Below are 132,467 nucleotides of genomic sequence, written 5' to 3' on the forward strand. Positions count from 1 at the left end.
GCGTGGGAGCAGAGGAACTCGGTGATTAAACAATACGGGGTTGGGGGGGGGGGGGAGGGAGAAAGGAAAAAAAAGGAAAAACGTGCACTTAATGAAAGCTACCTATAATTCTATTTCTCATCAATAAACATAAGGATATTGGTATAAAGTTTTGCAGTCTTTTATTTTTTTAACTGCAAACACATACACACATACATAAATATATGAATATTTTATCCATAAACTCAAGGGCATGAGCAATGTCACATTAGTTCATTAAGAATTTTCCTTTACTTTAAATAATGACTTGTTTTTAGAAAAGTAACACATACTCAACAGAAAGAAATCCAAGCAATTTACTAAAGAAAGTACAGAGACCATAAGCAGAACAACATCGTCACCAGTGGGAGTGTGTATTTCATGACTATTTCACAGATTTCTCCCTATCCAGCTTCACTCATCTCTATAGAGTGAATGAATAGACAGACAGATATGATCATGAAGACTGGGATCATGATCCGTGGCCTGGGTGTGGTTTTAAATTAATTAAGAGATTTGGGGGGAGGGGCTATTTTAAGTTTATAGGAAAATTGAACAGAAAGTACAGAGAATTCTCATATATCACCTCACATTTTCCTCACCCAGCCATTTTCCTGTTAAAATTCTGCATTGTGATGTGGTACATTTGTTACAATTGATGAGCCAATATCAGTGCATTAAATAAAGTTCATAGGGTTGCACTAGGGCTCACTTTTTGTGTTGTTCTTTCTGTGGATTTTGACCAGTGTATAATGACATGTATTCACCATTATGATATCACATGGGCAAAGTTTCACTGCCCTCCCCCAAACCCCCATGTTCCATGTGTTCATCCTTCCCTCCCTTGAACCCCTCTCCACCACAGACCTTCTTCTGAGTCCTTTCCTGGAATGTTGTATAACTGGAACCTACAATCATCTAGATTTTCTCCTGTGATGTTAGCCTTGCTGTTAGTCACTCGGTCGTGTCCAACTCTTTGTGACCCCATGGGCTGTGACCTGCCAGGCTCCTCTGTCCATGGGATTTCCCAGGCAAGAATACTGGAGTGGGTTGCCATTTCCTTCTCCAATGATATCAGCCTATGCTTCTCTTAAAATAAAAAAAAAAACATTAAAAATAATTTTATTGCAATGTAGAACGTGAAGAAGAAAAGTGAAATTGAGTAAATTCTAAATTTGAGATCATTTTTTGTAACCATAAGAAATGTGAGTTCAAAATGAAAGTAAAGTGAGAAGAAGAAAAGAGGAGGAAGAGGAGGAAGACGAAGAGGAGGAGGAGGAAGGAGAAAGGAAAGTGAATTCCTTACAAAGAATTCCTGTAGAGTTAAGACAGAGTTTGTGAAAGTCATTAACACACTGGAGTCTTTCTTTTAAACCATACACTTTAAACTTAGACATGAGTGTCTCTCTATAATAAAAGATAAGGTGACCCCCAATTTTTTTTATACTTAGCCCTGGCAACTTCTGTTGCTTTGACTTTGTTAACATGTATAATACATTTATGTCCTGTTCTGCAGCCCTGAGTCTCCTTATTTCGTTTGAGTTCTGCCAAAGGTAAAGAATCTGCCTGCAGTGAGGGAAACCTGGGTTTGATCCCTCGGTAGGAAAGATCCCGTGGAGAAGGGAATGGCTACCCACTCCATCATTCTTGCCGAGAGAATGCCATAGAGGAGCCTGGCGGGCTACAGTCCGTGGGGTGGCAAAGCGTAGGACATGACTGAGCAACAAATACTTCCACTTTTCATTGGAAGACATTTAGTACTTACCCTCAGTCCTTTTTGCATCAATTTTTTATTTCTGAGTTCTTTATATCAATTCCTCATAGACTGACCAGATTTTATTATTGAGTAGTTTTTTTTTTTTTTTAAGAAAGTCCAAATGATGTAATAACTGTTAGGAGTAGCAGTCAGAGTCTAGTCAGGAGACCACAGTTTAAACAGAAGTTTGGTGAATGAATTGCTAACTGTGATCAAAGGGTAACTCTAAGGAAAGCCTGTATGGTTCCTTAGTGCTGAGGGAGGGTACCCCAGGAAGGACAAATTTGGAAGGGATTCACCTGGATAACAGAGGCTCTAATCTAGTCGGGCTGAGCTGCTGGACTGACAAGAGGGTGCTCTCTTTAATTAAAAAAAATTTTTTTTTTTTAATTCTTGTGATGGAGACTTTTAAGGTCTATTCTCTTCAGTTCAATTCAGTCGCTCAGTTGTGTCCGACTCTTTGTGACCCCATGAATTGCAGCACACCAGGCCTCCCTGTCCATCACCATCTCCCAGAGTTCACTCAAACTCACATCCATCGAGTCGGTGATGCCATCCAGCCATCTCATCCTCTGTCTTCCCCTTCTCCTCCTGCCCCCAATCCCTCTCAGCATCAGAGTCTTTTCCAATGAGTCAACTCTTCGCAGGAGGTGGCCAAAGTACTGGAGTTTCAGCTTTAGCATCATTCCTTCCAAAGAAATCCCAGGGCTGATCTCCTTCAGAATGGACTGGTTAGATCTCCTTGCAGTCCAAGGGACTCTCAAGAGTCTTCTCCAACACCACAGTTCAAAAGCATCAATTCTTCAGCACTCAGCTTTCTTCACAGTCCAATTCTCTTAGCAACTTTCAAATATGCAACATAGTCTTATTAATTATAGTCACCATGCTGATAGTACATCCCTATGTCTTATTTTATGAAAGTGAAGGGCTATGGCTTATTTATAGCTGGAAGTTTGTACCTTCACCCATTTCGTCACCTCCAACCTTCCACCTCTGGCAGCCACCAATCTGTTCTTGACATCTACCAGCTTGAGGTTTTCGCTGTTGTGGTTTTGTTTGCTTTGTTTTTAATTCCTCCTTTAAGTGAAATCATACCATAAGGTATTTGTTTTTCTTTATCTGGCTTATTTCTCTTAGCATGATGCCTTGAGGCTCGTTCAGGTTGTTGAAAATGGCAAGATCTTATTCTTTTCCATTTACGTGAGATGTCAGGGGACTTGGCAGGGCTCTCTCATTCCTGGACCACATCAGCCATTAAACTCCACTAAGTTCCTGCTGTGTCTCTGTTGTCTTCCAATCACATCCTGGGTCATTTTCTACCAACAGATCGAGTCAAATTCTGGCTCCTTTGAAGGAATAGTGTGTGATTTCCATAGACAGAGAAGCCTGGTAAGCCACAGTCCATGGGGTCCCAAAGAGTCAGACACAATTGAGCGACTGATACCTGTTTGATTATTTGCTCTGACCCCAGAAGTGCTCCTGCCTGGGTATTGTACTGAAAACTAGTTAGCTTCCAGTCTAGCCTGGGTGTGGACTCTCCCCTCTGCATCTCCGTAATCACCACCATTCTTGACAGAACTTCAGGCTTGAATTTCTTCACTCTGTGTTGTTGCCAATGAGGTCAGTTCCTTTGGGAAGAGAGTAGGAGCTGTCCGTTTTATGGCCGGTTTCTAGCCCCAGGCAAAACCCAGGGAACAATGGCTATGTTCTCTCCGAGTAACACCCCTGCTTTAGGAGCTGGAGAGGGAGAGGCAGCTGGAGAACCATGAGCAGCCACCACCTCAGGAGCCAGGGCTGGGGGCCAGGGTGCCAGGAACTCCTGCGCACTGCACTCTGCCTGGAGACTCTGTTTCAGGGAGGGGCGTCCATCTCTCCACCACACTCAGCCAGTCAGACTCAGTGACACTGACAGCCTGCTCCTCCCAGGAAAAAGTCCTGCCTGGGAGCTGTGAGAAGGGCCCCTGGGTCCTGGGCACAACTGTCTGGAGGCTCACCAGCTGTGAGGAGGCTGAAGGGAGAGAGTGGTTTTGGTTCAAATACCACAGACTCTCACTTTTCTTATCAAATTGTCATGAATGTTCTTGAACAAATGTTTCCTCATTTCTGTTCACGCTTCAGGCCATTTTCAGAAACGTTCAATATTTTTATTTCTGCCACTTTTCACCAGTTTCATGGGCAGCAAGTCTGTGGTGGAACGTTGAGCTCGCCTTGCTGGGTGCTGACCTCTGAAGGGGGAGGCTCTGTGTCTGTTGCCTCCTTGTCAGCATCGCATGCACAGAGCCTTCCTGGAGCCGGCGCAGGTCGAGGATCAATGATGGGCAGAGGAGCACATCTGCTTTTCTCTCCACTCTCCTAGTAAACCTGCTCTCCCCACCCCATGATGAAGCCCAGAGAGGTCACTTGGGTGTGTCTGTCACTGTCAGATAACAGAAGGCTGCACCCAGCCTCTCTGGAGCATCCAAGGGTCTCATCCAGTCTCTGAACTACAGAGCTCCAGCTTCACAGATAGTGGTTCCTGGAGCCCTAGGCCCAGCTCGGGTCCTGGAATGGGAGTGGGGCGGTCAGTTCCTGCTCACTGTCCTCATGGCCTGGTCTCAAGTTGCCATTTCTGACTCAACGCCGGGACGGCCCCGAGGGAGGGGGTGTGTATTTCCTGTGGCTGCTATGATAAGTCACCACAAGCTCAACATCACAAGATCACTCTCTACTGTTCTGGGGGCCAGAAGCCCCAGCTCAGCCTCGCTGGGCCAAGGAGAAGGCGTGGGTGGGACTGGTTCCTCCTGAAGCCCCGGAGAGAGCCCCTTCCCTGCCCTTTCAGCCTCCAGAGCTGCACTTCTCACAGCCCCCGGCCACTTGTCCTTCCTCCATCCTCAGCCACAGTGATTGCTTCATCTATCTCCCTCCCCTGGGACACTCGAGATCACATCTCAGGCCCACCTGGATAACCCTGGACCACCTCCCCATCTCAAGATCCTCAACTTAATACTGTCTGTGAAGTCCTTTTGTCACCTATGGGAACACTCGCAGGCCCAGGGGTCAGGCCCTGGATGTGTCTGGGTGTTAATCAGCCTGGAACAGGGGGTTGGGGGCCTAAGGACCAGACAGTCCTAAGTGGCTGGTTCTGCTACGACCAGGCATGGCCAGTGGCCACCAGCGCTTGTTCCTTCAGGGGCCTCCCACAGGGACCCGGCTGCAGCCATGATGGGACCATTCCAGCTGCCAGCTCTGCGCCCCCTCATTTTAGGCCTCAGCATGCACCCTCAGTGGGGTGCCTGAACCCCCAAGGGGTCCTCCCAGTCCAGTCCCACTCCCAGGGTCCTGCTGGGCCTCTGAGAGATTGGGGCATGTGCCCTCCCACCAAGATTTGCTGCTCACCTGTCCACCCCCACCCCCACCTCCTGGCTCTAGACTGAGGCCACATGGCTCAGGGGTCATGGCCCATGGGTCACAGCTCTGGCCTGGGCTCAGCTCTGCCACTTATCAACCGCAGACCTTGGGAGAGCAACTCACAGTTTTGTAGATGACTTGGCACAGAATAAGCATTTTGAAAAACAAAATAAACCAGCCCCCCAGCCCCCAGGCCCCAGAGGACACTACTCAGCTTTATAAAGGGAGCCCTCCCCACTCTTGCCTCCAGGCACCTCAAACTTGGGGCTGGGTGGATGACCCCCCCCCCCCCCCCCCCGCCCCCACTCCCACTCCCCACCACATTGCTCCATTCTGAGGCTTTGAAACCTCAGCTGAAACGGAGCCGGAGCCGCAGAGAAACACCTGCTAACATCCTGTGCCTGAGCAGGGGGCTGGAGGGAAGGTGAGGAGAGGCCCTGGAGTGGGGCCTGGGTCGCTGCCCCCTGCCCTCTGGGGGCTCCAGGAAGGCAACAGCTCTGCCAGATCCCTCTTCTTTTCCCTCAACTGTTGTTTTTTCTTTTTTTTAAACTAAACCTTTTATTTTGAGATTACTGTAGAGTCACATCTATCTTACCAACTTTTTACATGGAAAAATTTCAAGCCCTTTGAAAAGGTGTGAGAAAGACATGACACTCACATCCCTCTCATCTGAACTAGCCAATTCACATGTGGTTAAGGGTATCATTTTTAATCTATTATCCACAGCTTTGTAATTACACATAGAGGTAAATGCAGAAATATGCAGACACTAACTCTGTCTACTAGGAAATGCATTTCTAATATATATAATGATTATATATAATATCCATGTTAGTCGCTCAGTTGTGTTCAACTCTTTGTGAGCCCATGGACTACAGCCCACCAGGCTCTTCTGTCCATGGGATTTCCCAGCTGATAATACCGGAATGGGTAGCCATTCCCTTCTCCAGAGGACCTTCCCCCTCCAGGGATCAAACCCAGGTCTCCTGCATTACAGGCAGATTCTTTGCTGTCTGAGCTACTAGGGGAGCCCCATATATAATATATATAGTGATTTATTTAAATATATAGGATATATGCGATTTTATTATTTTTTTCCTATCTCTGTCTGTGGAGAGGCCCTGGGAGCAATGATACCTCCACCGTAATAAGCATACCCAATACCGGCTCAACCTTGGGTTCTAACATCACTTTCCATTAAAATCATCCTCCCTCTGCCCCTCAGGAAGGGCTGGTTCTGGGTCTGAGGCAGAAGTCCTGGAGGAGCCTGGGATGTGTCATCAGAGAGATGGGAGGTGCTCAGAAAACCACAGGGATTTGTCAAAAGGACAAGGGGCATCTGGAAGGGGTCCCACTGACCAGATCTGAGACAATGTAAGCATCAACATAAATAATAGTAATGGATCGTAATCTTTACTATCTGAAAGCAAGATGTCACCTTATCAATATAAATAAAGGAAGAAAATTCTTTTTTTTTTTTTTTAACAAAAAAATAAAACCAATCTGACTTCACGCTGATTCAGCCAGTCCCCATCCAACACCCCAGGGCTCTTCCTTACTCTCTTTTTGGGACCGTGGTCACCCTCCTTCCCTGCACAGCAAACTCCATCCTCCGTCCTTGGTTCGGACGGCTTCACTGCTTTAAGTGGTTTACGTTCTTTCCCAAGAGACTCAGCCTCATCCCAGAATTGCCACACCGATCTCACCACCCACAGCAAACCTAAGCAAAGGTCCACACTTATTTTCAGTCCTTTTTTGACCTTAGGCTCACCATTCCACTGAAGGTGCCCAGTGTTTAAACCAGAAGAGGCGCCTTCTGAGCTGGGTATTGATGGATGAATAGGAGTCTCCTGGGAAGAGAAAGGGGAAGAGAGGCCATGCGTGTGGAAAGGCTGGGGGGCGACTTGGACATGTGAGGTGTTCCCCCTGCTGTGGCTGCAGTCCAGCTTTGTTCAGAGGGAAGGGGAGTAACAAAGAATGAGTCTGGAGAGGTGGCGTGGGGAGGAGTAACAGGGAAGGCCCTGGTGGTTGGGCCAGGAGCTTCGGGTCAATAGTGGGTCACAGGGGGCGTCAGAGTTTAGAAACTGTGGTGGATGGATTGGTAAATGAGTGGGAGTGGCTGCGACCACAAGTTCAGCATCCTTGCTGCTGTGGAGACTCGGTTTTATCATCTGTAAGGTGGGTGCAGGAGGAGGACCCACTCCCAGGGCTGCTGGGGGACGCCCTGGAGTCTGAGAGGGGCCCGTGGCTCACACCTCCTGTCTGGGACATCTCTGCTTCCTGTTTCTCCGTCAGGGGAAGTCTCGGTCTCAGCTTCAAAAGCACAAACAAGCTCTCAAAACAAAGGAAGCTGGTCCTCGACTGCGGAGGAAGCAGGAAGCTGCCGGCCCTGCTAGCAGCCCAGCTGCCGGGGCTTGGGGACGGCGGTATGGAGTCTGTGGCCCTGTACAGCTTCCAGGCCACGGAGAGTGACGAGCTGGCCTTCAACAAGGGGGACACGCTCAAGGTAGGGTGGCCGGGGCTGGCCGAGCTGTGCCTATGTGGTATGGGGGGGGGGGGTGCTTAAAATCAGGGCCTGGATGGCCCTTCTAATAGAGTCTAGTCTCTGGAGGAAGATAGGCCCAGCTTCTCCAGCCATTGGCTACGTGACTCTGGACAAGCCACTTTCTGCCTCAGATCCTCAGTTTTCCCATCTGAGAAATGGGGAGTTAGTTAGTGCTCCCTTCTTTAGGAGCCATTCTGAGAATTCAGCGTAGTGAGTGGCAGGGCCTGATTCAACACCCAGTTTCCCAGGAAATAATTTGAAATAAGTTAGAGAGAGAGAGGCAAAGAGACCGAGACAGAGAGAGGGTCTTGGGAATTAAGTACACACACTGACCTATCGGGGATAAAACAACTGTGACTAAGGGTCTAGATGGGCCTCCCCCAAGGTGAGATGAGCCTCAACGCTACGCAGCCCCCTCGTGGAACCTCTGTGAGGAGCACACACCCTCCAGGGCAGAGGGGTTTCCAGGCTCTCTCTCTCGGGAAGTGTCCCTGCTTACATGCCTGCATCTGGAAGCGGAGCTCAGGGCCCTAATTTGGGAGTGTCTGGCACAATTTGGGCGCTGGAGCTGCCATCAAGTCCCGCTCAGGAAGCTCCCTGGGCCCCAGGCTCCACGCCGGCCCCGTAGGCATGAGACAGGCCATCCTTCCAGTCTGAGCCAGGGCCCCACTCCGCGCCACCCCAAGCTTCAGGCCTCAGAAGGGACAGCACCTCCCGTGGGCTGACCATGTATGGAGCCAGGTCTGAGCTTGGCAGTGTGCTCCAACATCCGCTTAAACTGCTGCAGGCCCATTTTGCAGCTGACTAAGAAAGGCCCCCAGGCACCATGACTCGCTCAGTGTGGGGTCGAATGTGAACCCTGAACCTGGGCTGGGGCGAGAATTTGACAGTTCTAAGACCACATCATTTTGAGGAAGTTCCCCCTTATCTGTGCTGGGATGCTGGCCCTTGGCCCCCTGGGTGGCCGGCAGGGGGTGTTGACCTGAAGACGTGTGGTTACCTGAGGGCGGGGAAGGCTGGCACCAGGACCACCAGGCCAGTGCAGGAGACTGAGATCTAGGTCCGGCTCACAGGCCTTGTTAGCCAGTCTCAGAGAGTTTGGGTCTCTAGTTCCAGACTCCGGGGCTTGGGAGAAAGTGGAATCATGAGGAATTTGGAATGGGGTGGTCGGTCAGTGCTTTTCACCTGAGACCTGTGATGGGCAGTGTGGTGGGGAAGGATCTGTGGGGTCCCCCAAGGGAATCACTGTAAAAACTATGACACCCCCTTCCCTCCTGGATGCCTGGGCTCACTACCCACCCAGAGACTGGCTGAGTTCCCACTAACCCTGGCTGGAGCACTGGCATCTCCTGCTGTGTTTGCTTCTAACCCGGGCTCCTGAGGGCAGGGACATAAACCAGTGCCGGCACGGGGCAGGCCCTCAGCAAGACACGGGGTGTCAGAGGAAGGAAGGCGGGATTAAGATGTTAGCCAAGACCCAGGAGGGGACCTCTCAAGGCATGACAGGCCATGGGAGGGGCTGCCTTTTCCTTCTTTCATGCAACAAACCCTTGCTGCCCTGTGGAGCATTGTCCTGAGTGCTGAGGCCACAGGCAGTGGACAAAGCCCAATCTCTGCCCTCCCAAACCTGACATTCCAGAGGGTGAGTCATGCCAGGAGGTGACAGATGGATGGAAGCAATCACCAGGGAAGATGGAATGCAGAGGGTGGGAGGGGCAGGGGGACAGCTTTAGACTGGGGGGGGGGGGGGCGGTCTGGGCAGTCTCTCAAAAGAAGTGACACCTCAGCTGAGATCTGAAGGGTGAGTGGGACCCAACCATGCAGAGAAGAGGCGGGGGAGGAGAGTGAAGGAGGAGATGCATCCAGCGGGGGTGGGGGTGTGAGTGAGTCTGCAGCGTGGATTCAGCCTAGCTCCGTGCTCCACGATGACATAAAATATCACACAGTCCCTAAAAACGCCATCTGGGGAGGGGTCATTTAACAACTCAAAAATGCTCATGAGGCAACGTGAAGTGGCAACAAGGCAGAATACAGAGGAATATACACAGAGAGCCAACTCACACGTACTCAGTAGATTTGAGTTCTAGGGATGGGAGACTGACATTCTGCAGGTGAGAAAGGGAAAGCTAAGCCTCTTACAGGCACCGGATTCGTGCCTAGGAGAAAACACCAGAATGTCCTGAGGAGTTAGTCCTTGGTCCTGGGAGGCGGGCCATCAGCAAGTCCCACCTCCTTGTTCATGCCCCTGCCTTTCCCTGAGGGACAGGGATGAGCAAGTGGGCCTTCCAGGCCCAGACCTGGCGACAGGGCCCTTCCTCACGGTGGTGCAGGTGCCAGGTCAAATTCTGCCTTGATTTAAGGTTTTGATGGATTTTTTTTTTTGCATTAAATTTTAAACAGTCTAATTTTTAGAACAGTTTGAGGTTTACAGAAAAATCGAGAAGACAGTACAGAGGGAGCCGCATCTGACACCACACGCCCACTCTCACCCATGCACACCCTCTCCTGTGGTAACATTTTAAAGTATCAGCTTGGTTCATTTGTTACTTTAATAGACTGATATGGATACATTATCATTAACTACTGACAGCATGAAAATTTTTAGCACTGATTTTGATTTTTTAACATATTCTCTTAAAATACTATTTACATTGATTCATGACATCCTCGGAGCTCCCTAAAATTTTGCACTCAAAGTGCCTCCCCTACCTCACGTGGTCTGGAGTCCGATTTCTGTAACTGCAAAAGTTCGACGCGACAGCCCTGCAGCCCTGCAGCCCGGCAGCCCTGCTTCCTCTCCAACACCCGTCTGATGACTGAGCATGCAGGGTGTCCATTCACGGGCGTGTTTCCAGCGCACCAGCTGTGAGCGCCCAGTGGACACGCAGATCCCAGGCCCTGGGAGCTGGCAGGACGCTGTTCTTCCAATCTAAGAGCTCTGCTCTTAGATGATCCTCTGGACAAGTAGCCCCAAATGTCACTTCCCTAAAACATAGCCCCCTCCCAGGAGCAGGCTGCTTTGGGTGCACAGTACCTGGCTCTCCTGGCTAGAGGAAAGATGTTGGTGCTGGCTTACCTCTACCTCTTTATCGACAGCCTGGCCCCCAGAACCCAGACTCAGGGCGCCCACGGCCTCAGCACCTCCACGGGGACGGCCGGTGCGCCCCAGGTTGGACACAGCCAGCCCTCTGCTCCCCACCTGCCCCCGCAGCTGTTCCATCGCACCCGGCAGCCACACCCGCCCACCAGCACCCAGGCCCAGAACTTGGGGGTGGTCTTGGCTGCTTTCTCTGCATCTCAGAGCCAGCCTGTCAGCAGTTCCCCCTAAACCATCCCTAATCTGACCGCATCTCAGTCACCCCAGTCCAGGGCCCCATCACCGCTCACCTGGGCCCAGCTCCTCACATCCCTCCCTCCAGTCCACAGCCTGGTCTCCACACGACAGCCACAACCCAGAGCCTGACCTTCCCCCAGTGGCCCTCAATGGTTTCTCTTGTTTGTTTTTGTAAATAATTTTATTTATTTATTGGCTGTGCTGGGTCTTTGTTGCTGGGTGGGCTTTCTCTAGTTGCGGGAACAGGGGCTACTGTCTGGTTGCTGTGCTTGGGCCTCGCATTGCTGCAGCTTCTCTGGTTGCTGAGCACAGGCTCTGGGGCGCGGGGGCTTCTGTGCTTACAGCTCGCGGGCTGTAGGGCACAGGCTCAATAGTTGGGGTGCTCTGTGGCCTGTGGGATCTTCTTGGATCAGGGATCGAACCTGAGTCTCCTGCATTGGCAGGTGGATTCTTTACCACTGAGCCACAGGGGAAGCCCACTCCTCTTGGTTTTGAAAATAAAAATCAGAAGAGCCTCCTCACTCCCACCAGAGTACGATAACGTCCAGCTCTCTCCCTCCCTGTGCACCTCGCGGCCTGGCCCCTGCCTTAGCTGCAGTCACACAGCTTTCCTTTCTGCTCCAAGGACAGCTCGCTCCCACCTTAAGGCCTTTACACTGGCTATTCCTTCGGCCACGGACGCTGTTCCCCATATCTCACGTCCAGCCTTTCCTGTAATTCAGGCCTCAGCTCACATGTCAGTCACCTCCTCAGAGATGCCTTTCTTGCCCACTCTCCCAGCCCTGTGGACAATCCCCTGCCCCAACCAGGCATCTACGTCTTCCTGACGTATGTCTTGCGAGCACTCCCCGCTGCATTAAATTATCTTGTTTATTATCTGCTTCCTGTTTCTCCCTCTGCCTCTGCCCACTAAAGCGGGAATCTGCTGCCCCCTGCTGTGTCACTGGGCTGGACACAGAGCCTGTCCTGCAGGAGGTGCTCAGTGACCATGCTGGCCAGGGGATAGTGGCACAGGACAGCACCCAGGAGAAGGGGCCAATCTGGGGGCAGGCCAAAGTGGGAGCATCACCAGGGAGGGTTGGCAATTCCTGTGTCTCAGAGGGTCTGGGGGCTTTGAGCAATGTTGACAGCAAGACCTCAGCTACCGCAACCCATCAAAACATTTCTGAGTCTTTCCCTGGAGTGGAGATGACAGGAAAACAAACAAAACTGGGACAGACAAGACGTGTTACAGCCTCATGTCCACACAGGACTTTGCAGGTCACAAAACACCACCACATGCCGTGTAGGCTGCGTCTGTTTTATGGTTGCAGAAACTGAGGCCAAGGCTGCAGAGAGAGTTAGAGGCAGGCAGACTGGTCTAGAACCCAAGGCTCCCGGGAACCTTCACTGAATCTGTGTCCCATAAGCCCTGATTTTCCCATTAAGCTGGAGTCGGGGAGGGGGGGTTTGTTTTGTGTTGTTTGGTTTTCAGCAAAAGTTTTCCTGAGTCAGCCACCTGCTTCCGGCTGTCCCTGGGGACGCTAGCCCGGCCCAGACAGTGGAGACAGGAAGGTGGGGGCTCGGCGGGCCAGGCGGTCCGACGAGCTGCTGCCCCAGCCCTCGCTCCCACGGGGCCTCTGCTTGGGCGGCTCAACTGTGTCTGATTTTTTGTCTCAACCAAGCATCCCCACTGGGTTGGAGCTGATACGTGGACCTGTTCTAGGACGGACAGGAAAGATGGCCCTTGGGCAGGGTCCAGAGACTGAATGGAGGGGGACTGGCATGAAGAGTGAGGGGGTCCTGCTCACCTCCTCTCTGGACCTGTGCCCTCCTCTGTGAAATAGCTTTTGATGACAGCAGCCGCAGGGGCCGGGGTGAGAAGGGATGGCCATGGCAAGCCAGCCCAGCAACAGGTGAGGGAGCCCAGCGTCCCGCCGCCACCCACAGCGGCTCCCACCTACACTCGGGTTTCAGTTCCCCTCGGGCCACCTGCAGGGCGACGTGAAACCTGTGACCCGAGCCTCGTCTCAGGCCAAATACCTCCCGTTTGCTCCCCAGGGTCTGAGCCCCCAACCCAACCGTCACCCCTGAGTTCAGACGTGCGGGTTTGTAAATGTGGGTGACCCCAGGTGACCACCACTTGGAGGGGCTCCTCAGACGTCCCCCCCGGGTCAGCGGAGGCATCGAGTAGTACCATGGGCCCCATGCCCAGGGCCACAGCTCAGGGACCAAGGGGCTGCGGGGTCTGCCCTAACCCCACAGGGTGCTGGGGGTGTGGGTGGCAGCACTTGGATATCCAGCTCCAGCCCCCCGAGCTCAGCCCACAAACCAAATCCTCCTCTGTGACCTGTGGGCAGGCCCCCCTCCAAAAAACGGGGCAGGGAAGAGCATGGAATCACACTGGGTGGGGCCAGTGACCTCGCCTTCCTCTGGGAAGCGGGCCCCGGGGCTGGGAAGGGGGCCCCTCAGCAAGGGAAGCCAACACTCCTGGGTGACCAGGAGCCATGTCTCTCCTGCCCACAGATCCTGAACATGGAGGATGACCAGAATTGGTACAAGGCCGAGCTGCGGGGCGCCGAGGGGTTTGTCCCTAAGAACTACATCCGCGTCAAGCCCCACCCGTGAGTAGCTCCCCCACATCCACAGGCCCCCTGCACCGCTGCCAAATGGCCCCTCCCAGCCTGGCCCAGACGGAGTGACCTGCAAGGCCTCACCCCAGCTTCCCTCCATCCGTCTGGAGCCCCCTGTCTGTACCCTGAGCAGAAGTGGGAGACAGAGGTGTGATGACTTGTCCCAAGTGGTGGTAGTCTGGGCCAGTCCAGGCCACAACACCGAGGACCTGGGACACCAGAGAGCAACTGGGCCCTGGAGAGGACGGGGCCTGGGCGCTCAACGGTGGGCCCACCGGCTGCGGCGTGGCCTCAGGCAGGCCCTGGCTCTCTCTGTTCTTGTTTCTCTGTCTGCAGTCCAAGGAGGGCCAAGGCTCCACTCGTGGGGGGTCCTAGGAGCCTGTGCGGGGGTGGGGGTGAGGGGCCAGGGAGGAGAGGGGCAGGAAGGAGGCAGCCCTGAGGGCCCTGCTGCTGGAGCAGGGGAGTGGGGGGAGCTGGACACTGGCCAGGCAGAGCTGGGACAGGGCAGAGCAGGAGTCAAGTGTGGGGCCCAGGCATCCCCAGGCCTGGGAACTGCTGGCCCAGGGAAGTCCCTGGTCAGGCTTTCAACGTTGAATGCCCTAGTCTCAGCCCCGGAACAGGCCTAAGTGGTCAAGAATCTGTGAAAAACCAAGTGGATATGCGTGGAGTGAAGGCTGAAGTAGCCTTGAGACACAGTCATTCACCAAACACTGGCTATGGCCCCAGGGACCCGGACCGGGTGATACTGGAGACACGTGTTGAGGTGTTCGGGTCAGAGCAGCGTGTCCCAGGGAGGGACAGGAGGTAAAGAAAGAATGACAAGAGAAGGCACTCAGCACTGAGATAACTAACCAGGGAGGCCTTCTCGGAAGAGGTGACAAACTGAGGTTTTGAAGGATGTGTGTAGGAGTTAGCTGCGTAGAGTCAGAAAAGGGCATTCCTGGGAGAGGGGCAATGAGAACCCCTGGCTGTGGGCCTGCCAGCGGGGCTTCAGAGCCTGGGTGGAGGGTGGGAGGAGCCACGGATGTGTTTCAGCGTGGATGGGGGTCCTGCATCTGATGCGGAGGCAGGTGACAGGGCTGGGCACGCTAGAGGGGGCAGGCTGGGAGGTGTGACATGTGTGTGGTTGTGGGGTGAAAGGAGAGCAAGGTGCAGGGCCAGGGTGGGGCCTGGAGGCTGTTTCCTCTTTATCTGTCTTCGAGTTCTTTCCAAAGCTGCCACCACCTCCGGCTTCCTGTGTTGGGCAAGGCCTCTACCCACCTAGCTCCCCTGTCTGGGCTCCAAGCACTCCCACCCCACGACAGATCCTGTAGCCTGGACTCCAGGCCTGCAAGGTCTCTGGGCTGTGTGACCTTGATTTCCGTAAAGGGAGACAGATGGCGAGAACCTGCCAGGGCCACCTGCCAGTGCCAGGTCAGTGAAAGACACAGTGGAAGTGGGAGCCTCCAGGTGGAGGCTGTGGCCCAGCAGAGGCTGCGAGCCTAGGAGGTTGGAGGCCGCTGAGAAACCCAAGTAGAGGCTTTGGTTTACTCAGAAGGAAAGAAAAGCCGATGGATTTCAGGGCCATGCCCTTTGGCTCAATATGGTGGTTGAAGCCAGTCTCCACCAGGGTGGGTAGCAGCCGTGGAAGGTTCCATGTCTGATGGCCCTGGGGTCCCTGGGACAGATCAGGGACCAAGGGCATTTCCCCCACCTGACTGAGGCCAGGTCCAGGTGCGTTCTGGGCTAACTTCACCCTTGCCCTGGCTCTGAAAGAGCAGTGGGGAAAGTCCAGCCAGCTACTGACTCAGCCCTTGGGGCTCCAGTGCGGGACGTGGCAGGGCAGAGGTCTCGGGCGGGCCCTGATCACCGCCACCACCCTGCAGCCCAGGGAGCCTGGGGCAGGTGTGATGGAGGCCATCTACTCCCAGGGCCTCTGGGCATTGCGGGCAGGGTCCATCGAGGGTCTGACCCCGTTGTGTGGGGGTCTAGGAGTGCATGGTCTGCTGGGCCGGGGAGGTAGAGTAGAAGTTTGCCAGGAGTGTGGGCAGACCAGCTAATGGTGGGGGAGGTGGGGTCCGCATGGGTGAAGGTCGGAGCAGTGGCGGTAAACCCCTGCAGGTGGCAGTGCCCTCGTCCTCCCAAGGGCCCTGCAAGCTGGGTGCTCTCGTCACCGTCTTGTGGGCCAGGAGATGGTGGCACAGAGACGAGTGGCCTGTCCAGGGTCAGAGACGGAGGGAGGTTTGCCTCAGGTACTGTGGGCCTGGGCTGTGCCCACCAGGACGGAGTTGGGGAAATTTGCCAGGCAAATCTTGGGAGGGGACCTCTGCTCCTTCTTGGGCCTCAGTTTCCACATCAGTAAAATGGGGGCTAAGTGAGGAGTGAGGTGGGTTCTGGGGGTGTCAGGATGGGGAGGCTGGTTTCTCCCATCCTGTCCTTTGAGCCACTGAGGACCAGGAGGGGGCTGGGCAGCCTCCTCAAGACTGCGGTTGCAAAAGCCTTTGAGGGTGACGGCCGCCCACACACAGACGCCTCCTGTGGGGTTTTGTGGGTTCTTCAGAGACACCGGGCTCGGGAAACGCCCACATGGGGCCCCACTGGACCCCTGCTCCCCCCGTGGCAGCACCTACACCTGTTCCTGCTGGGGGCTTCCCAGAGGAGCTCCGTTCTGGGCACCCCCAAGCCCCGGGCCCTCCACGTCCCAGCTCAGCCTCCAACCTGGAGGTTCCTCCGGGACTCCCAGAGACCCAGGCTGAGCTCTCAGAGGCAGCCTGGAGCCCCACCCTTGGCCACCACCCCCACCACCTCCACTCCGGGAAAACCCACCATGAGATGGGCCCAGGCCTCCCCACCCCCTAGCATGGGGGCAGTTGTGGGCTAGAAGCTCACTTTTGGGGTATGGGCTCCCAGGAGTGGCGTCTAGAACACAATGTCAGGACCAGGATTTTATTTTGGGGTGGAAGGTGGGGAGGAGACTTGGAACTGCTCCTTCTGGTTGGAACCAAGGTGCCAACGCCATGAGCTGAGCAAGGTGCCTGTCCTGCTCCCCTCGGTCACCACCTGAGACGTTGAGGGCCCAACCCGCCCACACACAGGCCGGGCACATCAGTAAAAAGCCCTCGGAGGAGCTGGCAGGCAGGGGAGGGGCAGGTGGGGCTACAGGCAGGACCCTGTCTGCCTGCACCTGAGCCCCTGTGCTGAGCTTGCAGAGCTCTCTGTCAACATCCTGACATGACAGGAAATTCCTGCCTCATATCCGCCCTGGCGCTCAGACTCAGGAAGGGGAGAAGGGAAACGGCTCAGGGAAGGGAGGCTTGGCGGCCTCGGGGCGCCAAGGTCTCACGGTGAGATTCCGGCCACAATGGGCTTTGGTTTCCCCATGTGAACATCAAGAGTGGACTAAAACCCTGGGGCTGAGAAGCCAGCTGGAGATCACCTGGGCCCTCTGAGGGTAGGTGATTCCCAAAGAGCCAGACTCTGCCAGACTGCCTGGTGCATTTACAAGGAACCTTCTATATACCCAGTTCTGTTTGGTCAGAAGGAAGAGGGACTTGAACCTGTGAGGAAAAGTCCAAGTGGCCTCAGTCTGTGCATCTGTGAAACGGGTACAGGGAGAGACTCTTCCTTGCCAGAGCAATATTTCTCTTTGGTGGTGGTTTACTCGCTAAACTGTGTCTGACTGAAAAAAAGACAAAATAAATTGTGTTTGACTGTTCACAATCCCACAGACTGTAGCCAACTAGGCTCTCTCTGTCCATGGAATTCTCCAGACCAAGAATACTGGAGTGGTTTGCCATTTCCTTCTCCAGAGAATCTTTCCTACCCAGGGATTGAACCTGGGTCTCTTGCATTATAGGCAGATTCTTTACCATCTGAGCCACCAGGGAAACCCGTTTCTCTCTGGTCATCTTTAAAATATTTTTTCACTTTTAAGAACCTACAATAGGAAATGTAAAAGCCCAGGTCGGGGTGGCTGGGTCAGAGTTCACTGAGGTGTGTGTTTGCCTGAGTCTGTGCTCATGTTAAGTCACTCAGTTGTGTCTGACTCTTTGTGACCCCGTGAACTGTAGCTTGCTAAGCCCTGGGATTCTCCAGGCGAGAATACTGGAGTGGGTTGCCATGCCCTCCTCCAGGGGATCTTCCCAACCCAGGGATCGAACCCGAGACTCTTGCGTCTCCAGCATTGGCAGGTGGGTTCTTTACTACTAGCGCCACCTGGGAAGCCCCATGTGTTTGTTTGGTGTGTTGGCAAAGGCTTGTGCTCGGGAGGCAGAATGCTGGGACTAGGTACAGCTCCTGTCTGCCACCATCTGTGACCTTGGGTACATGACTTCTGCCTCTCCGGGCCTTAGGTTGATAGTCTGTAAAGTGGGTGCAGTCGCACCTCCTGTGTCCAGGACTGCTGGGAGGACCCGGCTGTGATGGGTGCCTGGGACTGGGCAGGGTGGCCGGCCCCTGCCCTCACGTTGCCCTCTCTGCAGGTGGTACTCGGGCCGGATCTCCCGGCAGCTGGCGGAAGAGATTCTGATGAAGCGGAACCACCCAGGAGCCTTCCTGATCCGGGAGAGTGAGAGCTCCCCAGGGGAGTTCTCTGTCTCTGTGAAGTGAGTTCTGACCCGAATACGCGGAGGAGGGTGGGCAAGGACAGGCCCTCAGAGCGTGGAGGGAACGACAGACCCCTGGAAGCAAATGATCGTCTGGGTGTGAGATGACTGCAGGGAGTGGCCCTGGGCAGTGAGGATTGGAGGCTGACTGGGAGTCCTCCCATGCCAGGCCAAAGTGTCAGCCGTTTTTCCACGAGCAGCAAGTCACCAGGGGAAGCTGATATGACAAGGCTGCAGGGGGAGAGCAGCAGGCCCCCCGGGGTGGGTGTCCAGGGTGCGCTCTGGACAGGCTCCCCCTTGTGCTACGCAGTCAAGAGGATGGACCCTGGGGCCAGAGTGCTTAGGTTCACATTCCAGCTCGGCCATTTCCTGTCTGTGTGACTTTGGGCAAGTCACTTAACCTCTCTGTACCTGTTTCCTCACGTGTAAAATGAGTTATTGCGAGGAGCAAATGAGTCATTCTATCGAGAGCGGTTAGAACAGTGGCTGCCACTGAAGCAGGGTGGCAGCCTCTGGGCAGAGCAGAACCTGAAACCAGAAGTCACAATGGGGCAATAAGCAGTCCAGGTGGAAGGAGGGGCAGGAACCGGGGAGGGGGTCGGGCCCTGCTTGGCTCTGTCCTGCCTCTTCTGCACCTGAAACAGGGGGATGTGGGAGCAGCAATTCAAGGACTAGTCGCTGAGTTGTGTGCAGTGTGCCGGGCAGCGTCAGGGACTCAGGAAGCAACAGGAAAAAAACAAAGTTGCTGTCCTTCAGGGTTTGTGTCTTAGTCGGGGAGACAGACCTTGAACAAGGAGAGAAACGAACACAGCAGGAGCCAGGTGGCAGGGGCTGATGGCCTCAGGTTTGAGCAGAGATCTGTAGCTGCGGTGCAGGCTGTCCGGGGCCCCAGGAGTGAGGACTGGGAGGAGAGCTTCCAGGCAGAGGGACCAGCAAATGGAAAGCCCCTGGGGTGACTGGGCAAAGCCAGTGGGGGGAGGGGTGTCAAATCCAGAGAGAATGGCCTGATAGGTCCCAACCAGGGGGCGGGTTCCCCCAGAACAACAGACCGCCACGGAGCATCCCCACTAGGGGAAGGAAGTGGATCCCTTGGGCTACCGAGGAGGAGGATGGCTGGGATCAAGGGGGTGCCTGGAAAGAGCCAGGCGGAGCCTCTGGTATTAGCACTGGGATGGGGCTGGAGGGTCAGGGAGGTGCCATGTGCCCGTGAACTGGGGACCACCAACAATACCACCGTCAGGGTTGCTGAGGGCACTGGGCACGTAGCTGGATGGGATGGGCGGGTGGACGTGGGCAGTGTGGCCTCTGTGCTGGATGGCACCAGTCTTCTAGGACTTGGATGTGTCACAGCCAACGGCTGGCTGATTTTCCAATGGATAAACATACCTATGTTGATGGCTTTGATGGCTTCTGATGGGGCACCAGGCTCAGAGGAGGGAAGAGCTCATGTCTCCCAGCAGGCCGGCCATGAGGCTCCTGCTTGCAGAAATGTGCCCCAGGGGAGGCCTTTCCTATCTGTTCTGTACAGAGCTTGTGGTGGTGTGCGGTTGGCACACTGGAGCCCGGCAAGTGGGCTTCTCCTAGTCGGGGTCAGGAGGGCTGCTGGGGATGGTGGTCCCCCATCAGGGGTCACAGCCCTCACCCGCCCCTCTCCAAGCTTTGTCACCAGCCTTGGCTTTTATCACTTCCGTTTCCCAAAGCAAGGGCTCTCCTCCTCTCTGAGCCTCAGGGGTGGTGAGACCCCGGTTCTTGGCCCTGAGCGTCTGGAGCCCCCTGACTTGCCCCTCCCTCCACAGCCCAGCCCCTGAGGCCAGTGGGTCCCCCGAGGAACAGGAAGTGGCAGTTTTCCCTGTGCCAGCTCCCAGGGCCCAGTATCTCCTGGGAGAGGCGCCCGCCAGGCGGGATGGTCTGGCCTCGCTCCAGGAATCAGCTCCAAGGTCACCGCAAAGGAGGGCACAGGGGCCTTCTTTGGCCACCTCTGCAGCCTGAACTGAGCTTCTACCTGCCTCCCTCTCCCCTGAGAGTGGATCCCATGGCCTGAACTTCCGCCGTGGGTGCCCTGGCACCCTGCCCTCTCCTGGAGCCTCCCTGGGCATGCAGACCCGCCACCCGAGGCACGGGGTCAGGCCAGCCAGCTCAACATTTGGGGTGTGTGTGTGTAGGACAGGGGAGGAGTCCCTCAGAGAGTGAGGGACTGGGGTCTCCACGGTGCCTGATCGAGGGAAGTTCGATGGCAGCAGACATTCCACAGGCTGGAGGAGATGACATCTGAGCTGGGCCCTGAGGCATGAGTAGGAGTTTGGTGCACAAAAAGGAGAGGCGATGCCAGGCCCAGGGAACAGCAAGTGTGAAGACCAGGGGTCGGGCAGAGAAGGTGGGCTTGGAGAGCAGTTTGTCTGAGCAGGAGGGGGATGGACAGTTTTAGGGAGCCAGCACCAGTGCCGTCTGGGAAAGGGGCCTGGAATGTCCCTCAGAGAAATCCCCGCACACAAACTGTCCCCCCTGCTCCACCCCAGGCATCCTGCCCAAGCCCTCTCCCCTAGCTCAGAGCCAGAACCCTGGGTGCCCGGGTTGTGGTGTGTACACAGCACCACAAGGTGGCGCCCTCCAGCCTCAGTTGCATCCCCCAGGGCCAGGATCCTGGGTCCTGCCCCTATTCTGGTCCATGCTCCGTGAGGCGGCCTTTCAGGGCCCTTGGAGGACCACCAGGCAGACCTCAGAGCAGGAAACAGACTCAGGGCATCTGTGCTAGGAGAGTGGCTTTTGAGCAAGAATATCAGCTGTGTAACCCTGGGCAAGGTACCTGGTCTGTTTCCTCGTCTGTGAGGTGAACATCGATGTAAGGGGCTGAGTATGCTGCCAAGTGTTGGCTTCCCTGGTGGCTCAGCAGTAAGGAACCCGCCTGCCAGTGCAGAAGGCACGGGCTCGATCACTGGGTTGGGAAGATCCCCCGGAGAAGGAAATGGCAACCCACTCCAGCGTTCTTGCCTGGGAAATTCCACCGACAGAGAAGCCTGGTGGGCTACTGTCCATGGGGTTGCAGAGAGTCAGATATGACTTAGCGACATGAACAATAACAATCCCCAAAGCCAGCTATAGTTGTCATTGCCATGTCAACTCTCCTAGGACCACACAGTGCCTCCTGGCCCCAGCCCCATGGCCCCAGCCTGTTAGAGAAAGGCCAGTGGCCATGTGGGGGTGAGCAGCCCAGCTCTCCCCCTGTGTAACCTCAGCAGATCCCATCCTCCTCGGCTGTGACATCCTTATCTCCACTGTGGAGACAGTAGCCAGGACGTCGTGAAGTCCAGTGACCCGACAGCCACCCTTCTGGGTGATGACTACACGGATGCATGCGCAAGAGCGTTTCCACCTCACTGGCAGGGCTCCCGGGACCTCTGATCCTACACGAGTGGCATCTCCCGCCCGCTCTCACCAAGCCTCATAAAGCTGTCAGAGGTGGGGTTTACGGGCCTTGCTCTGCCTCCCGGAGCGACAGTGGCCACGGCTGGGTGCCCTTTACGAGTTTACAGAGGGCGGTCACCCCCCACCCCCACCTCCGGGAGCATGTCTGAGCTGGTGGCCCGCGGGCCAGGGCAGGGGCACACGGCCTGGCTGTGTAACTTTTGCCCCCGCTCTGATACAGGCTGCGGTGGGCTCCTTGGTTGGAAGCAGTTTGTTCCCCAGTGAGACTAGGAAGATGCTTGCTTCTTTTCAGGCTCAGGTGCCTGGGGTCCCAACCTGTTTGCTCTACCCCTCTGGTTGCTGAGCCCCTACTGTGCACCAGGTCCCATGCCCAGTTTCAGGGACTCAGCTGCCAACAATTGAACAAAGCTCCCTGTCCTTTAGGTTCAGGTTCCACTGGGGCAACTGATAATTTTATACATGTATGTATGAGGAGATGTGTATGTATAATTTATTAAACAATTAGTAAATTATATAGAATCTTGGAAGATGAAAAAGGCTCTTGGAAAATGAAGCAGAAAGAATTGGAGGAAGGCATAGTTTTATGCAGGCAAAGACAGGGAGGAAGTGACCCCAGAAGCCTGGTGTGCAAGTGAAGAAACAAAGGCTCAGAAACGTGCAGTAACTTGCCTGAGGTCACACAGCCAGAAACAGCAGAACTAGCGCCCATTAACACCCCCATGACCTGAAAGACCAGGTCTGCCCTTCCGCTCTCCTTCCCTGAGGCTGAAAACCTGGTGTTGGGGGTTCTCTCTCCACTCCCTTCCCAAGGTTAGTTTGATTCTATCTCACATCTGGTGCAGAACAAGTCATCCACCCCCTCCTTTTTCACAGATGGGAAGACTGAGTCTACACAAGGGCCATGCCTTATCAGAAATCACCCAGTAGGCAGTCAGCAACCTGACATCCATCAGGCCACCAACCTGGTCTCCAAGCCCTGACTGGGGGGTCCTGGGGATCCTGACACCTTACCCCAGCCTTATTTATCCACCCTGGCCCACTGTCACCCTGGCTAATGCCGCCACCAGGCCAGAAAAACCTGCTGGGCAGGACCAGCGGCAGCTAGCATCAGGCCTGACTTCATCCTTTAGACTTTCCTGACAGCCCAGGGGCCTGGCCCAGCCCTCACCCCCCTGGGTAGGTGGGCGTGGGGGTCACAAACAGGGATACACACACCCATGGCTGCTCAGAGACGGATGCATATGGCCAGCCTCCCAGAGCAGAGAGAGACACGCACACATCCAGGTGTGATGGAGAGACACCAGGCCCAGACATCACACACATACACCAGGCTTGGTGCCCCCTCCAGCTCGGGAGGGCTCACCCAGCAGGGCCACCCCTCCTAGCTCTGGGGCCACCTGGACTTAGACTCGGGCCTGGGGAGGTAGGAGACAGGATGGCAGGGAGAGAGAGCCTGCCCAGGTGCTAGGTCCTCAGCCCTGTCACATGGAAGAGGGTCGGTCACTCGTTAGGCCAGGGGCTGGCTCAGAGGAGGGTCACGCCTGCTCACAGACACAGCAGACCTGCTGCCCCCAGCCGTGGGCAGGCTCCTCTCCCCTCTGGGCCCTGCTATCCCATCTTGAGCCATGCACAGGCTGGGGACTGGACCACGAGAGCTTCCCAGGTTTGAGAATCCACCAGTTGTCAAGCTGATGAATTTGAGCAAACTCTGGGAGATAGTAGAGGACAGAGGAGCCTGGCACACTGCAGTCCCTGGGGTCACAAAGAGTTGGACTCGACTTAGCAATTGAACAACAGCAATAAGGTTCTAGAACTTCTGGGTCCTTTGCCCCCTCCCAGGCCTCGCCCCTCCCCTGGGTATGATCAGGGAAACGCTCCATTCTGGGTGACGCCCGGGTAACTGAAGGTAACCTTCAAACACCAGAGTGTTCAAAACTGTGCTCACTTAGAGCTGAGGTCTCCTCAAAATCCCTACACCCTCCTCCGCCCCTCACCCGGAGGACAGCTGCTGAATACACCCCCAGCTCCTCTTCAGAGATGGCACTGAATTAGGGCCTCTGCCTCCCCAGCACCACGGCCACAGTCCAGGGGCCGGGAGAGCCCCAGGCTCTCTGGGACAGGGCACAAGGGAGTCAAGAACCGAGGCTGCAGCAGGCCGGACAGGAGGGAGGTGCCTGCCCGCCCGCCTGCCCTCCTCCCATCCCAGGACGTGGACACACATGTCTTACAGCCGACAGCACAGGTGCTTAGTCACCTGGGAACAATGCTTGCTGACGGCACATGAGCAGCTTTGTCTCGGGCCAGGGTGATGGCTCTGGCTGGTCACAGAGCCTCCAGCATTTTCTGGCCTCAGTTCTGCAGGTGCAGCTGGCTGCGCTGAGAGTGACGTGTGTTAGAGGGCCTGGGACGACGGCTCAGAGCCAGCGGGGGTTGCGGGGTGTCAGCGGGGTCTGGGAATGAAACAGCCAGTGAGCATGGATGCCCTGGGCTGCCCCACAGTGTCCCTGACCAGATCCTCTCCCAACTGGGCTATGCCTGGGCCGACTCCTGCCTTCCTGCCTTTGGGTATCTGTGAGCAGTGGGTTGCAGGCAGGCTGCACAGGGCTGAGGAAGACAAGGAGTCCCCTGACTCTGACGGAGGGCATCTGATGCAGCTCACAGAGCCTGGGCCATGTTACCCAGGCTTTGAAGCATGAATAAGAATTTGACTGAAGAAGAACTTGGAAGAAATACTGTAGCAGAGGTCTGGAGGCATGCTTGACAGTGGAGAGAGAGGTTACACGTGGTTGGGATCCTTGCCTTGGGCGGGGCGGGAGGATTCCCCCTCCCCCAAGCCCAGAGAGACAGAACGGAACAAATCTCTGTCTTAAATCTCACATCTTACCTTTAACAAGGCAGCACGCCAGGCCTGGGGCTGACAGGTGGAGGAAGTGAGCTCAGACAGGGATAGGCAGCTGGGGGATGGACGCCGAGCTCCGGTCCAGGCCATGGAAGCACTCAGACGGCAGCACTGCAGGAGCTCGGGCTGCCCAGGGTTGTGCGGCCCCTCCTGGCGTGGGATAGGCCGAGCACGATGCGGGACCGGCATGTCCCTCTGTCCTGTGGCCAGTCTGGGAGAGGCAAGCCATCCCTTCAGTTGGAAGGCGCTGGGCAGAGGGGTGGGATATAGTGCAGTTGGGATGCAAGGGTGGGTAAAGGGAGGGAGAAGAGAAAAGGGTACGTTGATCACATCAGAGTGTATTTGAAGAAAACTGAGGCTGGACAGGTCATCAGAGCCAGACCTTGAGATCAAGGTTTTAGGATTTTATCCCGAGGGCCGAGGGCCGTGGGGAGCCATGGGAGGTTCTTAAGGCGGGGTGGGGGTGGACAGGAAGTATCCCACAGCCTGAGCCTCTTGCACACTGGCAGGCTTTGGTCTAAGTGGGGATGGTCTTAGGACTCGCCCCTCGAGGGACTGTGAGAGCTGGGAGGGGATGAGGTTGGGGAGGGAAAAGAGAGTTAAGGCTGAGGGGACGTTGGAGAGAAGAGGTGCTGTCAACTCACCTCTCTCAGAGGAACCATGCAATATTGCCAATAAATGAGCACTCACCCAAAAGGGAGGTGTTACTATGAGGAAACTGAGGTTCAGAGAAAGTAGGTGATTTGCCTAAGGTCACAGAGCAAAAAAGTGTCCTGATCCAGGCTACATATCCTTAACTCCACACTCCACACTCCACAGCCAGGAGATTCCTTGTGCCTTGCATGGAGCCCGTTGGTGGGGCCTGGGACCCCTTCCCCACATTGTCTCCTCCTGACTCGGTCCTCACCTGGAGAGGAAAAGGCCAGGTTCCGGGGGCAGGGGGAGGGCCCATCCGAGCAGCTGTCTGAGATGGCCTCTCCCCCAGCTACGGGGACCAGGTTCAGCACTTCAAGGTGCTACGTGAGCCCTCAGGGAAGTACTACCTGTGGGAGGAGAAGTTCAACTCCCTTAACGAGCTGGTCGCCTTCTACCGGACCACCACCATCGCCAAGAAGCGGCAGGTCTTCCTGCAGGACGAGGAGCCCCTGCCCAAGGTGGGTGGGGTTGGGGGTGGCAGAAGTGTCTAGCACAGCTTCTCCAGTTCTGTCCTGGGGGTTGCCGTGAGGCAAGACGAGTTGGGGCGCAGGGGAGGCGGGAAGGGTGGGTAGAAACTGCCGGGCAAGCAGAGCCTGGCTTATTCTCCACCAGAAGCTGTGCGTGGCACACAGTAGGTGTCCAGTAGTTGTGTGTTGAGTGAGTGAAAGTATGCCACCTGCTGAGCCTCCTGGGAGCCTGCACCTCACAGGTAGGAAGCTGAGGCGCAGGGAGCAACGGGACTCATCCCAGGCCGCCTGCCAGGTGGGGTCAGCACTGGCTTCTGCTTGCCAGCAGCTGGCCTGGGGTTGGGAGGTGAGGCAGAGGGTGCCCATGGGCCAGGTCCTGGCCTGGTGGAGGGGGCCTAGCCACCCCTTGTTCTCACAATAACAGCAATTTGTCAGCCAGCTCTTTCATCAAGGGGCCCTGGGACCTGATCTCAGTCTCATTAGGGTGATGAAACCAGCCAGCGGGGTTATTAGACCTGACATACTGTTTTCCTTGGGACAGGGTGTCAGCAAGGCCTGGGGCTAGAGGTCGGGACACTGCACAGCCTAGTGAGCTTGGGTTCTGTGGGGGAGGGAGAGGGGGCTGCAGGCTGCTGCTCCAGTCCTCCCTGTTCCTAGCCCCCCAACCCCCGCTCCTGGCCAGGCATGAGCTTAGGGCCAGTTCATCCCTCCCGTGGGCCTCAGTTTCCCCTGGGGCCAGTAGGATGAGCCCTGGGAGCTGACAGGAGAGTAAACAGTGTTTTCAGAGGACCCCCCTGCCCCACCTTATGCACCCTCCTCCCATCAGCACACTTAGTGCCTGGCCCACTCAGAGCTCAGTCTCAGGGATGGGTCCCCCAGAGGGTCTACTGCCCAGGCCAGCTCTGCCCTTGGAAAGTGTGAGGGGCCCACGAGGGAGCTGGGGGCTCCAGGAGGGCTCTCCCACACCCACCGCCTGGCTCTGAGGTCACCCACCTTGCGAGGCAACTGCAGAGCAGGCCCGGCCCCTGGGACCCAGGCTGCCTCCTCTGTCCCGGGCAGAGAACCGCTAATTACAGCCTGTCCATGATCCTATCACCTGCCCAGATCAGATTCTGCAGGCTGGGAGCAGAGTGCCTGGTGGGCAGGCAGGTCCAGGGTGCTGGGTGTGATCATCACGGCGCCGGGCTGACGTGCCCGGAGGGGAGCTCTCATCCAGCAGCCATTCGCAGGGGACAACCAAGTCCCACAGAGGTCAGGGACTCACCTACAGCCACTGGGGCACAGGTGGGACTAGAGCCCAGCCGGCAAGATGAAAGTGTGCAAAGTGACATCCTTTGCCTCAAAGCCTGGCCAAAGGCAACAGCAGCAGACTGCTCATAGCCACACATCACTTTACAGTTTAAAGGCCTGTTCCCGTAGGTCTGGGGCCTGGAGTCAAAAGCTCAGGAGAGAGCCCCCAAGACGCACAGGTATCTAACCAAAGTCCCATGCTGAGGCCCAGGACTTGGTCCCTTGATTGCTGGCCATGTGATCCCAGCTGGGCTGCCAGGACAGACCCTGTGGAGATGCAGGGTCTGTGCTGCAGATGTGCAGGGAGTGGGCAGCAGGAGGCCCGTGGCGGGGTAGGGTGGGGGGATAGCTGTCATCTGAACCTGGACACAGAGCTGGGTTCAATCCCAACTCTGCCTCCTCTTGGCGATTCCGTGGGGACAGCCCAGCTGGGGTCTCCTGAAGGCCCACTGATCGTCTCCTCCCTCGCAGCCGCCCCGGGCCTGCTTCGCCCAGGCCCAGTTTGACTTCTCGGCCCAGGATCCTTCCCAGCTCAGCTTCCGTCGCGGTGATATCATTGAGGTCCTGGAGCGCCTTGACCCCTGCTGGTGGCAGGGCCGGCTCTCTGGGCGGATCGGCTTCTTCCCGCGGAGCTACGTCCAGCCGGTGCACCTGTGACCGGAGTGGGCCCAGGGGCTGAGTCAGTGGACCCGCCGTCCACCAGGCATGTGGAGAGAGGACACTGGCGCCCCCAGTACAGGGCTTTGGACAGGAGCATGGGTGTCTTGACTGTCTGGCTGGCCTTTGGAGCTTCATGCTAACTCGGATGGGCCCAGTGCCCTGGAACCACTGCCACGTGCAGTGCCCACCAGTCTGGGAGGCTCCAGGGCCTCCACTGGCCTCTGACGTCACAGGGTGGCCAGCAGGACCCGTCCACTCCAAACACCAATGCCCTGCCCCAGGAGGGCTGAAGACTCGGGCTCCACCCACTGGGGGCTGAAGCCAAGGAACTACAGGCTGGGCCTGCCTGTCCCTCCATTCAAAGCCCCAAGGGCTGGCTACTGGGGAGGGGGCCAGGGCCCAGCGTACTGGTGACTTGGACTTGCTGGACAGACCCTGGTGGAAAGCGACTTCTCAGCTGTCCTTTGAAGACTCTGGGCTCCACAGGCCTCCAACCCCCCTGTCCACTGCAGACACTTAGTGAGGAGGGCAGGGTAGAGGCAAGGTCCTGAGGAAGGAGGGCAGGGGTGGGAGGAATGGAGGCAGCTGCTCTTTGCCACTGGCCCCATGGGACGAATGCACTCCAAGGGGGCAGCCCTGGACATGGCCCCCTAGAAGACACAGCTGCATCTGCCGTATTTGTTGAGGCCCAGGTTCTGCCCAGACCAGGGCTTCAGCAAGCAGGGGTCACTGCAGACCAGGTGGGGAGCTGGGGCAGGAGCTGGGCTTTGAGGTCCAGCAGCATCCAGGATGCGGGCAGCCTCGGTGGGCCTGGCTTAAGGAGAGGCTGGGTGTCTATGGGGATGGCGCTGCCATACAACCCGGGATGCTCAGAGGCCTGAGCTCTGGTGAATTCGCTGCTCATGACCTGGGCCCGTGAACTCAAAATAAATACAGTAAAAGAATACAAGGATGTCCATGAGAAATCTCATTTTCTTTCCAATTACAACTACTATTTTTAAAGTATCAGACATTCTTTTTTTCCCATTTCCTTCCTAATTTTTCAGGGCTCCTACTTGGCTGGCTTGTCCATTCACTGGGCACTGGCCTGCCCTGTGGCCCAAGGCGCGCTGCCCTCCTCTGGCCCTCGGTGTTCTTGATGGGAAAAGGGGTGCTCTGAGGGCAGCGTCAGGCGAAGTAGGCGTAGAAGAAGATGTTGACGCACATGAGGAGGATGGCGTTGACACCACAGACGCGAGCCCAGAAGGCGTGTCTCTGGGATGCTCGGCCATCACCTGGGGGTGGTGGGAGGAACGGGCAGATGAGGGCCACAGGGTCCCACCCAGTGCCCTTGCCTGCCGCCCTGACACAGGTGGGAGCAAGAGGGGGGCCTAGGGTCACACATACACACCTGTTTTCACTCCCGAGGGCTGGTCCTGAGCCAGAGTCCACCAGGTCAGGCTCTGGATCTAGAGAGAAGGGCAGGGGTGAGCCCAGACAGGGGTCAGTGACGGAAAGAGGGCAGGGACCAGGGTTAGATGGGGTTATAGGTCAAGACCTAGAAGATTCCTGAGTCAGAGAGGGTCAGAGGCCAGGGGTGAGGGCAGGCTCACCTGGACGCCCTCGGGGTGTGGTGTCAGCAGGCTCCCAGCTACCACCACAGCCCCGCTGAGCAGGAAGAGGGCCACGGCAAAGTGCAAGTAGTGGACGCCATGGAGGATGGGGGGCCGCGTGTCAGGGTGGCTGCAGGGCGGGGCTGGGTGCAAGAACTCCAGCACCAGCCTTGTGGCACCCACTGCCAGCCCTGCCATCAGGCCCCAGAAGGCTCCCTAGAGGAGAAGGCAGGGCTGCTGGGGCCTCGGGAGGAAGGCCAGGCCTCCCCCACTCGGTACCCAGGCACCAGGGGAGATGAGCCCTGAAGCCTCCCACTCTCCCCACATCCCACCTGCTCATTGGCCCGCCGCCAGAAGATGCCCAGGACAAAGACTGCGGTCACCGGTGGGGCCAGCGAGCTGGTCACCGACTGCATGTAGATGAAGAGCTGCCCGCCGTTGGAGCCCTGCAGGACGGGGATCCAAGCCACACTCACGCCGACGAGCACCACGATGACCAGCCTGCAGGTGGCAGGGGGCGGGCCATCCTCAAGACTCCCACCGCTCCCCACCTCCCCTGGGTCACTGAGGCTGGCTATCCATCTGTCGCCTGCTGCCAGAGCTCCAGCCTCCTCCCCGGCCCCTGTCCTCTCCTCCAGGGATGCGGCTGGCCTTGCCCTCTCCAGACTTTCCATGGCTCCCTGCTGCCTGCAGGAACCGCCCCTGACTCAGCCTGCGTGCTCCCAGTCATCCCTGCTGTCTCCCCCTGGTCTCCTGTCCATCTTCAAGGCCTGGCCCCGCCTCTCTAGGTTTGCTGCCATCTCCCCACTCCTGGTGCCAGCAGCCTCATCCTTTAGTTCCCTGCTGCACCTCCCGGCACACAGTAGGCGCTCAATACACACTTGCGAATGACCTGTTGCCCTCACATCCAGGCCAGACTGACCCGCTGGTGGTTCCTCAAACCCTGGCGGGCCTTTGAAGGAGTCGGGACCTCTGGTGGCACACCTCACCCTCTGCACACACAGCAGAGGTTTGGAGCCCCTCCCCTTGTCCCCCTGTGTGGACACCTCCTCTCAGCTCCTGCCTGCCTCTGGCTGGTGTGAGCCACCTCTGCCCCTCCCTCCCCCAGCAGGGACGTGTTTCACTCATTCTTCCATGAAGCACTCATGAGGAGCCTGCCCAAGAGAAGGACAGGGTGTTAGGGCTGGGTCTCGGTGAGGAGCGGGCCTGGTTTCTGTGCTGCACCTGGAGTGGGGTGTTCTGTCATCGTGTGCTCAGGGCTAGGCCAAAGGAGCCCAGAGGAAGCACCAATCCAGGGGGGCTTCCAGGAAGAGGGGGCCTGGTGGCATTGGGGGACAGAACTGGGGCGAGGTGTCCATATGCTCTTCTCTGCCTAAGGGCCCCTTGCCTGTATCCTGGGTCACCTGGATGTCCCTCACCCCCAAGGTGGGTGACGGGTGGGACCCTCTGGGACCCCAGAAAGGACAGCAAGAGGCCATGTGTGCACCTGGGTGGGTCCTCCCCTTCCCGGCCTGAGGGAGAGGGTGGAGGAAGGAGCCGCCCCCTTGATTAGGGCTAATTAACCCTCCGCCTGGCAGGCGGCGGTCGCTGCCCTCTTCAAAGGCACGGGCAGGCTGCACCCCACCCTCCTTGCACAGGCCCTGCGTCCAACACCAGACTCAGCATCTCTCACAGGCTGGGCCTCTGCAGCCGGCCTAAAGTGTGGCCCTGGCCCTCACCAGCCTCTGGGGTTTGCTCCTCTGACTCAGCCCCTACCAGGCTGCCAGAGGGACCCCAAACCCAGAGGCTGTTCCTTCTGCCTGGAATGCCGTAATCAGCTCCTCCCCCAGCAAAACCTCCTCATCCTCCAAAGCCCAGCTCGAGGCCCTCCTCCTCCAGGAAGTCTTCCTGTCCCCTGCCGCACACCGCATTCTGCTCTCAGGTGGGCAGGCCCTCTCCACTGTCCCTGGGCTGCAGCTGCGGTCACTGAGGGGAGCCCCACAAGGCCAGGTGTCTCTGAGACCTCTCTGGGTCCCAGGGAGGCCCGGCACTAGCAGACTGAATAGCAGGGGTAGGTGCAGGGAGGATGAGGGAGCGAGGCTCGGGACGCCGGTCATGAAGTGATCACATTCCGAGACCTGTGGTGGCTCCTCCAGCCCCCCACCTGAGGCAATGCCAGGCTCCCGGGGGACTCCTGCTGCCCTGCCCTGTGTCCTGTCTCTTCTTGGACTGGGGTTCCAGAGACCCAGAGCCCTCATGGGGCAAACACAGCTTGAGTGGTGCTGTTTTAGGCAGGAAGCAGGCTGGAGGTATTGGGGGCGTGCTGGTGCTTCAAGAGGGCAGATGGTAGGACTGAGCCCTGGGGCCTAGAGAGGGTGAGCAGCCAGGCCCACATCACACAGCTGTGCATCCACAGGCAGGCTGACAGGGCCCAGGGTGGGCTTGCCTGAGTCAATGGGCGTGAAGGTGGGCCAAGGGTGCTGTGGGGGGGGTGGGCTGCATGGAGGGGAGACCAGCTCAGGACTTTGGCCAGGAAACAGCAGGCAGGGGCCGTGGAGCCACCAAAGGGCCCCTGGGGCTGCAGTGTCCAGCCCGGGTGGGGGAGGCACACCCTGGGCGGTAGGAGAAGGCCCAGTCCCAGCATCCGGGAGGCTGGAGCAGGAGGGGCTCAGGGAGTCACCTGGCTGGGAAAGGTGGCCCAGGTGCCGACCCTGGGAGTGGAGGGAGGGGCTCCCTGCCCTGGAGGAGGCGCAGGCCACGCGGGAGCCCACACCTGCCAGCTGGCGTGTCCCAACACAGGCGGCTGTGCTGCGTCACGGGACAGCTGCCTGGAGCTCAGGGGACCCCACCCTGAGGATGGGTGCCACATGCTCTCAGCCGGAGGGGGCCCTGCTGGGTCAAGCCCAGTACCAGAGAGCAGGGTCCCCGGGGCGGACAAAGTGGGGGTCACATGGCTCAGAGGGAGATAGGTGGGGGCAGGATCCCTGAGAGGGCACCAGGTCCCCTTCACCAATCACAGAGTCTCAGCCCGGGAGCTCCTGGGGACTTAGCCGAGCTTGGGGATGGAGGGCCAGGCCAGACACAGCTACACCCACAGGAGGGGTATCAGAACACCAGCGGGACCTACAAGGCCTGCCTGATCTATGGGAGCCACTGGGCTCTAGTTCCTACAGGGGCCTTCCAGGGGAGGGGACTCAGTCCTTTCCCGGGGGTATCAGGTGGGCTGCCAGGAGGAGGGGCACTTGAGCAGATTCTAGAAAGATTAGATGAGTCAAGGAGGGATAAGGATGGGACAAGCAGGGCTCAGAGGATGTGGGCAGAAGCTCGGTGGGGCCAGAGGGACAGCTACAGCCTGGGTGTGGCCACTCCCAAGTACTGGCTCCCGGCATCTCTGCAACAACTGGGATACAACAGGGGACTAGGGGCTCAGGCCCAGGGAAGACATATCTGGATGTTGGGGAAGGGGGCATTCCCAGTAGACTCCCTCAGAGGTCCTGACTGGAATAAGAGAGCTACCCAGCATGGGCATGGCCGGGGGCCGGATATGGAAGGTGGGGGCAGGATGTTCTGGCCTCTCCTCTCCTTCCTGGCATCATTCTATCTCCAACCAGCAAACTCTTGTTCATCCCTCAATGCCCACCTCTGGGGGTTCCTCCCGGGCTGAGGGTGTGCTGGGGAAGCCCTCCTCCCCTCTCCTCCCCCATACCGTCCCACCAGCAGCAGCTCCCGCTCGCCCGCACGGGGCCGCAGCCGCCTCCAGATGTCCATGGTGAAGAGGGTGCTGCTGCTGTTGAAGATGGAGGTCAGCGAGGACATGAGCGCAGCCATCATCACAGCGACCATCAGCCCCCGCAGACCTGGGGGAGGGGTACAGGCCACTGTGACCTCCCTGGGCTGCTCCCAGGCCCTGCCGATGAGGCCCCTCCAAGTGCCCGCGGGCAGAGGCCCAGAAGGGTGGGGGTGAGGGTATTGAAGGTGGTGGGAGGAAGACCCTGACTTGGGAGGCTGGGGCTGACAGTGGGCCCCTGCAGCTGCAGGCAACGTGTCTGTTCTCAGCCTCTTCTTTCTACAGAGCTTGCAGCTGACAGAGTGCTTCCACACCCAGACTTCATCTGATGGGTGAGGAGGTGGAAGCTCAGAGAGGGGAAGAGAGTTGCCCAGGGAGGCACAGCAGGCCAGAGGCAAAACCCAGGTGTAGTGGGGGAGTGACAAGGGACCCTCAGCCTGGAGCCTACACCCTGTGCAGGGCGCAGGGGCCCAGGGCCTGGGGTTTCTGCTACTTCTTGTGCATGGCTGCCAGGCAGGCTGAGGGCCCCTATCTTGTTGGCTCCAGGGGAGAGGAGATAAGGCTGCCAAACTGGGGGATAAAAGCCCTTGAAAATGAATGAAGGGCCCGCATCAAGGTGGGCAAAGCCCTGCTGTGCAAGGCCTCCTGGGGCTGTAGGCTCGAAAGGGGCTGAGGGTACAGAGGACTCAGTGCTGTGTGACTTTGGGTTGGTTGGCTCCCTCTCTGGGCTTTGCCATAAGTCTGTCTCCAAAGTTTCCTGTGCTTTTTCTTCAAGCATCTAAGCACCTCCTCCACCTCTGCAGATTCCCTGTCTGTCCTCCACTCCCACAACACCTATACACCCCTCCCTGACCCCAGGAAACGCCACCTCATCCGAGGGCTCAGCCTTGGAGATGCCACTGCTTGCCTGGCCCTGGTTCTGCGTCTGACCTGCTGTGTGACTTCCAGGAATCTCATAGTCCTCTCTGCTCACTAGACTGGCTGAGATGGGGCCCAAAGCAAGGTGAGTTAAATCATGGTTTCCCCCCAAACATTTCTCCAACCTCCTTCTCCTGCTCAGGGAGGTGGATTACCCTGGGGTTTATTCTCCTCCCATTTCTCACGTGGGGAGCTCAAGACCTTGGAGTTGGATCTCTAGGGATTGTGGTGAGCTCCTCAGAAGAGTAGAGGCAGACGACGCCCCAAGGTGCGAGCCCGCAGGGCAGCCAACCCCTGTGCCAGTCAGTTTCCCTGTGCTGTGCTTAATCCCACAACCACTCTGAAGGGTGAGTAGGCATCATTATCCCCAATTTGCAAACAAGGACACCAAGCTGTGAGCAGGGAAGAGGCTTGCCCCAAATATCTCTGCCAGCAAGCGGCAGAACCCAGGCCTGGTCTGGGAGGGAGGGAGGGAGCGAGGAGCAGGGCGGGGTCCGAGCTCCCACAGTGGGACGCTGAGAATCTGGAGGTGAAGCCAGCAGAGGACAGCCGTCTCCTCCGTTTGCTTCAGCGGGACCACACCCCTCACCGTGCTCTGCTTTCACACCCTGTATCACACTGGCCGGGAATATGGAAACGGCCAAAACACACCCATGTTCTCTGGTCTGCAGGGTCTCAGGGAGACAGAAGCTGTAGGCTCAAGGCAGGGCTGGGCGCCTCGGGTCCCAGCAGAGTCAACAGCGGACTTGGGGGCCAGAGAGACTGAGCTCTGTGTCTTAGCCACAAGCTACAAGCCCGGGACGGGTCACCTTCATCTGTGTCTCAGTTTCCACATCTGTAAACACAGCTAAGAACTCTGCCTCATAACATATAGGAGAGGTCGTTTGTGAGTGGGCCTGACACCCAGCAGGCCTGGAAGATGACAGCGTGGCAGCCTTTCTTGGGGGCAGGGTCGGCACAGGCTAAGAGGATCCCCCAGCCCTGAGTTCAGACTCCAGCTTTGCAGCTCGCTTGTCACCTGACCTTGGTCAGGGCACCTTGGGTCCCAGTTTCTGCATCTGTAAAGCTGGGATGATAAGGGACTTCCCTGGCCGTCCAGGGCACCTTAGGTCCTAGTTTCCCCATCTGTAAAGCCAGGATGATAAGGAACTTCCCTGGAAGTGCTTCTACCGCAGGGGGTGCAGGTTCTATCCCTAGTTGAGGAATTAAGATCCCGTATGCCTTGCAGGGTTGCAAAAAATTTAAAAAAAGAAAAAGAGGGTATGATGATTAGAGCACCAGGATTCCTGAGAAGCAGGTGCAGGTCAGTCCTGTGCGACCCACTGGGCATGGTGCTTGGTGCATGGTGGGTGCCCTACGTGCTTTCTGATTCCTTTCCTCTCTTCCCCCAGGAGCGGAACATCCCACGCAGGTGTCACACAGCATCACGCTGGATCCAGAGTGGCCTCCACCACCCCCAGGGCCCCTTGTCAGACCCAGCCAGGGCCTCACCTGTGGGCATCAGCTCCATGACCAGCTTGGGGTAGGCGATGTTGGAGCAGCCGATCTCGGCCCCGCAGGCCCGCAGGCACTCGGCCGGCACCACACAGCCCACGTCATCTGCAGGAGAAGGATCCTCAGTGTCCTCGGCCTGCCCCCCACCCTGGGGTGGGCAAGGAGCCTGGCTGGACCTGCTCTGTTACCACCTGCCATCAGCTGCTGCTCAGCCCTGGGCCTCAGTTTCCTGGCCAGGGTGACAGACAAGGAGGGGGCCGGTCTTGAGACACTATTCTGTCCCTGGACACCTTCTCTCCCTGCCTTCCTGTCCATTACCACAAGCCTGTCCATATCCACGATGCTGGCTCTCTGTCCCCACGTGGGGCCAGGGCTACCGTCTGCTATCTCCCTCCCCCTACCTCCTGCCCCCAGCCTTTCTCCCCAGAAGAGCAGGTGAAGGCCCTCCCCTCAGACTGTCTCCAGCAGCTTCCAGAGGACTCTTCAAACAAGAATGGAGTCCCCCCCCAACAAGACTCTCCAGATGCCAGGCTCCTCCAGGCCGGTCTTCTGCACCCTCCTCTCACGGCGTCCCAGCCTCCCCCTGACCCAACCTCCCTCTCCCAGGCCTTCCCAGGGGGTGCTCAAAAGTCACCTCCTCCATCTGGGCCGTAAGGATGGAACCCAGGTTTCGCTGCAGACACTCCCCGTGGCGGAGATAGCGCCCACTGCATGCCCTCTGAGTGGACGTCCAGGGCCTCGACCCAGATCCAGACTGAATCTGAAGTCTCTGCCTCCCTCCCAGCACCATCGGCCCTGACCCCTGGCTTTTCAGTGGTGGCAGGGGCAGGGAGGGGGGCAGAGGAAGGCAGAGAGAACGGCTGTGCTCAGAGAGAACAGGGAACGGGTGTGCAGCCGCTCGGCACAGGGGTCTGTTTGGGGTCAGAATGTTTCCACGTGTAGCATCGACGTTTCTGTCACCGAGCCTTCCTCATGGACCGAGCACTCCTGGGTTAAGATCCCTCCTTAGATGCCCAACCCACCGCGGAGGGTCTTGGGTCTCCTCCCTTGAGCCAGTGGGAGTAGCATCACTCCACCCCCACGATCCTCAGCCAGTCTCCAGCCCAGCCTCTCCTGAGCGCCAGGCTCCTAGGACATCTGTAGGATGCCCCCACTGCCAGTCCACCAGCCTCCAGCCCATGGGGGCTCCTCCCGTCACCCGCCCCCTCCACTGGACTCCCTCCACCAGCTGCTGTCTTCTCACTGGCCCTCTTCCACCCTCTGCAGCCTCATCCTTTCAAAGCTATGGCTTTGCTCTTGTCACTTCCTTCTCAGGGGCCCTCTCCCCAACCCTGGAGCCCATGGCTTCCTGGAAAAAAATTCCTTTCCACGTTCAGACAGTCAACATTTGAGGCCCTGGACAGCTGGGCCCTGGACAGCTGGGCCCAGGTCCTGTCCTCCCAGCACCGGTGCCGGCCACCCTGACCTGCTTGTATTTTCTCACACACACCCAGCACCCTGACGCCTTTGTGCCTGGGCAGACGCGGCTGGACTGCCTCCTCCCACTGCTCCTACTCTGTCCCTACCCTTGTTTGCCTCCTGCTTCACGCCTGCTGCAAAGGACTTGCTCTCAGAGGCTTTCCATAACTTCCCCCCAACCCCTCCCAGGCAGAGCAGCTTCCTCCCAAGGCCTCCTAAAGCCCAGGGTTGAATCACAATTATTTGTTTGCATATTTCATCTCCTCCACCAGACTGGGAGCTCCCCAAGGGCGGACACTGGCTTTGAATCACCTCCGCTCCCAGGTATCACCCAATCCAGGGCTGGGCCCAGAGAAGCTACTCTGTGAACATCTGTGAATGAATGAGTGAGTAAATAAGTGAATGGTTGGAGAAAGGGGAAAGGCACAGAAGGCCAGGAGGAAAGGGAGAAAGGAGCCCATGAAGCCCCGGGGGGAGTTCAGGTACTGTTTGATCCAGCTGCCTTGCCCACCACTGTACAGATGTGAGAACTCAGGACCAAAAAGGGCATAACTTGCCTAGGACACATAGTCAGACCCAGGATACAGCCCGGGGTCCCCTGGAGGGACTCTGGGTCCAGGTGAGGACAGGTGACTGGCCCCTCCCAACAGGTTCTGGGCTTGGACTGGCTGGCTCCGGCACCTGGAGGACTCAGCCCTCCCGGAGGGACGGGTGAAGAGTCACAGCCACATAATGGCTTGAAAAGCCCGAGTCAGGAGATTCTGCCCAGGTTTATTCAGCCTGTCGCAGCCCATTGCAGGCTCCCGGGATGGGGCCCTGCCTCTGGGCACCTCAGGGTTTGTGCTGAGCATCAGGAAAGAACCTCCCCTCTTTTGTGACAGCAGCAGAGGTGTCGTCGCCACTTAAACACCAGCCCCCATTTGTGCCAACTCAGGACTGAGCAGCCCCAGGCCGAAGGCAGGGCCAGGGGCCTCGGTGAGAGGCTTTGGCCTTGTCTGGTGCTGGACTCTGCAGGCCTGCCAGGGTGTGCCCACTGGCTCCACCTTGACATCAGTACCCCCACCCAGCAGGGGCCCACGCTGGAAGCCTGAGGGCTGCCTCCCTCTCTGCCCTCCATGTCCTCCCTCCCTTCAGCCAGTGCCAAGTCCAGTCACTGGGCTTGGGGACCAGGGGGGCTGTACCACCTAGCCCCTGTAACCCACGCCCTGTGGGAGCTTCTAAGCCCATCAGTCCGCCCACACTCCTTCCGGCTCACAGCCTCCTGTGGCCCCCATCCCCCACAGGAACGACCCACACAGGGGCTCTAGCTGGGCACTACAGCCTCTTGCTCACGTGGCCACCCTAACTACCACCAAAATCTCACCCACAACTCCAGGCCTCTGTGTCTGCTGTTCCTTCTCCCTGGAACACCCTTCTGAAATCCAGGGAGCCCCTCCTGACTCCTCTCATCTCTAAGGCATCACCCTCCAAGGGCGCCTTCCTGCCTCTCCAGAGACGATATCACAGGAGCCCCTTGGGGAGCCTGGGCCCCAGGCGTGCACAGCATAAGCCCACGCGTGGCAGGTTGTGGCTGTGTTTGTTGACTGACTGAATGACTCTCTTCTAAGCTGGTCACTTGACACACCACCCCAGGGAGTAAACAGGGTGCTCCCTACTCCCAGGCCAGCCTGGCTCATCCCTGGGAGCCAGTCTAGACACTGATGTTGCAAGAGGAAGTGGGAGAAAAGAAAAGCACACAGACCTGCGTTTGGGTCCAGTTCTCCCAAACCCATACTGTGTGCCTGCTCAGTCGATTCAGTCGTGTCCAACTCTTTGTGATCCCATGGACTGTAGCCTACCAGACTTTTCTCTCCATGCAATTATCTAGGCAAGAATACTGAAGTGGGCTGCCATGCCCTCCTCCAGGGAATCTTCCTGACCCAGGGATCAAACCCGTGTCTCTCACATCTCTTGCATTGGCAGGTAGGTTCTTTAACACTGAACCACCTGGGAAGCCTCCCGTACTGTGTGGTCCTGGGAAACTGTTCTCGGGCTGTTTCCTCCTTGGTAAAGCCCTTCTGGGGACATCCACAGCCAATGACTCAACCTAAACTTCACACTTCACACAAATATTAACTCAAACTAGACCACAGATTTAAGTGCAAAGTATCAAACTTCAATGAAAAAAACATAGGAGAATATCATCAGAACTTAGGGCAAAATGAAGAGTTTTTAGACTTAACATCAAAAGCATAATCCATAAAATGAAAAATTGACAAAATAGAGTTCATCAAAACTAAAGCTCTGGGGATTTCCCTAGAGGTCCAATGATTAAGACTCTGAGCCCTCACTGCTGAGGGCCTGGGTTCAATCCCTGGTGGGGGAACTAAATTCCACAAACTGCACAGTGTGACCAAAAAACCCCAAACAAACAAACAAACAAACAAAACCAAAAAGAAGAAAAACAAACAAACAAAAAAAACTAAAGCTTTTGCTTGTATAAAACATCATCAGTGAAAAGGATGAAAAGAAAAGCTGCAGAAACAAATTCAATGAAGTCACAGGAAACAAGATCCACACTCAGAATCAGTTGTTTCTGTATGCTAGGAGTGAACTGTCAGAAAGAGAAATTCAGAAAACAATCTTATTCTTTTTAAATGCTATTTACAACATATAAAAAATTGCTATCCATTTATGTATTGTAAATACGCTGTTTACAATACATAAAAAATTTACAATAGCATAAAAAAATAAGATACCTAGGAATAAATTTCACAGAAGGCAATGGCAACCCACTCCAGTACTCTTGCCTGGAGAATCCCAGGGACAGAGGAGCCTAGTGGGCTGCCGTCTATGCGGTCGCACAGAGTCGGACACAACTGAAGCGACTCAGCAGCAGCAGTAGCAGGAATAAATATAACCAAGGAGATGAAAGATCTGTACACTGAAAACTATAAGACACTGAAAAAAACTGAAGAAGACACACCAAAAAATGAAAAGATATTCCATGCTCACAGATGAGAAGAATTAATAGTGTTAAACTATCCATACTACCTACAGTGATCCATAGATTCACTTCAATCCCTATCAAAATTCCAATGATATTTTTTCACAGAGATATTAAAAACCATCCTAAAATATTTGGATGGAACCAATAAAAGATTCTGAGTAGCCAATGGAATTTTTAAGAAAAACAAAGCTGGAGGCATCACAGGCCCTGATTTCAAACCAAATCATAAAGCTGTAGTAATCAAAACAGTGTGGTACTGGCACCAAACAGACACACAGCTCCACGGAACAGAAGAGAGAGCCCAGAAGCAAAGCAAAAGTGAAGCTGCTAGTCACTCAGTCATGTCCAACTCTGTGACATCATGGACTGCAGCCCACCAGGCTCCTCTGTCCATGTAATCCTCTAAGCAAGAATACTGGAGTGGGTAGTCATTCCCTTCTCCAGGGAATTTTCTTGACTCGGGGATCGAACCCAGGTCTCCAGACCTGCAGGCAGATCTTCTCACATACATGGTCAATTGATTTACGACAAAGGAGTCAAGGATATACAATGGGGAAAGGATAGTTTTTGCAATAAATAGTGTTGGGAAAACTGGACAGTGACATGCAAAAGAATGAAACTGGACTCCTGTTTCACACCACATGCAGAAATCAATTTAAAGTGCCTTAAAGATTTGAATGAAGACCAGGTACCATAAAACTCCTAGAAGAAAACATAGGTGGTAGCTCTTTGACATCAGTCTTGGCCACGACTTTTTGGATTTGACACCAAAAGCAAAGGCAAAAAAAAGTGAAAAGCAAAAACAAACAAGTAAAACAACTGGGACTACATCAAACTGAAAAACTTTTGCACATCAAAGGACACAATCAACAAAATGAAAAGGTATCTTGAAGAATGGGAGAAAATATTTGCAAATTGTATATTCGATAAGGAGCTAATATCCAAAATATGTAAAGAATTCATGCAACTCAGTATCTAAGACTAAAACCCACAAACAAACCCCCAAAATCTGCTTTAAAGATGGGCAGAGGAACTAAACAGACCATTTCCCAAAGGAAAAAATGGCCAACAGGTACGTGTAAAGTACCTGTACAACATCACTCATCATCAGGGGAATGCAAATCAAAACCACAATAAGCTATCACCTCACACCTGCAAGAAGGGCTATTATAAAAACATGAGAGATAACAAGAGCTGGCCAGGATGTGAAGAAAAGGAAACACTTGTACACTGTTGGTGGGAATGTAAATTGGTACAGCCACTATGGAAACAGCATGGACAGTCCTTAAAAAATTATAAACGGAACTACTATATGACTCAGTAGTCCCACAGCTAGGTACATATTTTAAGGAAATGAAATCACCACCTTGAAGAGACATTTGCACTCCTGCTGACTGCAGCATTGTTCACAATAGCTAAGATACATGAGAGTTGGACTATAAGGAAAGTTGAGCGCTGAAGAATTAATGCTTTTGAACTGTGGTGTTGGAGAAGACTCTTGAGAGTCCCTTGGACTCCAAGGAGATCCAACCAGTCCATCCTAAAGGAGATCATTCCTGAGTGCTCATTGGAAGGACTGATGTTGAAGCTGAAACTCCAATACTTTGGCCACATGATGCGAAGAGCTGACTCATTGGAAAAGACCCTGATGCTGGGAAAGATTGAGGGCAGGAGGAGAAGGGGACGACAGAGGATAAGGTGGTTGGATGGCATCACCGACTCAATGGAAATGGGTTTGGGTGGACTCCGGGAGTTGGTGATAGACAGGGTGTCCTGGTGTGCTGCAGTTCATGGGGTCGCAAAGAGTTGGATACAACTGAGGGACTGAACTGAACAATACTTTCGATGAATGAATAAAGAAGATGTGATGCTCATATAGATATATATGAAAATATCATTCAGTGACTTCCCTGGTGGTCCAGTAGCTAAGACTCCACATTTCCAATGTGGAAATGTGGGGTGTGGGGGTTCCATCCCTGGTCAGGGAACTAGATCCCATGTGCTGCAGCCAAGGCCAAGTGCAATCAGATAAATAAAATAAACATTGGAAAAGAAAATATTATTCAGTTATGAGAAGGAAAGACATCCTGCCATTTGTAACAATGTGCATGGATCTCAAGGGTTTTACGCTGAGTGAAATAAGCCAAAGAAAGATAAATACCATATGATATCCGTTATATGTGGAGGCTAAGAATGCCAAACCCATAGAAATAAAGACTAGAATACCATGGAGTACCAGTCAGCAACAGAAAGGAATGAGCTACTGATATACGTTGACCCGAACGAATCACCAGAGAATAGACCAGTGGTGGCCAGAGTTAGGGTGGAGATATTTGACTGCAGGGGGACAGTTCTCTGTCTAGATTGTGACAGTGGTTACACAAACCTACGCGTGTGATGAGGTTGTACACACATGCACATAAACAAGCACATGTCAGCTGGTGAAATCTGAACCAGCTCTCTGGCTGTGGTTATTGCACTGTGGTTATACAAGATGGCACCACTGGGGGAGACTGGGTGAAGAGTGTCTGCAAGCTCTCTGTTGGCTTTTCAACAGCTTCCTGTGATTCTAAAATTATGGTCAGGTAACTGGAGGGCTGGAGGCCCTTCAGCCCTGAGAGCCAGGACTCCCTTCATGAGCCCAGGGCCTCCGAGCAGGGGAAGAGCAAAAGGAGATGCCGAGGCCCAGAGACAGTCTTGTCTGGGTCCCCAGCTGCAGAGGCCATTAGCTAGGCTTCAGGGCTCCCAGAGCCGTGCTCACCCCAGGGGCACCTCCCTCCCAGTCTGACTGTGTGGGGTGAGGGTGGGGAGGCAGGTGTGTGTGCACCTACCTGGGAGGTGCTGGGGGCATCTGAAGGGGCACCGTGTTCAGACACAGTGTGAAGCCCCCGGGCCAGGGCAGAGGGCAGGACCCAGTGATGGGAGCACAGAGACACTGGGCCGGGAGGCAGCACCACTGCTGAGGGGCCCAGGGCAGATGGCCTGACAGGCAGACGGGGTGGGGGCGGGTGGAGAGGGTCCTGAGGCCGGTTTTCTAGGGCCCAGGCCTAGAGATGTCAACAGCCAACCCTCTGCATCACAGAGCAGTGTTCTCAGCGCCCCAAGCCCAGAGGAGCACAAGCAGCCGGTGCATGGCTGGGAGGGGGTGGGAAGGCTGGGCCAGATGCCTGGCTGACTGGCTGTGGCACGCGACGGGTGGGGGTTGTGGTTGGCAAGGTTTAATGGGCTTTGCTGTCCCCACCCTGGCAGCCTGCTTTCAGATGTGGTCCCCACGCACCCCCGTCACCAGGGTCCCAAGCCCCAGGGACGCAGGGCAGAAAGCTGGGCCTGACCCCAGCCCACAGCTGCCCTCTCGGGCCCTCCTCGCCCCAGGGCCTTGGCGCGGTTCATCATGCAGGACCACTCCTGGGGGTTGGGGGGTGTTGTTCTCAGCAGGGAGCCGGGGCTGGGACCTACAACTGGGTGCCTGCCCTGTCCACGCCAGGCTGTGGGAGGGCCCCTGAGGCTGGGTCAGAGCGGCCCGGCTCCTGCCTCAGAGGCTCCCAGCTCAGCACCCCAACTCTCCTTCCACAGCGGGTGAGCATCTGTGCATGCTTTCTGTCCCACCTGGAAAACTGGACACAGTTGGGTTGGACCAGGATTACCAGCAGTGTGGGGGCGTGTCAAGGCTATCGCCTTGCTGTGTGTCCTCAGGAGAACACTGTCCCTCTCTGGGCCGCAATGGCCCAGAAGCGCTTGGATTTTGGTCCCTGAGCGGTTCAGAATTCCGCCATCTGGGGCCGGTGGCGGCGGAGAAGACACTCGCACACCCGCCAGACATCTGTCTGTCGGGGGTGGGGTGAATGTTTCCGGCCCCGCCCCCGGCCGCACGTGACCGCAGGTGGCGGCAGCGGGATGGGCGGGGCCGCACTTAGTCACCGCCGCCAGCGCCCGCGCCGCCCGTGCGCCCGGTAAGCGAACCTCCGCCCGTGCCCCCGACCCCCGACCCTAGGCCCCCGGGAGACCCGCCCGCTTACGCGCCGCCCTGAACCTACTGCGCGCAGACCCCAAGGGTTGCCGATCGCGGCGCTGGGAGCTTTGGGGGCCCCTTCCCACCCCGGAAGCCCTGGCGATGCGGGGCGCCGCCGAGCAGGGCCAGAGGTCGTCGGAGAGCAGACTTCGCCCTCCTTCTTGGGAACTTCTGGGGAGTCCCTCGCCGCCCCTAGTTCCCCCCAGAAGTCGCCAGGACCTTGGCAACTCCAAAAATCCCCCGGGAGGCGGGCTCCCGCCCCCGCCCCCAGCAGGTACCGGCACCCGGGCGGGAGGCGTGCGCCCCCGCCCCCCGCCGGCCCCTCCTCCGCGCGGCCGCCCCTCCCCGGCCCCGCCTGCACTCTGACCCGACCCTGCCGGCCCGCCCCTCCCGCAGGTCCCGGGGCAGAGGAGCGGCGGCGGCCCGAGGCCCCAGAGCGCTCAGCGCCCAGCCGGAGACGGCCCGGAGCTGCGGAGCGCGCGGCCGCCATGGCCTTCTCGCAGGTGCAGTGCCTGGACGACAGCCACGTCAACTGGCGCTCCAGCGAAGCCAAGCCCGAGTTCTTTTACAGCGAGGAGCAGCGGCTGGCGCTGGAGGCGCTGGCGGCCAGCGGCCGCGACGCCTTCTACGAGGTGCTGAAGCGCGAGAACATCCGCGACTTCCTCTCGGAGCTGGAGCTGCGGCGCATCCTGGAGACCATTGAGGTGTACGACCCCGGCTCCGAGGACCCTCGCGCCGGCGCGCAGCCGCGCGGGCCGGAGGATGGTGAGGCGGCCAGCGCGGCCGAGGGCACCCCCACCGAGGCCGAACCGCTGCCCTCGCTGGAATACTGGCCCCAGAAGTCGGACCGCTCCATCCCACAGCTGGACCTGGGCTGGCCCGACACCATCGCCTACCGGGGCGTGACTCGGGCCAGCGTCTACATGCAGCCCCCCATCGACGGGCAGGCCCACATTAAGGAGGTGGTGCGCAAGATGATCAGCCAGGCCCAGAAGGTGAGTCGGCCGGCCAGAGTCCCCAAGAGTCGCAGCCTGGCAGGCCTGACCTGTCCCGGTGTCTCAGGCGCCCACACGCGCGCACTCAGCCCAGCCCGGGCTTTCGGCTGCCTGTTGGGCCGCCTCCCTGCTGCCTTCGCCGGTATCCTCGGTTTCGCTGCAGAGCGGGCATCTGGATCCCCTGGCCGCTGACAGCAGGCTGCTCTGGCTCAAAGGATCTTTGTGCATCGTTGGGGGGTGTTTCTGACTTCCTCAGACTTGGCGAGGAGGTTCCCCAGAAGAAGGTGCTTGGGTGGGGCAGGAAGGATCACAGGGCTTCCCTCACTGTCCGCCGGGATGGCTCTGAGAAGCAGGAGGTTCCTGCGCACAGGTGCTCCCGAGTGCTCTGGTGTTGCTTCTATGGATGGTGGAGACAGTCTGGGGCCTGGGGTAGGCATGGAGACTGAGAAGTAGCCTGAGGCTGGCCTGGCGATCCAAGTTCAACTGTGCCTTTTCCCTTGCTGTGCTGGGTGGCTGAGAGCAGGTAGCTCTCCCTCTCTGAGCCTCTTTGCAAGCTTTGCAGTGGCAGAACCTTCCCAGGGTGGGAGGTGGGGACTGGTGATGGTGTGTTCCTGGGGGTGGAAGCACAGCAGGTCCCAGTGAGGGTTGTCAACCTGGATTGAAGGGACCTCAGGCATTGTCTGGACCTCCCTCGGAGCGACCCCTGCCGAGCTGTGCCTTGTCCCGCTGTGGATATCTATTCAGCTGACACACTGACATACCTTCTGAGAAGGGATTTCTCCACTGGCAGCCAGCCAAGCCCTTGCTGGATAGCTGTGACCATAAGCGGGGCCTTCTCTTGCTTCCATGGGTTTCAAGGCACATTCTGAGATGACTGATAAAGCCTGCCTCACAAGCAGGGTTGAGGATTCAAAAGCCAGCTCTGGACTCAGTAGAGAGGAGTGAGTGATCAGCAGTGCCTGTTCTGGCCTTGGCCCGGCAGGGCAAGGTATTTCTAGCTGAGTTGAACCCCTTCACTATTCTGGGCCCACTCAAAACCTAGACAGTGGCCTTGGGGAATCATCCTGGCTGACAGGGCCCAGGGGAGCTTTTGGGCAAAGAGACCAGAAGTGGGTCAGGCACTGACAAGATGGCCATGGCTTAAGTTTCTGGAAAGGTGGAGTCCCTGTTTCCCGACGGGGCTGGCAGGGTCGGATAGCCTGTCTTGGGGAGCCTGGCTCTCGGCCTGATCCCAGGCAGCTTTGGGGCTTTGGGTTTCTGCTCTGTGAAATGGAGGTGGCGGGGATGAAAGCCGTGAGGATGGAGTCGGGTGTCAGAGTGAGGAAGAGGTGGGGTGGAGGACCATCAGTTTTCAGACTGAATAACCTGCTCTGGCGGAGGGGGGTGCTGCTGGCATGGGTGCCAGGCTTGAGGTCGAGGATCCCAGTCCCCTAGGAGTGCCTGTTGGATCACATTACCCAGCCTCCACCCCCTTTTTAAAAATGGAGAAATTGAGACCCTGGTAGAGGGGGCTTGACCTGCCGTGCTGGGGCGCCTCTCCTCCCCAGTAGAAGTAGGGAAGAGGTGGATCCCAGAGCCCAGACTGCTCAGAAACAGCTGAAAAGTCTTATCACCCCAAGATGGAAAGACAGATGGCCAGGTCCAGACAGGGGAGCCTGGGGCCAGGCTGAGCACCAGGGCCTCCTCCCTCCTCTCTTGTCTCTGTGTCCGGGGCTGAGACCCAGCCATCCCATGCAGCCCCATGCCCCCTGTAACTTTGTCTGCTCCCCACAAAGCCCTCCAAGCTTATCAGCATCACCTGTGTAAAGGGACAGAGCCAGGAGAAAGTCCCACCCAGGCCTGCACCCTGGTCTGTGTGGTCCCAGTCGGTGCTGTCCTGCAGCCCCCAACAGCTGGGCCTTGGCCCTGCTTTCATCCCTCCCAGGGTAGGGGCTCACTGACCATGCTCATACAGCATGGCAGTGAGCCCTGGCCTCAACAGGAGGGGCCTCAGAGGCTAAGGGCCTCCTCTTTTGGCCAGGGACACCGAGACATAGAGGACGGGGGGTTTGTTCACACCTGATGGGGAGCCTTGCTCCTGCTTTCCAGCCCATGTCTTCCCTGCCACATCCACCCCAGGACCCACGGCCAACATAGTGTGTGGAAGGTGGAGGGGTGGCCCTGATAACCAGGGCTGCTGTTTACTGGGTACCAGACACTTTATAGTCTTGTGTAGTGTTATCTGCTCCATTTTCCAGATGCAGTCACTGAGGCCCAGCAGGTTAGTCCCTGCCAAGGTCACCTGGCTAGCTCTTGGGTGGAGAGGTGGGGAACGGACCAGACTGGTGTTGTCCTCAGACTCTAGACAGGTCCCCTGCCTGTCCTGCCCAGGCCTTGGAAGGACACAGTGAGGGGCAGAGCAGGGAGGGGCCGCTCATCCAAGCTGCCTGGGACCCTCGCATTTCCCTGCTCTGCCGCCTCCTGGCTTGCAGGGCGGGGCCGTGACGCTGGCAGGTGCTGACGGGTGCTGACGGGGCGCTTTGCCTGGGCCGCCCGCCTGGCCGCCAGGAGCCTGACCCGCCTTCTCTCTCCCCATGAATCACCTCTCTTTCCCTCACCCCCGAATCCTCCTCTTGCCCCCAGCACCAGTGCGGGGAGAACGCCCCCTCTCCCCACCTGGGATGGAGACACCGCGGTCCAGCTGCCTGGCCAAAATGCTGGCCCCCTGCCCACCTGGGCCCCTGGGCTGGGGCTGGTGGCGCTGAGTCAGGACAGCCCAGCCCACTGCCTCCTCAGCCCAGACTGTCGTCAGCACAGCGGGCCGACCCCGGGGCAGGGAAGTGACACAGCACACACTCAGCCCGTCTCGCCGGGAGTGGCCCTGTTCCCATCAGGGCCAACACTAAGTTCTCCCCTTTTCCCAGGAGATGAGCGTGGAACTAATGGGCCACAGCCCAGGAGCCACAAGTACTTGGTCAGGTCCCGGCTCTTTCTCCACCACCTGTGACCCGGCACAAGCCCCGGTCAAGCCATCTGTGAAATGGGCAAGGCACTGGGGCCTTTTAAGGATTTCTCCCGCTCTGACCTTCCTCTGGTACAAAGACTAGTGGGTCCAGGGTCTGACTCCACTGGCAGGTGGCCCTGAACAGGCCCAGAGATGGAGGGTCATCTGCCTGCCCTTCTCCCAGCCCCTGGGAGCCAGGGATTTATCTGGGGAAAAACCTGCCATGGGGTTCTAACTGCATACCAGAAGCCGGGCCTGTAGCATCACGCCTGGGCGGATGCAGCCTGTGCGAAAGGGGTGAGGCCGGGCTGGGGCGGGCTGGGGCTGTGGAGGGCTCGCCTTGGCCGGCAGAAGGGGAGATGCTCTAGCAGGTTGTTCATTCAGGGATGCCCCGCCCCCCCCCCCCCCCACAGGACTTCTTCATCTGGGGCCCCGAGGGCAGGGCTGGATCATGTGTGGGTGAGGAATCGGTGGGGGGCACAAAGGAGAGTAAGGGGTGAAGCCAAGACCCGAAACCAGATCTCGTGCCTGCCAGGCCGGGGCCAGACCCAGAAATGTTGTTTCTTGCTTGGGGCCACACAGCAAGAAGGGATTGGAACTAGGTTCCATGGTGCCCGAGTGACCCCACGTCTTTTCTGTCTGGCCCCTGCCTTCCCACGCTGCCATCCTAGCTCACAGCTTGGCTCCAGGAGAATAAAAGAGCTTAATGAGGCATTTATTAAATGCCAGCTGTACCCCAGGTGCTGAGTGGGCACTTTGCCTGCCTGGATCCTCCCAGCTCCACAGCATAGGTGTGGTCCCCTCTGTGCAGACGAGGGGCTCGCAGAGGGCAAATGACCTGTCACCCAGCCAACCCTGGAGGAGCCTTCCTAGGACCTAGCTCTGGGGGCTCTAAGCCCCCTTTCCCTGGAGGAGCAGTGTCTTGGCTGTTCTTTCTGAGCCCTGCCCCTCATGAGAGCCGTGGAGCCTCACTGCGGGCCCTCAGCTTGACTCAGGGCAGTAAAAGTATTTTCATGAGTCTCCTAGACTCTGGGTTCCTGCAGGAGCAGAAGTCTGACTGCCCCAAGGCCTGGTGAGCACAAAGTGACAGGAAGCCAAGGCCCCTGAGGACCAGGAAGGGACTCTCGCTGTCCCCAAACAAGGCGATACCCTCACAGCCCTGACACTGTGAGAGGCCTTGGGGTGGCCCAGTTAGCTGCTTCCAGGGGCAGCACCACCCATCCTCACGCAGTGGGTCTGGGGAGCACTTCCCAGTCCAGAGCCCCAGGTGGGGAATCATCTGATAATATAATCCCAGGTGCTGGCTCCTGTCTTCTTCAAAGGTTCCTACCCAGCAGCATTTGTGTCTTAATTGAGGTTGAGGAGAGTGAGGAGCAACTCTGCCAGGAAGGAGGGCTGGCACCACTGGGCTGGGTGCACGCCAGGCTCCAGAGCGCCCGGGCAGGTTGCCCCATACCAGCTGACCCTGCCCTCCCTCCACGACCCTGGGAGCCAGGGCCTGTCATCACTCCCAGGTCACAGGTGATGACAGCCGAGGTCCAGAGGGGCCAGAGCCTGCTGAAGCTCCACCAGGGTCTTTGTTTTTCTAGCTGTGGCGTGTGAACTCTTAGTTGGGGCACGTGGCATGTGGGGATCCAGTTCCCTGACCAGGGATTGAGCCCAGGCACCCTGTACTGGGAGGGCCGAATCTCAGCCACTGAACCACCAGGGAAGTCCACCACACCAGGGCTTTGAGTGGCAGGCTTGCACTGAGCTTCTGGTCTTGGGGGTCCAGCAGGCTCGCCCTGCAGCCAAGGGTCCTTCCCCTGCGCCCTCAGAGGTGGGCCGGGCCAGGCCTCTCAGAGGCCCCCTTGCTGAATGACCTTGGGCCTTAGGTTCTTTGTTTGTAAGATGGGGATTAGGCACTGGTCTTAATAAGGCAGTGATATGCATGAGAATGCTCAGTGCGGGGGCTGGACTGCCCCCTACTGGGGCCACACCTCCTTTATCCTGGCAGGCCCTGGCTGGTGGGCTGCACCAGCCTCCTTTGTGAGGTCCGAGTGATCCCCCAGATTAAACGCCCCATGGGGCCGTGGGAAGACAGTCTTCGGTTTCAGGGGGCCCGTGCTTGAGCCCAGCTCTGCTGTCAGGCCATACTGCCCAAGGTAACCACTCCACCTCTCTGATCCTCCATCCCTTCCTGCTCAGCGCCATCTGATGCTAGCACTTGCCCCAAAGGGGCTGTGAGATTTGCAAGGGAAAAGCATGGTGTCTGGCACGAATTCAGTAAATGCCAGGTCTCTTCCCTCGGCCCTGTCATCCTGATGGCCTCTCCCTGAGGGTGGTCTGGCTTGAGAAGTGGTGAGCCCCCCAACCCCCATCCTGGAGGGGTTCAAGCAGGGTCCATGGAACACAGCAGAGAGGACACGGGCCTCCAGTGGCTCAGGAGCCTTGCCCTGCGGGGCTGGCTCTGTGACCCGGGGCAAGTCCTTTCCAGGCCCCCTAAGCTGGGGGTTTAGGACACTCCATGACCCCACCGTATCTGTTGCTCCTAGATCCTGGAGAAGCTGAGCTCTTACGTGTTTCAGATTGATGAACTTGAGATTTTCCAGTTTGAAAACTCTTGGCTTGTGTGGGCCTCAGTCTGGATCCCGCACCTGGAAGCTGGAGGCCCCTGGGGGTGGCAGGAAGAGGGAGGGGCTTGTCCTCTTGTCCCGTCCACCGGGCACAGCCCTGGTCACCTGACCCCACGCTCTGCGGCCTCTGGTCTCTGCAGCATTCCTGAGCTGTGGCCGATGTCTATCAGACTCAGGGCAGGGCCCACGCCACTGGGCTGGGTGGGACCTGCATGTGCCTCCTGACCCTGGCCCACTGCAGCCATTTGGCGCTTGGGTGGCCTGAAACTCCTTTAATTGGCCTTAATGAGGCTTCTGTCTTAATTGTGCAGAAGGAAGGTGCCAGAGCTGATGACTGTCAGAGGGGAGGGACCGCAGGTCTTCCAGTCCACTCCCCCTGACTGAGGAGGGAAGCGCTGCGCCATAGCCTCCCCTCCCCGACCCCCCAGCCCCCACACACACTGTGAAGTGTAGCAGAGCTGGGCGGCCCAGGCAGTGACTCTGGGCAGTGCTGATTGCCAGGGCTTTGTTCTAGGACCCAGGGTGGGCTCTGGGAGGTGGCGGGTGGAGTCGCAGCTAGAATGGACGCAGGATCCCTTCTGGGAGAGGAGCCAGGAGCAGGAGGCCTCTGTCACCAGCCAACTGTGTAACCCTGGGACGGTGACAGCACCCCCCACCCTCTCCCCTACCAGGAAGAGACAGCGGTACGAGCATCAGCAAGCTGGCCCTGGCTTGAGCTGGCATTGTCACCCTGTATACAGACTTCCTCCCCATTTGCCTGGGAGGCTGGGGCTCCCAGGAGGCCTCTTCCCCAGGCCTTGCAGGTCCTTTCAGCATCAGGGTGTGGAGGGGAGAGGCACCATGTCGCATCGTGGGAAACTGAGGCACAGCGGCCGGGTCTGCCCAACCCTGCTGGAGCAGGGCTGGGGGCAGGTGCTCCACACCCCAGTGAGCGAGGGCAGCCTTGGCTTCCCCTGGGCCAGGCCTCAGCCCCTCCACCCGTGTAGGGCTGGTGACAGCCGCAGTGCAGGTTGACCAGAGTAAATTCAGCACTTGTGTCCCTGAAAAAGTCCTTATTTCATCTTTGGTTTAAGAGCTGTTTTCACTGGGTAGGGAATTCCAGATTAATGGTTTCTCCATTCAGTTGCTCCCGTGTCCTCTGGTCTGCGTTGATTCTGAGATGTCTGCTTTGTTCCTCACTGCCTGATGGTCTTTTCCCTTCTGGCTGCTTTTAAGGTTTTCTCCTTGTCACTGATGCTAAGTGATGTGACTATGATGTGCCGTGGTGTGTTTTCTTCATGTGTCCTCTGCTTGGAATTCATTGGACTTCTTGGACTTGGGAATAAATGAAAAGTCTCGTGGAAGTGTTGGTTGGTCAGTGGTGTCTGGCTCTTTGCGACCCCACGGACTGTAGCCCACCAGGCTCCTCTGTCCATGGCATTCTCCAGGCAAGAACAGCTAGAGCAGGTAACCATTCCTTTCTCCGGGGGATCCTCCTGACCCAGGGATCGAACCCAGGTCCCTGTATTACGGGTAGATTCTTTACTGTCTGAGCCACCAGGGAAGCCCAGTGGTTTCCATCAAATGTGGAAATGTTATGGCCTTTTATTTCAAATGTTTTTCTATCCTCCCTCCCCCACCCTCTGCCTCAGCACCTGCTGAAACTCCAGTTACACATACTCTAGACTTTGGAGTTGGTCCAAGTTCACCGACACTCTGGCCTTGGTTGTTCTGTCTTGTTTTTTTTTTTTTTTTTCTTTTCTTTTCTGTGTGTGTCATTTTGGATAATTTCTACTGATAGGCGTTCAGGCTCACTAATCTTTTCTCCTATAGTATCTAATTTTCTATTAGTCCCATCCACTGTATTTTTCATCTTAAATGCTGAAACTCACCTCTTGAGTTTCCATTTGGTATTTGTTTAAAAAAATCTTCTATGCCTCTAAGTAACTTTTTGAGCATATAGGATGAAGTTATAACTGTTCACACTTCTTTGTCTGCCAGTTCTAACATTTGTCTTCATTTTGGGTTCACTTTGATCGATTTTTTTTTTTCCTCTTGAGGCTCATTGTTTTCCTGTTTCTTTGAATGCCTGGTAATTTTTGATTGGATACTCGACTTGAAAATTTTATGTTGTGGGAGTTTTTGTTTTTTTTTTTCCTTCAAATATTTTGGAGCTTTGTTTTGGGATACAGTTCTTGGAAACAATGTAACACTTTGAGGCTTGCTGTTAAGCTTTATTAGGTATGGGGTCGCACAGAGTGGGACACGACTGAAGTGACTTAGCAGCAGCAAAGCAGATTTAGTCTACTATAGGAGTTGGCTAACAATGGAACAAATCTGGCTTACAGCCTGATTTTGTGAATAATGGAATGGAGATGTATACATTTGTTTATGAGTTGTCTGTGTCTATTTTTGGAGTTGAAGGGGGTATCAGAAACACATGTCTTGCAAAGCCTGAGACATTTGCTGCTGCTGCTGCTGCTAAGTCGCTTCAGGTGTGACCAACTCTGTGCAACCCAATAGACGGCAGCCCACCAGGCTCCACCGTCCCTGCGATTCTCCAGGCAAGAACCCTGGACTGGGCTGCCATTTCCTTCTCCAGTGCATGAAGGTGAAAAGAGAACTACCTGGCCTTTGTAGAAAAACCTCATGGCCTCGGGTCCAGGGCGTGTTTGCCCATCATGTAGGTGGCATCCTTCTGGGGACCCTCTTGCAGGTCCTTAGAGCCTGTACTCTGTTGGGGGGACATAAGTGACTCCTGGTCCTGTGTGATCACCAGCCGTAGTTCCAGCCGCTTCTTTCCAGTAGTTCTGTTCCAGTCTTGGTGGTTTCCTCCCATGTGTGTGCATCTCAGTCTCCAGTTGAATCCTCAAGAGGCAACTCTGTGGCATTTGCTCTGTGCAGCCCTCTCCTCTCCTCTGTCCTGAAAATCCTGGTTTCCAGCCTCTGAGCAAACTTCATCTCCTCAACTCTGGGAGCCCCCTGGACTCTGCTGTGACCTGGAGGTGGCTGGGGCAGTCCTGCAGCTGACCTCATTTGTCTCCCTTGTGCCCAGGGTTCCTCCCTTGGCCACGGCTTCACAGATTTTTCTGCCTGGTGTTTATTGCTAAGGCAGGTGGGTAATTGCAGGCTCTGATATTCCCTTGTGGCTGGAAGTGGAATCCCAGGTCTTGAAGGCACTGAGCCCACTCTTAGGACAGTCTGCAGCAAGCCCCAAGTGTTCCAATGGGTTGCCCTCCGGTTGGCAGAAAAGGAAGCAGAAATGGTGAGCAGTGATCTCCAGCCTGTCCACCTGAGGGTGCTGTGGGTCTGGAGGGCTGGGGTTGGTTCCGTCTGCTGAGCACAGTTTCTGGACCCCAAGTGGCACTGTGCCTGCATTGGTTCACTTCACCTGCCAATAGCCATGATACCATCACCCCACGAGGAAACTAAGGCCCTTCCTGAGGTCACACAGCTCTCTGGGAGGACAGTCTAGAGCCCACACTGCTACCATCCTGTGTCCACCTGAGCCTTAGTGACAGACCCAGAGATCCAGACCCACCTCTTGCTTTTCGAGGTGGTGAAAGTGCCCAGTGAATGCTGGTGACTTGCCTGCCGTGCATCATGTCTCTGGTGACCTCTGGGCTCCAGGGCAGGTGGGTGTGACTGTCTCCCCTTCCTCTGGGGAGCACTTTGAAAGGAGAGACCCCTGCTGGCCCCTTAAGCTTCTGCAGGCATCTCTGTGGTTTTGGAGTGGGGGGCAGGCAGGACCAGTAGAGAGGGAAACTGCCCATGCAGTCTTGGGGCTCCGGCTCAGGCCTTGGTGAGACGGCGTGCCACTCAGTGGGTTGCTATGGCTTCTCCAGAAACACAGACGTGGGGCCTGCTCATGGCAGCCTTTGAGTCAGGGTTTGAAGGATGGGAAGATGTTACCGGCGTGGAGGAGGAGGGGAAGGTGCCTGGTCAGGAGGACGGTGGGCACGGCTGAGGCAAGGCCTGGGGTGTGAAGGGAGGGGTCGGTGGAGTCAGAGCCCCTGTGGCTTCTGGGCCTCTGGGGAGAGATGCTCAGAGGCTGGGCCGTGGTCTTCCAGCAGCGTGGAGACCCCGGGTCGCCTCACCACTGCCCCTTCTTCCCCGCCCTCCCCTGCCCACAGTGCACCTCTGCCCCAAGAGGGGTTCTGTGGTCACAGGGGTGGGGTCTCACGAGCAGCGGCGGGGGTGCCAGAAGCCTCAGGCTGAGAGTCAGCCTGCGAGGCAGGAGCCCTGAGCTGGTGGCGCAAAGGGAGGTGGGGCAGCAGTGGTCAGAGCTGCCTCTCAGAACCTGTGGACACAGCGAGAGGCTGCGGCCTGCCTGGACAGGCTGTGTGGAACACCCAGACCGGGCATAGGAACTTGGGGTTGCTCAGCAGGCACAGCCTTGGGCATCATGCCCACCATTGTCCCCATTTCACAGATGAGGAAACTGAGACCCAGAGAGGCTGCAGCTCACCCATCCTGGACAGCAGACTGGGGTCCAGAGCTCCATCTCTCTTCCTGCCAGGCTACCTGAGCAGGTCGTTAGGCAAGTGAACGAGTGGCTCTGTGCCTCAGTGTCCTCGTCTGTAGAACGGGGGCAATGACCCGCTCCTTGCAGCATGTCTGAGGACTGGACGAGGTAGCAGTTGTCGGGCAGGACTTGCTTCGGGTGGGGCACAGGGCCCCAAGTTCTCATCTGGAGTCTCTGACCCTAGGGACAGACACTCAGGTCTCCAGGCCTCTGAGAAAGGTGGTGGCCCCCACGGACAAGCCTCAGACCCCACCCTCCCGAGCACCAAGACCCCTCTCCAGCTCTGCTGGCACCTGTACAAGCCCTCCTTTGACCCCTGGCACTGACCCCAATGCCTGAGACCCCGTGGGGCTCCACTGGGGAGAGAGGGGCAGGCCCCAGCAAACCCAGCCTGACAGCAGGCGGCCTAGACCGGGCACCTACCTGCCCGGGTGTCACGGAGAAGGCGCATGTAGGGTGGGTCCTGCTGGGCCATGTCCCCCAGCCTGGGCCCAGGGCACGTCCCCTTCTGGGAAGGTTGGTGGAGCTTGGACCTAGGCTGGCACGTGAGGCCATGCCTGCAGAAGGGCTGGAGTCACCGTGGGGCGGGGGTTGGGGGGTTGTCCAGGCGAGAGGGTCCTTGCTGCCACCCCTACCCTACCCTGGGTCCCGTCACCCTGGACTGGTGGAGTCCAGGGGTGTGCTGAGACCACCAGCTCTGATGCCGTATCCCATCTGTCCTCTCGTCCACCTTCTCAAGCAGTCTCGGCCTTTGCACACATCCAGGGACGGGGCGCTCACTTCCTCTCAAAACCCCAGCCTATTTGGGGCCAGAGAGCATGTCCCTCAGCTGGTGCTACCACTGCCCCGTGGCCCCTCAGCCCTGCACAGATTATTTCTGCTTCCTGGGCTTGCCTGAAACACCCCTGAGGGACTCAGATGGCGAGCTGTGGTCCCCCAGGAGCCCTGGCTGGGCCCATGTGAGAAGGGTGCATGTCTGTTGAGAGTGGGCAGGGCAGGGAGGGGCCCCCAGAAGTACTGGCTCTGGTGCAGACGTGTGACCAGCGTCAGCAGGGGCCCGGGGCCCGGGAGGAGCCCCACTGGGCCTGCAGGGGCCGCATGAGCTCACAGAAGTGTGCGGGCACGTCTCTAGCAGGCCCTGGGCCACCTGCCAGGTCACCCTCCTAGCAGGGGTGGGGGAACTCTGGCTCCCCTGGGCCTGGTTGCTTTGAGCCTGTCTGTGTGCCCAGCTCACTGTGTGGCCCAGTGCACAACCCTGCCCGCCTTTCGATGGAAGACTCTTCCAGGGGGCTCTCAGACCCAGGATGGAGCCATGGCACTGGCCTTAGCAGGTGAGAGGGCTCAGCAGCACTGGGCCCTGGTCTGCTGTGTTCCCCTTGCTGCCCAGTGGGGCGGGGAGGGCAAAGGAGAGAGACTGAGTGCCAGAGCCTGCTGACCACTGAGCCCTGCCAGGCCCGGCACCTGCTGACCACCCCACTCCCTGGCCCTGCACTGCCAGGGCCCCTGCATGCCAGGCCTGGGCGTGTCTCGGCTGGACTGGGCTGGGTGCACTCTGACCTCTCGGTCCTACGCAGAGCCAGTCCCGAGGCTGAGGTCTGCTGCTGTGGCACAGATGTAGTCAGAGGACAGGAAGAGCACATGCACTCTGGACTCTGTCCAAACCAGACTGGAGAGGTGGCGGCGAGGGAGCCTGTCCAGGGACCGATGACCGGTGGGTGGCTGCAGCCCCCGCCTTCCTCCCTGGTGCTGACACGTCTGGCTCATCTCAGCTTCCTGAGGTGGCGGGCGGAAGGCGTTGGGAAAGCAGCCCAGGAGGGGAAACAGGACTGACCTCTGAGCCCTGGGAGCCGGGAGGGCCACCCAGTTTTGTGGGGGTGGCCAGGGCTTGAACCCCAGAACTTGCCCCCTTCCCACTGCGGGGCCTTGAGTTAGCTCCTCTGGGCTCCTTAGCACCTTCCCCTTCCCTCCACATTCCTCATCTCCCAGTCACTGGGCTTGGTTTTCTGCAGTCTTGTGTTCTGGAAAAGGCAGGCCTGTGGACTGGGCCTGCCACCATCCCCTGCTGTCCAGAGAGTCCAGCCTGTGCCACCCACTGGGCATCTTGCACCCTGAGTGTCGGTCCCAGACCTGCAGCCTCAGGGCCAGGAAAGCCAAGGCCGCAGGAAGCAGAGCCAGAGTGGGCAGGTGTGGGAGAGGGTGGTGGGCATGGAGGCACCTGTCCTCCTGGCTGCGTGGCCTGACGGTCTCCCTTCCTGTTCACAGGTGATTGCTGTGGTCATGGACATGTTCACCGACGTGGACATCTTCAAGGACCTGTTGGACGCTGGCTTCAAAAGGAAAGTGGCTGTGTACATCATTGTGGATGAGAGCAATGTCAAGTACTTCCTGCACATGTGTGAGCGGGCCTGCATGCACCTGGGACACCTCAAGGTGAGCTGGCCGGTCTTTCAGTTCATTGACAAATTCTTGGAGTAGCTGCCATGTGGGTTGGGGCCGAGCATGTAGTTTTGTGTCTAGGGCCATCCACCAAGTGGTCACATGGCCTCTGCTTCAGTGCCCTGGGGACAGGACACTACCTGCCACCAGGTGTCAAAGCCCACGTGAGGTGCTCCTTCACCAGTGTCTCAAAGCAGCCCATGCCGCAGTGGTTGTCTGTCTCTGCTTGCTCACCTCCAGTGACAGGGTGCTCACCTCTTGGCTCTGGCAGCTCACATGCCAGCTAGAGAACTTCAACTCAGGAAGTCCTAAGCCCGAGTCTGTCTCCACATCACATCCACCCATAGTCTTTAGGACCCAACAGAGGAAGCTTCCTTGGGTTGAGGTCAGGGAGGGCTCCCTTGGAGGCTGCAGAGTTGAAACAGACTTGAGGAGCCAGTGGAATAGAAAGGGCCTTCCAGGGAGTGACACCGGAGATGGAGGTGGAATTCTCAGGTTGGGCCTGGGTTCCCAGCACTGCTTTGCTGAGTGTGGCCTGGAGCACGTGACCTCCCCTCTCTGGGCTCCAGGATCTCAGTGGTCCAATGGAGTGGTCGATGGCCCGTGTGGCTGGGCTCTTCTGCTCAGACACCGTGGCATCTGGTGCCTTACTTGAGGCCTTCCTGGTGATACAGACGGTAAAGAATTTGCCTGCAATGTGGGACACCCGGGTTCAATCCCTGGGTCAGGAAGATCCCCTGGAGAAGGGAATGGCAACCCACTCCAGTATTTTTCCCTGGAGAATCTCATGGACAGAGGAGCCTGGCAGGTTATAGTCCATGGGGTCACAAGAGTCAGACATCACTTAGCGATGAACACTTTGGGGGTGGAGGGAGCCATTGCTTGGCACCTGTGTGCAGCTCACCCCCCAGGGTATAGACCAATGACAGCGGATCCTGTCACATCCCTTGTCCTGGGCCCTTGATATGGTTACTAGGCCCCCCTCTTGGCAGCCGGCAGGAGGGGTGGCCGTTCCACGTTACCGATCGGGGATGTGGGCACTGCCAGGTGTCACCCCTGCCAGTGAGCAAGGCGTAGGCACAGGGCCAGCACAAACCCTCTGGCTGAGCATAGCTTCCGATGGGTCAGAATGCCGTGGGCAATGCCAGCCCGCTTAACAAGGGGCTGGGCTCCAGCGCCCATAATTAGTCGGCTTTGTCCAGTGACCCCTGTCCCAGCTGAGTCCTTTCAAGTGGGTGTGAGCTCTCCGGGCAGTGCGAGTCTCTGGCTGCTGGGACATTTTTATGTGGTCTCGCTGGGGGGTTGGCCTGCTGTGCTGCCTGCTGTGTAATTAGCACCGAGTGCCAGTTCCCGGGGTAGGCAGCTCAGGCTGGGAGGTCCAGAGTGTGGAGGAGGTGGCTTCTGAAAGGTGACCGCAAGGGCCTTGTCCTGTGGGCAGCAGATCACAGAGCCTCAGGGCTCTCGTCCAGCCCACTCCTGTGCTCAGAGGCCAACCAGCCCCCTCCTGCTGCACCCCTGCCCCGTGCCCAGCAGGGACCCTGAACACATCACAGCTGTCTACCCTCTGAGTACCTCCCTCCACATACAGATGAAGAAACAGGGAGGAGGCTAGTCTGTGCAGAGGCTCCAGTGCCCCTGCTCTTTCAGCAGGGAAACCCTAGATGCAGGTTCCCGGAAGTGTCTGGAGCTCCCGGAAGTGGGCAAGTGGGGCAGGCCATCTAGACCAGACTTCCCAGGACACTGAGGGAAACTGAGGCCAGAGGGAGCCTGTGACTCGCCCAGAGGTATTCCACCAAGTTGGAGCTGAACTTAAAAGCCAGTGATGGGAGGTCGGCGGAGACGGGGCCATACACCCTTGGTGCCCAGTGTCCTGGACTGAGGCTGCACCTGGCAGGGGGTCACCCTGGTATTGGCCATGCAGCTGCCAACCTCCTGGTGTGAGGCCCACCTTCCAGAGCCTCCAGGGCTCCGTGGCCACCAGGATGCCTCGTTGGGTGGTTTGAGGGTGAAAGCAGATGAATGATGGCTCTGAAGGTGCTCTGAGCGACGGGTAAACACATGGCTGTGGCAGCAGCAGGAGTTACAAACCCCGGGCCCTGGGCCGAGGGCAGGAGGCTGGGAATGAGGCTCCAGCCCAGAGCGTGGCCCAGCCTGCCCCTCTCACCCCTCCCTGCTCTGCAGAAGGTGGCGGGTCCACAGGATGACACACTCAGGAGCTAAACACTGTGGGTCGACTGGGTATTTTCACTGGAAGGAATGTGTGACCCTGGCTGCCTCGTCCTCGCCTCTGAGTCCGCCCCCTCCCAGCTCCGGCAGGTAGCCAAAGGCTCCTGTGGGCCCAGCCCTGGCCAAGTGTCACCTTGTCGAGAGCCTGCCTCCCTGCCCGCAGGCTGGCTGTGCCCAGACCTGTCCCAGGAGCACTTCCTTTGCTGGTAATCCCGGGGCCCGCCCTCGGGCTCGCCGCCCCTGCCCAGCTCTGCAGTGACCTGCCCTCAGGTCATGGGACCCAGGGTGCAGGTTGTCCCTGCTAGGGTCATACGCACGACCATGGAGGTGCTGGGCACCAGCCTGAGGGCAACGCCAGGAGCCAGGCCTGGGCCACAGCTCTGCCCTCTAGCACTATAACCTTGGGCAGAGACACTGAGGTCTCTGGGCCTCAGCCTTTTGGTCTGAAAATTGGGAATATTGTTACTTATTTGGCAGGGCTTCCATGAAGAGTTAGGTAGGCCTGTGGGGGCAGGGCACTGGGTGCTGAACTTCCTTCCGTCCCGTCTGCAGTTGGGGCAGCCGTGGCCCCAGCTCTGGTGTGAGTGCCATGGGGCTCCCTGCGCCCCTCTGAGCTGTGGTCTGGCTGGTGACCCCTCACGTCTAGCTCTCAGGGCAGCCCCCTAGCTGAACCCCTGAGCTGACACAACACAGTCTGAAAACAGCTGCAGTATTGCTTGGACTCAGCCCACTCCCGGGAGGTGGGAGGGTTGGCACCAGCCCCTCCCCGGCCTGAGGCTCCCAGCTGTCCCCAGACCCCCGCCCGCCTGCTCAGCTGGGCCCTGACTCCCCCAGGCCCAGGGGACATGGGCACAAGTGCCCACACTACACATGGGAACAGGCCTCGAGAAGACAACCCCAGCCTCTGACCCCATGCCCAGGGCTGGGGACATCTAGGGTGACTCGGTGCTAAGGGGTGCCCAGGCCAGGGAGCCAGGCCTTGAGGTCACCACTTAGGATGGCACCAGAGCTGTGAGATGCCTGGCTGCTTGGAAAAGCTAGCTGGCTTTGTGCAGCTGAACTGGAAAAACCAGCAGCCGCCTGGGCGAAGGCTAGACCCATTTCTGAGGAACAAAGGAACCCCAGGCAGGGTGGCCATGGGAAGGTGCTGGGTGAGGATGTACGGATTCCAGCTCCTCCTGGACAGGCTGGTCCCCGCCCTCTCCTGGTACTAGGGCCTCCCCTTCTCCTGACCTGCTTTCTCAGACCCTGGCCTGGCTCTGCAGGGGACTCAGGGCACTTTTTGCTGGCCGTGACCCGGAGGGCACTGTGATACCTGCATCTTGCAGGTGGCGGCCAGAGATGCTGCTCTGCGATCGCAGGACAGCCCCCAACAGAGAACTGCCTGGCCTAGCATGTCTCGAAGCCAATCGGCTTGGCCCCAGGGAGGAGCCAGGAGCACCCCACCCCTGCTCTGTCCCCTGCCCCCAAGGTTGCATCCCATCCCAGCTTCACTATTCTGGGGGACGCCAGGGGGAGTATTGGTTCCCCATGCCCCATAAAACAGACCCTTTAGAAGAAGGCACCCGGACACAGCTGTCTGTCCCCAACCTGGCCTGAACTTGCTGTCACCCGTCAGGCCTGCTCAGGGTGGTCTCAGGACCTCCCCATGCCTCCTCCAACCCAAAAAGTGCTAGCAGGGCCTGGAGGGTGAAAGCCGCAGGGTGCAGGTGCAGGCTGTCCTCAGTCCCTGGGGGCTGGACCCTGTCCTCTGGGAGGCCTTGGGCAAATCAGTCTGCTCCCCGAGCCACCTGACCCTTGTGTATGGCCAAGCATCCCTGCCTCCCTGGGCCCGAGTCCACACCGTTCCAGATGTTTTCCACTCCTCTGTGTCCCTCCTGCTCCTTCTTTCTGAGTGGAAGGGAGAGAGAAGGGAGATGCCACTCCCATTGCGCTGCATGGCACAGCCCCCCTTGTCCCCTCCAGTTTAGGGAGCAGCACTGAGCACCTAGCCCCTCCCCCTATGCACTCAATCTTCACAGCATCAGGGGGTGGAGAGGCCCATTTCACAGCTGAGAACACTGAGGCGGGGGGAGGCCAGCTTGCATCCCTTTGCACCAGGACTTCGGCTGTGTTTGACCAGAGCTCAAGAGTGACCCACTTGCTCAGGGAGGGGGGTCTGGGCTGGTTCCCCCGCCTTCCACCAGCCCCATGTGTACACAGGAGACTCCGTGGAGCCCTCGTGCCCAGCACACCCTGCCCTGTCCATCCACCCTTGGGGCGGTGGCACCCTTGGGGCGGTGGATGAAGCTCTGACCAGCCATCTTCCTCTTTTGACCCATCACTGCCCCCACACGTATCAGGAAATAGGCTCCCAAGGATCCGGGGATCACCCAGGGCCAGGGCAACCCATTTGTGTCCCCCGCCTGCTGTGTACTCTGCTGGGGGCATCCCAGGCTCAGAGACAATGCGGCTTTGTGGATCCTCCACTTCTGCTCGCCCGAGCCCTGGCTCCTGAGACATTACCTCATCTGGGCCTGGCCTCACGGGATGGGACCAGACCCACCCCCACCCAGGACCAAACAGCCAGGCGCTACCATGCGGGGGAGCCACCACAAGCCCCTGCCTGCTGCTGGGCCCCAGGGCTGGACAGGCCTAGAGTGGTAGGCCAGGCCCCCATCATGCAGTCAGGGAAACTAAGGCCCAGAGAGGGTCAGAGTCACTTAGAGTCATACAAAGCATCGGGCGAAGCTGAGGCCTGCCTCCCCCACGGATTGAGTCACTCTGAGCTGTAGGTGGTGACCTTCTGAGCCCTTCATGGGACAAGCTTTGGGGAGGGTGGGGGCAGACACTGGTGGGAGGGGAGTCCTGGCTGGGAGGGGAGTCCTTCAAGTCCTCAGTCCTTGAAGGCTGAGGAGAAGCTGCGGCCTGAGTGTGCCAAGCTCTGGGCCAGGAACCCACAGAAGCTGTGAAGCAGGGCTGCGGTCAGGCACAGGCGACAGGGGAAGGCCTCACACCGCCTCCAGGAGCTTTGTTCAGACTTCTGGTCCCTGAGCCTATTTTGTGTTTGGTACAAAGTCATGGGCACTAATTGTCCTGGGCCGTGGCCAGCTTCCTGCTGAGCTGGCTGTATGCAGACAAGCAGTGGGGGAAGCCAGCCTGGGAGCAGAGGTTTATCTGCCTTCTGGGCTGGGCCGCACGGCCAGGTGGGCATCCCTGGAACCTGCCCCTCAACCTCTGCAGGTCCTACCCCGGGGCTTCCCAGGCGAGGGGTCTGCGACCCGTCACAGAAGGGACAGACGTGGAGTACCCAGGGCCGAGGGCCAGAGTGGAGACAGCCTCCAGTTCTTTTGTCCAGCCGGACTCAGGCCCACCTCCCTCAGGCACAGAACCCTGCCCCCGCCACTGTCAGCCTTTGCGCCCTGTGAATGCATGCATTCTTCCTGGATGGACCCCCCGCCCCCCACATTGATCCCTACTCTCATTCCTCCGTGACTCCCTTCTGCCCCATAGGGTCTTTCATCTGGCTGGCCCCACTCTGCAGGCTCCATAGCCCACCATTCTCCCCCAGAGCCCTCCTGGCTCTCAGTCAGACCTTTGTCGTCCTGAGTCTGGTGTCCCTCACCCTCTGCCCACCCTGACTAGCTCTTCCTCATCTGTCACACATCAGCCTGGATGCCAGCCTGCCCGGGAGGCTGCCTACAGCCAGGGTCATTATCCACCTGCTCCCCTCTCTCCAGTACGGGGTTGTTGTCACGGTCACCCCTTTGTGGGCTGGGGACCTCGGCAGGGATCAGTGAATGACTTAGTAAGCTGTCACTGGGCGAGGGCAACAGATGGGGGTGTCGAAGGTGTGACAGGCCAGCACCCCCAGTGTGAACAGGGTCCCCCTGGAGGGAGTAAGAACCCAGTCACTGGGGCACGCAGAGGATTTCAGGCTCAGATTCCCTGGGGCTTGTGTTAAAAATGGAGTTCCTGAGCTCAGCCCTCCAGAGTGGGAGCTGGGGCAGTCGTGAGCTGGGCGATGCTTGCACCCCCGAGCCCGTCTGCCTCTTGCCCTGAGGTTTCATGTCAGGGTGCCCTCAGTTGTCCTTTCAACCCCCAGGTCTCAGCCAGGCCTGCCCTGCCCACCCTGGGGTCTCCCCACCACTGGGCTTTCATGCCTGCTCTCCCCTCCAAACAGGAAGCTCTCCTGACGGGAGGGGAGCCTGTCCCCAGATCCCAGCATATCCACAGACTTGCAGAGGGGGCGGGCTCTGACGCCCAGAGAAAGGCAGGAGGAATCTAGCCTTGATGGGGGCTGGGCTGGACCAGGTCTGCCTTTGACGCCTGGGAGACCCTCTACTCCCTCTGGGTCTTGGCTCCCCTTCTGTGGTCTCTTGGGACCTCTCTGGCCGGCTCCTGAGCTGACTGTGCCAGCCCAGCAAGGGGGTTATGGCCATTTCCTGAACCACCCTGGGAACCAGGCAGGGGGTTGGCTCTGCGGGAAGAGGGGGAGGTTGCCAGGATCCTTGCCTCTAGGGCTCAAGAAACAGGGACACTGTGGTGACAGGAAGATGGGGGTGGGGTGCGGGGGTGGGCACGGCGGTCACCCATGCTGGGAAGGCCACAGATCTGCCTGAGTGCAGGACCCAGGTCCCTCAGGGCAGCCCCATACCCCACTACACAGCCCCCAGCCATCCGCTGGACCTTCCTGCAACGTGTCCACCTCCCCCTCCTGCTGGAGACCTGCAGTAGTAGCATTCCCCAGGCTGGACCTACCTCCCCTACCCATCTTGGCCAGGACCCACACATGCACTACCCCTTTCTTTAGGCCCTCCCTCTGTCTTATCCTTCCTGTCCATGCTCGCCTGGATCCCTCCCCAGGCCCAGGTAGGGTGCTCAGTGCTGGGTCGTGTAATTCCGTCTCCTGTCTCCAACCCAGAATCTCAGGGTGCGGAGCAGTGGAGGAACCGAGTTCTTCACGCGGTCGGCCACCAAGTTCAAGGGTGCCCTGGCCCAGAAGTTCATGTTCGTGGATGGCGACCGGGCCATCTGTGGCTCTTACAGGTGACTCTGGCTTTCCGGGGGCTGGGGGAGAGGCGGCTCCGGTTCCCAGCTGGTTTCTGCCCTTAATCCTGCCTGTGACACCCCGGTTATTCAGGTTCACTGGTCCCCAAACTGCTGAGGTATGAGTGGCACTGGGCCCGCCCGCACACCGCCTGGCCATCTCAGAAGCAGGCAGAATGACACTTTCCTCCGCCAGACTGTTGTTCCAGCCTCGAGGTGTCAGCAGCCTGGAGGTGGAGTGTGGGCCGGGCTCACAGGGCGGCCACTCTAAGAAATTCTCAAGGGTGGGGGCAGAATGAGGCTGGAGGGGCCCAGCTCTACTGGGTCCATCAAGCAGGGACAGGGAGCTGGGAGGTGCCCACAGCCACACAAGGTGGGCGAGCAGATACTGATGGTGGCACAAGTCACTGTGCTGGACGACACACCCTGTCCAGGCTGTACCTCCAGGAGGGGCTTGGTGCATGGGACTGCCTGAGGTCCCACACCAGGCCTGACCCTGGGGCTCCGGCCCCCTCCTCTGCCTCTGTTCCCTCCTCCTGAAACCCTTCTGTGGCTGCAGTCTGATGGACACTGGCCTCTGGGTGCACTGGGGTGGGGGAGGACTCCCTCATCCAGGGCCCAGACCCCACACCTGACCAGGTCTGTGTGTTGCAGCTTCACATGGTCGGCCGCCAGGACGGATCGGAACGTGATCTCCGTGCTGTCGGGCCAGGTGGTGGAGATGTTTGACCGGCAGTTCCAGGAGCTGTACCTCATGTCGCACAGCGTCTGCCTCAAGGACATCCCCATGGAGAAGGAGCCTGAGCCCGAGCCCATTGTGCTGCCCCCCTCGGTCCCGCTGGTGCCCTCGGGCACTGTGGCCAAGAAGCTCGTCAACCCCAAGTACGCACTGGTCAAGGCCAAGAGTGCCGACGAGATTGCCAAGTCATCGTCTGAGAAGCAGGACACTGCAAAGCCTCCGGGGGTGAGGGGCACGGCCCTCGCTGAGCGCCCAGGAGACCTCTCTGAGCCTCCTCTGCCCGTGCACCCAGGGCTGCTCAACCTGGAGCGGGCCAACATGTTCGACTACCTGCCCACGTGGGTGGAGCCCGATCCCGAGCCTGGCAGCGACATCCTGGGATACATCAACATCATTGACCCCAACATCTGGAACCCTCAGCCCAGTCAGATGAACCGTATCAAGATCCGAGACACGTCCCAGGCGGGGACTCAGCTGTGGAGGCAGAGCCAGGACCCCGGCCCCGCCCTCCAGTCCAGCGCCCTGCCGGACAGCGTCCCTGCCGAGAACAGCCTCCCCCAGGGGGACGCCCAGCCACAGCCGCCTGTGCCCAAGCCCCGGACGGTCCCAGTGGCAGACCTGCTCGCCCAGGAGGGTGGTGGTGCTGGCTGGGCCCTGGAGTCTCCAGACGAGGAGTCACCCCACAACGGGATGGACCACGGGCTGCCCGGGACGGCTGGCCCAGGCCACGCTGTGCTTGAGCGGCAACTACCTGTGACCCCAGATGACCCTGATGGCGAGGGGCAGGTGGTCCCCAACGGGCTGGACGGGGAGGAGGAGGAAGACGACGATGACTACGTGACCCTGAGTGACCAGGACAGCCTCTCGGGCAGCTCCGACCACGGCCCTGGCCCCCGGCGGGCCTCACTGGCCTCCTCCTCTGTGTCAGATGAGTATTTTGAGGTGACGGATCGCTCGGCCTGTCTCCGGAGGCGCCACTCGGAGCAGGTCGCCAACGGGCCAGCTCAGCCCCCCCGCCGACAGCTGAGCGCCCCCCATATGACCCGTGGGACCTTTGGTGGAGCCCTGGGTGGCTCCTCATGGGCCCAGGGCCAGGAGAGAGAAGAGGCGGGCACCCAGAGGAGAATGCAGGCCGCACGCCCCATGGACCAGGAGGCACAGGTGGGTCGGGGTTCTGGGAGCCCCACCCCCAGGACTGAGCACCCACAGGTGCCACCTGCTGGGCATGCGTGGTACTGATGGCTTTCTGTGTTACGGGGAAATCTTACAGTAGGAGGGTGGTAGCAACCAGGTAGGGCTCACATGCGGCAGGTCACTACCCAGCATCCCACAGAGGCAGCCTGAGCCAGGGACCAAGAGCCAGAAGAAGACACTTGTAGCATGCCCAGAAGTGACAAGCGTGCAGGGTCATGCGGGTGGTCTGTTCCCGAGTTTGTGATGAGGGGATGGCAGTGTACAGAGGTGTTCCTTCACACCCTGAGGTCACACAGCAGTAGGTGGTCTTTGCTCAGACCTCATATCCAGCTACCTCCGTGTGGATCCCTTTGACTGTGGCCCAGGGACCACACCCCTCCCCGCTCCCCTAGGCCGGGAAACAGCTTGCCTGTCCTTGGCCTCTCCTCCTGGTGCCCTCCGGATCCTGCAACCCCGCCCCGGAGCATGTCCTACCTGGGAACAGCACGCGGCTGATCATGCCCGGCATGACGATCAGGCCCATGGGCAGCATCTTGAGATAGCTGGCCAGGATGGAGCCCCCCTTGGCGTGGTTCAGGTCCCGGGCGGACAGTGACCGCTGCACGATGACCTGGGGGCAGGGGAGGGGGTGAGTCCCAGCTGCCCCGGATTCCCCCTCTGCGGGGCTCAGGGAGTGTGTGAGATAGAAGCTGACCTGTCAGCCCTGGATGCACCCTCCCTGAGCCCTGACTGCACCCCTGCTGGTTGTCTGAGCATCTGGGGCCCAGGTTCTCTCCAGGACTCAGTCTTCCCATCTGTCAAGCAGAGAAGTGTTGGTCCTGCCCGGCCTGTCACTCCGGCAGTTGTCAGGGCTGGAGAAGACCATGGAGCGGTGTCAGCGACCACCCCCCCACAACCCTCCCGCCACCTCCTGCGTTGCATGAGAGGCCGGCAGGCTCGTGCACGTGTCAGGAGTAGACATTGGTTCCAGCTGTGTTTTGTGTCCCAGGCAGAGGTCTGGAGCTTTAGAACCTGGGTTTCGGGACGCTTGCATGTCAATTGTGGAAGGATCTAGAAGCTGCAACATGAGGGCAATTTTTCATGCAGCCGCAGGCGACGCCTATCTGGGCCTCAATTTCCAGATCTGCAGAACGGGAGGGGGTAGTTGGAACTGATGGCATCTGAGATCCTCCCAGTTCTGACACCACGATTCTACTTGTTAAGAACATGGGACTTTAAACAGCGTTACCAAGATGATTCACACACAGTTCAGCCACGTAAAGCATACGACTCCATGGTTTTTAGTATGTTCACAGTTGTGCAGTCTATAACTTTTAAATGCAAGTATTTTTTGGTTGCTATTCTACAGTTTAAATTACTTCCTGCAGTTCAGAAGTAGAAATTCTTTGTGATTTTCACTTATTTTTCAAACACACGAGTTTGACAAGTGGCTCCTAGCAGTTGCCTCTGACATGGCTGTTGTTGAAGCAATTAATTACAGGGTCCCAGTCAGGATGAGCTCTAAAATAGATGTTTTCCTGCTAAATCAGGCGGGGACAGAGCAATTTACAAAGCTCTAAGGGTGCAGCCAATGGAATCCACTAGAACATTCCTTGGGTTCACTTGGTGACTCCACCCTCCCTGGCTCATCCTCCAGCACCTTTTCATCAACTGAAGAAAATTACCTATGTTAATATCAAAGCAAAGGGGCAGGAAGGACACACGTGGGAAATAGAGGTTTGCAGACTGTTTTTTTGTTTTTTATCTTTGGCTGTGCTGGGTCTTCATTGCTGTGCTTGGGTTTTCTCTAGTTGAGGCGAGACGGGGGCTACTCTTGTTGCAGAGCACAGGCTCTAGGCGCATGGGCCTCAGGCACAGGCTTAGTTGCTCCACAGCATGTGGGATCTTCCTGGACCAGGGATTGAACCTGTGTTTCCTGCATTGGCAGGTGGATTCCTTACCACTGGCCAGCAGGGAAGCCCCTATAGCCTGTTTTTCACCAAGGACCTCAGGTGCTTCCCCCCATGTGATCTTTCTCCATCTTTTCCCAGGTTCTTGCTTGGGTGAAGGTATTAAGTACCTAGTAGTTAGGTGCCTACTGGTCCTCACTTGATCTAATGTCTGCTGCTTGGGGACAGTTAACATCCTGGGGAGCAAGTGCAGAATCACAGTGTTGTGCATAGGCATGGACACAGCCTTTGTTTTAGGGTAAACCTTTGCTTTGATGAAAGTGGATTTTCTAAAGACTAGAAATTGCAAATGTCCATCCTAGAGGCCTCTAGGTGCCCATTTGGGTTTGGCGCCCTTAAGAGATACTGTCATGAGCTTCTTCAGAGGTTCCTCTAAACATCTCAGAAAATGCCCTGAAGATTGTAAACTTGCTCGATAAAGGAGCTGTGGATCAGAGATGGTGATCCCTGAAAATTTAGGCTTCGGTGCAATTTTCTTGTTATAGTCACCTCAAGATCCAAAAGTGAAAGCATGTCCTTGGAGGCATACTCACACATACTAACTGTGGAAGCCTATCCCATACAGACTGAACAGCGCATGGACGGTGGCTGAGCTGCATACAGAAATAGAACTTTGGGACTTCCCTGGTGGGCCAGTAGTTAGCCCTGGGTTCAGGCCCTGGCTGAGGAACTAAGATCCCACAAGCCTTGTGGCTCGACCAATAGAAAAAAAATATAGTACTCTGATCCACGACCTGCGGCAACCTGCCTGGGAAACCACTGCCCTGATGTCTCTCAGAGGCAGGCGGGAAGGCAGATGGCTGTTTCCAGCACCCGCCCAGGAAGCTGCACGGTGACTTTGTAACGATCAGCCCCAGGTGACCAGGACCTAATTAATAACTGGCAGCCTCTCTAACTGTTGTCTCCAACTCATCCCTCCACCCTGACCGTTCTCACAGGCGTCCCGTTTCAGTCCCTGCCTCCTGCGTCCCCAGGCTGGTGGCCTCCTGTCAGTGCCCGCCCCCCCCAGCTTCCCCTCTGTGCCTCTGAGAGGCTTCCCCTCCTCTGCTTGTCTCGGAGTTTCTGCCAAATGTGAGGGACGGGAGCCACCTCCCCTGCTGCAGCTCAGAATAAACTGCCTTTGCTTTTCTTAAAACATGGCCGGTGCCAGGCTGGCAGCACGGGGGCTGCAGGGCAGGCTGGTTCCACCCCCTCTCCACCAGCTCTGACTTGGGACAGTCCATTCCTCGCTTTGGGCCTCAGTTTCCCTGTCTGCAGTGAGGGGTGAGCTGTGGTTCTCTGTAGACCCTCCCCTTGATGTCCTGTGATTACGAGAGCTGGGGCTGCACTCTTCACAGGAGCATTTCCCTGAATCCCTGCCGTCTTCTGTGATTTCACTCCATACTCTCTCGGTGGCCAGGCCCAGGTTGGGGGCGGGACAGTCATGGTTGCCCCACTCCACAGCTGGAGAAGTGGTGCCCCCATAGCCCAGGTCAGGACCACCGCCCCGTCCCCAGCAGCATCAGCACCGCTGCCACACAGGCCCCGCCTGAGGCTGCTCCCTCTCCCTGCTCAGCCACGGGACTGCGCCGAAGTGCTGTGTCCTCGCCTGCAAGGTGGGATGTGACCCCCGACCCTCACGGTTCCTGCACATCCTGGATGAGGCCGCTTGTGGACCGCCAAGCCCAGTTCTGGCTGACTGGTGGCGAGTCATGGAGGGCGGGCGTCTCTCAGGGTCACCACAGGATCACCCGTGGCCCTGTGCTGGCCCAGGAGCATTTAGATGCTCGGTTGTGAGATGGGGACAAGAGAGGAGCTCATGGGAACGAGGGTGACAGGGGCTGTGCACTCAACACGGCACCTGGTCCGCAGCAGATCCTGGAGGTTGTGGCCTCTGCAGACAGACCCAGCTGCTGCCCAAGAGGGACGGTCCATCTGAAACTGCAGCTGCGACGGGACCAAGTGTGCTCCAGCGCCGCTGGAGTAGGCAGGCCCAGGGCCCTTCCTGTCTGTGTGCCTGCCTGCTGTGCAGACGAGCAGCTGCAGTGGGAGGGCACGGCAACCCCCAGAGAGGAGTCCAGTGCCTGGCCAGCCCCCACCTCCCGTTTCATTGCTTTAGTTGGGTTCTGAGTGTCACCTACACGCTGCGGCCGAGCTGGGAGACTCTGAAATGTCTGAAGAAGGTGAAAAGCATTCATGGCCCCAGCACACAGAGCTGCTATGTGGCGCTGACCACACCGTGGGGCTGTCTGGATCAGGGGCTGAGTAGGACCCAGTGGACTGGTACCTGCGTGGTTGGGGATCTGGTCCGAGGCCCAGTGGTTCCCTGGGTAGACCCAGCCTGAGCAGGAGGGGGACAGGGAGGTCGGGCTGAGGCCAGGCATGGCCCCAAGCTGCTGGCACTCTGGACCTCCATGGGGTCAGCAGTGCCTCTGCCTCCCCATGTGACCTTCTTATCCAGGAAGGGGGCTGATCCAGCCCTGACCTCCAGGCCAGGCTGTGTGCTGACTCACTCGGCCTTCATGGGAGAATCTCCTGAGTGCTGTCCCACCCTTGGACGCAGGGCCATGCCAGGCCCACGCTGAGCGAGGAGGGAATGAGAGGTGCCTGGTGAGGAAGGGGCTGCGACTGGTTCACAGGGCTGCTAGGCACCCCCTGCCCACCCTCCACTGCTGGCCTTTCATCCAGACCCTCACTCAACTGGGCCGGGCCTCAGTCCTCCCAGGTGCTGGGCAGACGCCTGCAGTGGGTACAGCCTACAGGGACTCTTGGGCATGTGACCATGTCATGTCACATGTCACTTATCACAGGTGGGGAAACGAGGCCCAGGATCCTTCCCACCTGGATTGCGTCCCACAGTCACAGCCCAGACAGGGTCTCCTGGCGAGCACATGGAACACCTACACCTGGGAGATGCAGATTACCCCTCACCGGCTGGCACCCAGCCTGGCCTCAGTGTCCCGTCCTGTGGATGGACTGCCGGGTCTGCCTCCCAGGAAGTCTGTCCCCGTTCACTCCACTGTGACTGGCTGGGTCGACTCCCGGCCAGGTGGCCTCACTTCCATGGTGGGGTCCTCGGGCCATGGTCCAGAATCAAGGACAGTGGTGAGGCCAGTGCCCCTGAGGGCCCCTCCCACCCGAGAGCTGCCTGAAGGTACCCACAGCCCTCAGGCAGGCAGGGCATCATCTGCTTCTGCCCAGGGAAGGAGCGTGGCCCCCTGAGGCCACCTGGTGCCAGCTTGGGAGGGGGACCCCGCCCCTAGGCACCAGAGACCTGGCCCAGGTGGAGGCCTATCTGACCCCTTACAGATGGGGGAGGTGGGCAGGGGCTTGGGGAGGAGCAGGCGCTGGCCTTGATATGACCATAAGGGCAGGATCACTCCCGTAGTACCTGTGGGGAAACAGGCACGGAGGAGGGAAGGAAATGTGTCCAGGACCCCCAGCTAGGGGTGGGGCAGGGCCAGAGAGCAAAACCAGGCATGCTCGCTGCAGGCCAGAGCCCTCACGAAGGGATGGAGCTGCCTCCAGGCCCCTGGTCTCACCTGTCTGCTCTCTCTCCACCAGGGCCAGCGGTTTCACCACTACGGAGCCCCTGCCTCGGGCACCAGGGAGAAAGACGGCTTCCCGTGGCCATTGAGGACCCTGGGACCCCCGCGGTTCCGCCCCACTGCCGATGGCACCCAGAGCTCCAGCAGGAAAGCAGGCCCAGCTGTGGCAAGCCCCCAGCACTGGCAGGCCAAGAGCGGCCCAGGGCCCCGCATGTTGCCGGGTCCTGGGAGCCCAAGGCCGGCCCGAAATGCCAGTGCCCTGGCCAACAGCAGGGCCACCGAGGAACACCCCAGCCCCTTGGGAATCCCGTACTCCAAACTGTCCCAGTCAAAGCACCTGAAGGCCAGGACGGGTAGCAGCCAGTGGGCCCCATCTGACTCTAAACGGCGAGCCCACGCCCCCCAGGACCGCAAGGACCCCTAGCACCCCGTGCCCGGGCCACACCGTCCATGGCCTCTGCCCAGCCTGGGCTCACTGTGCAGGGGTTCCTGGGCCACCCGCACCTCCACAGTCACCCTGGAAGGCAGGAATGGGGGAGGGCGGTGACATGGACCCTCACCTGGTCAGTGCACCAGTACCAGGCGGCCATGATGGTCAGGCCGAAGGTCATCCCAGTCCACGGGAGGTCCCCAGTGTAGGGGTCTCGGAACATGTGCATGGCGTCTGCCCGGGGCACGTGACACGTGGTATTGGAGATGGTCCTGGATGGGACAGCCCGGGCGTAGGCCTCTGCCAGCTGCTCGTACCCGCCAATCTGCTCGAAAGCTGCAGGGGCGGGTGGGATGGTGATGGTCAATGGCTGGCGGCTGTGATTCCCAGCCCCACTGCCCTCGTCTCACAAATAACTCAGGAGTCTCACAAGTACAGGAGACTCAGCTTTTTCCCATTACCTTTCCGAATGTCTGGAAAGGTGTGGAGATAGAGGGTTTTTTTAAAAAAGTGAATTCAAAAGACTATTTTATTTGTATTTAAAGTAATAATATTAAAGGAACATTTTGCACGTGGGCACCCCATGTCCTGCAGCCTCTGGATGCCCGTCGGTCAGGAGGGGGCCCCCTGCTAGGCTCACAGTCGACTCGAGGACGCAGCCGCATCTTTTCCTTGGCACTTGAGGACTTTCCCCGGTAGTCGGAAGGGCTAATGTCCTGACCCAGGGGCTTCCAAAAGATGAGACTTTGGTGGAGCTGAGAGTGGCTGGGGGGAGGGTGGGTGTGGCTCTGAGACGGGAAACAGGGTCCCGAGAGGGCAGGGGAGCCACCAAGGCCACACTGCCAGCTAGCTGGCCGGAGCCGAGATCACATTCACCACTCACTGTTCTTTGTCTGCCCTGGGGTCTGGGCCAAAAGTGAAAGTTGTGCCCAATTCTGTGACCCCCATGGACTATACAGTCCATGGAATTCTCCAGGCCAGAATACTGGAGTGGGTAGCCTTTCCCTTCTCCAGGGGAATCTTCTCAACCCAGGGATTGAACCCAGGTCTCCCGCATTGCAGGAGGATTCTTTACCAGCTGAGACACCAGGGAAGCCTGTGGCTTTTGCTTTGTCTGTGATCACTGCCCCACCATCCCTAACCAGACTGGGCCTGGCTGCCCAGGTGCTTTCCTGCAGTGGGCTCTGGGGACACAGGCCCCTGGTCTGTGAGGAGGCAGGTACACAAAGCCCAGACAGCCCCAGGCCCCACTCCCCACCCCCTCCCCACAGCCCTCAGCATCATTCCCACCCGGAGCCCAGGCCAGGCCAAGGTGAGCGCTCAGAGCAAAGGTACAGACACTAAACAAGGGTCCTAGAGTCTGAGTCTGGAAGAGACTGCAAAGGCCTCTGTTTGCCCTCTATGGGCTCCTCCTGGCTCTGCTTGCATGCTTCCCAGGTTGAGGAGCTCACTACCTCTGGGACAGACCCCAAGCTTACCCCTGTTCCCCCTTCTTCCCACCCTGCCTTTGTCCTGCCTGCCACAGCACTTCTTGGGGTCTTGTACAAGGTTTCAAACAGTGGGGGCAGATGTCCAGGCAAGTACGTGGTCTCCCAGTGGTGTGGGGGCACACCACCCACAGCCCCACCTCCCATAACTGACCCAGCGTGGATATGGATGGCCCTGCCTCCTGCATCAGCTCTGCAGCCAAACACCAGCCGGCTTGAGCTGGTGACAGAAGTGCCACAGGGCAGCTGGGGCGAGAGGGGAACAGGCTTCTGCCACTCAGGGGAGGCTGGCAGGGGGCTGAGGGCCCCACAGCCTGGCCTCGTGGGGACACCCACCCCTAGTGCCGACATGGGGGCCTGCTACTGGATAGGCCCACGGCCCTCACCTTTGATCGTCAGGATCACGGCCCCCGCCACCATGACAAGCGTCTGCAGGGCGTCTGTGTAGATGACAGCAGTCAGGCCCCCTGCAAGTGGAGACGACAGAGCTAGAAGCGCCTGGCCTCGACGGGGGAGGAATGGGGAGGCAACCGAGCTCTGGGAGGGATAGCTGTCCCACACCCATGCCCCTTGCTCTTGCATAGGTGGATACAGCAACCAGGCCGGCTGAGCAGCTGCAGAGGCCCATGTGCCTGGCTCAAACTGGCCAGGTCCCAGGCTACGGGAGGAGGTGCCCTGAACCCCCACCAGCTAGCCTCCCAATTTCCCATGTGTCCCCGGGTGTTGCACCTGCAATGGTGTAAAGGGCCGTGATGGCGAGCATAATGACCGTGGACAGGTAGAAGTTCCAGCCCAAGCAGATGTGCACGAACAGGGCCCCCGCATACAGGTCGATCTGGAGAAGTGAAAGAAGCATGTGTAGAGGCCCAAGGTGACCCCAGGACCCAGAGCACCACGCGTCTGCCCAGTGGCCTTGGTGCCTCATTGACGAGGAAGGGGAGACCGCCTCACCCACCAGGGGCTGTCCTGAGCAGGGGTGCATCCTGGCTGTAGACAACGGTGGGCAGGGGACATTGCGGTTGTTAATAAAGTCCTAAGCGGCCTCTACCCACCAGGGAGCAGCTTGTTGTTCATTTTGGCTCCTGCCTGAGGATGGAGGAGAGTCCTGGAGGGCTTCCTGGGGGAGGAGTGGGTCTCAGAGAACAGGACCCTGTGTCTCAGTCTCCAGACCCACGTCTTTCTATGTAAAATGGGTCCCTATGGTCTGTTCCTTGTTAGGACCCTGTGTCTCAGTCTCCAGACCCACGTCTTTCTATGTAAAATGGGTCCCTATGGTCTGTTCCTTGTTAGGCAGGGCCCCCGAGAAGAGATCAGACTTACGCCAGGCCAGGCTGGGGGAACAGGGGGGCGCTCTTGCTTATTGAACCCTCCCCATGGGGTTGAAACTGAAACCAGGACCACGTCTCAGGCTGGAGCTTGTTTCCAGGGGCTGAACTGGACTCAGTCCTGCCATCCCAGACTCTGGGGAGCACAGGACAGTCAGGGCTCTGGGGTGAGCCTGAGAATATCAGTGCTGGAACAGGCCTTACAGACCACACACACACACCTTCACTGTGCAGTGGGTGCCTGGAAAAGGAGGGAGGACCCTGTTCTGCAGGACCTAGGGCCTAGACCAGGGGCCCCACCCCCCAAGTGTCCAAACCTGCTTCACGTCAGGAAGATACCCCAAAACACAGCCTGTGGGGCCAAGAGGCTTCTGAGAAGGCTGGGCAAGGCCACGGGTCAGCTGCCACATGGGGGACAGTCTGCGTGAGACCAGAACACCGGCCCAGCTAGGGGCCCAGCAGTTCTGCTGAAGTCAGGCTCTCAGACCCCTGCTTACCCAGGCTCCTCCCCTCCCCTCTCCTGGAGCAGAGACCAGCCAGTGTGGGGATGCTGACAAGCTGCTCTTCGAACAGTGGCCCCTCACTCTGCCCCCACCCCTGGCAGTGAGCCAGTGCAGCCCAAGCTGAGGAGCCCAGAGCTGTTGAATGTAAGAGCAGGAAGGTCTCTCCAAGCCCCACCCCTCTCACCCCGCTCCATCAGACCAGGAACAGGGAGGTGAAGGGACCTCCCCATGGTCAGGCCCTGGCAAGTATCAGAGATGGGAGTGGCCAGGCAATGGGAGCAGGGGGCTGGTTCTAGAAAGTAGAGGAGACACAGGTTCTATCCCTGGTCTGGGAAGATCCCATAGGCCTCAGGGCAACTAAGCCCGTGCACCACAACTACTGAGCCTGTGCTCTAGAGCCCGTGAGCTGCAACTGCTGAGCCTGCATGCCTAGAGCCTGTGCTCCACAACAAGAGAAGCCATGGCAGTGAGAAGCCCATGTCCTGCAACTAGAGAAAATCTGCACAGCAACCAAACTCCAGAACAGCCAAAGAAAGAAAAAAGACCCCTCCCCAGACCCGAGTCACCTCGGAAGGGAGCCCTGGTCTGTGTGCCCAGCCTTCAGGCTCTGCCTTTAAGCCCAAGTGACTCTGGTCACGCCAGACTGGCTGCTGTTCCATGCCCAGCACTTTGCTGCCTCCAGGCCTTAGCCCAGCCAGGTCCCTCCGTCTGGGAACGTCCCCGTATCTGCATCACTCAGGACTCAGCCTGCCCCCGATGCCCTGCTTCCCAAACTGCTCTGCAGCCCAGGGACTTCCTTCCGAGAGTAATGGTTGGGCGGCGGGGACAGCACAGGCATGGGTGTGGAGGTGGGACTCGGGGACCCTGCGCGGCCTCTGTAAAGGCTCCTGGTGCTGCTAGAGGCCAGGTAAGTGTGCAGTCAGCTGCAGGCTCCAGGTTGTCCCCCAGCCCCATCGGACCTCTCCTGCTGAATTCTGTCCTGGGGGCCCAGGCGAGCCACAGCTAGGTAGGAGCTAAGAGGCCTGGGTCTGTGACCCTGGTGAGCAGGTCACCTTACCTCCTGAGCCCCACGGACCCTGTCTATAAAGTTGGCGGGGGGGGGGGGGGTGTGGAGCACCACCAGCACGGTGCTCAGCCCCCACCAGCCCCCTGACCTCTGCAGACCCAGAGCAGGGGAAGCCAAGGTGGGGCAGGTGGGACCCCTGAGGGAGCCGCTCCACTCCACAGAGGGGGGCACAGGCGCATAGGTTTGAAGCAACTGGCTTCGAGCTCCTGAATGACCCAGGGCATCAGACCGGGTTTCTCTACTGTCTAGAGGTTAAGTGACCGGCCTGGAGCACACAGTGATGGAGCTCGGCTACCCTCCAGCCTTTAGGCCCCCTGGGGTCATTTGGCGGTTCTCTCTTCAGACTAGTGTCCCTGCCTGGGGCCGGCAGCAGGTGGGCCCTATGGTCTCTGAGCAGGCTGGAGCTGGGGTCAGTCCTGGACACATGGACACACAGGGCATTCCAGGGGCTCTGCCCAGTGGGGTCAGGGCCTCAGGGGCCCTGCTGGGCTCCAGAGCTGCAAATAGCTTCAGCCCAAAGCCTTGGTCAGGGGAACCCAGTCCCTCCAAGGCCTGGCCTGGCAATCAGTATTCCCCCTGCTTTCCTCCCACTTCATCCATGCAGCCCCAGCCTCAGTGCAGAAACCCCAGCCTTGACATCAGTGGGTTCCCTCCCATTTTATAGGTGGGTAAACTGAGTTACCTGGGGCTTCCCCAGTGGCGCTAGTGGTAAAGAATCCACCAGCCAATGCAGGACATGAGGATTTGATCCCTGGGTCTGGAAGATACCTTGGAGAAAGCAATGGCAACCCACTCCAGTATTCTTGCCTGGAGAATCCCATGGACAGAGGAGCCTGGTGAGCTACAGTCCGTGGGGTTACAGAGAGTCGGACATGACTGAGCGAATGAATGATGACAACTGAGTCACCTCATCACAAAGTGGAGCAGTGATCAGCCCTCTGGGCTCCAACCATGGTCTCTGCCTGATTCACCATGACCACTCCCTAGGTCTCCATTGTCTTGTCTGTAAACAGGGCTGTGCACAAAGTGTCCTCTAAGGACTCTCCCCATTTACTCCCCCACTGTTCTGGACACCCTGCCCAGGCTCTGAGTGTGAGATGTGAACTCTGCCTCAGAGCCACCAATAGGACAAATGGGCTGGGGGACCCTTACGCCCAGAGGTTGGCCTTGGCAGACCCCACCCTGGCCCCTCGCCTCTCACCCCTGTCTGCTCAAGTGCATCCTCCGGTGGGGGAGGATGGCGGCACTAACACAAGCCTGACGTCCCCTGCGCAAAGCCCCTGGGCCCCTTGGGCACTCAGATCCCTTCCTCACCTCTCACCAGCCCTCTGGCCTGGGATGGGAGGGGCCCCCGAGAGCGACATGCAGCCTCGGTCTGGCTGTGTGACTGCTGGTCAGTCCCAGGCCCACTGCTCCCTGTCACCCCCAACCGCCTCCTCCTCTGGTCCTGAGGTGTCTGACCCCTGGGGTCTGAGCCCCCCGCCATGACCACCCCCAAAGCATCCCACACCACCCCTGCCTCCTTGGCATTTGCCCTCCCCATCAGCATCCTTTTCTCCACTAGACCCCGGCTCTGCGCTACCCAGCAGGAACGCTGCCTTCTCTTCTGAGGTCCATCCCCTGTGTTACATCTGCACCCCCGCACCGTTCTGAGTCCCTGCTTCCCGAGGGGCGGGGGGCTCAGGAGGGGCAGGAGAGGGAGGAGGAAGCACATGGAAGCTGTCCTGGAGGGCAGCAGCGCCCCCTCCAGGAGAAAGCCCTGGGGAGTCCCTCTTAGGAGAAAAGGCGGGGCCTGCTTACTAACCAACCCCCCTCCGAAACCCACTCCCACCCAGCAGGGGCCTGGCAACCCAGGTGGAGGCCTGGCCGAGGCGAGGCTCCCGGGGCTCCCGGGGCTCCCAGGGTAGTGGAGGAGGAAGCCCTGGACACCCTGCAGAAGCTGCCAGGCAGGAGGGAGGAACCAGGCTCCGTCTGTGCAGGGACCGCTGTCCACCTCTGAGCCTTGCCAGAGCTGGAGCGGCTGGATGGCCTCTGGGGACAGGCTGGTGATGGGGATTCAGAAGGGAGAACACAGGCCTGGAGTGGCCATGGAGGCCCCATGGGCTTGGGACCAGCTCCCCCAATCCTGGCCTCAGTCTCCCTCCCTGTGAGACCCAGGGTGTGGACATGATGTGCCCAGCCAGGCCCCCCAGGGAAAGGGGGGTCAGCCTGGCAGTGGAGCTGACAGCCACTTGCCACCTTGGGCCAGAGACAGAAGGCTCTGGGCGCCCCCTAGTGGGCACTCCTGGCTGGCCAGAACCGGGACCCAGAGCCCAGACAAGAACCCAGGGGCAAAGCAGGAGTCACAGGGCTGCATTCTGCCCCCTCCCAGGACTCTGGTGCAGCTCTGTGATCCTGGGCAAGTCAATGCGCCTCTCTGGGCCTTGGTCTCCCCAGCTGTCAGACAAGGAAGAGGCAGATCAGGAGCTGTCAGGTCGCTTTGAGGGCCCCAGAGCAGGGATGTTCCGGCTAAGCTGGCCAGAAGCTGGTGGGGGAAGAGGTGGCTCACCGATATCTTGGTGAAGACAGACAGCAGCAGCGACAGGACAGACAGGTACATGCGAATCCGCTGGCCCCCGTAGCGCTTCTGCATGTATTCAGGCATGGTGACGATCTAGGGGCACAGGCCGCGGGGCTAAGCTCACTGCTGCAAGGCCACAGCTAGCAATTGGGCCGGGAGCATCTCACAGCCCCAGCACCAGGCCTAGAATTCTAGGCTTACACTTCCAATCACATGGTGAGGGGCTTAGGCTCGGCCGTAGCAGGCTGAGACTGGAGGGATGCATGGGGGGCTGTGGCTGGGGGCAGGGGACAAGTTGGAAGGCTGTTATAACAAATCCAGGTGAGCTCTGGCTAGATGGGGAAGTATGAGACTGAGACATCCAGGAAATGTGAACCACCGGGCTTAGTGACGCCGGCTGGGACTAAAGAAGCGCCACAATTGAGGATGCGACTTGCAGCCCAGGTGTGCAGCCTGTGTGCTCAGGTAGATGGAGCATCCTCCTCCAGATGCAACAGGCAGGTACAGTAGAGACCAACAGACAAGGCACCTGGGCTGAGGGCCCAGGGGACCTGACTCCATGGGTTGATACGAACGTTAATCAGGACTAGAAACAAACCCAGAGCTGAGACTTATGGCTTCACTTACCAACTCATGTGCGAAGCCAGGGGTCCTGCCCATCGCCACCACCCACTCCACCCCAGGCCCAGCTGTTCCAAGGCCCCCAGCTGGGCTGTCCCTGATCAGACTCACCTCCGAGGAGAGGTAGATGGGCACAAACACCCATGCCAGGGCCAGCAGCACATAGGTAGCCTGCGGGGGACCGAGGCAGGTAAGGATAGGGACATATAGGGTCAAGAACTGTCCTCACCTCCTCTCTGCAGCCCTGAACACTAAGGATGATGGCCGAGGCTCAGGGCTCCCTGCCTGCAGCATTCCGTAGACCCGACTTCCCCATCAACCCTGCCTGCCTGGATCTTGGCCTTCCGGGTTCCTGGGTACTGCCCCTGGCCATGGAGGGGTGGGCTCTGATGAGCACCATCTAGCACCTATCAAGGTTGCTGCCTACCCCACCCCACTCTCACCCACAGCGGACACCCTCCTCTGGAGCTCACATTCCACTCGAAGCCGGCCACCGCCAAGCCTCCAGCCGCTCCCGAGCCCGCCAGTCCAATGAAGAGGCCCGAACCCTCGCTGCTAGCAAAGAGGGAGGCTCCAATCTGGAGGAGAGAGAGGGGAGGAGCTAGCATCAACCCTGCCCTCTCCATGCCTTCTACCACCTGCCCCCCCACCACCGCTCAGGGACCCCTGCCGGCCTAGGCCCCATCTCTGCCTCCTTGGCCCGGCCTGGGGTTGACCCTGGGTGTGAGGAGGACACAGGCAGTGACGGCAGGGATGCAGATGCAGGCTGACCTAGGGGTCAGATGTGGCCCCCGTGCAAGGAGGGGTGGGAGGGGTTGGGGGCACTCACCGGCCACCACGTCATGTCCCGGCCGGCCAGGAAATAGCCGCTCACTGTGTTCCTGCTGGCCCGGCAGGAGGACTGCAAAGACAGGGGCAGGAACTGGAGCCTTCGCTGGGCCAGAGGCAGGGAAGAATGGGCTGCTACTGCGGGAAATAGTGCACTGGCTCCCCAGAGAGTGGGACACACAGGTGAGCCCAAGACCCAGCAGTTACATCCCGGCTACATCTGGGAGAGCTGAGAGCAGGTGCTTGGATGACCCCCACAGGGCTGCTCACAGCTGTGTAATGCACCGCATCCTGAGGGTGGAAGCAACCTGAAGGCTCATCAGCTAATGGATGGATGGACGGATGAACAAACGTGCAGCCACACCACAGACCATCGCCCAGCCGCCAAGAGGAAGAGGCACCACTACTTGCTGAAACACGAGTCCATCAACATGCAGGCCTGGTTCTCCCAGACTTCACCTGCCTGCTCTCTGCTGCCCAGATGGTCAGGATGACTAAGCTGGTTTGTCTGGGCCCACCACTCGAAGCTTCTGATATGACTGCTGGCTGCCTGTCCCACTACACCCCCCTGACCTCTGCTTTCTCTCTGTGCTCATGATCCAGCCACACTGAACAGAGTACAGTCTGAGGACTCTCACCATCTTGCCAGGATGGCCACGTCCAGCTGCATAGGTGGTGCACTGCACAACCTCCGGAGCCACCCTGGTCTTAGCCCCTGCTTTTCTCTGTCGTGTTCTCTTATCCTCAAGGATGTAATAGATGTTGCCAACGGCCTTCTCACATCATTTTCCCTTCCTACAAGGGCCTCATCTTTCCCAGTGGTTGACTGAGTGGTCCTGACTCACTCCAGCTCCAGGGGTCCCAAGCCACCTAAGTCACAGAGCCTGTCCCATTCCTCATGTACTCTGCATGTACTCAGATGTACTCTGCATGTAAGTTAAATAAACAGGGTGACAATATACAGCCTTAATGCACTCCTTTCCCAATTTTGAACTAGTCCATTGTTCCATGTCCAGTCCTAACTGTTGTTTCTTGACCTGCATACAGGTTTCTCAGGAGGCAGGTAAGGTGGTCTGATATTCCCAACTCTTTAAGAATTTTCCACAGTTTGTTGTGAGCCACACAGTCAAAGGCTTTAGTATAGCCAATGAAGCAGAAATAGATGTTTTTCTGGAATTCTCTTGGTTTCTCTATGATCCAACAGGTGTTGGCAATTTGATCTCTGGTTCCTCTGCCTTTTCTGAATCCAGCTTGTACATCTGGAATTTCTTGGTTCATGTACTGTTGAAGCCTAACTTGAAGGATTTTGAGCATGACCTTGCTAGCATGTGAAATGAGCACAATTGTCTGGTAGTTTGAACATTCTTTGGTATTTCCCTTCTTTGGGATTGAAATGAAAACTGACCTTTTCCAGTCCTGTGGCCACTGTTGAGTTTTCCAAATTTGCTGGCATATTGAGTGTACCACTTTAACAGCATCATCTTTTAGGATGTGAAGTAGCTCAGCTGGCATTCCATCACCTCCACTAGCTTTGTTCATAGCAGTGCTTCCTAAGGCCCACTTGACTTCACACTCCAGGACGTCTGGCTCTAGGTGAGTCACCACACTGTTGTAGTTATCTGGGTCATTAAGACCAGGAAATAAATTAATAAATAGTAATGATAATATTTTTTTAAAAGAAAGCCTCCACTGCAAGGGCCCCTCCTCTGACCCCCAGCACGGTGCTCCCAAGAACACAGCACACTATGGTTGGAATGGATTTTCACATCCACTGGGCTCTTGCGCTCCTTGGAACAGCTGTGAGAGGTGAGTGTACAGATCTATGGGGTGTGTTTGAGGAAATAGGAGGTTAAGTAACTGTTCCCAGAACACACAGACCCAACTTTCCTGACACTCAGCACTGGGCTGCCTGAGAGTTACTATTTAATCACAGGAGAATGAATTCCAGTCACTGCGGCTGTTACTGCCACCAGCCCCTCCTCTGCCTCCACCATCATCTCCACCGCCCCCCCCACCCACCGCCTCCACCTCTAGCTCCACCACTTGCACTTTCTACTACAGGATCGACAGCAGCAGCAGGGTCCCTTACATGTGGTCACCTCAGGTAGAAGACCTCTCCCATTTGGGAATGTGGGACCTAGGACCAGGCAGGTGATACATGTCTTACAGATAAAGACCCTGAAGGTCAAAAAGCTGAGCAACTTCCAAGGATTCTAGAACTGGGGCCATGGCCAGAGAAGATAAGAGGGGCCCCTCGTTCTCCAGCAGGAGAGGAAGACCACTGCCAGTCAGGGCTCAGGGGTGCCAGCCGGGCGAGCTCTGGAGACAAGACTGGCTGGCTTGCGTCCACCTCCCACCCAGGAGTAGGAGTAGATGGAGGAGGCCCTCCCCTCTGGGCAGGGTCCTGGGTTCAGTGCCCAAGTCCCTGCCCCCTGAAGCCCTGGGGTTCACCTGCAATGGGCCTGAGGGGTGCAAGGCGCACAGCATCTGCATAGCGGTGGCCCCGCTGCTGCTGGAGCCTGTGGTGACCTAAAGCCCTTCTCTCTTCTCAAAGGCCGAAGAAACTGGCTTATGAACTAGGCAAGGTTGGCGGACACAGCGTTGTTAAAACAGAGACCCCAAGGCCCTGCATGCCACTGCCCCACCCTGGATTTGGCTCAGCTGGTGTGGGCGCAGCCAAGAACACTTGTGATTCTGTCAGGCCATCTGACACCGGAGGGGAGGCCAGAAGACTGCGCGCTGTGCCAAGCGCCCAGCTTATCAGCCGCACAGAAGCCCCCAGCGTCCTGCTCGACCTGCCCTTAGAGATACTTCCTGTTCCTCACTTTAGAGACTTGAGAATCTGTCGCCAAAGAGAGAAAGGGGCTTGGTCAAGGTCTCTGGCAAATCTCCCCGAGGCTGGGAGGGGGGCCCAAGGGCATCAGGCCTCCAGAGAGAGGATGCCATGCCCAGGGACATCCCAGATGGTTCCCACGCCCCAGCGCCCGCCCCAGCCTGTGCCACCACTGTCCTCTCACCCATATGCCCACGGCCACGTTCAGGGCAAAATACACGGTGATGATGGCAATGTCCACTGTGGTCAGTTGCGGCCTGGGGGTATGGGGGTCGCTGGTGGAGTTGTCCACAGCCATCCTGCAGCAGGGCCGGCTCTGAGCGAGTGGGACTGAGGGCTGGACCAGAGCAGAGGGCTTCCTGGCAGGCAGTAAATTTATGATTAAACCAGCACGGCGGTGACATTCCAGCCCACGGTGCACGCTTCAAAGTGCAGCTGGGTCTTCTCCACCCTACCCCCTCCCCTGCCCCGTGGGGACCGCTGGGGGAGGGGCACCTCTTTACACACAAAGGAGACTTGGGAAATGTAAAGGGGTCTAGTGGACCCAGAGGAACCAGAGTTGTCCCAGAAAGAAAGGGCTTGTTACCGAATGCATGCAATTCAGGTAAGGAGCAGGAGGGTTGGGGGCAAATGCCCCTCCTCTGGGGATACTGCCAAGACAGTATCCCTTGGCAGTGACTTGCATCTCTTGGGTCACTTCCAGCCACAGCAGTCCTGGTCCTAGAACATGCTCTGTTGGACACTAGAGGCTTGTCACCACATTTCCTGTCCTCTTTTCTAGACCAGGCCCAAGAGCCCCTTCCTGATCATCCCCTTGGGTCCCCTTGTCTCCCAGCACCACAGATACTGGGCCCCACATTGAGCAAGCATCTGCCAGAGGCTGGGCCATGCTTAACCTTTCTGCTCACTGACCCGTTCTGCGCTCAGAGTAAGTGCTGTGGGTCACAGTCAGGGAAGGAGGCGGAAGGGTGGCCACCTGCCTCCATCCAGCCACTTGAGGGCCAGAGCTGGGCTTCGGCCCCGTACCCAACCCCAGATGCTCCCCAGTGGTGGCAGTGATGGCTTGGGTCCACTATGTCCCTCCTGCTCAGATGCTTGCTCACTGATTAAATCAGTGTGTGCAGCTGGGCAGCTCTCGGTGACATGGCCCATGGCTTCACAGAGCATTTGGAGTTTACCCTGACATGCAGCCCTTCCAGAAGTGTTAATGAGTGAGTGGCTGGCACTGGGAACACGGGCTTGCAAAGCCAACCGTGACTGTTACTTGGTAACCGAGGCGGAGGGTTTGAAGATTAATCCCCCTCACATGCAGGACTCGACTGGGAAGAAGTAAGTCACTGTTTACGGTAGACTCAGGCAGGCCCAGACCATCCTCCCCAGCCACCCTCACCTTCAGCCAGCTAGGTTCTCAGATGTCTTACTCATTGTTGGAAATGCATCGTGACTCAAAAGGTCACTTCATACCACAGAGGGACCCAACTGGGTAATGTCCAGATTTATTAAACTGGTCTCCTAAAGAGAAAGTAGTTGAAAGAACAGCCTTTGGTCCCCTCTCCATAGCCTGGGTCTCAGAAGGAAATATACCACTTAGACAGAGTCCTCCACTCCCTCCACTGTCTGATCAAAAGACCTGAGGAGAGACGGCTGACATGAGCTGATGGATGGGGCCAGGGGGAGGGTGGCAGGGGAGGGAATGGAGAAGAAATTCCACACGGCAGTCCAATGGCAGTCTACACTCTCCTCCAGCCTCCCCTGACCACACTCACAGATCCAACTCCTCTGGGCCAGCTCACCCAGGACAGGAAGACAAACAGCTGTCCAGCCAAAAAGTCACAACTGGTGACTGCACATGGACACACCATCACCATCCAGAGTCCAGAGTTTACATTAGGGTTTATTCTTGCTGTTGTGTGTTCCATGGAGAAGGCAATGGCACCCCACTCCAGTACTCTTGCCTGGAAAATCCCATAGATGGAGGAGCCTGGTAGGCTTCGGTCCATGGGGTTGCTAAGAGTTGGACATGACTGAGCGACTTCACTTTCACTTTTCACTTTCATACATTGAAGGAAACGGCAACCCACTCCAGTGTTCTTGCCTGGAGAATCCCAGGGACGGGGGAGCCCGGTGGGCTGCGTCTCTGGGGTCACACAGAGTCGGACACAACTGAAGCGACTTAGCAGCATGATGACACACATCCATCATTACAGTATCACAGAGCATCTTCACAGCCCTAAAAATCTAGGCTCTGTGTATTACTCTCTCCATTTCCCCACCAACACTTGATCTCTTAGTGTCCACAGTTTTATCTTCTCCAGACCGTCATATAGTTGGAATTACATAGTATATAGCTTTTTTAGGGGAGAAGGCAATGGCACCCCACTCCAGTACTCTTGCCTGGAAAATCCCATGGATGGAGGAGCCTGGTAGGCTGCAGTCCATGGGGTCACTGAGAGTTGGACACGACTGAGCGACTTCCCTTTCACTTTTCACTTTCATGCATTGAAGGAAATGGCAACCCACTCCAGTGTTCTTGCCTGGAGAATCCCAGGGACAGGGGAGCCTGGTGGGCTGCCATCTATGGGGTCGCACAGAGTCGGACACGACTGAAGTGACTTAGCAGCAGCAGCTTTTTTAGATTGTCTTTCACTTATTAAGATTCATTTTAGTTTCCTCCACATTGTTTCATGGATTGATAATTCATTTCCTTCTGCTTGAATAATATTCCATTGTCTGAAGGCACCACAGTTTATCAGTTTACCTGCTGAAGGACATTTTGATGGGTTCCAAGTTTTGGCTATTATGAATAAAACTGCTATAAAACTCCATGTGCAGGTTTTTATGTGGACGTAAGTTTTTTACTCCTTTTAGTAGATACCAAGGAGCATGACTGCCGAATCACATGGTAAAAGTGTGTTTAGTTTTGCAGGACACTGCCCAACCATCTTCCCAAGCGGTCATTTCTGTATCCCCACCAGTGATGAATGAGCTCCTGCTGCTCCATCTTATCAGCATTCAATGCTCTCAGTGTCCCAGATGTCGGTCTAAGAAGTGTGCAGTGTTTCTCGTTGTTTTAACTTGTAGTTTCTTGATGGTATACGATTGAAGGCATCTCTTCATATGCTTCTTTACCATCTGTATACTTTTTTTAGTGAGGTGTCTGTAAGGTCTTTGGCCCTTTTTCCATATAAATTCAAAAGGTTTCCTGTCCCAAATGCCACAGAAAAATGGATCAAAATATGTGAACAAGTTTTAAGAAAAAAGAATTCTATCTGTTGACATTGATGTCTATTTAACTGATCAAAAACCAAAGTCCTATGACTTTGTCTTAGTGGAATTTCAATAACAACAAATCAATCCTGGAATTTTCTTTCTAAAAATCACCTAAATCTAAGCATATTGTAATCTCAGTTCCAAGTTTTACGGTTCACTTTCAATCACGTTTTTATTTTCTAATGGAGATTTAATTGTTCTTTTTACTAGTCCTTTATCAGGTGATTGTTTTCCAAAGACTTGTCCTAGTCTATGACGGGCCTTTTACTCTTAACACTGAGTATCATAGAGCAGAAGTTTTTAATTTTAGTGAATTCCAGTTTATCAATTCTTTTCTTTCATGGATCATCCTTTGGTGTCATATCTGAAAAAAAAACCATTGCCATAACCAAGGTCATCAAGATTTTCTTCTAGGAGTTTGACTTTTACATTTAAGTCTGCATTCCTTTTTTTTTTTTTCCCCTGCATGTGAATATCCAGTTATTGGTGGCTCAGATGGTAGAGAATCTGTCTGCAATGCCAGAGACTCAGGTTTGAGTCCTGGGTTGGGGAGATCCCCTGGAGAAGGGAATAGCTACCCACTCCAGTATTCTTGCCTGGAGAATTCCATGGACAGAGGAGCCTGGGGGGGCTACAGTCCATGGGGTCACAAAAAGCTTACATGACTGAGTGACTAACACTTTCACACTGTCATCCAGTTATTTAAGCCCCATTTGTTGAAAATATTTTTGGTCCACTGTGTTGCCTTTGGTCGTTTGTAAAGATTGGTTAACTATATTTCTGTGGGTCTGTTTATGAGCATTCTCTATTCTGTTCAACTGATCTGTCTTTTCAACAATATTTTGTTGTTGTTTTTGGCTTTGCCATAGGGCATGTGGGATCTTAAGTTCCCTGACCTGGGGTCAAACCCACACCCCCTGAAGTGGACATGCAGTCTTAAACCACTGGCCCACCCAGGAAGTCCCACCACACTCCTGATTATGGCAACTTTACAGCTGGCTTGAAGAGAGGTAATGTGAATATGTTCTTTTCCTTCAATTATTGCCTTGGCTATTCTGAATCTTCTACCTCTCCATGTAAACTTTAGAATCAGTTTGACAAAATTCAAGAAATGATCTGGTGGAATCTTTACTGAAATTTCATTGAGTCTTTAGACCAAACTGTAAAGCACTGACATGTTGACAAGTCTTCCTATCTATGAACATAGGCTATTTCTCCTTTTAGTTTTTTAAAATTTATTTCATGTTTTGTAGTTTCCCTTACATAGATTTTATGCCTATTTTATTAGATTTATACTTAATATTTCATTTTTGTGGTGCTAGTGTATATGGTTTTGTATTTTTATCTTCAAATGCCACTTGTTCTTTGCTGGTATACAGGAAAGCAATTGACTTTTATCCTACAATCTTGCTATAATCACTTATTAGTAATGAGTTGGGAGAGTTGTTCTTGATTTATATTTTCTACAGAGCTGCCTGCCACAGGGTTGGAAGTGTGGGTCGGGTATGGGCAACTTTACTAAGAGCTGAATTTGACAAAAGTTAGCTACATTTACTGTCTAACACTTTCCCTGGAAGTTGCAAACCTTCAAGACTCCAGAGTTCCAAAATCATTAAATGGATTTCCACTGTTTAGATGGGGGATTCCTGGTGCTTCCTATTCCACCATCTTCCACAAATCCTCCCCATTTGATTCATTTTTATTATTCCTCTATATTTATATCCTCCATTCAGTGACATATAATTCCTATACTTTCCTTTAGTTTTTGAGCATGTTTAAAATAAATGATTCAAAGTCTTTATCTAGTACATTTAAAGTCTGAGCTTCCTCAAGGAAGACCCTGTATATGGGTGCAACCTTGTTTCTTTAGATGCCTCGGAACTTTTTGTTGTTGAAAACTGCTATTTCTAATATTATAATGTGATGGAAATCAGGGTCTTCTCTATCCACAGGGTCTGTCTGCTCTTCTCAACTGATTCTGTAAAGTCTGCATTCTTCATTGTTTGTGGCAACTGAAATCTCTGGACAGTCAGCTTAGTGGTCAGCTAGTGAGTTATCACACACTTCCATAAAACCCTGAAACCAAAAAAGAAGAGAGAGAACAGCATTCCCAATCTGCAGACGGGCTGTGAGTCCTGGGCATGCCATCAGCGCTCAGCTAGGAAATCTACAACCCCACTGGGGCTCTCACTTCTTGCTGGCACAGAAACCCAAGGTCAGACAGAGGTGCAAGTTTATGGCTTTCTCAGGTCTTTCTGAGCACATGCTCAGAAAGTAAAGGTTTAAGGTTTTTTAGAAGAAAAAAAAGCAATTTTTCTCTTTGTAAGAAAGTCTTTTTTTGTGTACATGAGCTGGAGGGGACTGTGGTTAGATGACCCCAGTACCTCACAGCCTGATAAACTCTAAGGCAGAGTGCTGGGCTCTGAACTCTGACGGACAATACGAGATGCTCGACACTGACCAGGGTCACAGCGCTTGCCCTCGGGAAGCCCCTCCCTCCAGCACCTCGTCATCCAGAGCATGCAGCGGTGCGCTTTGTTCAGAGTGTGACTGTGCTATCAGACAAGGGGCAGAACAAAGCCACACCAAGATGCAGACGGCAGCTCATGCCGACTCCTGACCTGACCCCAGAGGCTCATGCTGGTGTCCCAACTCCTCTCCTGCCGCAGTCAAGTGACTATGTGCCATGAACGTGCAGGGCCCTGGACAAACAGAACAGGGAACATTACATCCCAAAGACACAACTACACCACGCAAAGCTGCAGAAATCCCCACAAGCTGACCAACACTTCAACATCCACATGTGGATATTCAGCTTCCACTTTATTTTAGTTATAAAACAATTGCCAAAACACAAAATTAAAAAAAAAAACACACACAAACACAGTATGTTTTTATTCCTTCTTTTGTTGCAGAAAATAAATAACCGTCACATATTCCATATGCTTGTCTATAAAAGCATTTCTAAAAATGTAATTTACTGGATTTAACAGCATAATCTTTTTGGCTTTTCAACTGCAGTATCATACAGCAGATCATTTTATTTTACTAACTTTTTAAAAGCACTTGGGCTGCAGCAACTTTCGATAAAGGCCGTTTGTGAGCTTAAAAATCTTTTTCCAAGTTATTTTTTAAACGGTTAAACTGAATACAACCAGGTCTTAAATGTATTCTATTTAAGAGGAGAATATAGTTTTTCTTTTATAAAAATTGCCCCTCAAACTCACAAACACCCAAATGGACATAAAAAGTGGGTCTGTCTTCATAGAAATTAACAAAAGGAAGGAACAAGACACAGCCGGCCCCCATGAAATGCATCCAGCCAAGCATGCGCCTCAGAGTACGGACGCTCACAACTCCAGTGTGACCCTCGGGACTTTTTAAAAGAACAGTGTTCAGTCATCTAAACCTATGTTTCTGAAAAGGTAGGACATAGACTCCCCATTGTGAATCCGACGGATGGCTTCTGAGAGGGTCATGCTGATATCCACAGTTTTGATTTTGGGGCACTGGAGCTTCTGGATTTCATGTGGAATTGTATTGGTAACCACCACCTGCCAATCAAGAGGAAGAAAGGAGAGGTCGTAACACCAAGTAGCCTCCTGGATGGGTCTGAAAACGTGACACATTCTCACCCTTCTGAGTCCTAGTTCCAGGACTGGGGTCTACTCTGCCTTCAGCATGAGTTCAGTCAGTGTGAACACAACCTGCATCTGAGGTTAAGGTTTGCACCCACTGTGACAGCTATACAGACAGATGACAGCAAGTGTGGGCAAGGACGTGGAGAAACTGGAAGGCTCACTCACTGCTGGTGGGAACACAAACTGGTTCAGCTGTGTCGGAAAACAGCCTGGAGGTTCCTCAAACGGTTAAACATAGAGTTACCGTGTGACCCAGCAACTCTTCTCTTAGGTAGACACCCAAGAGAAATGAAAACATCTCCATTGGAAAACCTGTACATAAAAGTTCATAATAGTGTTATTTACAATAGTCAAAAAGAGGAAACAACCCAAATTATGAATAGAAAGCAAAATGTGCTACATCCAGGCAATGAAATACCATTAGGCAAAAATAAGGAACGAAGTACTGACACCTGCTGCAACACGGGCGAACTTTCAAAACATTATGCTAGTGAAAGGAGCCAGACACCAAAGGCCATGGTATTATATGATTCCATTTACATGAGAAGGCCGGGTTAGGCAAACCTGTTACAGAGACAGACAGCGGATTAGCGGCCACCTAAAGATGAGTGGGTTGAGAAGAATTGCAGGCAGACAACGGGTAAGGAGTTCCACTGTGGCAGCCTGAAAATGTTCTAAAAGTGAGGGTGGTAATGGTTGCACAATTCTGTGGAAAAACTGAAGATTAGTATATATTTACTTTTTAAAATGAATTTGTATTGCAGTACAGTTGACTTATGATGTGTTAGTTTCTGCTGTACAGCATAGTGAATCAATTATACATATGCATATATCCACTCCTTTTCAGCTTCTTTTCCATACACGGCATTATAGAGTATTGATGGGTAGAGTACCCTGTGCTATACAGTAGGTCCTTGTTGATCATCTATTTTATACATCATAGTGTGTATATGTCAATCCAAATCTCCCAATTTATCCCTCTCCCTCTTTACCCCTTGGTGACCACAAGTTTGTTTTCTACATCTGCGACTATTTCTGTTTTGTAAATAGGCTCATTTGTACCATTTTTTTAAGACTCCACTTATAAGCAATATATGACATTTGTCTTTCTCGCATACTTTAAATGGGCCAGTCATAAGGCATGTGAATTACAGACCTTCCTCCCACCCACCATCCAAGCTTTCACTTTACATGGTTTCAGTTACCCCTGGTCAACGTCGGTCTGAAAACATTACATGGAAGGTTCCAGAAATAAATAACCCATACATCTTAAATCATGCAGAGAGCCGAGTAGTGTGAGAAAACCTCACACCGTGGTGCCGCATCCGGGAGGGGGCTCATCCCTCTGTCCGGCAGATCCCACCCCGGCAGTGACTCACAGTGCCTGTGACCAGTGGACCCTTATCTGCCTTAATAATGACCCCAGAGCACAAGAGCAGTGATACTGGCAATTCAGATACACCAAAGAGAAGTTGCTAAGTGCTTCCTTTAAGCAAAAAGGCAAAAGTTCTCAAAGAAAAAAATTTTGTGCGCTGAGATTGTGAAGATCCATGGTAAGAATGAATCGTCCATCTGTGAAATTATGTAGAAGGAAACAAATTCATGCTGGTTTTGCTGTTGCACCTCAAACCACAAAAGTTATGGCTACAGTGTGTGGTAAGTGCTTAGTTAAGACGAAAAAGGCATTAAATTTGCACAATAAGGTATGTTATTATAATAGTTATATTTTATCATTAGTTATTGTTAATCTACTACTGCGCTTAACTAATAAACTCCATCACAGACTACACACAGGGTTCAGTACTATCCTGCACAGTTTTGGACATCCCCTGGCAGGCCGTGGAACCCATCTCCTGTGGATAAGTGGGGACTTTGGACTTCCCTTGTGGCTCAGCTGGTAAAGAATCCACCTGCAATGTGGGAGACCTGGGTTCAATCCCTGGGTTGGGAAGATTCCCTGGAGAAGGGAAACGCCACCCACTCCAGTATTCTTGCCTGGAGAATTCCATGGTCTGTATAGTCCATGGGGTCACACAGAGTCGGACACGACTGTGACTTTCACTTTCCAGTATATCTCAAAAAGCTGATATTTTAAAAAGTTAAGATTTGATAAAACATCTAAAAAAGGAGAAACAAACATTTTTCAAAAGCTATAAAAAAAACAAACAAACTCAGCCTTCTTTAAAAAAAACAGAGGATAGAAATACTTCTCAAGTTATTATTTATAATACATATTTCCTATTTCCAAAATAAGCCTCAAGACAGTTCATAACAAGAAAGTCCACACACGAGACTTGAATGGGACAGTCAGGGATCATGCCAAACCAGCACTAAGAATGCAATCACCTGGCCACCGTGAGGACTCAGACTGGCTCTCTGCCTGATCGTCCAGGAATGTACAGGAGACAGCACTTTTATTTCTTGAAAGATAATAAGCATGTGATTCACACAATCGCTGTCCAGCCAGCCAGGCCCTGGGCCGAGGTGGACAGAGCAGAGCAGGGATGCCTGCTTGGCTCACTTCACCAGCCAGGCACTGGGCCGAGGCAGACACAGCAGGGCAGGGATGCCTGCTCGGTTCACTTCATCAGCCAGGCGCTGGGCCAAGGTGGACAGAGCAGGGTAGGGATGCCTGCCCAGCTCACTTCAGCTGGGAGCCACAGGCACATAGGAAGATGGCCAGCATGCCCTCCTCTTTGTCATGTCACAGGCATCTGTCCAGGGGGAGTTGGGCCTCAGCATCAGGCAAATAGGGTCTGAACCCACGTGCGCCTCGTGGCTGCTCAACCTGAGGTCCCTGCATGTCTCTCACTCTCCCCAAAAGGGTGTGTCGAAGCTCAGGGTGGGTGTGTGCCTGACCCTGGGCAGTACTTGCAGGGACTGTGTACTCCATCAATAGAAGTTACTAAAACTACCACTCACTGCCACTGTCAGGAGCAGAGGCTACAGCCAGTGACCAACAAAACAGAACTCATGCCAGGAATCCACTCTTAACGCTCCACCTACTCTCGTGACCTCAGGTCAGGGGCCCACATGCACCAGCAGGTGTGCCCACACGTGGCCCGTCTCTGTTACCTCATCGATGGCAGACTCCTCGATCAGCCGGGGGGCGTCGGAGGACAGCAGGCCGTGGGTCGCCATCACGAAGATCTTATATGCACCCCTCTCCTTTAGGGTCTCTGCGGCGGCCAGGAAGCTGTCTACATCGTCGATGATGTCATCCTGGCATTACACATGCAGCAAAAGACATGAGCACTTGTGCAAAGGTGAGTCTAGACCATGGGGAGAGAGGAGGGACTAAAGACTTGTGCAGAGGTAAGTCTAGACCATGGGGAGAGAGGAGGGACTGAAGACATCTGCAAAGGTGAGTCTAGACCATGGGGAGAGGGAAGGGGCTAATTCTACTATGACATGCTTGCTGTCCATGGGGACCTGTCCAGACAGCGAGGTCACTGGCTTCCGTGGTGTTCCCTCTGGGCCTCCCAGCTGGACAGTCATGACAGCTGTCACTTCATGGCTCCTGGGCCCTTGTCTTTCTGTCCCTACTTTCCAGAGCAACGCCCCACCAGGCAGGGGCTCCAGGAACATGCACCCATAAGTTCATGCCCAGTACAGCACCTGTTAGGAGATGCTCTGACTCCACCAGGTTCTTTCCCCTTTGGTGCTACTTTTCCTTATTTTCTGAATTTTCTCCACTGGGTGGATGGGAAATGGGGTCTTATATATTTTTTTATAATGGGAAGACAAAAAATACTATCAACAAAATACACAGTCTAGTGGTTTCTAATCTCACAGACGCCCAGTACGAGGTAATAGAAAATACATATGGTGGTTTCTGTTCCTGGATCCTGACAGCAGGCTTCTAAAGTGGTTGTAGATGCCTCAGTAATCAGAGCACGACAAGAGTCTCTTGTCTTTACTCAGTGACTCTGGAGGGCTCTTGGGCGAGGGCTGGTCCCAGAAAGACCAGGCCATGATGAAAAGCCTGGCATTTTCAGCCCCCTCAACTCCTCCAGAGAAGGAAGGGGGCTGGAAATGGAGTTAATGACCCCCTCACAGGGTTCAGGGAGCTTCCAGGTGGTGCGCCCCAACTCCATGGGGACCCTCCCAGCTCTTGCCCTGAGCATCTCTCCCTTCCTCTGGCTGCTCATCTGAGTCCTACATCACATCTTTTAATGAACTGGTGAACGTTAAGTTAGTGTCTGCCTGGGTTCTGAGAGCTGTTCTAGGACATGTCCGAGTCCAAGGAGGGTCCCGGGAGTCATGTCAGACAGAAGTTGGAGGTCACCTAACAACTCCCAGTTTTTGGACCAAAGCAAACATTTAGCCTAAGACACCCACCAACTTAAGTGATATTTACCTGGCCATAGCACGATCCTCAGCACAATTAACAAGGTGAGCTGACAAGCTAACGAGGGTAAATACGACAACCAGTAGCGACAGAAGAGGTGCACGTACCACAATGATGGCGATCCTGCCTCCCACGTCACCAACAACTGTGATCGGGGGCTTTTCTTTAGGAATCAGCACTGGTCAGAAGAGAATACACACACGTTTCTGCATCTGATTTCCTGACATCCCTTTATCTGCCTAAAAGCAGAGCCCCCAAAAGAATTCAGTTGCCATAAATCCTGATCCAGGAATAACACAGAAAACTGGCTCTCATCACCCAGACCAGAGGTCAGTGCTGCTCCTACATGGACATCGCCATGGAGACAGACACATGGCCCTGTCTCCCCTAGCCCTTCCTGAAAGAGCCGCTCGTCCTCCCCTCGGTGCCCCTGCCCTACTCCCCTTCCCCTAAGCCTCAAATTCCAACCTTCTCCTAAAATCTGTCTTCTCTCTTGCTAATCTGTCTGTTGACAGTTTTATTTCACTGCAGCCTCCTGAGCAGTGAACCTAAAGAGGCTAGAGGAAAAGCTTCTTCTCCCTAACAGACTTAAACAAAAGCAGTATTTTTTTTTCCCATTGAAAAGGCGTTATTAAAGCTTGAAAGAAGTTTCTTAAAGACAAAAACAAACTTATGCACAACTCCAAGAGCCAGTCACAGCCACATTCTCATGTTCCCTCCTGGCCCAGGCAGAAGACGGTGAATAAGACATTGCTTTATTCACACACATTCCTCAAGTTTTCTCTTGTTTCCAGTCAATTCTTTCAATGGGCTGCATAATGAGTGGTGCTGATGAGACATTCTTCACCAAGGCCTCCCCTCTGAACCATTTACTTGTCTAGTATTTTACACCAGAAATACCAGGACCATGAATAACTTGGGCACCTAGAGCTTTCTGCCCGTGTTAACCTCTGCTCTAGCACATACTACTGAGTGGATGAATGTGATCCCTGATGGGCCACAAGTGAGTCTAAACTAGGCATGTTCATGGGTCTTGCTGGGATCAGACAGGCTGCGCTGCTAAGGGGCCATCAGAGATGCACTTGTCACAGCCAGAAAAATGTACCAGTTTTTGCCAACTTAAGAAACAGACAAGAAGTACTTCACATTCAATAAAAAGATTAAGTCAGCCTTAAAGGCAAAGAGGAAGTGACCCGGGGCTGCATGCTTACTGGGGATCTCCAGGCTGGGGTGGATGGCGGCTGCGCTCCTGACCATAGGCGGGGAGTGCCGCCCGTCCACCAGGTCGGACTCGGCGTCCTGTGCTTCTCCATGAATCACCGCAATGCCCAAACGCAGGCGCTCGGCGAAAGACTGGGCCCTAGGGAGAACAGGAGGTGGGTCACAGCCATGCAAAGTGGTTTCTACTCATGTCTACGGAGAAGTATCACAGGAATTCAGAAAATGAAGTTTCCGAAAGGATTAGTGAAAAAGGAGACAGAAACCACCTCAGCTTCTGGGAATCCAGGACAGAGTGTGGAGAACCCACCTGACACACGTCCCCCCTGCAGGGCCTGTGGGCGTGCAGCCAGCGAGTGAGCCTGTGCTATAGGCTAGTTCACCTCCCTGAAGCCTCTGCTTCCTCACTTGGAGCTATGCACTCTCCCTGCTCACCTGGTTAACAGTGAGAACCAACACGTGAGGCGGAGCGCGCTAACGACTCAGCAGAGTAGGAAGGCTCAGATGACGGAGGGCATTTTTCAGCAATAAAGTGTTTTTAGATGCAGGGGATGTACAATGTTGGTGGTACATACCACTGCTGCACACTGAATAGACTGCGGTGTAGTATAAACATAACTCTAGATGCACTGGGAGACCAGACGTCCATGTGACTCACTTTACTGCAACGCTGTTTTCTGGAACCCACAACACCCCCAGGGTGTGTCTGTGTCTGACATCCTTTCAGTCAAACACAACTGCAGGTTCTGCGCCCCTGTCTCATCAGTTACTCCAGTTACATGGAACTCTCAGCACTGCCCCATTTGCACACCTGTAGTGTCTGAAAGTTTTGTAAAATGTCACTTTTTAACACATACCAATCAGTGGCTTCTTGGCTGGATAGAATTATCTGTTAATAAATTACTGAGTTCCTCTGAATAAAAGGCAGTAAACAACCTCAAATATATTTGCTGGCGAAGATGTGAAGATGAACCACCAGCAGCTACCCCAGGGCAGGGCTGGGACTCTATAGTCCTGGACACTTCCTGGTAAGAAATGTGACCGGCAGTCACAGACGGGGACTGGGACAAGGGAGGATGATGAACCATCACCTAATAAATGAAATCGGCAGACAGGCTGTGCACTATCAGCTCCCAGGTCAAAAAGCAAGGGCCAGAGAGGGAGCTGCTGCAATGCGACCCAGAACACTGGGATTCAATGGGCTGGACTCAGGTGTGGTTTTACACAGCAGCTGTGAGCACCCACCTACCTCTTGGCTGAGGCCGGAGACTTGGCCACGATGACGGCGTTCCTGTAATCTGGGATCTGAGAAGAGGAGGGGCTGGGTGACTGCCATGTCTCCAAAGGCTGCTCACACCAGCTCCACAGTCAATAAAAAGCAACACCCCAACACACTCAGAAATGTCAGCTGGTCACTTGAACGTTTTCCAAAAAGAGAGAAAACTCAAAGTAAATTTCCTCTTTGGAAAATGAAGAAATGCCTACCTAAGGAAAAAAATTATCATCAAGACATGAATCTCATAGACTTATTTTAAGAAAAAAAGTAGAGTTAATCAGTAATAAGCTCATATCTAAGTGGCAGCAAAGATGTTTTTATAAAATCAACAGGAAGTCCTCTCATGGACCCCTGTTACATGTAATTTCACAGCCCAAGGATGATACTCACTGGACCTGAATCGAAGGCATTTGTCAACTTCTAAACAAGTGATTACTTAATGTAACTGTCACAGCTGATGAAGAAAGAAACCAGCCTGCTAATGGAATCAGCCCAGCACTCTTTACAAAGATACTAAGAGCCCTTAAGAAAATAAGCAAATGTCGGTCTACATTGAAGCCCTTCACTTTGAGCATCTGAGTGACCTGGATGAAGATGATGACAACTGAAGAGACACCCAGTACCAACTCCTCAGAGCTCACAGGACAGGACTAGCAATGCTTTTCAGCTGAGCAGTAGTTTGCTGTTTCTGATTTCATCTGGGCAATATTTTCAAACCATGTGCTTAAAATCTAATCAATTCATTAAATTATGTTATTCCATTCAGATATATCCCCATTGATTTCTCACAATTATGCTAGCTTGGTGAACTGGAACATAAGCACTCACCACCATCTAGCACATTGCACAATGCCTAGCATGTGGAAAAAACTAAATAACCAATACTTAGTAAACAAACAAAACCCTGATGAATTTGAAGAAGGTTCTATTATAGATATACCTAATTGGATAAGATGTCTCTCCATCTGGTCCATCTACACACATAAATAGCACAAAATATTTTCATTTTCGCATGTTCCTCATCTTTCCTGGGAGTCTTTATGAACTGTTTTATGTATTTCCATGCCTCACTGAACATCATCAAACAGCACCAAACCCAACCAAGAGGAGAAATAACTGATGAAGGAACAGTTACTAAAGCAAAGAAAAGGAAACTTTAAAAGAAAGGACTTTTTACAATAAAAACAGGTCTACTTCCTCCTCGGGACTCAAAACAGGAAATCATATGCATAAAGAAAGAACAAGTTGTTATGAAGGTGGAGGTTATTATGGTCAAAGTAAGAAGGTCAGCAGCTGGCTGGTTCAGGGGCAGGATGGACGCGGCTGCAAGAAAATGTCAGCAAGAGCAAGGCATGGAATTTTCCAACCAATTCAGTACAGGAGAAAGCAAAACTTGAACAAAAAACAGTTAAATAATATATAGACTAGATACAAGATTTCAACATCTAATAGCTCCTGAAGAAAGAAATGAAAAATCCAAATTACAGAAAACAAAATTTGTAGGGAACGGAAAGGCCCCACTGAGCATCCAGTGAGATGGATGAAGATGGTTCATCTCACTGGATGCTGGTTCATGGGTCATAGATGTCCATAGACATGCCATGTGGAGATTTCAAAACCACAGCAAGAAGATAAAGCACTATCTCAAACGGGTAATTCTGTCCAAGTGCAGATTAATACAGCCCTTCAGACAACCTTAATTTTTGCAGTATCTAGTAAAATATTAAAAATGTAGATACTTTTCAATCATGATTCCACTTCCCAGTATATTTCAGAAGAGCACTTGTTTAAGTACTGTGAAAAGCAGGTACTGCTTTTAGTACTTGAAGTACTGAAAAAAGAATTTTCAGTGCAACATTACTTCAAATTTTTTTAAAAATAAAATATTTCACTTAAAAGAATGAAAATTTAAACTACCTAATATCCAGCCAAGAGGGAAATGGATGAAAAACCTGTGGCTCATTTAAACTTGTGCTTTAACGCCTAAACAGGCAGCTACTTACATTTACATTAACTAAACTCAAAAGAAATCAAGGATTCCATTCTCCAGTCACACTGGGCACTTCAGCTGCCATTCTGAAGGCAGAGTGAACATTTTCACTGGCATAGAAAGTTCTATCCATTACAGTTGGTCTGAACTTTGGAATACTGTGTAGCAATCATGAAGAAAAGAGGTAATCCTATATATCTAAACATGGAAAGACCACCAGACACCAGTTGGGGAAAGGAAAGACAGTTACAGAACAGGAAAGGAAAGAAAGTTTCAGAACACAAACAATATATCAACTCTTCCCCGCCCCAAATTGATATCTGCAACTATGTGTACATTGTAGAGGGAGAGAGGGTAAACTCAGAAGGTACTAAGAGGATTCAGGATTCAGGACACACCCCAGGCAGGTAGGAGGTGCCCTGCAGAGGGTCCGGCCCAGGCTGGTGATTCTAGGCACCTGAGGTCCAGGAGAAAAAGAGCAACTTCAGAGCTCCACAGATGAAGAGTCTCAAGTACACCAGTTACATTCATAAAGTCAACTTTAAGCAAAACATGTCAATGTTAATTCTTCATCGAGCCCAAGATGGAGATGCATATTTCAGCCTTAAACAGAAGGCTGAGAAGTCTGAGCTAACTCACCTCCTCCTGAATGTACTGTAAGAGGAAGGGAGATGCTCTCAAGTTGTCAACAGGTATATTGAAGAAGCCCTGGATTTCCTTCTGGTGTAAATCCATAGTAATGAGATGAGTCAGACCTTTGAAAACAAAGCAGACACACACACACAGATTGTTTCATGACCAGCTGCACTGTACGAATAAGAACTACATAAAATAAGATACCATATGGAATAAATTACTATCTAAAATTACTCTCTCATCAAAAACTCAGCCTCTTTATTCCTCAGATTCTTAGTACAATGAGATTATGAGATAATAGAAAATATAAATGCTGGTCTCTGCCCCCAGGACAGAACTCCTAACCCCTTGTTACTCCCTCAGTGCTAAGAGCACCAGGAGCCTCTCTTGTCACATCTGGTCTGTGACCCCATCTGACACAGAGCTCCTGAAAGCTCTGAAGATGGGCTCCTGGACATGGCTGGTCACCTTGATGGGAAGCTTGGCATTACCAGGCTTCCCACCCTTACTGTCCAGAAAGGGGGAGGCACTGGACATGGAGCTGATGAATAACCACGCCTCCCTGAAACCCCAAGAGCAAGGGCTCTGGGGAGTATCCGGGTGGTGAACACGGATACTCTCCTAAGCAAGTGGGGACCTGGGCTTGCCCTCCTCAGAAGGGAAAGACTGATGATTCTTCTTACAAAGAGATGCACGGTTTTCACACCAATTTAAAACAGCCAAAATCACAGCAATGAAGAAATGCCTCTAATAATTCTATCAGAGATTCCCTCTCCCTGAAGTTGTGTCAGTAGGCATGATAAAGCCAGATTAAGACATGTCTTCAGATATTAAGGTAAACCTCACATGCCTGTAACTGGAAAAAATGAAGAATCTTCATCCCACTGGCTCCTTGAAGGATATTTGAAATGGAAATACACACACACACACACACACACACACACACACACACACACACACACAATTCAATTGGAAAAATTTTTTAGAGCAAGAAAGTCTGGTGGCCCATCATGAGCAAGACTAGGAGGGCAGGGGACCTTCTCGGGAGCTTGATGGCCCATCTGCTCCCTTCAGCAAAGTTCTCAACAGGGTGTGCCTGGAGGTCACTGGGGTTCAGGTCTGGTCATTTTCTGTTTTGGTTTTGCCTTCTTTGAAATGCTACAGGAGAAATTTATTCTGCAGTAACTGTGTTAAAAGGTAGTATATGCGGACTTTTTATTCTTTTCTCTCTGTGCAAACTTTTTGTGATGTGTGCCTTCTATAGTCACATACACAAGTACACATTTGTGTGCATGTGCACACACACACAAAGTAACAACTCTGAAATTATTGAGAAACAAGGGGAGACACTTAGGATGTTACTGAAAAATGCACAACACAAAATAACACATAGGATTTGCAAAATATGACAAGCTGTCGTGGGAAAGAGAAGAGGTGAAAAGAAAGAGAGTTGCTATGTTAGAGTAGCTGATTCCAATGCCTTTTCTACTTTAAAAACAGCCTTAATAGGACTGCCACCTGCCATTTCAACTTTTTAATCTTTTAAACAAAGAATTTAGGAAAAAATAAGTTGTCCTCATGAGCTTTGTGTTCAGAGAGTTTGGACCAGGAGCAAACTGTCAGCATGGGCGTCTGTTACAGATTCACCATCTGGAAGCGACATCACTCTGGGCACTCTGTCCAATTTTCTGAGTAAGTGAACATGAGGCTTTATGATTCCTCAGGTAAAAATGCAACTCCCAGACCCCCATCAACCATCAATGCCCGCCCCTCACCGGCTTTGCACATCATGGAGGCCAGCAGCTTGGAAACGATGGAGCCCCTCTTCCTCATCTTGCACTGCTTGCTGTAGGGGAAGTACGGGACCACACCGATGATGCTCTTGGCGCAGGAGGTCTTACAGGCATACACCATGATCAGGAGCTCCATGATGGTGGTATTCACATCCCTGCAGCCCAAGGGCAAAGACCAGCAGGGAGGGTATCAGACTTGCCACGACCTCTCTCAGTCCCAGCTAAGCATCAGCAAGATGCCACACCCGCCTCGGCCAAGACAGGCTCCAGACACACAGAAGAGACAAATACCACTCTTCTCCGGCCTCCATCAGAAGCCCCCACGCTGCCTCTCAGCCAATGACTCAACTTCCTTTCCCACCAAGAATGGCACTGTTCACTCCAGTTTACTCAGGACAGAGCTCCAGAGGCATCCTTAGCTGCCCTCCTGTCCAGACACTGGCAACACCTCACACTCCACTGCTGCCCTGGCTGAGGCCCACCTCCCCAACGGATGGCAACAGCTGCACCCATACGTTCCCCGCCCCTTCCCCCTGTCCCTGGCACTCTGTCTGCAGCCACTCTCTGAATAGTACCTGGCTGATCTTAGAGTCACAGTCAGATCACAGACTCTCTGCCCAGGACCCAGGGATGGTTTCCCACTTGGCCTGTGGCAGATGCCCAAGGCCCCACAGGGCTCCTGAGGCTCCTTCTAGATCTGTCCCACTCCCTCTCTGCACCCTACTCCTCCTCCACGCCAGTCCTCATAGCCACCTGAGGGCCCTCCGTCTAGGGGCCCCCATTCCTGCCTGGAATGACCTCCTTGCCAGCTGGCACCAGCTTCCAGTGTTTGTCAGAGGTCACCCACCGATCGACCCTCACTCCAGCCTCCTGCCACCGTCACGCCAGCTTCCTTGCACACTGTGCTGGTTTTCCCCAGAGCCCTCATCACCTCCTGACAAACTGGATGATCTACTTGTTCATTACGTCACTTGCATGTCACAGAACGCAGGTTCCATGAAGAGCAGGGTCTGTGATCTATTCTAATCTTTTATGCCTCTTGCGTATCTGTAACAATGGCTGACACACAGCAGACATCTGACACATGTCTGTGAATAAGCGAGTACATGAAAGAGCAATGGGAAGCCTGGAGCTTTCAGGCGAGCAGCTTCTCTGGATTACAGAAAACTTAAGTCAATAGACATAATTTTCTTCACTTAAAATTTTTCTTATACTTTTAGTAAAAAGAGGCACTTATTTTACATATAAATGCACATTTAGCATGCAGCAATTTTTGGAATCTCTAGGCTAAAAACTGATGTACTATACAAACTCATTTCTAGACATTATTAAAAACTCCTGAGTTAAAATTTTCATCTAAGAGGCCTTCAGGGACATGTGTAAACAGAGTGGCGTTTGATCAAGGACTGGTGCAGACACCTCACTGCACTGAATCTTCTACCCAGTGTACACACCTGTGGCTCGACAATTTCTAGAACACACGGCTCCCAGAGGTCACGGCAGACAGAGACACATCTGCCTTCACTACCGTCTCTCTTCTCCTTTAACTTATGATGCGGCAGGACAGCACACAGTGACCACATTTAAATTATCCACAGGAAAAGCTTTAAGAACCCAACTAAGTGAACATCTCTCATGCTGCTTATTCTTTTTGGGAACTAGAAGAGCTTCCCTATAAGCTCCGTGAGACTCTAGCTCTTGACAGTGAATGCCACAGGTGCTCACTGTCCCATGCCTCTCCCCCAGCGCGCGGCTATCCCCACACTGAAAGGACACAGGAAAGTCAGCAGCTATGTCAGAAAGATCAGCTGAGTAGCATCGGGCTAGTTTTAAAACAATCTTAGTCCTTCTTGTCTGGGTAACTCTTATTATACTAGACATTCAAACCCAAACAGAGACCCAGAAAGCAACAACATTTCTGGTGGATAAGCTACTCACTTTGAAACAGTCTGAATGATGAAAACATCTTTTCCCCTCACAGATTCTTGAATTTGTACTCTTGTTTCTGGCAGGAAAAGGGGAAAAGAGAAGGGTGAACAAGGCACATCATTTTAAAAAAACACACAAGAAAATCTGCACCATTCCCCAAGGTTATAAACTACGGAAACTGGAACTGTTACAAACTCACTACAAGGCTTTAGATTCCATGGAGGATAACAAACACTGATTAACACACTTTGAAAATGCCACCTGACACTAGGGCCACACCAGACACATGCACTCTGCCTCAGGGGACAGATTCAACCCAGGCCAAGCTCATGCTTCCGTCAGCTGACAGCAACTGCCTTCGGGTGAGGTCTGAGGATGAACCTTTAAGTCCCCAGCTGTGACCTGCCCCATATTCTCTATGGAGCTGGTATTAGTGGGGGTGGGAACACCATGATGGCCCACCCCTGTCTGCCTTCCTGCAGATAGAACTCACTGGACACTGAGGCTGACTGCTCAGTTATGGCCGGGCTGGAATGGCAGGTACCACACAAAAAAGCCATCACAAGGGCACAGGATCACTCACCTCGGTCAGGCTCCTGATACACCTGCACTTTGCCCATCTCCACCCCTAGCCGCCTAGAGAAGAGAAAGAGGGACAGAGTGGAAACATTAATAAAACAGACAACATCTTTACTATTAAGATGGTTTAGAAATTGATGAAAATAAAACAAATTTTAAAAATAGAGACATTACTATTATCACATTTAAAGTGGGTCTCAAACTGTTTGGTCATCTAGCCCATCACACCTCCACCCCACACCTACCCTGTCCTGGGGCTCCCTGTGCTCCGGCCACATTCCTGCTGTCTCCTTTCTGCCTGGAGGACTCTGCCCCAATTCCCAATTGCTGCCATTTCCTGTCTCTCAATTCACATTCCACCTACAGGTTTACAGGCACTTGAGCACCTGAGCTAAGGCGGCACAACCTGCCCCATCTCTCTGATTTTCCTGCGCAGATCACTACCTGAAGTTATCCTATTTGTCTGTTTGTTGACTTTCTCCTTGTCTGGCGCCTCCACTAAAGAAGGAAGGATTCTGACCGGCTTGTTCACTCTTATACCCCAGTATCTAGATCAAAGTATAGTACACAGCAGGGGTTCAATATTTATTTAATAAGTTACTAAAATTATACTGAACTGTAACCTGTGAACTACCTTCATATAGCATAGACCCTTCATTGTTCTCTGTATTCAAATAGCTCTATACAAATGTAGCACCTCACACAATCGCTGGCACTCAGGAGTCCTGGTAAATGTCTCCTGAATCCATGTGTAGGAGTGATGACAGTTTACAAAAGGTGAATCCTTGGTGCACTGATGACATGCAGATTCACTGTAAAATAGCTGCTGTCAAAGTTAACACCAGTGCCAATATGCATGTTAAACGTAAACCACCACTGAACAAGCACAGGCTTTCACAGCGTGATTATACTCACTCAGCGATCTTCTTTGAAAGCTCCATACACGATGAATTCGAATTTGCTGAAAACAACACCAGACCCCCTTTGGTTATGTTCATCTTGGCTTCTGATTCAGGTGGCGCCACACAAAACATCAAAACCTTCTTGGTTTTCCAATTCTCAGCACCTAGAAAGATACCAAATATGTTAAAAACTGTCATATGAGATGAAATACACCTGAATATTTTTGAACAGCAAATGAGCTGAAGGAAATTAGTTTTTACCATAATGGAATCTTTCACATTGAACATGTATATGGACAAGTAGGGAGTCTACTTGAATTTATGGAAAGATGTCATCATACGACTCAGTTATTTTCATGACTACTGGGAATAAATGATAAACTTACAAGAAAGGTGGAGCTGAAGAGCTCAGTGTTTTACTGTTTGCTGCTTAAAGTCAATTACGACAACCTTCTTTTAGTTTCTGACAACAAAATTCCTCCTGGATTAACACACAGAAAAATGGCAGAGCCATTAGCAAGGACACGAACTGACTGACCCTTAAACAATGAATAAATAACCCATCCACACCCAGCTTTCCCTGTAATACCTGTTTACTCCAAACCCCCACCCCCACCCCGCCCCCAGCCTTGCAGCTGTCCTGGGTCCTGTCTAAGCCTGACCTGGTCATCGGCACTTTCCTCAACTGTTAACACAAGGTTGAGCAGATTACAATAATCTTGAAGGAAAGTGACTCAGCCCCATAACTGACCAGCAGCAGGGCACACAGAAAGACCCTGGCCTAGAGGCCTTCAGAGTCATCCACATGTTCCTCCTCCTTCCACTCTGGGGCGAGTGTCCTGATGGAGAAAGGCAGGCAAAGGACTGGGTGCAGGATCAGCAGCCCAGGAGGCCTGGAGGGATGGAAGAGTCTTCAGAGCAAGCCTGCTGCATTAACGCAGCTGTTATGTTTATGTGGCTGGCTCTTGGAAGGCTGGTGGAGGGAGGAAAAGTCTGGAGCCCATATCTTATTTGTTATTCTTAAATTTTAATTACACAAGTACATTCTCCTTGTAAAAAACTGAAACATGAGAGTTTAGACTAACGTCACCAGCTCGGATCTCCCAGGCTCCTCCCACCCACCTCCCCAGAAGAGACAGTTCTTATTACTGGTTTGATACAGATACCATCCGGCTGTTTACACATTCATACATGTGATCCCCATTAAAAAAAAAAAGGATAAAAATTCATTTGTAACATAAAAAGGGACCATCATACAACTCTATCTCTAATCTGCTTTATTTTGAAACAATGTATTTGAGAACCCAAGGAGAAAGCATAGACCCATTGTGTACTTTCTAACTGTTGCCAGTGCTCCCTGGTGCAGCCAGGCTGCACTGGCAGGTCACTAACCCAAACAGGCCCCCCTGCGCATGGGTCTCCCTCTGCAGTAACTGCCAGGGGGAGCCAAGGGGGCACAGGTGGGTGACTCATGGTCCCACAAGCAGGCTAGGAGAAAACACTTCCTCTTCAGAGGCCTTCCACAATGGGAAACGTGGGCCATCCCGCTGGACTTGGCCTATTAATTACAAACAGAAACATGTGAACAACTGGCCAAAGCCCTAAGGAGACCAAGAAGGACCACTGGTGGGTATAGCGGAAAGTGGCTTTGGAGCAGGGATGAGCAAGGTACACGCAGGCTAAAACAGGTTATTTCTGTAAATGAAACTATACTGGAACACAGCCATGCTCACTGTTTACAAAACTGGGGATGCAATGGTAGAGTTAGGTGTGGGCTGCAGAACCTAAAATATTACCTGGCCCCCTACAGAAAATGCATGCTGACCCAGCTTTATAGCATAGAGTCGGGCAGGGGGGCTGGTGCAAATGAAAGAAAGAATACTATTTAACCCTTGACACTCAGAATTGGAGGAGATCCTGGTTGTCTTCTATCACCATCTTGCAACCCCTTTACAGCTGTGTTTAGGAACAGAGGTCTGGAAAAGGAAACCACAACAAAAATAAAACTCATCCTCCTGTAGTTATGAACACAGGCTTTAGAGTCAACCCAGGTTTGCATCTTAGCTCCTATTTGCCCTCAACTTACTGCAAGATCTCACATAAACTAACCTCTCTCACCCTCATCCATGCCACTGAATACTGACCTTATAGGGTCACTGTAAGATTAGCTCCTGTACAGCACTTAACACACTGCCCCACATACAGGATACCCTTGGTAAATAGAAGCTATGAGGAGTCAGCTTGTAATATGTTCACTATCTACTGAACAAGCACGTAATATGCATGGGGGTGGCAACCTTTATGCATCCCCCAGTCTTCAAATAAGAAGCTTCTTAAAGGAAAACAGCGTTCTTGAGTGGACGTGTAACACTGAGAATCACAGTGTCTGAAGGGTAGGAAGAGTCCTCAGAAATAACTCAGTCCATCTCTAGGACTCCTACCAATGAGCCACTCCAGACATCTGAACAGCCCGGACCCAATGCCCACACCCTGAGGGATGTCCCAGCCATTCCAATCCTTCCTCAGAATACACAATGACTGCTTTCCTGGCAGCTGCCACCTCTGGGCTTTGTCCTTTCCTTGAAGATTTATGGGAAACCTCAAATTCCTTCTCCCCTAGGCAGTCCTCAGCCTATCTCAAGATGGCACTCTTGACCTGGGCCTGGCATTACTGATCATGGTTTAAGTCCTTCATCACTGACCATGCTCTCTAGGGTTCCAGTCCAGGCTTCAATAGTGGAAACCTAAGACCCCAACATACCACAGGCAGGGAGACTGTTTGGGAACAGGTATCAATACAGCCATGTTCTCCGACTGTTCATCTCAAGAGTTTGTCAAACAACAGAACTAGCTGCTAGTTTCAGTTCTCCTTTTCCTACTGTAAATTGAAATTGTGTTCTTTACCAAGCTTCAGGAAGAGTTTTAAAGAGAATCCTCAGAAGCAAGATAATCACCGGGATGGGGGGGCAGAAAGTTCATTAGCACAAGGCTTTAGTGTGAACAGAGTGTAAAGACAACATTCCCATTTCTCCCCCCATAAACTTCAGTTGCCCTTACATTTATCCTAAATTAACTCTGGAATGTGTGAGAATTATATATAACACATGAAAACACACTCTTTCCACAGAATCTCAGCACCTCACACAAAGTGGGTCATACTTCTCTTTGAATGAGACGGGGCAATCTGCTAAGTCTCATAAACCAAACCTCACTGAAAGACCACTTGCTCTGTAAGTGCTAGCAGTCATCGTAAAAAAAAACTGATCCACACCTCAGATGAGAAAGGCTGGCATCAAGGTGTGTAAACACCCTCCATCTGAAGACGGTTAGAGTCGCAATGTCAATACCCAATTTGTCTCCCCAGTTACCAGCTACGCGTTCTTGGCTTTCCCCTCTGGACAAGAGATAGAAGCCTGTTAAAAACAGCTTCCCCAGCAGAATTTAAGGCTCAGGACAACAGAGACTTTTTCCACTATGCTTTTCTCTGCTGTGTACCCAGGGCCTAGAACAGCACCTGGCAGACGGAGAGGCTCAGTACACGTCTGCAGATAACACATGTTGGTCAGATAAAGCCTGCCTCATTGAGCTGCACTGATTAACACACAGAGTTGAAAGTAGTTTGCAAGCTCAAAGGTGCCATAAAGAATTATTATTTTTATTCTGATGTTCTTCACATTTTGGGGATGTGAATTCTATGAGAATTAGAAGGGCAAAGCCTGTAATTAGATCAAATTAAGTCCCCAAGCCTCTGGGATCCCAGGCACTCTGCTGTCTCTCCATCAGAATGTTTTCTTTCAGCTAAATACCATTTTCTGAGTGCTCTGAATTCTTATGACAACTCAATAAAGCAGGTATTACACTGCAAGTCGACCCCTTTCAGACACTGTGCTAGGGGGCAGGGTGAGGCTTGGAGATGAAGATACTTCCTCCAGGCGGCCCTCCTGGAAGCAGGGGACACCAGGTCAGCTTCAGCTTGTCTCCCAAAACCAAGGAGGGTGACCTAACACTCAGAGTTACAGGCAGGTAGGACCTGACAAACACCAGGTTAAAAAAACATCTGTAGAAAACTCGCCTTGTTTGGAGAACAATTTATATCACGTGCCAAAGAAAGAACACATGACTCGGTATTTCCCCTTTGGAGAATTTATTGTAGGGAAAGAAGGAAAAAGCTCAATGATGGCCACTGCATGGTTTTTCTAGGAGGACGACCGTGAACATATGGAAAAGTTACATAATGGGGGCAATTAAGTAAAACTCTGAATATACATTCAATAGAATAAAAAACGGTATATATCTGAGACTGTGTGAAAGTGCTTATGTTAAGCGGGTACAGAGCGGAACTGCATCTCCTCCAAGCTGAACTGGGTGATAAGGGCAATGGACCAAGTCGGGACAGGAATAGGGAGGAGACGGGCAGGACTTTGTGGGGTTCAATAATGTGGGCGAATCACTTTAGTTGTGTACGGAACATCTTCACACATGAGAAATCACACTTTCTCACTCCAAATCTCCATCCCGAATTTCTTACTCCTTGCAAAAGCTGCACACCCAAACAGCGTCAGTGTCAATAAAAGGGGGAAAAATCCGCACCATCACTGTGCAGTCGGGGTGGGGGGGACCCTGAACAGCAGAAGCCTGCCTCGCAGCCACATCCCAGCCGCCCTCGGGCTCTGAGCGCCGGCCGAGGAAGAAAGCATCTTTCCGGGCGACAGAGGCCGGCCCGCACCGCGCTTCCGCCCGCGGCAGCAGGTTCCGGACCAGCCGGACCGGCCTCGCGCCAGGCCCGCGGACCCCGACAGACCGGACCGCGCTGAGGGCGACACGCGGCCGGCCCCCGCCGAGCCCCCCGCCCCTGCACCTGCGCCCCACAGGCCCGGCCCGCCGGCCGCGCCACCACCGTCGCCGGCTCCCGCCCGCCTACCTGGCCCCGACCCCAGCCCCGGCCCCGCCGCAGCTTCCGCTGCCGAAGGAGGAGAGCGCCGGTCCCCAGGCGGCCGGTCCAGGAGCAAAATGGCGACTCGGAGCTGGAGAACGGCGTCCGCGGCGACAGCGAGGCCTGGGGGCGGGGCCACGTGGGCGGGGCCTCAGGAGAGACCCTCTGCGGGGGCGGGACCCACCGAGGAGAGGGGCGGGACCCACCGAGGAGAGGGGCGGGGTCTTCGAGTCCAGCAGGAAAGTGCTAGGCCGGACGAGGGGCGGGGCGAGGTCGTGAGAGGGGCGGGGCCGACTGGAGGGGTGGGACCGGATCAGGCGAGGGGCGGGGCAGAGCCTCCAGTGCTAGAGGAACGCGATCATCACCGACACGTGAAAGCAGGTGAGGACTTGCTGTTTGGAATTACAAATGTCTGGGTTCAAGTCTTTACTGGCCTGTAACCTTGGACTCCAGTACTCTTGCTTGGAAAATCCCATGGGCGGAGGAGCCTGGTAGGCTGCAGTCCATGGGGTCCGAAGAGTCGGACACGACTGAGCGACTTCACTTTCACTTTTCACTTTCATGCATTGGAGAAGGCAATGGCAACCCACTCCAGTGTTCTTGCCTGGAGAATCCCAGGGACGGGGGAGCCTGGTGGGCTGCCGTCTATGGGGTCGCACAGAGTCGGACACGACTGAAGCGACTTAGCAGCAGCAGCAGCAACCTTGGGCAAACTCACTTCGCCTCTCTGTGCCTCAGTCTCCGCAGCTGAAAAGTGGAGATGATAGTAGCACCCATCTTAGGGATTGTTGGGAGGAGTAAGCAAAATAACACCTACTGAGTTTCCAGCACAGTTCTTGGCGTATAGTAAACCCTCTATTGTGGTTAATTACAGTTATTTGCTTTGTCGTCCTTTCTTCTTTTATCATAAAGTAAGGAATTGGTGCTTGCCTGTGTTCCTTATAATTTGAGTATGTTTTATATATGTATAAAACATAATAATTGCAAACACATATGGAGTGTGTCAGGTGAAGTGCTTACCACATATTAAACACTGTAGCTTATTTAACCCTCACAGAAGTATGAGATGATCTTATTATCTTCATTTTAATAGTTGTGGGAACTGAAACACTGACATTAAACAAATTGCCTAATGACAAGGGCTTCAGCTGTAAAGAATCCTCCTGCAATGCAGGAAACACAGGTTGGATCCCTGGGTCTGGAAGGTCCCCTGGTGAAGGAAATGGCTACCCACTCCTGTATTCTTGCCTGGGAAATTCCATGGACAGTGAAGCCTAGTGGGCTACAGTCCATGGATTCTCAAAAGAAGGACACAACTGAGCAACTAAACAACAAAATAACAAACAACCTGAACAAGAACTTCCATCCAGGTGGCCTGGCAGCATGGTCTGCATTAAGTCAGGCCCTATACCATGCCCCAGCTCCAGTTCTGCTTTGACTTTTTAACTAGAGTGAGGCTTGAAATCACTCACGAGAGGCAGCACAGCCAGCTAAAAGCAGCCGGTCCTCACAGTCCAACCTCCTAATTTACAGTGTGGAATACAAGCATCTCTATTTACGAACTATAAATTAACTATAAAATGCTTTCTGATATGGAGTCATTTCCTTTGCCTGACAGCTTTACAGGGTCTTACCTCTGTGAACAACAAGGCCAGTGAGCCCACAGACAGATTCATGTACAAAACTGAATCCCCTTCTAGGGTGCTTTGGTTTCATGCACTGCTTCTGCACTGACCCAGCCCTGATGCTTCTCACCTCCTGGTTTGGGTCTGCATTGGCTCCACCCAGCATTCCACAGTCCAAGTGACTGGATCTGACCAATCAGGGCCACTCATCTCTCTCAGCTCGATGATTCTCTCCAACGGCAGGCCTCAGCCAATCAGTTCATTTCAGTTCATTTCAGTGACTCAGTTGTGTTCGACTCTTTGCGACCCCATGGACTGCAGCGCGCTGGGCTTCCCTATCCATCACCAACTCCTGGAGTCTGCTCAAATTCTTGTCCGTGGAGTTGGTGATGCCATCCAACCATCTCATTCTCTGTCATCCCCTTCTCCTCCTGCCTTCAATCTTACAGGGTCTTTCCAAATGAGTCAGTTCTTGGCATCAGGTGGCCAAAGTATTGGAGTTTCAGCTTCCAATGAATATTCAGGACTGATTTCCTTTAGGTTGGACTGGTTGGATATCCTTGCAGTCCAAGGGACTCTCAAGAGTCTTCTTCAACACCACAGTTCAAAAACATCAATTCTTTGGCGCTCAGCTTTCTTTATAGTCCAACTCTCACATCCATACATGACTACTGGAAAAACCATAGCTTTGACTAGATGGACCTTTGTTGGCAAAGTAATGTCTTTGCTTTTTAATATGCTGTCTAGGTTGGTTATAGTTTTTCTTCCAAGGAGCAAGCATCTTTTAATTTCATGGCTGCAGTCACCATCTGCAGTGATTTTGGAGCCCCCCAAAATAAAGGCTGTTACTGTTTCCACTGTTTCCCTTGTTTCCCCATCTAATTGCCATGAAGTGATGGGACCAGATGCCATGATCTTAGTTTTCTGAATGTTGAGTTTTAAGCCAACTTTTTCAGTCTCCTCTTCCACTTTCATCAGGAGGCTCTTTATGTCTTCACTTTCTGCCATAAGGGTGGTGTCATCTGCATACCATCTGTCATCTGCATGCCATAAAGTTGGTATCATCTGCATCTGAGCCAATGGGAGCCCAGAAGATGCTTGAGCCTCAGTGGGCTACCTCTCCAGTTGATGCAGTCAGAATAACTAGAGGATCCTGAATATGGAACACTGAATTCCTTCCCTCCATCCCTGAAGTCAGTGTGGACTGAGTTTCCATCATCACAGGGGCCTGGCTGTTCTCCTCTGTTTACTTCTTTTTGTTCTTCCCCACTAGCCTGTTCCCCTATCCCTGAAATACAGGGCCTTTGCATATGCTGTTTCTGCCTCTGGGGACAGGTTCCCTCCTGCTGCCCTCTCCTCCATCAAGTCCTACTTAAACTACATCTCAGTGCAATTGTCATTTTTAAGCCTTTCCTAAACCACTCACCTTCTCTAAGGAAAAAAAAAAATTCACGCACTTTTCCTTCCTTAGGCTTATCATGATTGCTAACTGTGTATTTGTGTGTATGGTCATTTTATAAATATTCCCATCCCAGACACGGCAGGCAAGTTCTTGTCTCTTTTGTTGATCACTGTTTCCCAGTACCCAGCACAGTGTCTGGCACAAGTGTAGTACTCAAGAAATGTCTGAGGGTGACTTCAGAATTACCTCCACCCCGATGGAAAGGAGGTGGGCAATAGCACCACACAGGGACAATATTCCTGATAATTTAAAAATCGTCTCCACTAAGTCAGTATGAGCTAGCTCCCACATATTGTACTCCCAGGATTTGGCAATGAAATTGCCAGTTTCTCATTAGTTTCTCCTCATTGCAGGCATGTGGTTTTCAGTTTCCTTTGCTCTATTATGTCAGTTACCACTTATCCATCCACTTCCCATTCTCCAAACTCTTTTGAAATCCCTCATAGGCTGATGCCTTATCTCCCCCTCCTTCTTTATCCTTGGGGTTTAGGCCATGGGAGCGAGCCATGATGGACATCCAGCCCAGACACCCCACTAGTGACTGCAGCCCCAGTCACTACTTGACTTCAACTGCATGAGAGACTGAAGTGAGAACCACCCAAGTGAGTGAACTCAAGCCACAAAAAATTGAGAGATAATAATAAAATTTTGTACTAAGTTGCTGCCTTTGGTGGTGTCTTTGTGTGTGTGTGTGTCTTTTTTTTTTTTTTTTGGTCAATGTCTTGACACACCTCTATGGGTAATGAGCAAGAAAGGAGCAGAACCAGAATCTAAATGTTGTGGTCAGTTTCACTGTAATGAAGTTTTTGGTTAGTCTGTTTCTGAGCTTGATAATCGCTTGCAGAGCCTGCACATGATGGATCCTCAGTTTGCCTGCATCGTGTCACTGCCCACATTCAAGGGCACATAGAGTATGAATCAAGACACTCAATCCTAAGACATTGCCCTTCAACATTTTTTTAAGGAACTGAAAAGCATCTTTGCTAAAGTTTTATAGAAGGTTTTCAGCAGGGTGGTAAACCAGAAAACACAGACTTCTTCAAATGACCATTGAAACAAAAACAGAGGGATTTGACTGTCAGTCATTTTGACCAGGGTCTGTAGCCAGCTTCCTCCACAGAAATGACCTCAGCCAGAGAGCTGAAGGCACCTCTCTCAGGGAAGGTTTCCTCATCTGAAAAATGGGCACTAAGATTAGCAGTCACATATGGATTCCAGGTGGAGGATGACTTTTCCATGGAGTCAGAGGGTGGAGAGGACACCAGAGGAAGCTGTTGTGCAGCTGTCTCCCCACCCTCATATCTCTGGCCATCAGGAATGAACAAATGAAGCTTCAGTTTTTCCGCAAGTGGAGGAGGATGGCAGCTTGTTCAACTAGGCGAGGCTACAGAAGCCAGGGGCCTGGTCACTAGATAAGGGAAACTTGGAAGTTTCCATCTTTGTGTCCTTTCCTTCATCCTCTGGATTTTCTCCTTTTTAATCCACAACCCCCCATGGGGAAAAAAAAAGGCTTCGTTATCTTTCATGATGATTAATATTTACATATTATAAACAATTCAAACAAGCCAGAAGAAAAAATTAAAAAGATCTTTGTCATTATCTCATCATGGAGAAATAAGCACTTGACATTTTTTTAACCTCCTTTTCCCCCTTAACGATCCCTGGTCAGGGAACTAAGATCCTACAAGCCATGAGGTGCAGCCAAAAGAGAGAAGGAGACTGCAGACTGTGTGATTCCCTTTGTGGGGATTCCCTGGAAAACTAATCCATGGTGACAGGAGGCAGGTCAGGGAGGCCTGCAAAGGAACAAGAAGGAATTTTTCACAAAGACGCAAAAGTTCTATCACATCATATAGCATGACAGCAGTTCATACAACGGTAATACTGTATTTTGTGTAGAGTTGTTGTTTGTTGTTGTTTAGTCAGTCAGTCATGTCGGACTCTTTGCAACCCCATGGACTGTAGCCCTCCAGGCTCCTCTGTCCATGAACTTCCCAGGCAGGAATACTGGAGTGGGTTGCCATTTCCATCTCCAGGATGTCTTCCTAAACCACTGATCGAACCCGAGTCTCCTGTGGCTCCTGGATTGGCAGGCAGGTGTTGTTGTTGTTGTTGTTGTTGTTTTTAACCATTGGGCCACCAGGGAAGCCTTTATGTAGAGTTGTTGTTGTTCAGTCGCCAAGTCATATCCGACTCTTTGTGACCTACCAGGCTTCCTTGTCATTCACAGTCACCCTGAGTTTGCTCAAACTCAAACTCATGTCCATTCAGTCAGTGATGCCATCCAACCGTCTCATTCTTCTCCTTCTGCACTCAATCTTTTCCAGCACCAGGGTCTTTTCTTTGCATCGTATGGCCAAACTATCAGCATCAGCATCAGTGTATCAGTGTATGTACGCCTCCAGAAAGTATCTATAGAAACCTGCTGGCCCCAAGGGCAGACCCTCTGCCCTACATGCTGGTCCCAGTGCGCTTGTCCCCACGCATTTCCTGCCTGTTCCTTCCACACATACACCCCACTTCCACCGCTGGCTTCCATGGCCTCTGTGGCTTTCCCTCTGCTATTCTTGTTCATGCTCATCCCCTCCCTGCTCTGCTCTCCAGGGGGTCTTCCTGACCGAGAGGCTGAACCCAACCCCATTGCAAATCCAGGTCTTCTGTGGTTCTTCATCCCACGTGACTTCCCTGTCATGTGACTTTCACTTCTCTCTGGGCACTTAGAGGCATAACCTGCCAGCCAGGCCACCTTGGCGAGTCAGTGGATGGGGCAGGAGAGGGAGGCCCTAGCTGAGGAGAGGCTGGGCTACAAGGGACCCAGAGCCAGGTGCATGGAGGGACAGGGCAGTAACCATCCTGTCCTCCTCCACGGAAGAGCTGCAAGCTACCCGACAGTCAGGTGCTCACGAGGAGCAGGTTTGTGTCCAGAGGCGCTCTCCCAGCCCTCCCTCCTGAGTGTGGTGTCCTGTGGCATCCACGAGAACACCTTCAGCTCCGTCACTAAGGGTAATGTACAAGTCCAGAAGGACCTGTCTGTCTGCACTGAGCTGTCTGGTGGGACCACTGTGTACATCGGTATCACGGATTGGATGCAGAGGGAGATCAGGGCCCTGACCCCCAGCAGGATGGAGATCATGACCCTCACTCCTCTGGACACAAGTACTTGGTGGGGAGTGGGCTGCACCCCAGCCTCACAGTCCATCTTCCAACAGATGTGGGTGGACCACCAGGACCGGCCTCTCCACAAAGGCTTCTAAATAGACTGTGAGCAGACGCATAGCACTTACTGTGTAAGTTCATTCGGGATAAATTTGCCACACACTTTGCCAGCCTCCTGAAACTGGAATAAGTCTTTGAAAATAAATTTGTCCTTGAAACTTGTATCTGAGACTGTAGAACTTACTGCTGATTTTGATGTTGTATTCAACACTTCCCCTGGTGTATCTTTTGTTTGTTTGTTTTTGGCTGTGCTGGGTCTTCGCTGCCGCACGCAGGCTGTTTTCTAGTTGCGGCGAGAGGAGGCTGCTCTCCAGTTTTGGTGCTAAGGCTTCTCACTGCGGTGGGCTTCTCTTGTTGTGGAACACTGGCTCTAGGCTTCTCAGGCTTCCATAGTTGCGGCCCACAGGCTCTGGACCACAGGCTCAGTAATTGCGGTGCACAGGCTTAGTTGCTCTGCATCATGGGGGATCGAGGATTGAACTCATGTCTCTTGCATTGACAAGATCCCTGGATCAGGGATTGAACTCATGTCTCTTGCATTGGCAGGTGGATTCTTTACCAGTGAGCCACCAGGGAAGCCCCCCTTGGTATATGTTTAATACCTTGTGTAGATCTTTGGTTTAAGATCCTAGTTACATGTGATTCCATCACTTCGTGGCTGAAGTGAAAACCTGTTTCTGGAAGAAGTATCTTTGGCTGGATGAGAATCTGTGAGACCTCGAATCTCTCTATCTGTGTAGAGGATTAATATGTCAGAATTGCCCATCCCAAGGACTTGCTTGGTTGTCCAGTGGCTAAGACTCTGCGCTCCCAATGCAAGAGGCTGGGGTTAGATTCCTAGTCAGGGAACTAGATCCCACATGCTGCAATAAAGACCCAGTGTAACCAAGTAAATAATTTTCTTTCTTTTTTTCTAAAGCCTCTTATTCCAGGATTTCTCTAGAGGCTGGCAAGAGTCCTGAGCCAATCACTACTTCTATCCTGCTGGCCTGGCAAGGTTCGGGAGGGTCTGAGCCTCAGGACCCGCTTTCTTCTCATACCTGCTCTTTTCCCTCCAGTGCCCCATGGACTGTTATCTGCCTTCCCTTGGAAAACGGCTTTCATTTACCACTGTAAACTTATTCAACCTTTTAACTTAGGCAAGATTTTTGTACTCAATCCTCAGTTCTTAAGAGATGACAAGAAATTTTGGTGTTATATAGTCACGTGAGAACATGAGGCCCAGAAACACGTCACTGTGAAGACAAGTGCTGCAGTAAACAAACAAAAGACTTTCTTTCAAGGCTTTCCCTTTGGACATTTGCTCCACATCCGCTATTGAATATGCAAAAGTCACCCACATAATGCAGAAAATATAACCCTTTGCTGCAAAATAATATTTGAAAGGATTTTTATGATTTTGCTTCCCAAATCACTTGGCACAAGCTGTCCAATCAACCTATGACTGACTGTGATTTCTAAGGAAACATCTTTCCTCTTACTTTATGAGGAATTCTGGCAATGTGAGAAAATCTAAGCCACATGTTTTTCACTGTCCTGAAAGTTTTATGAATATGAAATTTAATGATGAGAAAATTGACTATAATGTTATATGTTATAGGCATTTAATTAAACATTTGTTAATCTTGGTTTTGCAGTTTAAAAAAAATTCATATGTGTAAATTTTTTTAGGTATCAAATATAAATGAAAACTCTGAAACGGTCATTAAGTCCTGGACTGGGTGCCAGAAGAGCTTGCCAGATGAAGTGGGAGCTTATCCCAAAAGCAGACAGAGGGTGCGCACCATGTAGAAGCTCCTTCATCTATACATCACTGCAGGGTGATCCCATGGGAGGGAGCAGCTGGGCCCTGTTCATGGCCAGGGCTGGAGCTGGGGCCAAGGCAGAGACTGCAGGGAAACACGTTTTGTCTCAGCCTCGGGAAGGTGGTCACAGCAGCCGACAGAAGGCCTGTCCTGTCGAGGAGGCACCACTGGGATAGAAATGTAGATTTCTGTCTAGGTCAGGAAGGGCTGGGCTCTGCCGCAGTAACAAATAAGCCCCAAACCACTGTTGGTTTCTACCAACCAAGAGTCCTTCCTTCCCCACACTCTGAGTCCATCATGAATCTCCTGGGAGCTGAATCCACATCACCTGCACTCAGTGCCCAGTCTGAAGGAGCAGTGGCTGTGCAGGGCACAGTCCCTGGTGCAGTGGAGGGAAAATGAGAGAACTGTTGCTAGTTGTGTGTCAGCCATTAGCGCTTCTGCTGGGAAGTGATGCATGTCACATTTGCTCACATCTGTCAAAGATTCTCCCCTTGACCAGATTCTGCTTAGGCTCCTCTGAGTTCTTTTTCTACTAGGTTTTTATTTTTGGACTTCCATGTTCATCTCTGCATTGTCCAACTGTAGCAAGAATCTTGCTTAAGTCAGTTTAGCCAGAATTCCCCATCCTCCATATCTGACTACCCTCCACATCTAATCAAGTTCTTCATCCTCCACCATCCCCCAGGTTATGTGCAATCTCCCTGACCTGGCTCCAGCAAAAATCTTGTTTAATCAGAAACCTCCTGTGGGCTTCCCAGATAGTGCTAGTGGTAAAGAATCTGACTGCCAGTGCAGGAGACACAAGAGATAATGGTTCGATCCCTGGGTTGGGAAAGTCCCCTGAAGTAGGGAATGGCAACCCACTCCAATATTCTTGCCTGGAAAATTCCATGGACAGAAGAGCCTGGTGGGCTACAGTCCATGGGGTCCCAAAGAGCTGGACATGACTGAGCAACTGAGCACACACACACAGAATCCTCCCGTACTCCTGTTTCCTTTGATTAATTTTCCATCCAGTGACTCTATCCTGCTCCTCAGTTATAAATTCCCACTTTTCCTCTCAGTCAGTCCAACCTCTCTCTCCCACTGCAAACCCCCACTTATCCCGAGAACCCTTCTTGAATAAAGCCTGCCTTACCACTCTTTAACAAGAGTCAGAGTGAATCTTTTCTTCTTTAACTCATCTCATCCATTGGCCAAAGGAAGGCAAGTGACCAAGATGATTGTTAACAGGGCCGGGGGAGGAGAGTTTTCCAGAAAGTGGCAGTGGGTGCTTGTGAACAGTAACACAGCCTTTTACCATTTTCCTCTGACAGAGAAACTTGTAAAGCAGGTCCCACCCAAGACAGCTGTCTTGCCTGTTAGGTCTCAGACAACCGCATCTCGGGGGGTGGGGAGGGGAAGTCACGTGCCAGAGATCATCAGAAGTCCCTTCTCCCTCCCCTCCATTGAATCGTTTCTGATTCACACACCTGCCGCTCAAACCGGTGTGAAAGGCCGCCTGACTCAGCTGGGGTCGGGGTGGGGGGAGGCACAAAAATCTCTCTTCTGGGGTAGCCTATTTGCATGAGATGAAGGTAACCTGCCTCAGATTGAAAAGACATTTTATGCATGAATCTTGATTAGTTCCTTTAAACAAAAAATCACTGTCACGACTACTGAGCCCACATGTCACAGCTACTGAAACCTGTGTGCCTAGAACCCATGCTCTGCAACAAGAGAAGCCATGCCGATTGCTACAACTAGAGAGAAGCCTGCACAGCAACAAAGACCCAGAATAGCAAAAAAAAAAAGTAAATAAATAAAATTAAAAAAAATTACTTTCACACTTATTTATCATTTATAAGTGACATTTACTTCTGTCATTTGTCTACATAAGAACCTGTAGTGGCTTCTAACTGCCAACCTCGCAGGTGGAATCTGAACACCTTGTCCCCTCTCCCAGCTGTACTCAAAGGCAGGCTCAATTTCCCTCAGGATACAAAAACTAGGGTACTATTAGATGGAGGACAATGGGTACTAGGGAAATGACCAGCAATAGCCATTAACATTCACCACTGTGATTTGTTCTTCCTGCAGTAAAAGTGACACCTCGCAAGTGTCCTCATGGGCACTCAGATAAATTACATTTCCCAGTCTCATTCCAGTGGGACTGTGTGATGGTACTCTGGACAATGCAATGTGAGCAGAAGTAATTTACATCATTTTAGGGCTTGGTCCATAAAATGCTCCAATTTCACAACAACATCAAACAAAACCAGAGCCTGCCAGTAGCTAAAGTGGTAAAAGCAAATTTTACTCAGGAACTATTGGAGCAGGGGGAAAGAGGCCTCATTGTAAGACTGGGCTCAACTCCCAATATGAAGAAGAAGCCATGGGAACACAAGGGTGGGGACCAGTGGATGGAGAATTATTAAGGAAGCACCAGGGATACAGAAGTATTCTGACTAAACAAGATTTTTGCTGAAGGCAGGCAGGGCATCACCTCAGGCATCACCTCAGTGGAGAATGAGAAGTTTGGTCAGATAACCAGGGTAATCAAGGATGGGAAATTCTGGCCAAACTGACCTGGCAGGATTCTTGCTAAAACTAGACTCTTGGAGGACATGCCCAAGGATGGGGCCAAAGAGGATCAGAGGAGCCTGAGTAAAGTTTGGTCAAGCAGAGAATCTTTGCCAATATTCCTTTGGATCCTTATTTTTAAACAACAGCTATAATGAATACTTTGGGAACAGCTGTGGAAACTTGAAAATACACTGGTTGTGAGGTGGTATTATAGAATTTTATATTTTCCTACATGTGATAATGACACTTTGGTTGCATAGGATATCCTTACATTTAACAGATGCATGCCCGGGACTTCCTTGGTGGTCCTGTGGTTAAGTACCTGCCAGTGCACAGACACGGGTTCAATCCCTGCTCCAGGAACTAGATCCCACATGCCATGGGGCAACTAAGCCTATGTGCCACAACCACTGAGCCCTCACTCTAGAGCTGGAGAGCCGCAATTACTGAAGCTCGCTTGCCTAGAGCCTGTGCTCCACAACATGGCAAGCCTGCATGCCGCAACTAGAGAGTAGCCCTGGTCACCGCAACTAGAGAAAGCCTGAGCACAGCAACGAAAACCCAGCCAAAAGAAAAGAGAGAGAGATGCATGCCTAATTAGTTAGAGGTGAAAAGTCACACAAGACCACAGCAGTTGGTTTGGTTTAGGGCTGACATCCAAACTCAATACTAACTGCTCACGCAGCACCTAGCTGACTTAGAAAGGATATGGAACAGGAAGTACAGCAGCACTCTATACAGCTCTCCACGGCTCTGATGACTGCATATGGGCTAGGTTCTAGCCCCAGAGGATTCAGCAAAGAGTACCCACTGGCTCTGTGGCTCCCTGCTTGTCTGGTGGCAATGTGACAGTAAGAGGTCACATGCATTCTTCAGCAGAGCTACGGCTGAAGTGACAAGTTACACCAGCAGCCAAGAACAGCAAGCCTAGAGGCAGCCTTCAACAGCAGTTGCACAGCACACACAGGTCCTACAGGAACACCATCTGAGTTCAGACTACAAGTCAGCTCCTGGAGGAGGGATTCACAGCTGTGAAAGCTCTCCCTCTAGTCACGGATGTCTGCAACATTTGAAATCACTGGACAAAAAAGTTAAATAAGACAAAACGGCTGACACTCGCTGAAGCCAGATAATGAGTTTATCAAACTATGCTTCAGTGCTTGAAAATTTTTATGATAGGAAATAAAAAGAAATAAAATCTAAAATGGAGGTGTTCACCACCTGCTTTCATTTCCTGTGTGGTTTACCGGTAAGTTAATTCCTTCTGTTTAAAGCTCCCTGCTCTCAAGTCATAGCGCAAATCTCCCCTTTTATGTAGCGCCCCTCCCCCACTCCGACTATAGGATCCGTCCCTCCCTCCAATCCAAGTGCTTATTTCCTCTGGACTCCTCCTGTTGCCTTCTTTCAGTTGCAGGGCACAGAAAAAGAAAAAACGGAAACTCTGCCACATAGCCAAATAATCCTAGATTCCATGTCAGGCAGGCTTGGACCCAGGGTTCCAAGCAGGCGGCCAGGCCCCGCGGCTCTAGCCCTATCACATGGCTGTTGCTCCTCGGGGTGGCTTCCCTTTGCAGCCACTACAAGTTAGCAGCAGCCAGCTCCTAGGCACGCTTCCTTCTGGAGGGACTTGCGGAAGCCTTTGCTGCAGCATGCTCAGCGAAAGTCCCAAGGCTTGCTCTCATTGGGCAGGCTTATCACATGCCCACCAATCAGGGAATGTCTGGCCCTGATTGGTGGGTCTGGGTCACATGCTCCACACCTGGCCCTGAGGCGAGTCAGCGATGTCGGCGACCCTCGAAGATTTGGAAGCAGGTGACTCTAGGAGGCAGGTGACTCGCGCTGGGGTTCCAGCATCTGACAGATGAGGCCAGAAATGCGGTGGAGGGTGGGATGGGGGTGGGGCACCTGGTTGGTGACATGGTCCAGCCCACCTCAGAGGCCATTAAGGTGCTCGCTGGTTCTGAGTGGTTTTCGTCTTGTGAGTTCCCAGAATGATTTTTGGACGCCAAAGGGGCTGAATTTGTCTTCTGAGAGTCCTGGTGAACGCGCTTCCGTTCGGCTCAGTCCCGTCAGGAGCCGCGCCGCTGGCGCTGTAGTTCCAAGAGAGGCCGTAAGGGGGAGATGGAGAGGCGAGAGGCAAGACTCCATTCAGTCCTTTCAGTTCAGTTCAGGTGCTCAGTTCAGTTCAGTTCAGTCGCTCAGTCGTGTCCGACTCTTTGCGACCCCATGAATCGCAGCACGCCAGGCCTCCCTGTCCATCACCAGCTCCCGGAGTTCACTCAGACTCACGTCCATCGAGTTAGTGATGCCATCCAGCCATCTCATCCTCTGTCGTCCCCTTCTCCTCCTGCACTCAATCCCTCCCAGCATCAGAGTCTTTTCCAATGAGTCAACTTCGCATGAGGTGGCCAAAATACTGGAGTTTCAGCTTTAGCATCATTCCTTCCAAAGAAATCCCAGGGCTAATCTCCTTTAGAATGGACTGGTTGGATCTCCTTGCAGTCCAAGGGACTCTCAAGAATCTTCTCCAACACCACAGTTCAAAAGCATCAATTCTTCGGCCCTCAGCCTTCTTCACAGTCCAACTCTCACATCCATACAGGACCACTGGAAAAACCATAGCCTTGACTAGACAGACCTTAGTCGGCAAAGTAATGTCTCTGCTTTTGAATATGCTATCTAGGTTGGTCATAACTTTTCTTCCAAGGAGGTGTTCAGTCGTGTCTTTTCGCGACCCTGTGGACAGCAGCACGCCAGGCTTCCCTGTCGATCACAAGTCAGTCCTTTGGGTTTTGCTTTTTAACTGTATATGGAAAAGCGCCTCGTGCAGTCGATGAGTCCTCACAAACTGGACAAATCTGCGAGGCCAGCGACCGAGGCCTCAGGAGCCCCCTGATGCTGCCCGTGCTCCCCTGACTCACAGTGTGTCGTTTACACTGGCGCCACTCTACAGTATGGACTCCCTTGTGAGCTTCCCCTGCGCTGTGTGTTTCCATGTGAACACATTTTTTCTCAGGTTCTGTGGTCCCCACGTTCATTTGTCTGCTCTAGTGTTGATGGGCATCTGGGTGATTTCTGGTTTGGGCCATTATGAATTAAAAATGCCGCTGGAAACCTTTCACATATGTTTCAGTGGACACATACATATGCACTTTTGTTGGGTGTACACCTGTGAATGGGATTGCTGGGCCATAAGTTGTATACATTTTTTAGTGTCAATGGATACTGATTGCCACACCCTTTCAAGGAGGCTGAGCAGATTTGCCCTCAGGGTCCAGTTGCACTGGGTACTCTCTGTCTTTTCCTTGTTAGCCATTCAAGTTCAATAGGGTTTTCTTTTTTGAGGGGGCAGTAATATTTATTTGGTCACATCTGGTCTTGGTTGTGACATGTGGGATCTAGTTCCCTGGTCAGGAATCGAACTTGGACCCCCTACATTGGGAGCCACTGGACCACCAAGGAAGTCCCTCAATAGGTTTTTTAAAAACAGCTTGATTGAATTGACATACTGTAAAATTCACCTGTTTTTATGTGTACAAATCAATGCTTTTAAGTAAACTTGTGCAATCACCACAGTGAATCAATTATGGAACATTTCCATCATTCCTAGACCCCTCATGCCCTGTTTAGTTTGTTTTTTAACCTCATTTTCTTTAACAGTCTTTGGGCACTTGTCTGGTGCCAGGCACTTTTCTAGGCGATATGAATAACTGAAAAATCAGGAAAACCTGGTCCTTGCAGCCTAGAGAGAGTCAGACATAACCTGATTGCTGTAATCTTGGGGAGGTACAGAGTAGCATGGGATGTGCAGTGACCCAGAAAGTGACAAGGGTTTCTGACACTTTAACTGCAAATGTGGGGAGGGAGCAGGGGCAAAGTGTAAGACAACAGGGAAGGGACATCAGCTTGACCACCACCTGGGACAATGACCTTCCAAAGAAGAGCTCATCCTTCCAAACCTTGGGGGTTTTCCCAACCACAGGGTTGGATAGGAGTCTCTGCCCTTTACCCCCAGAACCTCCTGGGCTTCGATACAGGTCTGCCTCCCTCCTGGACTGAGGGCAGCGAGAACAGGGTCTTGACTTTCTTCACTATGTGCCCCAAGCTGGGGGGCCTAAGGTGACAGACATGTATTCTCTCACAGTGCTGAAGGCTCAAAGTCAGAAGCCAAGGCGTGGGCAAGGCTCTCCTTCCTCTGAAGCCGGCAGGGAGGTCCTCTCGCCTCTGCTCGCTGTGACGGTACCAGCAGTCCATTGTGACCCTTGACTTGTAGCTGTATCACTCCAGCCTCTACCTTCTCATCAAAGGGAGCTTCTGTGTGTGCATCTCTGTGTTTCTGCTCTTCTTCTGAGGAACCAGTCATATTGGATTTAGGGCTCCCCTACCCCAGTATAACTTAATCTTAACCAAGTACACCTGCAAAGACACTGTTTCCAAATAAAGTCACATGTGAGGTTTCAGAGAAACAGGAATTTGGGGAGGGGCCACTATGCAGCCCAACACAGTGCTCAGAAAGCCTGTTGGAAGATGCCTGCCTTTCCTCGTACTCTGAGCTAGCACTCACTGTGGAGCCTGCTGCTGGCTTTGGTGTGAAAATCACCTTGATGGAGTTGGGGTGGGGGTCCAGGAAGTCTGTTTGATCATATCTCCTGGGTGTTCAATCTGTTTTCCTCTAGAATCAGCTCCTGTGGGTGCACCCAGACCAGCCCCCCTTGGGAGGGCCAGGCCCTGGACACAGAGAGTCACTACACCCCAGGTCCCCTTGCCTTTTCATTTCAAACGCTTTTAAAGTACACTAATAACACATGGTGATTTTTATAAACTTAAAAAACTTTTCTTTGTTTTCCTTTCAAACATTTCATTGTGTATAATGCATGGTGATACTTTAAAAACTTTTTTAAACCTAATTTTTTGTTTCATTTTTCACTTCAAACATTTTTTTAAAATAGTCAAATAATGCATGGTGTTGTAAAAGGAAAACAAGTGCAAGGAAATAGCCCCCAAAGAGAGCTGTTGCCAACCCCAGGATCGGTTATTTCCATCTTACATCTCCTGATTTTCAACTAGTCAGGTTGTCACCTGGAGTAGAGGCTACACTTCCCAGTCCCCAGATGGTGAGGGAGGCCACATGACTAAGTTCTGGCAAGCGGGATGAAGTGCAAGTGTTACATGTCAGTTTCTAGAAAGTTCTCTCAAACAACAGCTCATGGGTGTCCTTTGCCCTTTCTTGTCTGTTGCTTAGAAATCAGATGTGGTGCTGGAGTGCCTTCTTGGAGCATGAAGTTAGGGTTGCACCCTGGGGATGAGAGAGCAGAAACTGCTGAGTCAGCCTGAATCATGGTTGTCTGTGGAGACACCATAGCAGCCAGGGCTGTCCGTACTTGGACTTAGATGTGTGAGACACACCAGCTTCTGTCTGTGGTTGTGTACCGGATCGCCAGGGGTGGACTAAAGCCACATGCGTGTATTATCTCACAGTGCTGGAGGCCAGAAGTTTGAACTCAGCATCGCTGGGCCATGTCTGGGAATCAGCAGGGCCTCCCTGCCTCCAGAGGCTTTAACGGAGAATCTGCCCCTGGCCTCTGCCAGCATCTGGGAGCAGCAGCCTTTCTTGGACTGTGATCGCATCACTCTGATCTCTGCCTTGGAGACCCTGATGCTGGGAAAGACTGGGAGGATGAGAAGGGGGCAGTGGAGGATGAGAAAGTTGGATGGCATCGATGGACAGGAGTTTGAACAAATCCAGGGAGATAGTGAAGGACAGGGAAGCCTGGCATGCTGCAGTCCGCAGGGTTGCAGAGTCAGACACGACTTAGCAACTGAACAACATGCTGCCAACTTTGTGTATATGTGTATAATCTCCCCCTGGCTCCCACTCAGAAAGATATATGTGACTACATTTAGGGTCCACATATATAATCCAGGAAAATTTCTTCATCTCAACATCCTTGACTTGATCATATCCGCTGAGACCCTTTTACCAAGTGAAAGTGAAATTGCTTAGTTGTGTCCAACTCTTTGTGACCCCATGGAATGTAGCCTACCAGTCTCCTCAGTCTAGGAGGAGTTTTCCAGGCAAGAATGGAAAACTTGGAATTTTCCAGGCAAGAATACTGGAGTGGGTTGCCATTTCTTTTACCAAGTAAGGGAATATTTACAGGCTCCAGGGATGAAGACTTGATGTCTTTGGGGAGCAGTGTCCAGCCACTGTTGTTCATGTCTCTGTTACTTTGTGCTGAGAGGAAACCCCAGTGAACAGACAAGAATACATGGAAAGGAATGTTCTGGGCAGCATTATGTGTTATAACTGAAGATTGGAAATGACATCCATGATCAGCTGACTTTGGAGAATGTAGATTAATGGTCTAGTGTCATGGGACCTTATACAGTAATGAAAAGGAAGCATTTATCAGCACGGCTAAGACCCCTGCAGAACGCTGTGCTGAGCTCTGTGCTGGAGCTTGAGGGCCCAGCCCTTCCCCGTATGAGCCCCCAGTCCAGAACCAGTCATGACAGCATAGCGTAGGCACAGCAGCAGTGTCCTGGACCTCTGATTGAGCTGGGAGGTTTGGATATTGGGGGATAATTAGGTTTGTACCAGATGGGCTTGAGGGGGGGGCGCTTCCAAGTGAGGAGAATTCCAGGTGCAAAGGCTTAGCCGTAGATTGGCCTTGGCCATGTGAGATGAGAGAGGGGAGCAGAATTGGTGGGGTGCTGACAGGCTTAGGCAGCAGAGACCTACCAAGAGGGGCTGCTTGGCCCAAGTGATGGAGTGCTGTGTCAGGCTCGCCCCCTTGCGTCAGCATCCTCCCTGACCGTCGGCAGTCACCAGGGTGACAACCCCTCTCATTCAGTCCAGGGTGGAAAGACATTTCCTCAGCCAGGGAGAATAGTCCTGGATCTTCCCTGCGTGCAGCTGTTCCCCGTGCAGCAACTCAGTGACTCCCCACCCTTCTCTGCACCGCTCTGCATCCTGGGAGCTACACTGGTGAATTCTTGCATTTTTGGTTTGTAACTCCTCTCCTTTTTATTCTCTGAAAAGACAACTACATCAGGCAATAGTTAGCAATCTATGCAGGTGGGTATATCATGTACAAAGATGTACTTTGTGACAATAACAGCATGAAGGAGGGGGAGGATGCAGCTGTTGAGGAGCAAAGTTTTACTAAACCATTGAAATGAACACTAATCTTGAAAACATTATGTAACATGAAAGAAGACAGACAGGAAAGGCAACATATTTTATTAATTTAAGTGAAATGTGCAGAACAGGCAAATCCATAGCTATAGAAAGCAGATTAGCGGTTGCTGGATATTGGGTTTGTGGGTGTTGGAGGGGGTTAGGAGTGGGGATTACTACTAACTCCTTTTGGGAATCATGAAAATGTTCTGAGGTTGAATCGTGGTGAGGGTTGCATAACCTTGTGAACCTACTGAAAACCACTGCATTTTATGCTTTAGGATAGTGAGTTTTACAGTATACAGATTATTTCTCAATTTTTTCAAAAAGAAAAACGAAAACTTTACCACCCTGGTATTACTCAGCCATTAAAAAAAGTGAAACAATGCCATTTGCAGCAACATGGATGGACTTGAGAATGTCATACTGAGTGACATAAGTCAGATAGAGGAGGAATAGCATATGACATCTCTCATATGTGGAATCTAAAAAGAAGTGATACAAATGAATTTGCTTACAAAGCAGAGACTCACAGACTTAGAAAATGAACTTATGGTTGCTGGGGTTGGGGAAGGATAGTTAGGGAGTTTGGGAAGGTCATGTACACACTACTATATTCAAAATGAGAACTCAACAAGGACCTATTGTATAGCACATAAAACTCTGCTCAATGTTATGTGGCAGCCTGGATGGGAGGGGGAGTTTGAGGAAAATGGATACATGTATATGTATGGCGGAGTTCCTTTGCTGTTCACCTGAAACTACCACAACATTGTTAATCAGTTATATCTCAATACAAAATAAAAGCTTTAAAGTTTGGGGACAAAAAAACCTTACCACCCTGTAGGTCACAATAGGAATGTACTTAGAGACAAGAAATAGACAAAAACAAACGGAGTTTGCCTACAAAAGGAAGCCAGAGCAGCTGTGCCCAGGGGTCCACTCCAAGTCGTGGCAGGGCTGCCCGGAGCGTGGAATTTAAATGTGACTGGAGGTCAGGCTGCTGTGCAGATTTGGATTCTAAGGGTATAGTTCAGAGAACCTAACTTTCTCATGCCGTTTCAGGTGATGCTGGCACTGCTGGTCTTAGGACCAAACTTGCTGTAGCAAGACAGTGCTGGTTATCTCCTGCTATGTCACCTTTATAAAACCTAGAGCCGTGAAAAACAATTGTTTCCATGTCACGGTTCTGCGAGTCGACTGGGCTCAGTTGGATGGTTTTTCCATGGAGGATCTCTCTTGCAGTTGTAGTCAGACAGATGGTGACTGGGGCTGGAATGTTCCTAAGGCTCCTCACCTGGGTTCACCTGTCTGGTGCTCCGACTGGGATGGCTACAACCACCAGGGACTAGACAGGCCTTGACCTCTCTCTATGCAACCTTTCCACGTGGCTACTTTTCCACATTCCTTAGAGTAGTCTGCCCTGTGACATGGCAGATAGATTTTTCCAGAATAAGTGTTCCAAGACACAGAAAGTGGAAACTTCAGGGTTCTTGTCTCCTGAGCCTAGAAATGGGTACATTATCATCATTCTTTGGTGTTCTAATGGTTGAAGTAGTTGCAGGGCCCACTCGAGTTGAAGGAGAGATCACATAACTCCTCAGTGAGAGGGGTTTTAAAGAGATTTGGGGCATTTTTTGGACTTCCCTGATGGTACCATGGATAAGAATCCACCTGCCAATGCAGAGGACACGGGTTCCATCCTTGGTCAGGGAAGATGCCACATACCACAGAGCAGCTAAGCCCAAGCGCCACAACTACTGAGCCTTGCTCTAGAGCCTGTGCTTGGCAACAAGAGAAGCCATTGCTCACCACAAGAGAAAGTCAGAGTGCAGCAATGAAACGCAGCGCAGCCATAAATAAAGAAAGAAATTTGGGGCCATTTTTAATCCTTTGAAAAGGTTCTGATAGGTTCCCTTGACAAGGGCTGGTAGGTACACTGCTCCCTCTTGAGTCCTTGTACCGTCATGACAGTTTCCCTGCTACCTGGCTTGGTAGATCTAGACTGGGAGATTTTGGTGTGCTTTCCTGGTTGAACTGTTTTTATGTAGGAATTTGGGGATATTTAAATACACTAACATTGCCACCATCATCCGGGACTCTTCCCTCTGGGCTTTAATTTGGATCTGCATATTTTTTCATTCCTGATACAGGTCGTCACCCAGTGTGGGAGCCACAGGGCTCATAAAGACTGTAGGAATGTTCTGGCCAGTGAACCCTCATCTGCCTTTGGCTATGTGACCTCAAGTGGCTTGAACTTTCCAAGCTTTTTTCATTAAAAAATGAAAATGCTCACTTTGAGGAGATGTATTTAGAGATAGCAGATAAAGGCATTCAGCACGTATTAGACAGTAAAGAGTAAATATGATAAAAATAAAAAATAAGACCGTTGTCAACAGATTGGAGAGAAAAACAAAGAAAAATTGGAGGTGTGGGCGGGATGGTAAGTTGAGCCAATCCTTCTGGAGTAACTGGTAATATTTAACAAGAGCTGGGCAGCTGTTCTTTGCTTTGGCCTGGAAATTCCCCATCTGGGAATATATTCCAAGGAAATGATTCCCAAGGGGAAGATATGCAGTTTTTCTGCAGATGTTTTTAATAGCACTATTCATGATAGGAAGTAATTGGAAAGAAAACAAGTGACTAATTTAAAAAGTCTTGAAAAAGCAAAGGAAGAGAGCATGACAGCAACAGAAAATAGAAGTATAGGGAGTTCAAGGGACCAGCCCCTCCATGGAGCAACCATTAAGCAAAAATCAACAGAACTAACTTATTTTGGAACTCTGGAATCCAACCAAGTGCTTACAGCAACCAGGGGAGTGCTTAATGAAGGCGGGGGCGGGGGTTAAGTTTCAGTATGAGGGGACTGTGGTGTTTTTGCTTCCCTTATTGCCACAGGTGGCTGTGGAAACTACAGCCCGTGTTCCTGGTGTGGCCTGTTGGGTAAAGGGTCAGTGTGGACTTTGTTCTTAAACACTGTCCTGGAATGTTTTAACCAGTTTGGCAGTTCCCTAAGGCCCTGGTGCCAAGATGTCTCTTGATTTTGCCCGCATCAGGTTAAATCCATTTTCCTGGAAGTGACAGTCAAAAGCATTTACAGATATAGAGTCCCCTATGCCATCTGGGGCAAGGGTGAGTGGACAAAATGGCAGCAGATGGACTGAAAGGCCTGGGAGGAAGGGGGCTGAGGAGAAAGATGGTGGATGGGATAAGGCTTTGAAGGACTGAGGCATGTATGAGGGTATTTGGACTACAAAGAGCATGCCCAGGGCCAGATGCATACACAGAAAAGATCTCCCAGGGTCCTAGGCTTACAAATCTAGTGGACCCTTGGGCTCTGCATAAGCAGAAGATGAAGTAAAGTCCTAGGTGGCCTGGCCAAGGTTGTAGGAGCATCCAGCTCAGATCCAGTCTGCACAGATTGGGAGGAGGATTGTTTATTCTCCTTGGCTCCAGGCATTTATGAAAATCTCTGTCCACTGACATAATAGAACAGAGAGTTCAGTCATGACACATGGCAAAGAATATAGTTTTTACAAAATACCTTGGAAAAGTCACCAAAAACAAACAGAACATGTCAGTTCTTAGCAATAAATAACAACAAACTCTGAAGAGAGGGAAGAATCTGATTTTTGGAGTTTCTACATTATAATACTAAAAATGTCCAGTTTTCAACAACAACAAAAAATGATGAGCAGTGCAAAGGAAGAAAAATATGTCCCATTCACAGAAAAAAAGAAATTAACAAGAATTGTCCCTGGCAGAGCCCAGATATTCAACTTACTAGACAAATACTTGAAATCAGTTGTCTTAAATGTACTTAAAAAGCTAGAGAATTCCAGGAGAATGATGTATGAACAAATGGAGAATATTACTAAAAAGGTATAAATTATGAAAAGCAACACTATGGAAATACTGGAGCTGAAGAGTACAACGGTTGAAATAATTTCGCTGGGGATCAGAACCAGATGTGAGCAGGCTGAGGAAAGATAAGAATCAGCAGATGTAAAGATGGAGCAAGTGAAATCATTGAGTCTGAGGAGCATAGACACAAAATCATGAGGAAAAATGAACAGAGCCTAAGGGGTGTATGGGACATCACTATATGTATCAATAGATGCATGATGAGAACCCAGGAGGGAGAGAGAGACAGAGAGACAGGGAGAGACACACACAGAGTTAAGAATATTTAAAGATATTAAGGCCAAAACACTTTCCAAATTTGATGAAATCATAACTTGCATATTCAAAACCTCAATGAACTAAAAGTATGACAAATCCAAAAAGATCTACAAAAGGCATATTATATTCAAATTGTCAAAAATCAGATACAGGAATTTGGAAAAGT

The 132,467-nt window shown here is 53.7% G+C and overlaps 4 protein-coding genes across 6 annotated transcripts; 2 read left to right on the plus strand and 2 right to left on the minus strand.

The window, feature by feature from the left end:
• The first annotated feature begins 7,558 nt into the window (after positions 1-7,558).
• GRAP (GRB2 related adaptor protein) lies at positions 7,559-28,528 on the plus strand. Its single transcript, XM_052658392.1, has 5 exons — positions 7,559-7,667; positions 13,546-13,643; positions 18,113-18,235; positions 25,543-25,711; positions 27,482-28,528. The coding sequence occupies exons 1-5, from the start codon at positions 7,590-7,592 to the stop codon at positions 27,665-27,667; spliced, it is 654 nt and encodes a 217-aa protein (XP_052514352.1). The 5' UTR covers positions 7,559-7,589; the 3' UTR covers positions 27,668-28,528.
• A 309-nt stretch (positions 28,529-28,837) lies between these two features.
• SLC5A10 (solute carrier family 5 member 10) lies at positions 28,838-85,188 on the minus strand. Its single transcript, XM_052657152.1, has 16 exons — positions 85,136-85,188; positions 83,930-84,104; positions 80,914-80,985; positions 80,558-80,662; positions 80,196-80,255; positions 79,452-79,556; positions 74,739-74,844; positions 74,396-74,476; positions 72,653-72,858; positions 67,091-67,226; positions 35,438-35,545; positions 32,948-33,098; positions 29,595-29,763; positions 29,263-29,478; positions 29,061-29,118; positions 28,838-28,944 (listed from the first exon to the last, which is right to left on the minus strand). The coding sequence occupies exons 2-16, from the start codon at positions 84,041-84,043 to the stop codon at positions 28,838-28,840; spliced, it is 1,794 nt and encodes a 597-aa protein (XP_052513112.1). The 5' UTR covers positions 84,044-84,104; positions 85,136-85,188.
• On the plus strand, positions 44,363-73,242 carry FAM83G (family with sequence similarity 83 member G). 2 transcript variants are annotated; one of them, XM_052657150.1, is made up of 5 exons: positions 44,363-44,891; positions 57,256-57,423; positions 64,559-64,683; positions 65,338-66,583; positions 72,109-73,242. In XM_052657150.1, the coding sequence occupies exons 1-5, from the start codon at positions 44,385-44,387 to the stop codon at positions 72,514-72,516; spliced, it is 2,454 nt and encodes an 817-aa protein (XP_052513110.1). In that variant the 5' UTR covers positions 44,363-44,384; the 3' UTR covers positions 72,517-73,242. The 2 variants fall into 2 exon arrangements, with proteins under 2 accessions (XP_052513110.1, XP_052513111.1); XM_052657151.1 differs by lacking the exon at positions 44,363-44,891 and adding an exon at positions 51,774-51,935.
• A 4,705-nt stretch (positions 85,189-89,893) lies between the features above and the next one.
• PRPSAP2 (phosphoribosyl pyrophosphate synthetase associated protein 2) lies at positions 89,894-110,320 on the minus strand. Of its 2 annotated transcripts, XM_052657582.1 has the most exons (12): positions 110,252-110,317; positions 105,717-105,811; positions 105,344-105,494; positions 104,433-104,485; positions 103,859-103,925; positions 101,903-102,075; positions 100,131-100,246; positions 97,475-97,530; positions 96,219-96,367; positions 95,115-95,185; positions 93,732-93,878; positions 89,894-90,569 (listed from the first exon to the last, which is right to left on the minus strand). In XM_052657582.1, exons 3-12 carry the CDS (start codon positions 105,460-105,462, stop codon positions 90,411-90,413), a joined length of 1,110 nt encoding a protein of 369 aa, XP_052513542.1. In that variant the 5' UTR covers positions 105,463-105,494; positions 105,717-105,811; positions 110,252-110,317; the 3' UTR covers positions 89,894-90,410. The 2 variants fall into 2 exon arrangements, with proteins under 2 accessions (XP_052513542.1, XP_052513543.1); XM_052657583.1 differs by lacking the exon at positions 105,717-105,811 and having other exon boundaries at positions 110,252-110,320.
• Positions 110,321-132,467: the final 22,147 nt, after the last annotated feature.

This window comes from Budorcas taxicolor, chromosome 19 (assembly GCF_023091745.1).
Source record: "Budorcas taxicolor isolate Tak-1 chromosome 19, Takin1.1, whole genome shotgun sequence".
NCBI classification, from domain to species: domain Eukaryota; kingdom Metazoa; phylum Chordata; class Mammalia; order Artiodactyla; family Bovidae; genus Budorcas; species Budorcas taxicolor.

What these genes read in the sequence shown, in the direction of transcription:
- GRAP (XM_052658392.1), top strand. Translation starts at nt 7,590, where the DNA reads ATGGAGTCTGTGGCCCTGTACAGCTTCCAGGCCACGGAGAGTGACGAG. An exon ending in ACAAGGGGGACACGCTCAAG is followed by an intron (nt 7,668 to 13,545) that starts GTAGGGTGGCCG and finishes TCCTGCCCACAG; the next exon opens with ATCCTGAACATGGAGGATGA. An exon ending in ATCCGCGTCAAGCCCCACCC is followed by an intron (nt 13,644 to 18,112) that starts GTGAGTAGCTCC and finishes CCCTCTCTGCAG; the next exon opens with GTGGTACTCGGGCCGGATCT.
- FAM83G (XM_052657150.1), top strand. Translation starts at nt 44,385, where the DNA reads ATGGCCTTCTCGCAGGTGCAGTGCCTGGACGACAGCCACGTCAACTGG. An exon ending in TGCACCTGGGACACCTCAAG is followed by an intron (nt 57,424 to 64,558) that starts GTGAGCTGGCCG and finishes TCTCCAACCCAG; the next exon opens with AATCTCAGGGTGCGGAGCAG. An exon ending in GCCATCTGTGGCTCTTACAG is followed by an intron (nt 64,684 to 65,337) that starts GTGACTCTGGCT and finishes TGTGTGTTGCAG; the next exon opens with CTTCACATGGTCGGCCGCCA.
- SLC5A10 (XM_052657152.1), bottom strand. Translation starts at nt 84,043, where the DNA reads ATGGCTGTGGACAACTCCACCAGCGACCCCCATACCCCCAGGCCGCAA. An exon ending in CTGTCTTCACCAAGATATCG is followed by an intron (nt 74,845 to 79,451) that starts GTGAGCCACCTC and finishes TCACTTCTCCAG; the next exon opens with ATCGACCTGTATGCGGGGGC. An exon ending in CACACCCCGAGGGCGTCCAG is followed by an intron (nt 29,119 to 29,262) that starts GTGAGCCTGCCC and finishes CCTTCTCTCTAG; the next exon opens with ATCCAGAGCCTGACCTGGTG.
- PRPSAP2 (XM_052657583.1), bottom strand. Translation starts at nt 105,462, where the DNA reads ATGTTTTGTGTGGCGCCACCTGAATCAGAAGCCAAGATGAACATAACC. An exon ending in ATCATTCAGACTGTTTCAAA is followed by an intron (nt 102,076 to 103,858) that starts GTGAGTAGCTTA and finishes CTTGGGCTGCAG; the next exon opens with GGATGTGAATACCACCATCA. An exon ending in AGGAGTCTGCCATCGATGAG is followed by an intron (nt 90,570 to 93,731) that starts GTAACAGAGACG and finishes CTTGATTGGCAG; the next exon opens with GTGGTGGTTACCAATACAAT.